The sequence below is a fragment of the Echeneis naucrates genome, chromosome 8, assembly GCF_900963305.1.
Source record: "Echeneis naucrates chromosome 8, fEcheNa1.1, whole genome shotgun sequence".
Classification (NCBI taxonomy): Eukaryota; Metazoa; Chordata; class Actinopteri; order Carangiformes; family Echeneidae; genus Echeneis; species Echeneis naucrates.
In genome coordinates this window covers 7,711,948-7,831,507 of record NC_042518.1, presented here as the reverse complement: position 1 = coordinate 7,831,507, position 119,560 = coordinate 7,711,948, and the positions used below count along the sequence as shown (strand labels likewise).

The window sequence follows — 119,560 nt, the reverse complement described above, 5'->3', positions numbered from 1 at the left end:
GCTTTCTCAATCTCTGGAGGTCAGTATACAAATGTTGTTATTTACTTTCTTGGAGAAAATACAAAGCCACTTTTGAAAAAAGTAACACATAACACAACACAAGTGTCATTTAATCTTTTTGTGAACAGTTGCTCCTTGCCTTAATGTAAGCTGAATGATTATCCAACATACCTTGCGCTACTATTAGACAAGACTCACAATAGACATCTGTTTAAAAAGAAAGCATTCAAAAGGCTTGAGTCACAAAGTTAAACAGGATACAAGATAACAATTAATAATATCATAAACACTTTTAGCATGATTGTAAAATTTCAATTACTTACTGTGATCTTTGTCTTCTGGCTTCACTGGAAGTAGGTATAACATATACATTGCAAAAATGACAAAGATTTTCATAGTTAGTGGCTTTTGAACAAAGAGTTACATTGTGAACTAACAGCACTGAAAAAATTGTCAGAATGAGTTGCCTGTTAAATTGTCTTTCCTTTCACATGTAGTCATGTGATCTCATACACAATGGGATCACATCAGAATCATTCCACAAATGACACGTGTCCAGTTTTTCAGGTTTTCTTCGACTGTCTAAAAATACATCTGAGTTGCAGAGATTGAGTTGTTGGTCGTTGAAAAGGAGTCCCAAATTACTGTTAAACACTAAGTTTTGACACAGGCATTAAGAAGCACATGCAGACTTAAGAGGTGCAGAATCTTTATTGTGTGGAGAAAAAAACGAAGTACAAGGATGATATTTTTGTAACATGTAAATCATAGGAAAATTGTTAAAATCTAAATTAAAATTGAGTTGCAAGAAATGGTCAGGTTTTCTCCATTCAGACAGGTTTTATCTATTCAAGCACAGTTGAAACAGCAGCCCACGTCCCCATGCTCTATTTCCGTTTTTCCTTCTTCCTCAGGGAAGAAGGAACTTGCACAACCTGACATCCACTAAACATCCAATAAAATGCTTTTTCTTTGGCGGCCACCAGGCGGCACTGTTCAACATAAAAAGAAAATGACGTGCAATGGGCCTTGTCTCCTTATTTGGTCATTTTTACCATATAAGGACTGACGCACGTGACGTAGGGGTCACAACGGAAAATATGACCGTGTGCGGGAAAGGCGAGCGTTGGAACTAGGTCCTGTTTCTTTTAGGGAAGTTTAACTGTCCGCCAGCTTTCAGCCAGCAGGGATATAACTACTTCTGAGAGAACAGCAGCTTCCCTCTCCAATAACCTCCGGACGGAGTCACCATGTGAGTCGACTGAACGTGTGTATTGATGACCGAGTCAATAAACTGCACGTGTGCTGTCATGGAAGGCTGCAACTTTCTCAGCTTCTCTCATCTAATTTGTCTGTGTTGCCGTGCTTTCTTTCTTTCTTTCTTTCCTTCCTTCTTTCCGAAGCAGGTTTTGTATTTTCCTACTTTTGGTTCCGAAGGGCATTTGGGTGTTATCTGCAGAGGTTTTACTGATAACAAGTACGCACATAAAGGAGGGGCAGAGACCGAGAGACTAATTACAGCTTTTGTTTTCCCTGACTTGTGCAAGAGCGAGAAGCTAGGTAGGCTAATTCCTCCTTTTTTTTTTTTTTTTTTTTAAATGGTGTTTTTATTGATCATTTGAACGGACCATTTGCATTAACTCTGAACGTGGACGGTGGACATTTGAGCTTGCACCTCCTCTCTGTTGTGGTTATTTTACTGAATTTCCTGTCAGAGAGAGGGAGAGCATCCATGAGATGCCGTCAGACCTGCTCGAACACTTCTATCTGTCTATCTATCTATCTATCTGTCTATCTATCTGTCTAGCTATCTATCTATCTATTTGTTTATTTGTACAATAATAAGACAAAAAGCAAAGAGTAAAGAAATAAGAAGTGTACGAGAAGTACAAGCTAGCAGGAACAAACCCTAAGGGCTTCTACAAGACCGACCTATATTATGCAAAAATTAACAAGATTAAAAACAAGTAACTCATCAACTTTGCTTACTTAAAACATTTACTTGCACAAGTGTTAACGGTGGGTAAAACCGCCTTGCATATATTTACAGCGTTGGTCACTCTCTTGCATGTGCGAAACGTTTTTCTGAATGTCCTCGGGTGTTCAAGACAAATGACTTGCGCAATATTTGAATGTACTGATTGGGAAAGACTGGACTGGGATCTTATCTAGACAGACAAATTGTGAAGACTCCTGTTGCTTAGCCTTTGGCAGAAAGATGACCCTCCCTCTGTCGTTGACATCCAAAGGTCGCAGCAGGATTTGATCCAGCAGATGGCGCATCAGCCAATACCTCACGGATCATTAGTTTATACAATTCAGGTTCATGTGTGTGATGGAAAAAATGCCCCCTTGAGCTGCAGAAATATCTGTATCACTTGCAAAGCAGTGCCCATGGTGCTGGCAAGATTAAGATCTGAGGCATCAGGTTTTATGCCACCTTGCTGTACCCATGTATACAAAGTAATACATTATCTTAAAAAAAAAAAACAAAAAACAAAAAAAAAACTAAGCAAATGTTTTGCCAGTGGTGGGATAAATATTTAGATATTCAAATAGAGTTCCAAGATCACAGTTGTTTATAAGTGATCTGAATAAACATTGATTCCCACCCCTAACCAACATGCACCTCAAGTATCAAAAGTATGCTCTCTTAAAAAAAAAAAAGTTCTTTCACAGTTGGGCGTTGAAGTGTTTGAAAAATCTTGAAAGCTCATATTTTGATCTTACACATGAAGTATTATAGTTTTTAAACAGATTATTATTTTGCAAGATGGGGAAAAAAAGTTTTTAGCAGGACAAGCAACACCTTTGATCATTCTTATCCCACTCCAAACTAATCCGTTACTACTTGATCCTCTCTCTCAGTTTAGCATTTCAACCATTGCTATTTCTGAGAAATGAAATGGTCCTGCCTGGAAGTGAAACTCCTCCTTTTTCTCTCTTGGTTTTTTCCCATGGAAACTTTGTAACAATATTATACTTGTTTTTGTGACATTCAAAAAAAATGGTCTATGAGAAGAGTCTCACAATATCGTGTGTTCAATGTGATAAAGATTGTCAAGCATGGAGACTGGATTAGGTTATTGCTAGTGAGTTAATCTGACTGCAGAATTCATGAACAGGTATATGCCAGCAGCTCTCTGTTAATATTTTCAGTTCCTTTTATCTTTTGGCTAAATATGAATTGATATTTTTAGGAAGGGGAAAAAGACTTTGCAAAGAAACTTTAATACTTGAGCTGGATGAAATACTGAACAAAATGTGTTGCTCTTGTCAGTTTATGTTTTTGTGTGCTGAAAATGTGTGTTAATATATGATAAAGGCTTTTGAACAATTCAGTGACTTTCACATTCAGGCATACTCAGTGTCCTAATCAGTGTTGCATAGTATAGCACCCATATTACTGGTCAACACTTTCAACACCAACCTTATTGAGTAATAAGCAGTACAGCACTTGATGTTCACTTCAATAATGCATATTGGTGAGTTCATACATCCTTTTGTCGTCTCTCACCATGAATGCTTGTTATTCTTTCAGAGCTCACTTAAGTTTCTTACATTATCACCCTTTTAAAATATTTGTAATAATAATGTTGCATATGATAACCTTTTTTTGTTATCGCCTTATTATTTCTCAGGGCAAATTTAATTAACTTTTTTTTTGTTGTTGTTGCTGAGATTAGGGGTTTGAAGGACTGAGATGGAGTTTAGTGTTTATAGACATTTACACAAGGTTTAATAGAAGATAATTCAACAGACAATAAGTAAAAAAAAAAACAAAAACCAAGATATTCAACAAAATATGAAACATCTGTTACTTTTCTTTAGGGTTCTGGTCAAATATTTCTGCAAGCCTTAGTTGCTTTAGTTAAATTTGGGTGCCTAAATTGCTGACCTCTGTGTCATGTGATGCTAACTCTGAGCAGGAGTAAAACTCACAATCTACTAACAGACATGTATTTGTCAAACAATGCTTTAGTGGGGCAAGAAAATGCGTTTTCAAGTTTTCACAGGTAGAAGAAATAATTTGGTGAGCTATTCTCACATGCCACAATCCTCCTACTAATAATATTCATGCAGTCGTAGGTCTGTTCCTCGGTCCCTTTGCTGGCAGATGTGATGCGGGGACCTTCAGTATCGGTTCATTGTCAACTTCAACAATAGTGTGGCTGCTCTCAGTGCATGCTGTCGCAGTGTTGCCTCCGTCCTCCAATAGATTTAAAGTGTGCGCCCTGGCCGACAATGGAGGCCTGGGAGTGGGAGGATCGGCTCGGCAGCGATCCTTTGGCTTTGTTACGCCGGGAAGCCATTTTGGAAATTTGCTTGTTGTGCGCCAGCATAACACTGATCGACCACTTGCAAAGTTTGCAGTCTCTCCAGTAGAAAAATAGCGCTTCGGATCGGCGGGTCGTCAGCATCGACAGTAACCTTCAGGTTTCCGTGCGTCTGGATGCTGGCGGAAGTTTGCGCGTCTTCCGTAACTACAATGTGTGGATGTTTTTCCTTTGGATTACCCTCCTGAATAATAACAACATACATGGACTCTAACCGCGCGGGCAAGTGGGCATATTACTATAAACAGCAGCTTTTAGGTTAAAGGAAGGACAGTTTAATGTTAAAAAACGTGCCATTCGCTTTTCCTTGGATTTATTTCCAGCTAGCCGAGCTCCTTCGTCCGCAGCTGTTTTGACAGCGGTGGCAAATTCAGGCCTTGTTTTCATTTGGTGATTCTTACAGACATCGTAAAACGTTTATATGTGTTGCCTTTCATTTGTAGATGCAGACTGAGTGTTTAGCCTGTTACTGTTGAATGCACCTGTTATTAAAAATGCCAGTAGCCAGCCGCTGAACAAGCCTGTAAGTCTGTGACTGTGACGGCAGTGACTAAATACATGGCGTCTAAATTTAGCTCCGGGCAGTGTGACAGTGTGAAGGCTTATATATCGTCTGGCCGGACACTATGTGCAGTTATTATTAAACTAAACGTTGTGTTTCAAACTGCACCTGTCTGAGAAGCTGTTGACAAAAGGTGGACTATTGGTTTCAGGGCTGAGTTGCTTTACCTGTTAGTCGCAGGTAGTTTGGCAAAGGAGCCAGCAGAGACCTGCTGTGTGATCTGTAGGAGAGGAAAAGCTCCAGTGTGTAGCATGTTTGGACTGTAGGTGTGTTTTTGTGTGTGTTTGTGGAGATGTGTTCATGCTGTCTCCTGATTAATGAGCTCAAACTGACTAAAAATATTCAGTCCCATGCAGGACACAGATAGGTCTGTATTGGGGATATGTGGGCAAACTGCAGTTAAATTTGGCTGATCTGTAAAATCGCTCCCCTGTTCTCTGCCTCCATCCTGCAGCAGTTCTGTCTCAGCTGATTCGCAGTAGGAGGCTGCTTTTTAATTTTGGAGTGCCCACATTGGACAATTACATCATAATTCACTGCAGCAGTTGACAAGTCAGAAGAAACCCTAATCCTGGCTGAATTAATGCAATGCTCGTGGCTTTTGGATAATTGTTTATGCTTATCCTTCTTTTTGGCTTGATGTGGATTTCTCTCAAAAGGCCTTTTATTTTGTCAGGCCACAGCTGCAAATAAGAAATCGTTTTTAATCTATTTTTGCCTGATTAAATAAAGGTTGAATTGCAATAAAATGTGACAATTTTTTTTCTTAGAGAGTTCTGTTGTGGATTTCACAGAAAGCTATCTGTTTTTGTACTGTGCTGCATTCTCTCTGAGTTGAATAGCTTAGTGAAGTTGAGGCAGGGTTTGTTTTTGTTTTTGTTTTCCCTCATGATACTCTATGTTGATATGGTGGCATAATATGCAGCACTGTCTTCTGCATGCCAAAACCAGATTCTTATTGTTTTATAGAGCAAGGCTCAAACCTTCATATGAAATGACTATAATTGTTGCAGGTTGATTTATACTTCTTATTGACTTTTGGCTACATTGCCTGCAAAATATACACCAGTCCCCAGTTAACGACATAGTTTCAATGTTATGTAAAGTTTGTGGCGATATTGAACCGTGGAACATTATGGAGTGGTGTTATTCAATTTACTGTCACTAATGTAAAAAGACCAAACAATAGAAATGGTCACAAAATATAATTCAAAAGTAACACAAACCAGAATATCAAAGTAAGACATGAGGTTGAGTCAGCACTTCAGTAAAAGTTTCAACAAAAACATAACATTATAACCTCCATGAGGGTATATGACTGTATTAAAATTTAGTTTTGTGTGCTTGATAAACTGAGCGCAGTATGGTAACCTAGTGTTTTCAGAGCCAGGTTTCCCGCCCATTGCCTAAAACTCAGCCCCACCCCTTGCTGTTTTACTTGGTTTCATAATACAGCCTTGTCTGTGTGTGAGGCTTATCCAAGCGTCACTGTAGGAGTAGCTGTTCCTGTGAGGAGTCAGCTTAACACAAGAGCAAGAGGAACGTCACTATCTGTCCTGTTCCTGTAAGCCATTGCTGTCAGTTGCCGCCTGTTTTCCAGCCAGGGGAGAAGAGACGAGTCATTCATTGCAGATTCACAGGCATCTGTAGCCTCCGTCAACTACCAGGCAGAGCAAACATGCAGGAAGAGGTTGGCCAGCTCTTGTCCATAGTAGCATTGTTGTGTTCCTGGGGAAAAGGAATGTCCAACAGCTCTTGTTGGGGCCTGCTGGGCTGGACTTTCTGACATGGTCTTACGACATGGCAGTAATTTGGTGTTTGTGTTGTCTTGGATAGCCGCCCAGTGAATAGCACTAGAATTGATTTGAAAAGAGACAGATAATTTGACAGTGCTGTATTTCATTTATTGTGTAGATCCGGTTCTGAATCTGGTTTTAAAATACACTTACAGTGGCAGAATTTGAGCTCATTACCAGGACTAATTTGTCCGCAAGAGACGGGCTGAACAAGGCAGTGCATGCATTGCTGTGAGTGTGTATGGAAGTATGTTTGTGCTTTTTATCCCCCCTCCACCAAGTCTGCTTTGGCTTAAAGAGTGCTATTCCTTGCATCCTGACTCTTGCAGTCTAAACAAAGAAGAATGACCATGGATTTTTCACAACTGCACACGTATACGCCACCACAGTGTGCTCCAGAGAACACCGGCTATACCTACTCTCTCAGGTGAGACCTTAGAACTGTGATGACGCATTCAACAGTCAAGGCTGTGGTAATTCAGCTACAACTTGTCTGTCATTTGTGAGTCAGCTCAGGCACTTCAAAGCAACAACAATGAATGAAATGTGAAAGTTTCTCTTGTCTTGTTTAAGTTGTCAGTACTCCATCATATTACACTTTCAGAATGACATGGGTAATAGTATTAAGACTACAAAGTTATTCCAAACGTTGTTTTTACATTCACAATGTCAGTGCAGGTTTTCCGTCTCCTGCAGTGACTTGACTATATTCTGTTTCTCTCGGCTGAGTCAGAGCTGCAATTATATTGATTAGTTCTACACTTAAATTGGCAAGCATTTACAAATACTGTTAAAGTGATTTATTTATTATTTTTTTTTAACTTCAATAGCTATCTTTTTTTAAACTTGTAGATGCTTTAAAAAGCAAAAAAAAAAACAAAACCAAACAAACCAACCTGTGGTTTTGATGAGTCAGCCTCATGATTTGCATTGAGTTAGTGTGTTTGTACCCTTGGAGGGAAATTGGGAAGGCTTTTGCAGGGTAAAATAGAGCATGTACCCTTGATTTCTTTATACATTTTTGTACAACATTATGTAATTGAGCTGCCTTAGTTCACTAATGCTTGTTGCAGCCTTCAAGAATTTAAAGTTATCACAATCAGTGTAAGATTTATAGTGACTATAATTTCTGTATTACGGTTGTCTCCCCTTTGAGCTACTCATCTATGATCCTTATGCTCCTCGTCATCACAACTCATTCTGTAGGTGTGGCCGAGTTTTCACAAGCAAGGCTTGTGCATGGGGAGGAATGTTGTTGTCTCCAGTACTGTCACTGTTGATGGCTCTCAGAGAAAGGCATTTGGGTGTGTAGGTCACGACATTAAATAACACCTTGCCCTGTGCTTTACTTTCAGCGGAATGAAGAGTTAATGATTAGCATTTAAGCAGAATCATGAGAGTGAAAGTATGGAATTGGTTTGTGGAAAAAAGTCATGTTTGAACAAAGACTCATCAGGTTAACAGCTGCTTCAGAAAAGCAGACCGTTTTGAGGAAGACAGTTTGCAGCCAGTGTTTTGTTTTCCCCGTTTTCCCATCTATCTGAGTTCAGACATATCAGCATAGCAGCTAATATAATTGAGGCTGCATGCTGTTTTTATTGTGATTGGCAAAAAATAATAATAAAAAAAAAAAAAACACAGGAAAGTCCATTCCAGCTATGTGACAGCCAGTCTTGGTCTCCGGTCTTATGAGTCTGACTAGATTTAGACAAAGTGAGATCAAAGCACAAAAGCTTGTTGGACACCCAGCTAGAATGATTCAGGTAGACTGAGAGACTGGAACAAGCTAATTGGGTTCCTTTGAATGCAGTCAGCTGAGAAGCTATTAATGAACTTCACAGTCACAACCATGGCCCTGATCCCAGGATTAGACTAATATGTTCCTGACTAGCTAGTTGAGAGATCTGTGGTAAATCTGTGAATTACCAGTTCTAATGCAAAACAAAAAATAAAATAGATAATAATAATAATAATAATAATTATTATTATTATTATTATTATTATTATTATTATTATTATTACTTGACTGAAAGCACTTGTGTGTCTTTGTCTTACTTTATATTTAAAGTAAATTGCATAGTTATCTTTGCACCATGTTCAAAGCTCAGAAATAGCAACCTCACAGAGTCTGACAGCTGATTGTGTTGAGACATTAGATGGTGCCTGCATACTGGATATGTGTATGGCCAGCAGTGGGTTCAAGTGAGAATACAGAGAAGAGGGAGTCAGGTGACATAAACCGTTGGCCCATCTGTTGTCAAAACTCAAAGAGCAGCGACAAGTTTTGTGGAGCTGAATGGTCGAAGAGAAAGGAGGAGGGGAAGAGCAGCCACTCGTGCTATTTCTATTCACACACGGAGCTCTTTGGAGCCTCCCACACTCCAGATTTAGGTTTACAACCCAGACCCCCAACCCAGTGTGAATATAATCAATAGTGTAAATAGATCCTGGGAAATGCTTTTAGGTCTGACTTATAACCCACTACATTTTACATTAATGAAAATGGTGGTTCCTGCACACACACACGCACTTTGCCCTGACAGTTGTGAGCTTGGATTTGATTCAGTTTGATTCCAATAAGAGAGGCTGTGAGGTTTTTTGTTCTTCTTTTAGCTTCTTCTTTTTTCTTTTAGCAGGCAGATATCTTTTCACCCAGGTGAAAATATGAGCTGAAACAGATGGAAATACTCTTTAAAATATATTTATGACCTCATAATTTCTCATTTCATTCTTTTAGTCATTTACAGACAAAAGCTCTCTCATATAGTTTCAAATCACAAAAAGTGTCCAGAATTTAGAAAATCTACAGTGTAGTGCATTGATCAAGATTTGAGATTTACATCCCAAAATAGTACAGTAAGTTCACCCATGTTCACATATAGTAGATGAGTATGTGTTTGTGCTCTTTATGGACTCACACAGATCCTGCATATTTTACGATAGAGGAAGTGGGTCATTGTACCTCTGGTTGGAGTGGATTTTCCCCTCTAGTTATTGATGAACTGTGATAGTGGTGAGCAACAGCAGTGATCAAGTTACTCTGTGTGGTTGACTGAGCAGCAGCAGTTTTACATAACTGAAAAGGAAGAAAACAAAAAAATTTACCTCCTTACCCTGCCATTGGTAAGGATGTTTTCCATGAGTGATACAATATTATCATATAAATGATATATAGTTTGTACTTTTAGGAATTACACCTTTACATGAAACTCACTGTTTGCAAGACCAGGTTCAGTGATGTGGCCAAAGCAGGCTGGAGCTGAGCGCACGTTGTGCCAGCTGGACAGCTGTTGTTCACGCTGCTGTCACTGTTGTTGTGACATCTGGCTGGGTGTGTTGCAGCACACACACCACTGGTCAAATGCCAAGCAAATAACAGCTGGCTTTTGGAGGGTTGTCCATAGTTATTCCATGTGAGGGCTAAAATCATAATGCAGGTCTTACTGTAACTGTTCTTCACAAGCTGCATGTCTGCATGTACTTGATTTAAAATATTGTTTAAAATTAGAAAAAAGAAAAACACAAAAAGTATTTTCTGCACAAGACACATGCTGGGTTATTGTAAATATTAAAGTGTTTCTGTATTTCCCAGCCTTGTGTTCTTTTGTGTTACAATGGAGGTGGTGTAAACATGTTCAGCCTCTTCCACTGATCACAGCTTTCTCCAAGTCCTATTTAGATTGGTTTCCATAACAACCACAGTAACATAAAACAGCACACTATAGTGCCATAGAATGGGCATCATAGATAGATGAAGTGGGGCATCAGGAAAGTGGGAGGCAAAATTAGGGTGGGCTGGAATGATCGTAATCAGTGTTAAATCCTGCCCACCCAGAGATTTTTGGATGGAAATTCGATGGCTCTCTGCTTGGTCCCAAGCTCTCGGTTCCTGGCCTCTGATAAGTATAGGCCTCAGCATCTCTAGGGAAAGAAGACTTTCTCTACTCTGTTGCGGTTGGAGGAAACAGGAAGGCAGTTTGTGGTACATTTATGCTCTGATCTGGTATTTTCCCCAGAGATTTCCAGAATTGAAGGAAAACACTGAGCACATTATGACTTCAATAAACACAGTGCTCCTCATTTTCTGATGTACACTATGCAAAACAGGCAGTAGGTGGGTGGATGGCAGTTCCCTGTAGTGACAGCTAACTAAACTGTGAGTGTAGTTCTCACTGGGAGTGTTATTACCTGAGTTACTTCTTCCTTGTCATGGAAGAACTTGTTTTCACTGGCTCTCTTGTAAATTCCAAGAAAATTATCATAGTCGGGTTTTGCTCAGTTCTGTTGGCGGCCCCTGTGAACCCCATGTTGAAAAAGATTCTTAGTTGTATTCAGGCTATGATATCATGTGAAGCCACTAAAGAGCAGAGGCTGAATTGATAGTTCATCAACCCTACAGGCATATACTTTGTCGATGATTGACATTTATTGTTGTTACATTTACACCTGGATGAATGCCTGAGGTCCAATTCCTGTACCTGGAAACTGTCTTCAGGATCTTATTCCATTCTACCTTTTTTTTTTTTTTTTCATAGTCTGACCTAGACCATATTTGGCATAAATAAGATGGGCCTCCATACCCGTTTGTAATGCTAACCTGATTTTATTATTTATTGTTGATTCATATTTTTTATTAATGATGAATTAGTTTATAAAATTACGAAAAAAATTAATTTTCAATGGCTAATTTAAAACAGCTTTACCATCTGTTATTAAAGCTTTGATTTTCAGATCAATGAGAGCAAACAAAGTTAATATAATTAAGTTAACTAAATGTTTTCCAGCTTTTAATGTTGATGTTGAAGGGTGTTGTATCTAGTATTATCCTCTGAATCCTGCCATTCTTGAAGCTAATCCTCTACTTGCTCATTGTATGTTGCTCTGGATTATAACATGAAATACCAAAAAGCTAAATGTAAGGCACATTTAGAGTTCTGTGATCTGATACTTAATGTAGTTGTGCGTTGCAAGAAAGCCGGCTGTGCCCACTGAGTGTGGGAAGACTTATCAAAGCTTTAGAGTTATATAAGAGGAGCTTCCAGGAAGCTGAATATCAGGATGGAAGAGTGTTCTTTTGCTGTACTCTCCCCTCACTTCTGAAAGACTAGCTCCATCTTTATTTATATCATTGATGTGGGCCGTGGGAGCCACCTGGAAATATGGTGCGCAATATCAATATAGATGTGCAGAGCTACTGAAAAGAGTTGGCCAAATAATTAATCATTCTCTACTGCTCCTGAAACAGACTGCACAGAAATCTGCACTGTCAATGTTTTTATAACTTCCTGCAGGCAACAGCTGAGTTTAGAGGTATTGTAGCTTCAGATTGTCCTGAGATACGTCCATCATAAATGTGGTAACTTTTTCAGAAAATTTGGTACAAATGCTCATTTGATAGTGTCAGCATGAACTGCTTCTGTTTTTGTTGTTTAAATTCAAGGTCATTAACCTCACAAAGCACATTTTGGTCTCTCCTGAGATGCATATATCAAAAAGCACAGGAACCAATTTTTTATTTTTTTTTTTTATTTTTTTTCAACAGTCAAGTCCACTAGGACATCAGGGAGCAATAACTCACAAATTCATGGGCTAGTTATGACCCAATTTATCTCCAGTGTAAAATAATTATGCATTTAACATTTCATATCCAAAGGTCTAAGGTCCTCATTAATGTAACATCATAATGGCCTATTCAAAAAAAAAAAAAAAAGCGGTGTTCAGATCAAGGTTTATGTTATTCTACCTGAGTTCTCAGTCAAAGTCGAAAGTTATGTTAATGTGTGTGTCTGCCTGTAGGATACACAAGAGTGTGTGTGTGTTTAACCCTTATATGCGCCTTGCCTTGCCCTGAATGGAGCCTCAACATCCATGCACTCTGTGCATGGGATGCATTATATTATGAATATTATATGCTGGCGTGAATGTAAACTGGGAGCAATCCTCACGAACTCCAGTTACTCTGCCGTGTTCCCTGAAACTGTTTTGTAGTACTGTCAGTAGTACCCTCATTGGATAGTTTCAATTTCTCTCTTTACATTCACTTTACTTGAAAATGTCAATCCTTTCTCAGTATGTTGAAGAGATCTGCTTTATGATCAAAGTAGATATTAATTTCATTCAGTTCATTTGCCTCATTGTAGTGGATCTGATCTGTGGATCTTCAGTGGAGACAGCATTGCCACAGCTATTGACCAATATTTGAATAAGATGAACAGCGTTATTTAATGGAAAATGTTGTCTTTTTCACCACTCTGTTGAGAATATGTCCTGTGGCGTCCACGTGTTCTCTATGGCATCAAGCTACTGTGACTTTGATTCACCTCTGCTCTTAAAAGGCCTCTGGTTCTGGTGATGACTGACTGTGGTGTTCTCTGGCTACTTTTTGCGTATTGATATGATTTGTCTCCAATTCGATGCAGATTTATTTGTTACGGTAGATCGTAGTAGTAGAATACTCCTTGGCAAGTGAATGGTAAACAAATTAATTGAAGTTTAATTAAAGCAGAATGAGTTACTTTGCTCCACCAGTAGTGTTATTTAGTTATAGCTATTTACTGGTTCCTTAAATTATTTACTTGGGTAGTATAAAGATTTCTGTTAACAGTCCATGTTGGCATTTGGACTGCATGAGGTTTTGTATGTATGCAGCAGGGGAGAAACAAAGCCTTGAGGAAGTGAGACAACAACAAACAGTGCAGCAATTTATCAGATTAATGTGCTAGTAGTTCTCAGTAGAATAGTTATCATTGACATTTATTAAGCATTGTTTTTTTTTTTCCCATTAACTATTGTTTGGTTTTGATGGTCCCATAATTGTTCTGTTATTTATTGAGCTTTTTTTGGGGTCCCAGTTCATCAAAAAAAAGAAAGATGAATCCATAATGATAAACATTAGCTGGTGGGGGTTTTCCAGTACAAAATGGTGATCCTTGACACTCCAATGTATTAGGTTGCGTTTGGAGGTACAGACATCAGTGAAGGGTTGTGATAAACAGTTAAGTTGATGATGGTGTATTCATTTGAAATAAATAGACATAGTGTTGTGTTTATTGCTGAACAACGAGCATCTAACATGACTGGACATGAAAAGATGGGCTCTAGTGCTACAATCTGGTACTTTAACATCCACACTCCTTGATGAGCAGCAGAGGCTGAGACTGCTCCCAAGGGGACGCTGAGGGAAAGGTGCTGCTCTGTCCATTTGTTTGGATAAGAGCCATTTGGAGCAGGAGGTGGTGTGGGAATGAAAGCACATAATTGGCTCTCAGATGGAGTGTGTAATCCTTGGGGTTTAGAGCAACATGCACAATACATATGACAAACTAGACTGAGCAGTAGCTGCAGTATGTGCGTGCATGAGTGACCCGATAAATTCATGCTGAGCAGCCGCTGATGAGTAATCTGTATGTGTGCCCTCAACTGAACAGTTCTTGTTTAAACAGGGGCATCTCCTCCTTTCCAAGTGCCTAACAGCAAGTTTATTTTCTGTCCTCCAGTGACAGCTAAGCTTGCCCCTCCCCTTCATCCACCCTGCCCTGCATGTGAGTTACTCAGCTTTGCGTAGTTGGGCAACATGCTGATATGCATGCACAGCCTGCAGAAAAAAAGAGCTTTTGTCAGGCTTTTTCACTTCAATTTGCTATATTATTAGTGGTCACACAGCACAAATATTGTTGACTGTAAGTAAACAAAACTCATTATGAAACTAAGAGATCAAAAAGTTGTACCCACTTTACCAGAGTAGAGCAGGAGATAGTCATTATAATTTTTTAGCACAATCTGTCACGATTATGGAAATAGTTTCTCTAAAGGCTCAATTGAATTTCAGAGTTGCAGTTGCAGTTGGCGTTGGCGCCTGTTTGTCAGGCTGGTCTGCTCTGCCTGGTGGGTGTGGCCCTATGAGTCACCACTGCTCAAAGCATGGCAAGTCAAAATTTACAACATTCTGGGTCTGGTTTCACTTACTGTTGGCTTTGGCTCACTCGGTGAGTGGAATAGATATTTTTTTCAGGCTTGCATTCTTTGCTGTGTTTACTTGACTAATTTCCCAAATGGATTTTAGACTCAGTGCACTTTTTATTTTTTTATTTTTTATTTTTTTGTTATTAATTAAATAATTTTTTGTTCTTTATTGTTTTCTCCCATCCTTGGGAATGACTCATTTCCTGTCAGGCTTACTGCCAGTTCACGCTTGTATTTTGTTTTTGTTAGTCAAGGCCTCTCTGAAGATGAATTACTGAAGATGCCACACATCTTAACAAGTACAGGATATCCCTGTTCAGTATAGCTTTGAGGTTGAAAGTCAGTTGAGTCCGGTTTGTTGTCTCCAAGTGCATTTAAGTGCAGCAGATATAAAAAAAGTTTCCCACCCTGTGAAGAACTGTTTTAGAATAACTTCTATCAACACATTTTTTCTTTATTTTTCTCTCTCCCCCATGTTCAACCTCTCCTGCTCCACTCCATCCTCTATTTCTATCTAGCTCCAGCTACTCCACAGCAGCATTAGAGTTTGAGAAGGAGCACCAGATTGCTCCTGTATACGAATCACCCAGGATGTCACGGCGGAGTCTGCGTCTGCAGACAAGTGCCAGTCAGTATGGTAGTGAGAGCCTCGGTGATTACTCCCAGAACTACAGCAACAGCAGCAGCTACACCACCAGGCGAGAGACACGGTGAGATAAGTGATGTGTTGTAACACCCCTCTTACCAGAGGTGACCAGCATACTACATCATTGAATGCCAATCTGCCTCTGTCTCTCAACCAACATTGTCTCTATTTCACAGTATTTCATTTTATTTGCTTTCTCAGGTCACTGCGGAGCAGAAAACAGCCATCTAGCTCACTGTCTTTATCCCTGAGCCAAGTTGCTACACCGAGGAAAACCCTCTCATTCTCAGCTGTTAGTACCCCAATCAACAACAGCGGCAGCTATCAGGAAAGCAACACTGTGTCTGATGCCTCCCTGCACAGCTCCATTCTGGACCAATCACAGCTGAGACAACGCACCATCGCCACCACCACCACCACCACATCTGTGTCTCTGGATGGACGCTGGGGTCAGTTGATTAATTAGGAAAAAAATACATCTGATGGTTTTCTTTGTTTATTTGCTTTTATCCTGTTAGTGAATTAGTTATTCTGTTGTTGAATAAACCTAAAGGGTCCCCTGCATTTCAGAGGGAAGGTGTGACTTTTTTCCCCCTTTAATTCTGCTTAAGTTGCCTATTTAATTTACTTTTTAGCAGCAGTAAAAGCTGTGCTTTTCTATTGAATTTATCTGTATATATGGTGTTCTCTTCAGGGAAGAGTGCCCACACTGACCACAGTTCATCAAATGTCAACGGTGACACCAGTGTGTCAAAGACCCACACCTCAGTCGCCAATGGCTACATCTGTAAAGACTGCTCTTTACACTCTCAGGAGATGGACACACTTATTACAAGGTCTTCATCAACAACGTCGTCATCATCTCAGTCTGCAGATGCTTCCAGTGGTGCAATTTCCTCCTCATCTCCTTTCACAAGTATATACTCCAGAGATAGGAGTCGGAGACACAAGACGGGTAAGAAGCTGTTGAAATAGACTGAAAAGTGATATTTGGATTACAAATATGCACATTGTCCTTCTCAGTGCTAAAATAAAGGGAACATCAGTTGAAGACCAGTTTGTCCAGCTGTGAAAATGAGAATATAATTGGTAGTGGTCTCTCTCCAGGTGTCCTGGTGTCTATGTCTAACACGTGTATGCGCTACAGCAAACAAGCCTTGGCCCCCATAGTGTCGTTAATCACCCTGCTCTACCACAATGTGATCTGGCTGGTTTCAAGGGCCAAAAGCCCCCCAGGAAAAGGTATAAAATGAGGTGTTTTCTTTTTCATAATTTTCAATTCCTTTCATTCTTTCTTCTTCTGAGTCCAATTAAAATTAGATTCCCAGTGATTTTTATTTATTTATTTGATTTTTGTTTTTTTGTTGTTTTTTTTTTGTGGGGGGGGGGATTTTAGACACCTTGATTTTTACAGCCAATCGAAAAATGTCAAGAAGTCCAAAATGCGTGTGGTTGGCACCATTTCTAACCTTATTACATTTCCTCTTATCAGGCTTTCCATGGCTTCTTGTTACTTCTCTCTCTGGGTCTCTTCAGGAGATTTCATCCACTTCACTTCCCACTCATCACCCATTTTTATTCATACTTCTTTGTGCCCTGGCTCAAGTGTGAATTTTAACTAATGGTGTGTGTATGGACGACTCTGTTACCAGGTTTTCTCACTTCAATGTCGGATTCGATGAGACAAGCAGTATCCTCCAGTTTGTCCCAACTGTGGCTGTTAAAGCAGACCACTCTCCACAGGATGATGGGCTACAGGGCTAATGGCTATGAAGGAGAAGGTACCAGCCGATACTACAAAGAGCAAAGTTCAACGGTCACAACTTCTGACCTCCTCTGCTGCCCTTCTATTAATTACCTTTCTTGTTACCATTTCTCTGGGCCAGGGTCTTGTTGCTTTGTTTAAGTAGACAGGATAAATAATTAGAATTTCTTTTAAAGAGGGACTCACTGTGAAGAATTATCTCCCTGTTCCATCCAGGTTTCACTTTCACAAAAAGCTTTCTATTTTTGAAAGAGGAAGTGTACCAGAGATGAAATTAAAAGTTTGAAACTTAACACCACCCAAAACACTGTTTCTTGAATTTATTAAAAAAATGTCAGCTGCTAAGTTGGCTCTGTAGATGTTGATACAGTTGTAAAGTTGTAAAAAGGATATTGGCATTGACATGACAAATCAAGCCAGCCTGGGACTCCTCCAATGCCGTGTTCAGTCGGTAAAACCAAATTCCAGTTTTGGCTTAGATGAACATCACAGCAGGTTTCTCAAGTACATCATTTTGAGTTGTCTCTTCACAGCGGTAGAATAACTTGGATGTGTCTCACTGCAACTCTTTGTTATTGTTTCAAGCTGTTGTGTATATATCCTGTCTACTGTATTCATACTCTTCTTTCATTTTCTTCACAAAGACACAGACCTCCTCTGATGTCAGTGGTGACATGAGCAGTTACTTTCCTTCATCCACTACTCATCATTTTCACACATAAAATATTTTTGTAATGTAAAAAATGTATTGTCTGTATGTTGCAGCTCATTCAAGTTTCTGTGGAAGTATGAATGTGAAGGATCTGGTGACTGAAGATGCATCACATCTTAAACTCAATGGTTCCCTGTGTAAGCACACACTTCCTCTCTCTCCCTCTCACACTTTCTCAATCATGATTGACAGAGTTAATGTGTGACCCAAGTGAGGACCAGCAAGCAGAGGTTGTGTTAATTAGTTTATCCAGTCAGTCATATATTGGCTGCCATGACCTGCAAATTATATTCTTCCATTTTAATTCACCAAACCTATTTCAAGGGGACCAGTGTAGCACAGAAAGTTAAAATATGTGGCTATCATTTCAAACCCAAAGTTGTTTTAGTCTTATGTTTTATTTTTTGTGGTAGTAGTTTTAGTAGTTATAAAATCAATATGAACTGATATACCATTCCCTAAATTAAGACCAAACAACTAATAAGTAAAATAAAGCAAAATACCACTCACAGTGCAGCTCCACTCACCTGACAATAGAGTTCAGTTTTCCCCTCTGAACAAAGCTGGAGTGTTGTATTTAGGAACTGAACAATCAAAGTTCTGGGGGGGGGGGGGACCGCTGTTGGTGTTGGTGTTGGTGGTGGAGATGAGTTTTTCATCAAGCTTTGCATGGTGTGCCATGACACATTTTGCAGAATGGTGCAATGTGTATGCAAGTGACCCCACGCATGTTTCTTTGTTGTTTCCATTCTATTGTTGTATCAGTTTGTCATTTCAGTTAACTCCACTTTGATTATTTGCAGAACTATGACTTAATTTCTTTTAATATATTTTGTGTATTTATTTGTTCACACATCCATTTTTATATTTTGTGTTTTCTACTTGCGTGCCATCCATTATTTTTGGCACACGCAGGTGATGACTGTAAAGGGAAGCAGTATTCTGAGACACACACCATCCTCCTCACACAGTCTTCCAGGGCTCAACGCCTAGCTGGGGCACTGTGGAGCGTCCTAGCTTATGCAGGTTAACTACCTCTTCTCTAAATGATGCTGACAGTCTGACAATATACTCTTGAAAAAAAAAAAAAAATAGGGTCTGTACTGCGCCCCCCTTTTTTTTTTTTTTTTTGGTAGGAATAAACCATTTATGCTTCAACTAATCAATTAAACATCTTCCCCCCCTCTTTTTGTTTTCCAGGTTACTGCCTCCTACGGCCAGGTTACTGTGTGGTACGAGCAGGTAAAGCTGTAGGATCGGGGGCTGGGACATTGGCCCAAAAACTGCTCTCTGTGTTCTGGCTGCTCCTTGCAGCCCCAGGTTGGTGGCACTTTTTTTTTTTTTTTTTTTTTTTTTTTTTTCCCCCCTGCAAGTTTTTAGAAGAATCATTTTTCTCCTTTCTTGGGCAGCATGGCCTGATATATCTTTTTATATATATATATTTATTTATTTATTTTTTATCTTCCCAGTGAAGGCAGGCAGGGGAATTCTGTGGTTTCTTGCAACAGGATGGTACCGGCTGGTGTCGCTCATGTGTCTCCTGAATGTCTTCTTTCTGACACGGTAAACATTCCCCCTCTGATATTTGGTACACCTTAGGGTGTTGCATTGCACAGAACAGAACCATATATTGTTAAAAGATCTGAAAAATGACAAAACCACATAGCATTATCTTGGGAATACGCAGTTTCCCTCATGTAGTGCTTTAAAAGCCAGTTCTAGCTGGGGAAAAAAGAAACAGTGCATAGAACTGGTTAGCATTAAATAACAGCCAATTATAGCAACTGAAATCAGTGAACATTGGCCTTAGATTCATAATGTGGCAAAAAACACGATTATTAATTCATCTTAAAGTTGCTCTTTAACTGTTGGATATGTAATTGTTGTTCTATATCTATATATATATATATATATATATATATATATATATATATATATCATGACTTTCGTAAAGTGATATTATGTTGTTTTTACATTTTATATCTGCTGCCTCTAAAAGTAAATGAAAGTTAAAATGATCAAAATGGATGATTTTTGAATCTTTGGTCAAATTCAAATACTGCTTTAACAAAAATGTTTCCATTGAGTTGGCTGTTCGACAGTTGGAATACCTGGTAGTTTTGTACTGGTAAAATGTAACCAGTAATACATTTCTTCAATATTGGCATGGAAGTTGGAAAAATTGTTGTTTTTTTTTTTTGTTTTTTTTTAACAGAAACTCTTACAGGATGTTTATGGTGCATAGTAACCATCTACAGTTTGTTAGAGTGCGATCAGTCACTTCTACAGAGGGACCATACATAAATGTATACCTTTACAGATTCATCATACAGGGATGATTTTTGAACATTGTGCCTCTGTATTTTAGATGTTTTCCCAAATTCTGGAAGCTCCTGCTGCTCCTTTTGCCTCTTTTGCTCCTCCTCGGTGAGTTTATAATAACTTAATAGTACTTCTACAAAAATCTTTACTGAGGCATGAATGTTATAATCAGCACACTTCCCATGAGTATGCTGGAAATCCAGAACCAGATTCAGGTCAGCCTTTCTGGGCTTCTAGAGAGTTACTCCATTTAATGATTCAGCCATGCTCACACATTTATACATTCATTTATACTAAATTTATACCCAGACACATGTGTTAATTTTAGTATGCACTTTTGCAATTTTTTTTAATTTAGCGCTACTCTATACACATGATGTTGAGACGTAGGTCATTTCTCAGTCGTTCTTTCTTGAGTTCTTAGTTCTTCTGTTTAATGACCCCCCCTCTGCATTCAAATTTAACCCCAAGACAAAATTATACGGCTCCAGCAGTGTACACAACACATGGATGTGTTATTTTATGCACATTTAGCCACAACTCCACATATTTGATACGTGTTCTTCACTAGAATTTAAATTCCCAAATTTATGAAGTTTTTACAGTTTTTTTTTTTATTTTTTTTTTTTTTTTTGCGTTATACATTTTCTGTGATTGACCAACTAACTGTGAAGTTTAACCTTGAATATTTTATCTTCAATATACAGCTCTCTGGTTGTGGGGTCCGTCCACTGCTGCCCTGATTGCCTACCTTCCGACCATTAACCTAACTGAGTGGCATCCTGCATCTCCCTTTACCCTTCTGTCTAACTTGCAGCCAGCTTCTGCTCCAGTTCCTGCCTCTGTACCAACACAAGAGACTCCACTGGAGCAGACCCCAGCTACCCCAGTCTCACAGGCACCAGTAAGATAAATGACAAAAAAGAAACAGTAAAATAAATCAGTGAGTTAATTTAAGTGTTTTGTAAATGATTTTCTGTTGACAAATTTCTTACTTGGAGCAATAAATACTACAGTATTTTTGTCAAAACAAAATTGCATGATTTCCACCGTCGTCCTCTGTGTAACTCTTTGATTGTGTTCCTCCTCAGCCTCTCCCTCCATCAATGGCAGTCTCCACTGTGGACTTGGAGCGTCTTGAGCGAGTAGAGCACCAGCTTGCCCTCCTTTGGGAACGAGTTCAACAGGGTGATCAAAAGCTGGAGCGGCGTCATGGGGATGTTTTGGGTCTCTACAGCACTCTAAGGGAGCAGCTACATACTCAGACTGACAGGGAGAGCCTGGAACTGTGGGTGTCTTCCCTGTTGGAACAGAAGCTGGGTGTCCTGCGAGGAGAGCTGGAGCAAGAGAATACAGAAAGGGCACATGTAAGAGAATAAGACTTTTAACTGTTATTTATAAAAGATTTAAGAACTCTTAACATGCAAATCTTTTTTTTTTTTCCCCTCTTTATCCCTGCTTCATGCAGACTGCAGAGGAGCAGAGACAGCAGCAAGAGAGTCAGGCAGCACGACTGGCTGATTTAGAATTGCTGCTCAATACTCTGGCAGCTAAGACTGAGGTACATATAGCAGTTTTGCTTTGTTTTTTGTTTTGTTTGTTTGTTTCAGGCTTTTTTTTTTCCTGAAAAAACATACCAAATTTGAAAATGTGGCGAAAGGATTTTACAATAATAAATTATTTTAGAAGGCTAATAATGCACTGATTCACATTACATACAAATATAAATGTATTAATGTTATATGGCATGATTTTACAATAAGTTTTTTTTCAAGTGCCAAATGAATTGTAAATTCAAAGGACAAGTAAGGATATGAAACACAAAAGCAACAAGAAATCAATAAAAATGTACAAAATGAAGCAGAGGGCAAATTGTAAACATTAACTAACTGGTAACTGATGAAAATCTGTTAGTTTGAGATGACAGGATACTTACCACAGCAACAGAAAAATACCAAAATATCCTGAGAAGCTCAGACAGGTGAGGAGAGGTCAGATTATAACAGATCTGTTTTTGTCTTTAACAAAGAAGCAGCTGTCCTTAAAGAAATGCCTATTTATTTTTGATTTATTGTTTAATGATGGCAGACCAAAACAGCTTTTCCCTCTGGAGACAGTAGAGCCTTAATCCTGTTCATGAATTAGAGGGGTTTTTTGTGAATGTATTTTTGGTGTGTAAAGATTATCCATGATCTTTGTTGTAGGAGGTACAGCAGAAGCAGCAGCACTATGAGCAGGCAAAGGAAGACAAGGAGAAAGAGGTTGTTGTTTCAGCGCCAGACACAGCTCCTGTCAGGTACAAAAAAATAGAGAAATGATCAAACCATCAAATATGGACTTTTTTATTTTTATTTATTTATTTATTTTTTTTGGTTTGTGACATTATGTAGAACACTTAACGTTCTTCAAGATTCTGGCAGCTCACCTGGAGATTATGTCTTTCATTCAGTGTGGGTGTAAAGCAGGAGGACCATGACGCTTTGTTGGAAGAAGTGAAAAGACTTGAGGGGTTGCTTGCTAAAGTTAGACAGGATCTGCAGGGTGTTGTTGCATGCAAGGGCAAGTGTGAGCAGCTGGACACACTGCAGGAGACAGTAAGTGGCACTAACAATGAATTTTATATTGACTATTAATGTGGTCTTAATGCAGATCTTACCTGTGAATCTGCAAAAGAATTCTAGACATCCTGTTTCCATTTAATTTCATTAGGTTTGTGTTTATCTCTTTTCTAGATAACAACACAGGTGTCCTCTCAGGTGCGTAAGGAGTTGCAGGTTCTCTTCTTTGGCAGTGGTGGGTCAGGAGAGGAGCAGAAGGAGCTGCCTGAGTCTCTGATCTACTGGCTGTCCCAGCGCTATGTCAGCACACCTGACCTGCAGACATCACTAGCTGAACTAGAACTGCGCATCCTGAGAAACGTGTCCCTGCAACTGGAGCTTAACCGAGCCCAGACCCTGGGTGAGGCTGAGTCCCAAGCCCAGACCCTCATTAAGACAGTAACTGGGACTGTGCAGCACACTGCATCTGCTGAGGGATTGACAGAAGAGGTAATGATGATACTTCCTATTCTCTGCATCATTACTTCTGTTTTCCATTTCAGTAACATTATCTTAGTTCAGTTGTTTAAAACTGTTTGATTTTTATTTTGTTCTTCATGTTTTTTTTGTTTTTTTTTTGCCTCAATCATTAACTTTGTGGTGTTGTTTTTTTGTTTTGTTTTTTTTTCCCCCCATACCCCAGCAAGTGAAACTGATTGTCCAGAATGCTTTGAGGCTCTACTCCCAGGACAGAACGGGCCTGGTGGACTACGCGCTGGAGTCTGGTGGTAAGGATGACGTCTCACATTGCTTTCAGGGCCTTTGGCTCCTGGGCCTTGATAATAGTCAGTGGATCGAAGTTATTAGTACAATAGCAGTTCCATAACTCAGTGGAGTGCTATAATGTATGTCTCTTCAATAATAAGAATGCATGCATTAGCCAGGCTCTAGGATAACATGGCATTAATGATAATGGCTCAGAATCCATCATCTAGTTGGTCACTGAGCAGTGTGTTGGCCTACATGGAGAGTTACTTCACGGTAAGTTTGGGGATTGATAATGCAGTAGTTGAACATTACACACCATCAATTTATGGTTCTGTTGGACAGTATATAAAACTGGTTGGAGCTCTCGACTACAATCTTAAACATGAAGAAAGAATTCTTTTGGGAGTTGTAATAAAGTGTTTAACAGATAACTGTAGCTTTTCCCTTATCTCTGCTTGCGGCTAGTTGCTCAACACTTTTATTAACTGCTATTCCAGTAGCATCACAGCAGCAGACTATGGCATGGTGATTTTGACAGGGAAAAAGAATGTGTTGAATGAAACATGTTACCACTGGAGACCATAAACATTTCACAATGTGAACATTTCAGCATTATTACAGTTTCCTTTTTTCCTCTGTACATGTGCAGGTGGCAGTATCCTTAGTACTCGCTGTTCTGAGACATATGAAACCAAGACAGCCCTCATGAGTCTGTTTGGCCTACCACTGTGGTATTTCTCTCAGTCTCCACGTGTTGTTATCCAGGTGAGCCTCACTATGTGCTATCCAAACTGATATATATTTTTTTTGCTGCCATTAAATAACGCATTTTGGCATTTTTCTCGTCACAGCCTGATGTATACCCAGGTAACTGCTGGGCATTCAAAGGCTCTCAGGGCTATCTGGTTATCCGTCTGTCCCTGAGGATTCTGCCTACATCCTTCTGCGTGGAGCACATCCCCAAAGCCTTATCCCCAACTGGAAATATCACCAGTGCCCCTCGCAACTTTACTGTTTTTGTAAGAAACTATGGCTCATGAACATTACAGCTGGACAATCTCTAATCCAAAGTCAGTAACAAAGATTTATTTGCTGTCTTCACTAAATATATGTTTTATATTCAGGGTCTAGATGATGAGTACCAAGAAGAAGGGAAACTACTGGGACAGTACATATACCAGGAAGATGGGGAATCACTGCAAACTTTCCCAGTTTCAGTAATTATGGACACTTCTAAACTACCAGAGGTAATGATCAATTAAATGTCTGTGACTGTGTGCTGAATTTTATGCTCTTTAATTTCAGGAGCAGAATGATAAGGCTTTCCAGATCATTGAGGTACGGGTGCTGTCTAACTGGGGTCACCCAGAGTACACCTGTCTGTACCGCTTCAGAGTCCACGGAGAACCTCGGCCCCAGTGAACGACTACTACCCTACAGCTCATATGACATATCACCCTAACTGTACATAGCTCTTGCCAACACTTTAAATATGGAGGGGACTTGGTGATATTTTGTGGATGTTTTTGTATAAAAGCCATGAAGACACAGAAGGTTTGGATTGTTAACGGAATGTGCCCAGACTGAATCATGAACCTGTTTTGTAAAATGGAAAGAATCACAAGAAAGTTTGTATGTGTTGTTGACTGTTGATGTCGCAGAGGAAGAATAGAACCATGGGAGAAGCTAAAAGTACCAGTCCCCTTTTTGTAAAAGGCCTCTTGCACTGAATTAGCCCACAAGGGCACTAGCCTCCACTGAGCGGACAAATCCATCCTTCTCTTGGCATGTCCCACTTCTCCTGGGAGGTGGATGCTTGAAATGGGGGATTACAGATTCATCTTCACCATTTCATCACATACTGTATCTCATTCAGATTTTTTTTCCCAGCATCTGGTTTCATTTTTATTTTCCTGGCCTGGACGAGTCTACATTACTGTTTCAGGATCAAAGCAACAGCACCTTTATCTGTGACATTGGCTGGGCTTTGCAGTGACCTTAAGTGAGCTGTGTGGACCACCTGCTGGGCTGGAAAAAAGACTCAGTGGGTTCATACTGGATCTATGAGGTTCACAACATTCAAGTCTTGGCATCATCTACATAACCACCTACTACATAGCCATAACATTTAATTTCTGAAACTAAACATGCTGCCTATGGACAGGCGCTGAATGTTTTCTCAATTGGAGACTTGATGCAAGTCGTCCTTTAACTACACAACACTATATAACCACTGACCTGCACTCTTTGTGTTGAGAGTATTAGGAAGCGCTTTATTGTGTACATTAGACAAAATGTGTATGGTTATGTATTGACACCAGGATTAACACGAGCATGTAACTATTTCAGAGCCAGACTGTTAAACTTTTACGTACATCATGGATTAACATGAAAGTTGAGTCCTGGGTTTCAAAATACAAATCAATGTTGAAAAACTAAACTCCTGTAGACAAAAGTGTGACTTTTCCATTTCTATTGGGAGGCTGTCCCTATAGCTCAGTTATTAACGTCCTCCTGTGGGCTCCCTCTATTCTGATACTTTGAAGGAATGTAATCTGTATATTTTATTGTTCATAGCTGGTCGTTTATATCTGCTTTTATCAATGTTGCTTTTAAAAAAAAAATCATCCCATTATCATAATTGTTGTGTTATTGCCACTATTTCTACAGATATTCATTGTATTGTTTGCTTTTTTGTTTTAGAGGGGAGGTTGTGTTGTCAGGATGCACTGTAACAATTTGTTAGAGAAATGTTTGTCACAGGGTTTTGTTTTGGGTTGTTTTTTTTTTTTTTTTCTTCCCATCATTTTCTCAGTGTGTCATCACCAATTTTAGTTGCAAATATGGGGAAGTCTAACATGATATGTATAAAAGAAAAAATGTTTTCATCACAATCTTATTTATTGATAAGTCAATTAGATTTTGCAAGATACAAGTTGCTGCAATGTATATTTTGTGAAAAGCTGTTCAGTGCATTTTGGAAACATCTTTGGATTTGTTTTTTTTTTTTTTTTTGTTTTGTTTTTTTTAGATAAATGGCTATTTTTGTTCGGTCACAAGATGACTTAACTGCTTTGGAATATATTCCAATAAAGACTTTAATTTTGAAGAAACTCTTTGTAATATAATATTGGCGACAGAACAATATTACTATGCATTTTTTATCAAAATCTTTATCTTTTGCTTCAGTATTTTTTTTATGGAGATTATTATTTTTGTTCCTGTCTGTCTGTGTCTGATGTGGCAGATCCTACATTCAAAGCCAACAATAGCAGACCTAGTTAATGTTTATTTCTTTTTTCATTTGAACAATTAAAAGCAAAAATTGTAAATTAGGAAAATATTTGTATGTTAATTACCAGAAAGAGAAAAGAAAATTGTAAAGTGAGGGGGGAAAAAAATTGGTTGAAACGCTGAATTAATCCTTAATTTATCCCTGCAGCATGCTCTTATGGTGCTTCTGATCCTTAAAAATTAAATATGTTGATTTATATTTCCAGATTTCTGAGATCATTATGCAAGTCTAAAAATATTACTCACTAGGAAACAAAACAGCAGTGCCATCTTTTAGTCATTTCATCCAAAACCATACTTGATAGTATTAAATATTAACTGCCTTAGTTGGAAGTTTGTGTTGATGTAAAAGTACATATTTGTGCCTTTCACTAATTTCTATGACCATAATTCAGACCTGCATTCATCTTTTCAAGGATAAATCAGACTCAATGAGAAGTTACTTGCTGCTCTCTGCTGCCAAATAGGCGAACTACAGAATCAGCGGATTAGACGTTCAGTTTTTGTTTTTATTTTATTTAATTATTTGAAAAAAGCTCGAATGGAAAATATATTGTGTTTAAAAAAAAAACAGTTCAAATAACAAAAAGTGATTGTTAATGTGGCTACAAAGCATTTAGGGTGGGATCGACGCCATTACCAGCGGCTATTTCAGAGGCATCCATCAGGTACGTTTTAGAGCGCATTGCGCAATTGGCAAGGTTTTAATTTATAGAAGTCAGTATAAGAATAACATGCATCTTTTTACTATCTGGTGATTTTTCTGTTATCTTCCAGTGGAAATCATCCTCGGTAGCTCCAACTTGGATTTACACCGGAAGTGCGCGTGGAAGGAAGTCTAACTACTTCCTTGGCAACCAACGAGTCCTTAACGACCACTGCAGAAAACAAGAAAGATGGCGAAGATAATTAGTGACCAAAAATCACTTTGGCAGCAAGTGTGTGAAGGTAAGAAGGGCCCATTTGTACAATCTTTTCTTAATATATAAAAAGTAAAATTTGTGTGATGTGTCTCTGGAGAGCATGAAGCTGAACATCCCAGTCCTCCCAGTGCTGTGTGGCCAGGAAGCAGCTCACTGAGCACCAGTACTCACCCTCCGGTCGGCTATGGGCTCACCACAGCCAAGGTCAGCTGTACAGGTCTGCAACGTCGGTCTGCTACATGTCCCTAAAGTAATTACCACAGTCTTTGATTTTAGGTGGTTGCAGACGATGGTCCTCTGAGAGACTTTGATCTGCTTCTTTGCCACCCTGCTCTTGCTGGCTGCTCTGTCTTAGAAAATCCTCCGCCAGCAAGTCAGATGTTCCAGTCTGCAGCTCAAAGTTTGTGGCCTCCAAAACTCCATGAACATAAGAACCCTCTAAAGGAGGCCTAGAGCATTAAAATTGCTCTGGGGCTCCCAGAAACAAACCTGGACTGAAGGTCTGAAATGATTGGCAAATATTTTATTTTTAAAATAATGTTACTAATAATAACTGTTTTCTTTAAATTTTATATTGTGAGTAATCTGTAAAGAAAATAACTGATAATGAAAATCATTGAAACCTATTTCTACAGTACTTCTGATTGAATAATGCAACTGTCCCCAAATATTGTGTTGAAATTATGTGGCACACACAAAGAATTAATCAATTTGAAACAGTTTACAACAGACTAAAACAATAACCCAAACGGTTAAAAAAACAAACAAACAAAAAAAAAAAAAAAAACCAGCCAAGATGTTTCCATTAATGTTTTTTATTTTGTGGGTTTGTTGTTGACAGGTCCTGTCATCCATTTCATGGAGAGGTGCGTGTTTCCATTGCTGTTGCCTGGACTGGAGGCTTTACTAAGAGAAGCTCAGAAACATGGTTGTTTTCAGGTCTGAATCTCCCCAAACTACAGTCAACAGATCAAATGAAAACAATTTCAAACTTGAAATTGAGCAGAATTTATTTGTTGTTCAGGATTGTATGGGAAAAATGGCAAATGCCTTTGATGTAATGTACATTTACTTACACTTACAATTAGCATGCAAAAATAAAAATTAAATAGTTAGTAATTTGCAAAAGTATTTTCATTTTTCCACTTTATACATCCCGTCACCTATGCCTCAGAGGCACATGCTGTTCTTTTTACGGCATTCTAGCTTTAACATGATTCTCATAGGACAGGGTACAAAATATAAGAAAAGAAAGGAGACACTGAATTTATAATAACATTAATTTATTAGTACATTTTCTAAAAAGTATCTAAAGTCTGTTACAGAGTAATCCGCTTACACTAAAAGCATGCACTAAGACACACATAATACTTAAACACTTGTGGACTTCAACAGATGATATGACTTGATGGCCAGAATAATACATAAGAATTAATTTCACATCAAGGCCAAAGTGCTGAAGGACTCAGCTAAGTGATCTTCCCACAATAGTTAAGTACCAAGTGCCATTCAACAACTGAAAGGCAGCAGAGATCAAGGAGAAAATATATTTTTTGGATTTCACAAGCACTCTCCACTCTAGACCTACGATTAAGTGCGGTTCTTAAATACTTGCAAGTGGAGTGTTTCTATTTTCTCTATCTTTATATTTTGTTGTATTTATTTCTCAAATCATTGCTTTTCTTTTTACAAATATATACCAGTGGCAGTTGACTTTTATTAATACATTTGTACTTGCTTGTAAATGCAAGACCTGTTCACTTGTACTATTTATTTCCAGTTTTTGTGTGTTACACAGAATTGACTCCTTTCTTTTGTGTTGCAGAGAAAAATTACAGCATTTAATCCCTGTGACTTCCTAACTGAGTGGCTTTACAAGTAAGGCCTTCAACTCTCAAAAACTCTACAGTATTCCGCTCACCCATAAACTTGCTCCAATGTCATATTGTAAGTGTTTTGTCATCTTTTCATTCTCTCTCCCTCCTCAGCCACAACCCCCACAGGAAAGGACAGGTCCCGGTGAACTTCCACAACATCCCCTTTGTCAAGGATCACCTCAGCATGCAGTGGGTTTCCTCCCCCCCCCCCCCCCCCCCCCCCCCCCCCCCTCCCCCACACACACACACACACACACACACACACACACACGCTGCAGCTGTTGCCTGCAAAATCATTGTCAAGAAATTACATTTTGTCAACAGGTTCTTCTCCAAACTCCAGAGTGTAATGTGTAGAACAACATTAATTTCACAGGATCTAATGATACAAAAAACAAATTTAATCTATTACATGCACAGACACATTGTGACACAGCTGTGAAAGTGATCGCCACATTGCCTCTCTTGTCTTTTGTCATACATTTTCTCTTGTTTTTTTCTTTATCCAAAGTCCTAGACGTCCCATCCCCCTGTTTCTACTGTTGAATGAAGACCAGGCTGCTCTGCTCATCCAGGCTTTCTGGAGGGGATACAAGGTACAGTACACAAGGACGTGACTGGAAGCAAAATCATGTTAACAGGCTGTCTGTCTAAACTTTTAGAAAAACACCAGACCAAGGAATGCAGACAGATAGCGTTAACAGAAACATGATAACAGAGTTATGAAAAGAAAATTAATAAACAAATAAACTAAAAAAAAAACTAAAAGGGGATTTTCTAATTAAAAGCCTGAAATAGAATGCAAAATATTGATTTAACTTCAATGCCTGTCTGGGATAGTCTTTCCAAATTGATTTAAGAAGTTACCTAGTAAAAAAAAAAAAAAAAGTCTTTGAGGTGGGAAGTACAAATGAACCCTGCCATTACGTCAAAGGCCACAGCAAGTCTGTCCGCACATGTGTATGTGTGTTTGTGTGGGTCTGTTAGGATACAATAGGTATCCTCCTGTGTGTTGGCCCAAAGTGCAATCTTACTGTGCAAGTCCATGTCCTCTACCACCACAACTGCACTTTCATTCAGAAGCTTGATTATGTCATCAGTGATGCTGAGCTTTAATTCCCTCCTGAGTGGGTGTTGTGGTGTTCTGTACTTTGATATAAATAGATATGCACAGACCCAACCAGAGGCAAACAGCCACAGTTTCTTCACACAAAGATAAACTCACAAAGATTAATTTCCTCTCATGTAAGCAGGGGTCATATTCATGTTGGTTTTGGTCTTTAGCATATGAACTACAGCAGGGGGCAACACTTCCTCGCCATTTTTCTTTAACAGCGCAAAAGCTAATTGACCTCTATTCACATGAGGTGGCAGCAGTGAGCCAGCTGCCCATTCCTGCTATGGACTACTCTTTTCAGTTTGACCTGAGAGAGAGAGAAAGGTTCAATTAGGCCACTGATGGCACTGCAGACAGATGCTCCAAGGGAGTTAGAAGAAGACTGACACAGCCAGAGAGAGAGAGAATCAATATAGAGAGAACGGGAGGTTATATCTGGAAGCATAAAATCCAGACTATGTTTGGGACAATTTTTTATGGATGAATGGATAACATAAAGGGAAGGAGTGGCAAAACGATACTGCAGAAGGTCTTTTTTGAATTAGGAATAGTGCAGGATGGAAGGAAATTCAGAAATGGGATGTCTGTAGTGGGAGAGATGAAGAATAAGGCTTCTTAGACTTGAAGACAAAGCTGTGAATGGAGCATAATCAGGGTCCTAGGTTAAAGCCTGAACACTTGAACATGAAGAATCATGACTTATTTAAGAGACACAGGATGGATTTATTTTGGGGAGGCACTGAGGCAATGTCCTCATAGGCATTCTACTGCTATGGCTGCTATTACCTTGGCTCAAGAAAAACAGGAGTTTAACAGCACAGTATGCAGCATACCAGAGACAAGGATATCAGCACAGTCAGTTGTGAAGCAAAGATGTACTGTAAAACCTAATTTCATGTATATATACATGTTTACAAGCAGTATGTAAATGTTTCATATTGCCATTTATGTTCTTTCATCATAAATACATTCTGTCTATACTCTCATTGTACTGTAGCCCTTTGACTTCATATGTATGTTAACAATAACTGGCTATATTTCATCATTGTCTGCTGATTGATGCTTTTAAATACTTGTGAATATTTCCGAGAGTTTATGTGAGTATAACCGGATTACTATGGTTTGTGCTGCAGAAAAGCACTCCAGAACAAAAAAACAAAAACAAACATTTGACCCACAATTTGCTTTGATGAGTTTGCCGATTTAAATTTTAGCAAACATTTTTCACATTTTACCAATATGCTCTGTTCTATCCATCCCCCTCCTCACACCCTCATTTTCACCCTCACTCTTACAAATGCTGCTGTTATATAACCTGCCTGACGCAGCACTGACTGCAGAGGGTGTGTGTTTGTGCAAAAGTGTATCAGCGTATGTCTTTGAAAGTAAGACATAGGGAGGGCCAGGAGGAAGGAAGAGAGTGAGCGTTTTCATAGATTGGAGTTTTAGTGCTTCATTATTGATCTTTCATTGAAGTGTATTGAGGACTCCAGAAGGAAAGCATTAGAGACAGACACACACTCACACTCACACACAATGGCTCACATCTGTGACCCAGACATTGTGACTGACTCCGTTTCACTCACGTAGAACTCTAAAGAGCTGCTAGCCCTAAACATATTACATAATCTTCTTTACACTGTGTGCCTCAGCCCAACTCTAATCCATTCATCCATGCCTGCTACTGTAATGCACACATGCAGTACATACACATGCACTACGGAGCATTAGGACTTATCAGGCTCTCTCAGGTCTAAACAGCTGAGTTAGAGTATTGTAGTAGCAGTGTAATAAATAGGAATCACACACTTAGGCAATATTGCGGGGCTGTGGTCAGGTATAGAAGCAAGAACATCTTTCCTATTCATTTCCACCACACACACCCTGTGGTTAGCCACATCCCTTACCTGGCATAATAAATCACTGTTATTGTCTTTCTATTTCTAAGTTCTCTCTGCCTCACAACCCCCTTCCTCTCTCTTTCTCTCTGTATGTGTGACTTAAAAGGATAATGAAACATAGATGTGGTGATTAATACCACTTTAGAGTTTGTCTTGTAAATCCAGCTTTAGCTAGCAGTAAATAAGTTGAATTTAGCCTATCTGGTAACAGCAGGACACGTCCAGTGAGCTTCCTTGCTGTTTTATGGAGGCTGTGTGCCAGACTATTTTTATTTGGGAGCAGTTGTAAGTCAACCAGCAAAGATTCCAGCTGCTATTCCTGGCCAAGAAACTGTCCTCCAACCTAAACAACCACGAAGGTAGCTTGTCCTTCCACTTGAATGTGGCTCATGAGAACAGCAAGTTTACCATACTACCATTGTCACGGTGTCATGGTAACTATGATAACACACAGCTTGATTAGTTTTTGCTAAAGATAAGGATTAAAATGTATATTTATGGAAATGTTTTTTGTCGTGCATTTTATTCTGACAAGTACCCAGTTTGTCAAATCAGCCCTTCAACTGGGTCAAACAGGCACACCCCCCCCTTTTAATCAAAAAGAACTTAAGTTGTTTTGGGGAAAAAAAAAAGACCCCATACGCCCTTTTACTGTTCCCACTGGTCTGTGAAAATCACTCTTGGATGAACCAGCCTGCTAATTGTTAAGAAGTGGGGCACTGAGGGTACTGAGTGGTATTCCTCTTGACATAAACTAATAGAGCTGATGAACGAATCACACACTCACACACACAGTGTGAGCTGTATATTCAGAAGTAGGTCTGTGATTCCAGCCAAATGATCTGAGGGCAGAGATAAATGAATGGTTTGGATTCAGGTCCAGTGTTAAGCTAGTGCCGGGTCAGGAGCAGTAACACTCATGCAGAAAATATGTCACTGGCACTCAGGACATCTCGTGTCCTGTGGCTCTTCTTTGTTTTCTCTAAGCCTACAGAGGGACAGTAGCAGAAGAATCTGATGGATGGGCCTACACTGGCAGCTCTGTTATCCCTCCTGGTCTGAAATATGGACTAGTTTTGAGCTTATTCACCTTTTAAGTGTTTTTACAAGGGACACTAGGGTCACAGTGCAAACACTGAGTTTGTATAGTCTACCAAGGCATGGATCAGAACATAGGACACTTGGAGGGTTAAGCCTTGATAGAAGCATTGGTCAACAAAAAGGCAATGAATCATTGGGTGGATGGAGTGTGGAGGGTTGCTGGAGCACACTATGGGGGCTGTGTCTTTATACAGCCTGTCAGTCTGGCTGGTGATGCAATTGCAGCCGGTCCCTCCATGCAGAAGCCATTGTGCTGCTGCAGAGTGTGAAACTGGAAAAGGAGTTTGGTCTCACAGGCAGCTTCGCTCAAAAAGGAAGGCAGCCTGAAAAACTGTGCTGTGGGATTAAAGCGTGTGAGGGAGAGGGTGAGGAGGGCATTACTGTGGGTTCTCCTTGTGCTGCCGATGGTGTGAGCTTTGAGAGATGGAGGAGGATGGAGTCCCTCTTGATAGCGTTTTGTGCTACTGTGTGAATTTTCAGCATGTGTCCATCTCCTTTTGGTTGTCCTTTTGTATGTGAAATAACGCATGTGAGGCATGCAGCCCTGCAGTGTCTTGCTAATTTTCCCTAATCATTCTGATCCCAACCTTCCTGACATAGCATGAGAGGACGGACTCACGTGTACGCTCAACCAGATTATCACATGTGCAGTGGCACAGATGATTATAGCAACGAGTTATTGTATTGCAATAAGAACAACAGGCTGGACATTACTTACATCACTTACACAAGCACACATAAAACACAGAGTCTCAGAACAGCTTCGTGCACAGAGTCAAAACAATACCTCATCCCTGCTAATCAGTTGTGCTGATGCACACAGACAAGCTTGAAAACGCTCAAACACTCAGCTCAGCTCTTTGTCTCCTGCTGTGGCACACAAACTGTCAGCATCCTCTAGAAAGCTTGTATATTCACAGTGCCACCTTTTCTAGAATTAAGAAAAAATTAGATTTGTCTTTATCTGTGCAAGTACACGGGGTTCCCATGGATACAACCATCAAATATTTCTATCATTTAGACAATGTTGAGGGAAACTGAAGGTTCAACCTTTTTTGCAGCACACCAACAAACGTGTGAAACAGAGTAGAGATGGCCACACACACACACACACACACACACACACACAAACAGACATAAGCAGTGGTGAGCATACACGACTCCAGCTCCCGCGCCCCAGCTGACCCTTACCCCTCATTTCCATTTCTGTGCTTTGCCTCCATCAGCAGAGGGGCTGTTGTGGTGTTGTGACACCCTGTGAATTACCCATTGAAACTCGCCATTCCTCAACCCATCACCAGGCATTTACTTTTATATCCACTGCTAATAGCAACACTATTGTTGGCACACAAGCAGGAACTCACAGGAGAGTCTTGGGAGGAACAGCAAGGGAAAGACGAAGATGAATAGGGATTGAGTATCAACATGTCAGAAAACAAGAGAATGAGGCACTGAGATAAGATATAAATTTAAGGAAAGATCTACCTGGCTACTGGAGGAGATGAGAGAAAAGGACTGTAGGAGGGAAAAGAGGAGGAAAGGGAGTTACGAAGAAAATGAGACGTAGTTAGTGGTGGGAGGAGAAGATAAAGAAGGGAAAGGAGGGTGAGAACTTCAGTGATATTTTCTATTAATTTAAAGCAGCAAGTATGCTGAGTAATCTCTCAGGAAAGCCAGCCGCCCCCACACACACACCAACAACAACAACACGGAGTTCCTCTGCCAACAAAAGAGGTACTACAGACTGACCATGTTGTACAAAAATACCATGCAACAGCTCTTTCATTTCAATATCTTAAAGCTTTAATAATGCTAATAGCAATTGCCCTGATTTGTACATTTTAGAATAATCTTTCTCAAAATGAAGCGATGTAATTGAATCAGGTCCTCAGGCCATTGTCATAGGCTGCTCAGCTGTAATCTCCCAGCATGTTTAAGTTGTTTTACCTCATTTAGATGTCACTGGTGACTTATTGGTGCTGGCCAGCCTGCCACTTAATTAGTTTATTGATGTTTGCTTAGTGAATTCACACATGTGCTGCCTTTGCATGTGTACTGAGTGCATGTGTGTGTTTTGTAGACCAGGTCTTGCCCAGATGTGCAGGAGCTGCGTCAGTGGCAAAAAAAACTGAGAGAGAACAACAACATTGTGAAAACCGTGGAGCAGTTATGGGCCCAGCAAGAGAGCCGAGGTGAGAGTGCACATGGACACAAACACACACATACACTCACGTGGTAGCATTAAATGCCAGGCCTCAGGCAACACAATACCATTGAATTTTTTCATGGTGGCTGACAAACATTGCTGTCACGCGTGCACACACACATACAGTCGAACAAAATAAATTATAACCTATAGCTAAACCTAGATGTGTGGTGCTATACATCTTTAAACAGTTATATCAGCCTACACACACATAAAACTGGCCTCGTGTTCATCCTAGAGTGGCTTTGAAGTTAAAGCTGGGAGATGAGGATTCTGTGAGCAGTGACAAAGAGAGGAAAGGAAACTGGCAAAGATTTTGAAAGAGACAAGGAGCGGGTTTGAGGAAGAGAGAGAAGATAGACAGTGAAGGAGAGATTGAAAATGTCTGCAGGGCTCAGGGTGTTATTGCATGGCATAGATAGAGCAGAGGATTGGGGCTATAGATTGGGGGGGGGAAGAAAGATCGGATATAGAATGAAGAGGAGAGGAGATAAAAACACTGTACAAGTACAAAATGAGTATGTGTGCATGCGTGCGCAAATTGTGCACACATGAAGGACAGAGTAGAACAGCTGAGAATGCAGACCCATGTCTATTGTGACTGACCTGCAATAGAGCTCAAAGAGTTAGAAGAAAATTTGTCCTTGAACACATGCATGGACTGACAAACATTTACACACAAAATCACAAACATACAGTGGTACTCTGTGCAAGTGACATCCACCCAATCAGAACCTTTAAGTACTGCAGAGCAAGAGAGAAATAAAGTGTATGAAAAGAATGTGGCTACTGTAGCATTCACCTAACTTCACCTAAGTAAAAAAAATTTTTACTTAGGTTCTATAAAAACAACAACAAAACGGAAAGTCACACAAATACGATTACAAATTGTTCTAATTGTGATTTTGGCTCAAGAGATAGCAATGTCAGTCTGTTTCTCTATTAATATGCCCACCTTGGTCCAAATTAAACCATCCTACAGCTGTTGGATGGACGGACATGAAATTTTGTGCCGAATGTCATGGCCCCCAGAGGATGAAGCTATAAAATTTCTCAACTCACCATCTGAATGTTTTGTTATTTATTGTTGAGTGTAAAGTATATTTTCCTTTCTCGGGTCAGTGTTGACTTGCTACACCTATAGTATGGACTGTAGATTGATGTGCATGACACACACGTATGTGCATCCAGTGGTAGGTTCTCTGTTATGTGTTGCTCCCAAAAAAACACCACTGCTGCACATGGAGGCTTGTTCCCACACTGACACATTCCACACAACAAAGGAGCTCACTGCAGCTGCGTCAGGCCGACAACCATTCTTCCACTGGGGTGCCACCGTGCTACTGCTAATAGACACTGCTACCAAAACTGCATTACTACTGCTGACCTGACATTCTAGCTGTGTGTGTGTGTGTGTGTGTGTGTGTCAGTGTGTGTGTCAGTGTGCATCTGTAGAAAAGAGACAGCCCAAACTGTGCGCTGTATAGAGGCCATTTTCTAACCTCTTCATCCTCTGAAATGAATGAGGATGAAAAAAAAAAAAAAAACAGAAATGTGTGAGATAGAGGCGGGTCGGCGGGCGAATTGGTGCTGAAGTTGCAGTTTGTTTGCTGGTTTTCCCTGCTGTGTTTTTGATGAAATGGGGCACACACTGCCCTACAGTACTGACTGATTAATGGCCTGTGTCTGAGACAGAGGTAGAGAGAAGGTAAATTAGTGAAATGAAGAGGGAGAAATTACCCAGGGAGGACCCCTCCTTCCTGCATTATAGGCCCTTTAAGTTGATCTAGCAACAGCTGCACTGGTCCCATTTGATCTGAGGAGACTGTTATGGGATACTTCCTATGCCATTTCACATTTCACAGCCTGAAATCAGAATTAGTTGGAGATGGTTAGAAGAACAATGAGGCGAAGAGCAAAGTTAGAGAGCAGATACACGATGATACCTCCGGGTCAAAAGGTCATGAATCATTGGACAGGTGCAGATCTCAACAGCTCATGAATCACTAAATGACTGTCCTTGACTGTAGCATGACCTATTCAGTGTTACCATCAGTGCAAGCTCTGTCCCTATCGAGTGGTTAGCTACCCTGGCAAATGGTTTGCCTCGCAACTGGTAACTGTTAACTTGTGTCATGAAGTGAAACATAGATGTGCTGGTTGCAGTTAATATTTTTTTTCAAATATCCTCTTTCCTAATTATAAATACGTTCAACACTAACATTAATGAAGGTTACATTTTGTGTATCTGAAAAATGGACAGTGAAACAATTGTAGTCATTAATGTGTAAATTTAGCAAAATAAATTTTACTCCTCTTATCATGGCATAAATAATCATGGTATGATTGGCCATTCATCATAACTTCAAATCAATAAACTCAAAACCATTTCCTCTTACTGGCAGATAGCAAAAGCTCATCACAATAACCTTGAAGCTGTCACAGTGAGTGACACTAACTATCTCAATCATGGTTTGCTAAACAGGTTCATAATTTTTTCAGCCCAGAACTTTTGACAATATTGGTTACTATCATTTATAATTGGAATTAGACAACTAATATTGAACTTGTATTGAATTCTATTCAGAAATCAAGTTTTTAGGGGTGCCAGACATTTCTAAATGACCAGTAGGCAATGTCCGCTTTTACCAACAGTGAACTTTTTAATTAACAATCACTCTTCTTGCTTGTCTCCAGTGGGTTCAGCTATGACAAATATTCCAGGGAGCCCCCAGCCTGGTAACGCTGATGTGTCCATTGAAGTGGTTTCCCCCACTCCCCAGAGCACTGTGGTCCACACCCCCACAACCCAGATGACTCCTGAGGCTGGTGAGTGGCTGTCCCCTAGCCTTCTCAGCATGGAGCAAATGCCCCGTCGCAACACCACTGAATAATTTCCGGGCTGAAGCTGGTGACAAATCCCTGACTGAAGCATCTCAGTGATTACTCAGATCTCACAACCTGTGGTGGACTGGTGGTACTGTTAACTGAAATCAGTAGCTCTGTGTATGAGGTTTTCTGGTGTTTAAGGGCTACTGTCAGGTCAAACAAGCTATTAAAAAATGCCTGTGATCAGTTGGATTTATGAGGTCTGAAATGTGTGTAATTAGTTGATTGTTTTCACTACCTCTTTGATGAATCACTTGCTTTTACAAGTGTCACCCAACCAAAATACACGACACAGGAAGGTGTAAGTATTGTCCTGTCAGTGAAGCCTCTTGCGACAAACTTAATGTTTCCTCTCTGCACCTCTGGCTGAAAGCTCATTGGGAGATAAGCAAGCGTATTTCTTTGACTTGTCATTTCCTTTTATCCTTTTATATCTCTCCACAGAATAGGTCATAGCATTTTCCACTGAAGCTAGGAATTGACATTGAGGTAAAAAGTGCACGGGGCAGCACTTTCTGTCCTGTTTATCAGAAAAGGAAATTATTCTGTCAGGAAACAGAATAAAAAATAGTTCACTATTGGGTGATTGACTACTATCTGACAAGAACAAATGGAAATATCCAATTGGCCATTTGCCTTAGATCTCCATATTTCAAACTGCTAATATATATCCATTTTATAAGGTCTTTTGGTGATATGAAAATTGCATAAATCACAATTCAAATACCAACATCTCTGTACATGCATGCAACAACAGTTATACGAATTTGGCACTGTGATGATGATGTTACCTAAACATTTTCGTGTATTGTGTTTGAACATTTTGTAAAGATTTTTACCTATCCCCACATAAGACCAGAGTTAGAATATTTGTAATTTTCCTGCATGGATTTGGTCTTTTAGACATCCTGCAGCACCCCTGCTGATTCAGACACCTTCAGCTGTCTGTCATTGCAGTCAGCAGAGATAAAACATCATTTTAAATGTCATGGATAAGCCGTGAAAAGTTCATGAAATTTGATTTTGAAAATGTGGATAAGGAGTGCATGCTGCTCAACTGACTTCTTTGCTCTCCCTCATGCCATCATCTCATGCCAGACTGTGCAGGTTATATCTGACTTTTCCTGACTGTATGTCAATTAAACCGAGGGAATAAAGTGCACTTCTGGCAATTTTCCATCACTCCTTGGCCCCAGCGCACCTGAGAGGATACTTCCTCTCCAGTGACTGCAGAGCAGTGAGGTGGCGGCCTTGTGATGGATGACTTTCCCTACCATCCCAGTCACTGATGCACACCAGCTCGCATTCAGGCATGAGGAGGGTCATGTATCACCCTCTGCAGGTATGTGGATGCCTGGGAGACAGCTGCTACTGGGTGAGGTGATAAAACAGCCCATTTCATTCTAAGGACATCTGATAGTGCAGCCAGCTCCACAGAGTCTGGCAGCACTGGGCGCGTGTGAATCTGGATCACACAGCAGCAGGAAGGAGTGGGCATCAGGCTGTCAGGGCAAAACCAGATAACAACTGCTTTTACCTTCAATGCTACATTGAAGGTAAAAGTGTAGATTGCAATTGTGTTAAGACACAGTGAAATATTTCAGATCTGAGTGGGCTCAGAACATTGATTATAGTTTAATGCACAGCTATTGATCTGAAGGAGTTAATCAAAATGTAAATATGAGCTACTGACTTGATCTAAAAATAGCCCAGTAGAATTGGAGCATGAATTGCTGTATCATGAAATCATACATCACCCATGTTTTAAACATGCTTATTCAATTTGTTATGGAGCGTTATATTTTATTTAATCTGTGTGCTAAAGAGAAGGCTCCCTGAGCAGCTGGTTACCTTAGCTTAGCACAAATACCAGAATGGACCAAAATCAGCCCTTAAAAGACTTTTTGTTATGCTTTTGGTGTTTTGACCAAGGTCCAAAGTTTATTCCCAAAATGTAATTTTAGCTTTTAGCCTGGTGACTGTACTTTCCAAACAAATCTGAAGGAACAATAAAAACCCTTCTATAGTAGTATAGAGTCTCAAATCAGTATGTGTCAGGTCCTTTTGACACCCCTCAGTATAATACTGTTAAACTACTTGGAAAAAAAAAAAAAGACTCCACCACATCGAATTAAAATTAACTACAAACATGACACATTTATTGAACTTTTTTCCTGAATCAGTTACAGAAACAAGAGCGTTAACTGTTTGTTTGTTTGTTTTTTTTTTCTTTTTTTTTTTTTCTTCTAATCAGGGGAATTAAGTTCTATACATAGGCATGCTGCGTCACTGCACAGTCTTTGCTGTGAAAACCAATATCACCCCCGTCAGCTGCCCCAATGGAGCAGCCTTAGGGCAAGACAAATCAGGCGTGGACAGGCAAGGACATGTAAATTCCAAGGAGGATGAGTGTTCAAACAGGCTGTCCAGGGATGACAAACTTAACATATAAGTTTTGTGCAAATTTCACCACAGATTATTTGATTCAAACACAGAGACGATATCGGTTGGAAGAGCCTCTTTTTTTTCCCCCTCGAGTCTTCAAACTAGTATAGGAAGTTACCATTAGGTCCAGTGATATTGGCATTTTGTTCCTGTATTGGACCTATTTTCACCTGATGTTAATCTCTTTGCCTCTCAAGAACCAGCTCTCTTTTGTGTTAAAGAAAGCACAGACATTAAGTGTGTCATCTGATATACACTGAAATAATGATTGCTGTCACATGACCTTTACATAAATAGTTAGTATTCAAAAGTACATCTGAGAAAGGTCTTACATGTAGAAATGGTGATAAGCATGCACAGATAGGTAGTTGACAAGTGCAAAATCTACATAATCACATGTTATTCTTTTTCTTTTCTTTTTTGTACTCCACATTGAGTGAAAACATCAAAAGAATTAAAACCCCTCCCCCCTCAACTCCAGAGTTTTGTCCCATTGCTCCTGATCATCCAAAATCTTGAGGACCGTTCTTCATGGACAGCAGCTCACAGATCTAGAGCCCAGAGTCTGTTTCTGTTTAGCAGGCTGCTTGAACCAGCCTCTTTATGGAAAGCCAGTGCGTTAGACATAAACATACAGCAGCAGTGAAGGGTTGACCCTTAATATTTTCATAGCCAAGGATTTCTGTAAGAGCAGGTCCAACAAAATGACTATTAGTGGGCTTTAAATGAATTTATTCTGCTCTCCCTGCTCTGTCTTTTATGATTCGGTCACAGATTAAGTCTCAGAGTAAGGCTCTGTTTACTGCATGAAGTGCCACAATTATTCACAGCCATTATCATTTTTCTGAAAAAATTAAAATAAGTTTGTATCCTCGTGACTGTTACAGCAAAGAGTGGGCCACTGTTTTGAATAGTGCGCAGGAGGTACAAACAATATAAATCCCTCTAAATGACAAATCATAGAATATCCTTCAACATTAATCAAACAAAATAAAAGCATATCTAGTGTTGGCAAAACATTTTCAAAATGCTAGTTAAAAGAAAAAAAAAGAAAGACACCAGCAAAAAATAAAACAAAAGAAAATAAAAGCATGATGAAACAACAAGCAAATGTATGAACACGAATCAAACCAGTTAAAAAAATATCCCCAGATAAAAACAGTTTGCAGTAGTCAGTTCTCCAGTGGGTCGTATAACACTGGTGTCTAAACTCAGCCTACAGTTTAAAAAAAAAAAAAAAAGGAAAAGTAAACAAGCAAGCAAAGCTTTACAGCACTGCTATGTACACAGCTTCCCCAGTGAAAGAGAGAGCTGGTGTCACGATGAAGGAAAAGGGTGTGAAACGGAGACTCCAGTGAAACAAGAGCCTCTCTTGGCACTGGGACTGTAGCCGACCAGAGAGAGACAAGAGGGCGATGAGGATGAGGAGGAGGAGGAAGAGACGCTTCAGCAGATAAAGACGACAACCAGAGCAGAGCAAAGCGCAGCTGCCCCCACGCATCACGCACAAACACACACACACACGGACCAGGGAGCCATTTTCTCACACAGGTCTGAAGCTTGAAGGCAGTCACATCTCCCCGGACTGTCTCACTCTCCTTCCTCCTCACTCTTCCTGCCCCCCCCCCACTCCCATCCTCCCTTCTCCTCCTCTTACGTTTGATCCCCGTCTCTCTACCCTGCACTGTAAATCTGATCTTTCTAAGGCTCTAGAATATCTCCACACACCAGCCGCAGCTCTATATATAGTCTGTCACTCGAAGTTGGACTACTGTGTCTCCATCAGTGCTGCTCCTGTAGTTCCGTGCCTCACTGGGAAGTTGTGTGGAGGAATATTTAGCACCAGAAGGCAACATTGACTTTGATTTTTCCCCGACAACTCCCGACATGTGTTAAATCACAACACTCACATATGCACACATAAACACAGACAGAGGAACTAAGAACAGGGGAGCATTTCGTTTCCTCGCTCTGTTTCCTGCTGATATAAAGTGACAGTTTCTTCTGGCTGGATCAAACCGCCAGTGGCCACCGGCGATGTGGGAGAGCAGCACAACAGTCTGACCTAGATTCATGAACCAGCGCCTCCCCACTGATGACTGGCACCTTCCTTGTCCAATCAGACTCCTCTCTACTCCGACATACATCTAGCAGAGGTTCATTAGCAGCTTGTAATCCCTCTGCTCAGATGCTCCAGGCCACTTTTGCTGCATCTGTGTCACTTGAAACTTCTTTCCCCGCCGCTGTCGACAGTTTCACAGTATGTTTTTGCAAAGTGTTCATGCAGGTGGGAGGATGAGGCAAGTTGTTATGTGTTATATTCACAACGGGGGCGTGTCTGGAGAGGGGAGGTTTGTTTGAATGGTAGAGTTTAGATGCAGAAATCAAACACACACACACACACTTTCCTCTCATAATGCACATACACACCCACAGAGGCTGGATTCTTTTTGAGCAGGCAGTGTACAAGCTGTACAGTTGCCCGTGTGCTTTGTCTTCACCTTTGCTGTGGATGGATGGAGGACAGAGCCAAATGTTTCCACTTGAGTGCCAGCATTGTGTCAAGCAGCAGAAGAGACATCCTGACTGACAGGAAAAGAGATAGGACAGGAAAAGGCAATAGATTTCACAGTTTTCAAGGATGCTTACAGTGCTGAAGTCTCAGGAAAGCAAATGAAATCAAAAAGAAAAAGATTACTGGGCGGTGATATCTTTAGGTATGCATCAGCACGTTTTGTTTTTGCTACTCTCTGGTCACACCTTGATGTTTTCAACCTTTCTGCAGAAATTTGTGTGCGCAGAAACTCTCACTCACACACACACACACACACACACACACACACACACTTTAGCTCTGTCCTCCATGCCCTACTTTCTCTCAGTTTTGCACACACACATACATTGTGATAGTTAATTGGCACACAGTCAGTTTTCAAGTCTGTACATAGATTGGTAGGGCCCTGTTGGCATCCATGTTGTAAGTCCTTTCCAACCAGGTGATCCCCTTGTCCCAAGCCCCTCCCTCCTCACCCTCTCCATCCTCTTCATTTCTTCATTTTCTACCACACATCCTCGTTCCAGTCCTTCTCTCACCACAGCTGCCTCCCCGTGTAGGTTGGAGGGGCAGAGGGCACCTGTAGGAAAAGGAAAATTCTGGTTTGGAAATGATAAAAAAAATAATAATAAAAAAAAAAAAAAAGTCTGGATAGCATCATACATTCAGATATTTATCATTGAACACATGCTTACAGTAGCTGCAAGGATGCCATGCACACAGTTTTACTCATATTTGTCAAATTACTGTGCAGAAACAGACTGCATCCCGTGTCAAAGGTGAGACAGTACAGCACAGTGCTGTCTGTAGAGTAATATAGCTATTTATAGGAGCTATATGTTTTCTCTGGTTCCAAATATGATTTCTTGCTGTGAGTGGGAGTATTGATTGTGGTTTGACCGGAGCTTCAGCCTTTCTTAGTTTAAAAGGCTAAGAGCAGCAAGTCATCAGGGCAGGCTTGACCACAACAGTGAATCACTATTGCAAAGTGACAAGGTGGACCAGTGAAGCAAAATATGTGATAGAGAGAAGAATGAGCATCACTACTGCGTTCCACAGCTGGAGACCGCTCTTGGTGAGTAAAGTAATGAATTTGACACTGAACTCGCAATGAAGTAGAAAAACTGGTCCGAATAATCCACCATAATAATGCATTTATTAAGTACAAAATCTCCTGAATTTCTAAGTTTTAAATGGTGTTAGTCGATTCGCATCCTTCTTGAAATGAGAGCGATTGACTTGTAAAACCATACTCATCAGCATAATTCATTCTATTCTAATATAATTTGCTGATTGACATAAACGTGGAGATGAAGGAAATAACATATTTGCAGTTAATTTCTTTGTTGTTTAGTTTTTGACAAATTGTTGTGTCACCACTTTTCCACCAAAACCAAATCTTCCACCTTTACTGGCGGTATTTTACTATCTTCTGTCATCTGGTTCGTGTCCGTCCCAGATTTGAAACTGTGGAGACATAGTACTAATTTCTAGGGCTCCACAAAACTGGAACAAAGGAGATTGTAGTGCCTGTCCTGACGCTCACCATCTTGAAACCCAAGAGAAAACTGTCTCTGCTCCTTTTAAGGCGGCTGTCAATTATTATTAGTTGAGCTTATTCTTAGCTTGTATTTATGGTACAGACGTGTGGTACTGAACTTTAACTACATTAAAGTGAAACAAGTCTGTCTATGCTGCTAACTGATTGAAGTCCCTGCACCTTCATCGCCCTCCTAAATTACTGTCTTAAAAGCCAAATTCTGATTTAATGTTATACAATGCACTTTGTTTTAAATAAGCAGCATGAATGAGCTCACCTTTAAAAGTGGAGGCACAAAGTCATTATTCTTACGACTTTATTATATTTTTTGTGGAGCATCTTTAGGGGAAGTCCTGAATTACGTTTTAATCTGTTGCGTCAGTGTTTGAATGTCCAGTGATTTTTATGGGGGTGCTGTCATGTTAATTCATAACACAGTGGCTGGAAAATGGTTCACCTGTACCATTCAGATTACTCATTTATCCAGCGTAGAGGAGGACGTGACATCCCTGGTGGACGGTTATATTGCTCAGTGGACAGATAGCTTGTTTACATACACAGGACCACATGGAAGTTCTCGTGCACTCAGCGGTACACAAATCAATGTCAGATGGATGAACCTTTGTGACAAACTCACCCATGCAGGTGCCCACAGAATACAGTTACGTGAACGCACACACTCACACCCCTCCCTCATTCTTGTGCAATGGTACTGGAACGCACAAATGTGCATGCAGTTTTGTTGGTTGGCGTGGTCGAATGAGAGAGCGGCGTGTAAGCGGCGTGTACCTGTGACTGGGAGGATGTACTCACCGCTCCCCCGTTCAGGATCATGGTCATCTCGGTGGGCTGGTAGACGTTGCTGCGGAATGGAGCGCTGGGCCTGGCGCCCGTGTTACTATTGTGTTGCCCGGCGCCACTACCGCTCCTTAAACCTGGCGTGGAATAAACAGAGCGCCGGACATAGATTACTCATCGTGACTCACCGTTCTTGAAGACAGAAAATCCTGCACCACCGGCAATTCCTCCGCTAATTATTTCTAGCTACACATTCAGATTTCTATTACTCATGTTGGCCTACATTCCTCCTGTGGCCTGTCTGAACAGAATGCACCTGTCTGCTTTAAAATATTGGACTGCGCTGTACCTGCAGTGTTCTCATCATTGTAGCCGTAGCCCTGGTTCTCCACGAACTGCCTGTGAGATAGAGGGATGTCTTCATCGAAGCTGGTCTCCCTCATCCTTGTTGAGTTCTGGGAGGTGTCGAAGTAATCTGGAGCCGTGGGCTGCGGTGGGGGCCTCAGGCAGACATGGGACTCAGGAATGGCATGGAATATCAGCAGAAGCCAACCCTGAGCCACCAAAGCGATGGCCAGAGCTGGGTCATTCCAGTCCGGGGCCTTTCCCAGCCATTCGTTGCCGTACAGATAGAAGCCCACCCAGGCCACCCACAGCAGCAGTGACAGCAGGCAGGTCACCATCAACCAGATGGCGTTGCAGCGCCACTGACGCGTCTTCCCACATAAGGCCAGGGATGCAGCGGTCAGCGCGGCTAGAAGTAGAGCTAGCACGTAGCTGCAAGCTAGTGAGAAGTCCAGAGGCAGGTACTGACAGGCAGCTCGTCCCTCCCGCAGCACGGTCAGCAGCAGCCACTCGGCAGCAATGATGCCCTGCACAGCACTCAGGCCCAGCGCCAGGCCTGTGAGGGCGCAGCCGCCCGGGCTCCGGCACTCTCGGCCCAGCCTGCGCAGGCGGACGCCCTGAACCAGCAAGCAGGAGAAGCAGACAGCAAACAGGAGACCCCACAGGGCCCTGCGGAGCAGACATAACGATTCATCCTGCTCGATTAAGTAAGCAAAGCTGAGGCCGAACAAGCCAAGGATGCCAAGGAGCAGTAGGAGGATGGGTCCCACGCCGCTGCGCTTCTCAGCCTCGCTGATGTGGCGTAAACGGCACACCAGGACAAGGGCCAGTAAGATGGCAGCCAGTGTGCCACCAGCGGCCACGGACTCAACCGCTACACCCCATATGGAGTCCAGGTCGCAGAGGAGGGTGTACGGACGCATGAGGCCCCAGCCACAGCCTCTTGGGAGAGCCTCAGCGTCCTCGGCATCCTGACTGCTGGCACGATGAACAACAGTCAGCAGCAGCAGGAGGAGCACCGGGAGGAAGGCCATCTCTGAGGGACCAACAGAAGACAGAGAAGCAGATGATGAGGAGAACGAGCAGCAAATGGGGCAAATGTAGAGCAAGTCAGAGAAATTCAGAAACAGATGAGAGAGAAAAAGAAAAACAGTGACTCATTCTGGTCAAAGATGTTTGAAAGGCAACAGAGGTGAGCACAATCAGTCATTCCCACAGGAATCATCTGCCTGCGAGTGACAGTGCAGACAATCAGCCTCTGCTGTGTTTTAGAGAGGAAACAAAGAACACTGGTTCATGCATGGTGAATGACTGAAGCCTTTCTGAAAACAAAACACACACACACACACAAATCCTGTTTCACCAAGCGCAGCCTATAGTTCTGCCTTTTTTTTTTTACCTTTCAAAAGCTGTAAGATTTCATTTTGTTTCAACAACCTCAAACAAAACTACATCCACGTGGCAAAAAAAAAAACAAAACAAAACAAAACCCTCCGAGAAACCCAGAAAAGCCTGGAGCAGCTGCCTTCACTTCATTCACTAAGGAGTGTTGTCACAGACAGTTTCAGGTGTATCATCTGTCCAGTCTCGTCCAGTAAACCAGCTGCCAGAACTTTGACAGGAAGGATGCAGCATCATGTATATTTTAGTGGAGAGGAAAAAAAACAAACCGAGATACAGAGAGAAAAAGAAAAATAGTGTGTACCAGCAGTTTGAGTCCCTATCAGGCATCTAAGAGCGTCTAGCAAGGCTTGGGATGATGCATAATGCACCGATCACAAAGACACAGTGCCAGGAGCACAAGCACACACACTTGTGTACTTTTAAAAGATATGTCCCAGTGAAAAAGCATCAGCGTCCATGCCAAGTCAACGCTGTCTCAGTCTACCTTTTTCTTTATTAATCAGAGCTGTCAGACAGCCAAACACAAATACACACTCTTTCATTCCACTGAGGTCTTTGCAGAAATGATCAGTGCCATCATTTTACCTAACAAGTTGTGTGTTTTATGTGTTCCAAGCCACCACAAACGCACACGCATGCACGCACACACGCACGTCATCTTTCCAGGTTACTGTCAACTTTCTCCACATTACATGTCGGAGCTTTCAGAGAAATTCTTTCCAAGCTGGCTCACCCATTAGTGTATTAAACAATGCACAACGCACACACACGCCAACACGTCCTCTATTGTTTATTTCAGAGTCGCCTTAGTTTTGACATTAAAAATTCTTCAGTTGTCCACAAACAGATTTTACCACAATATTTACACAGCAGATAATGGACAGGAGACATCCTGAGCTTCATAATCTGTCACTCTGGCCAGGCCTTGAGGGGGGAGTGTGAGGTTTAAATACACAGCTAGAGCTACAGGTCACACACAGTCCACAGTCTCCACTTCCAGCGTGGAGCTTATTAAATGGGACACTCGGGGAGAAGCTGCCAGGACCAAGATTTATTTTACCACCAGGCAAGGAGGGGCACAGGTGAGAGGAGGACAAGTGGAACTGAAGCAGATCAGAGCTGCTTTTGTTTCCATGATTTGTTCCTTGGTTACATGTGATTTGTGTTTTTAGCAGAGACTGACGCAGCATATGGGAGAGACCAAAGACAGAGCAAAAATAGGAGGTAATATTGAACTGCATTCAGCGTGTGGCCGGGTGGTCAGCTCTGTATCTGCTGGATGTTTATATCAGCGACTGCAGATACACATATCCACTTTAAGAGCAAAGATCTATCACGGCTATTCCACAATATAGATGCTTCACACAATACATAAAGAAAAAAGTGGGTTTTTTTCATGAACCCAGGGCACCAGTTAGTTTGGCAAGAATCTCTTGCATATGAAAATGGCAGATGTGACATTAAATGATATGAATTCTAAGACTCAAGTCCATCCATTTGGCCTTTATGTCTGTTTCATCAGTCAAGGCAAGTGGTTTGATTCATCCCCAAATGATGTTTCTGCTGGCCTATGGCTTTATTGACATACCTCTGACTGTCTGAAAAGATTCGTTTTTCAGGCTGCAGTTGTTTTCAGCTTATGAAATACCTTTATTTATTTCAGCCCTGAGGGGGTGAGACTGTGAAAGATGCATGTGTGCATGTATATGTAGGTTTTTGTGCATAATCATTTGTTTGGAGCTCTTTCATGTATCCCCTCAGAGATGATTTACAGCCTCCAAACTTCTTCACGCCTCCTCGTTACTAAAATTTTTCACACCCTCATTTCCTGCCATTATTTCAGGCTGTTTTTCCCTGTCATTTCCTTCCCTCATCATCGCAGCAGCTCACAGCCGCTGGTTATTATTGGTCCGAATTAACATCAATCAGCGCTTTCAGAGGGATGAGTCACCAAAAATATATGGCCAAAAAACAAAGTGCTGGAGCTTTACGCACACACATGGCAAATTTCAGATTTGTGGAAGCGGAACAAGAAGAAATACAGACTCCTGAGCTCATTCCTAACATCATGTTGTTTTTCTGGAGAGGTCCTGATAACCATGGTTACGCCCCATCACTAGATGACAGAAATAAAATGAAAGGGACAGGAGACAAAGAGAGAAAGGCTCACTCGTCCTCAACAAGCTGAACACTTTAATTGTTCATCATCTCTCTTTTTGTACTTTTTTTTTTTTTTTTTTTTTTTTTGCTGCCTATTCCCATTGTCGTCTTCTTCATTTTCTGTGGACAGAACCTGTTAAAACACATAGTAGACACAAGTAAACACTCAGGAAGGGAGAAGAGAGAGAGTGGAGGTTGTGTCCCGCACACTAGTGATATTTTCACCCGTTCATCCAGTCAGTCCCTCTTGCACAGATGGTTTCCCTGGCTGCTTTTTGAGTGTGACTTGGCAGACGGGTAAGCTGAAAACTCAAGGATGCACACAAAGGACTGCCAGTGGTCACGTGTGATCACTTGTGCACAGTGAGCCAGACATGCGTGTGCAAATTTGCAAATGCTTGCACAAACATGCAGGACAACATGCAGCGGATGCGACGGTTTCAGCACACACGAGCTGCCGCCCCGGCTTCTTTCTAACGAGTCGTATGAAACGAGAGGAAGATGCCCTGGCCTTCTGTAGCACAGAGGAGGCAGCTGCCATCTAACGCTGCCTACACTTCCCCACCTGACCATGTCGCCAGTCAGTGCCGCTTTATGCAGCCATTTCTGTCCTCCCCTCCATTTAAAATCCTTTATTCTGTTGGATTTCAATGCCACCTCTCCTCCAAAGCAGACAGAGCGGTCCCATCTCTCTGCAACATTTGAAGATGCGCTGTGAAAGATGAGCCCAACACACCTCCTCTCCTCTGTCACCCCCCAGTCTACACCCCTCTCTTCTTCCATTTTGGCCTCTCTTTCCTGTTTTCTTTGGTGCCCCCCCCCCCCACCTTCCCTTCTCTCCTTCTTGCCTTTATGCTTTGCACTTATATTGTGAATCTTATGTAACTGGGGGAGGGATCCAGCTTCTGCCAATTCTGCTGAATGGCTTGTGTTTCTTGGGCATCATCTTCTTCGGTGCCAAACAGCCTGCTGACACTCAGAGAGGTTTATCATAGTTTTATATTCTGCACATAACAGAGTTACAAGCGTCCATGCTCCATGTGTAAGTCTCACATAACGTAAGCACAGATTGGCACAGCGCCCATGCGCGGCTGCTCTATTTACATGTAAATATAACGGGCCAGTTTGGCAGCATGTATTATGCATGTGTGTGAAGGCACCACATTTTCACACAAAGCTGAACGTGACAAGTATGCAGCATGAATTCCTTATGGCTCTGCTGTTAAAGCGCAACAGGAACATGAACATGAGTGTGCGATTGTGCAGCACTGCAGTCATTCAAATCTGTTCCAGGCTGGATAGGCAGGGATCTGTACAATTAAAACCTCCTACACTTATCGCATGTAACACACAACCAGATGCTGACTAATTACTCTGGTGATAATCGGAAGGATTATTGCATTTTGACGACTCGCTTCAGTTCTCACTTTTTTCTCCCTCTGTTTGGATCTAATTTTTGGGGAAATTAAGACAGAAATGAATGTGTCCATCTGTGTGTGTGTGTGTGTGTGTGTGTGGAGTCTGCATGAGCGTTTAGATGTATGGCTGGAAGCAGACTGATCCAGCTGTGAAGGTGAGTAGGTCCTGTGGTCCCATCTTCTTTCTAACAACCTTAGACCTCTTCTGTTCCAACTGTGCATTCATTTACATCTGACATCAGCTGTTCTTACAACTTCAGCCTTAAATTGACCAAGTCTGCCTAGTCCCAGCTCCCTTTGGATACTTTTAATGGCTAAAATAGTCATCGGCGCCATAACAGACTGGTCTTTCAAACGTATTTAACTTACTTTATACTTTTTTTCTTCTGTCTCAAGTGAATCTGAAACTGCATTTTAACAGCAGAAATGCTTAACCTGAAATATTGTTCACAGCCTGCCTGCATTACATATGTTACATCTAAACTGTATTTTAATTCTCTTCTTTTTTGTGTCTTTCTGGTTTGTCTTGATATTAGCCTGGCTTTTATCATTTGGCCATCTCTGATTGAGAAGGACACAGCCTTTATTTTAAATTTTGGCTTCACCAGAGTAAAGAAAATGTTTTTTTTTTTTTTTTTTTCTTTTAATTAAAAAATATGGACTACTTTCATACTTCTATCAAGGAGAGATAGAAGGCCTTATTTCTCGCTCAAGGGCACTTCGACAGGATGCAAGGTTGTTGTAAACCCTGAACTTGTGACTTTCCAGAGAAAACCTCACAGATGCTGCATTCAGCTCCAGACAGACACCTCCTACACAAAAATCACAGAGGCCCAACCAACATGAGATTTCGAGTTCTGTGTTTTGAGAGATATTTCTGGTTAAACAGCTACTCATACACAAAGTGAACCTTTAAAACACAATTACAACCTTGGATCTTGAGCATGCCATGCCATACCACCAACTGTGGTGAAGTGATGCGGTACGAGCCGAGGAAGAGTCCATTCACTTGTGGTACTGATCTGGATCAGAGACCATGAATTTTTTTTTTTTCCTCTTCAGCCTATTGTATGCTGTTTTTCCTCTCTGCATGTCCTCCTAGTTATTTTACATTACATATTTGTACATCTGCATTCATGTCATTAGTTTGATGGAATATGTTAAATAGCTCGTTACTAAAAACTCCAAATGAAATAACCAAGACATGGATCTTTTTCACCAACCTCTGCACTTCTCTAACCCTCCAGAGAGATGCCAGCAGTCCCTCAGAGCTGATAGTGACGGATAAAAAGAAGATGAAGTAAGCACGGATGAGGAAGCCGAATTAAGGGGAGAGAGCAACTTGATGTCAAGGTATGAAATGTGGATATGCAAAAATATTGAATAAGAGGTTTAAGGAGAAAAGAGCTGAGACCCTAACCCTAACCCTGAGCATAAGTGGAGGAGGGTCGCAAAAAGCATACGTTGGTACTGTCCGGTCATCAGATAAAGCATTGAGACTCGTCGAGAGAATCCAAAAACCTAACCCTACACCCCTAATCTAACTGTCAAGGCAAGACAAACAGACAACTAGAATATACTGAATGCAGAGACATAAGAGGAGTGCTCCATTGACTGCATCGGCCTCCTGGGTGTCTGTGGTTAAAAAAAAAAATGATAGCAGAGCTCTTTTCCCCAGCCTCTTCAGACATCCCTGGCCATCCTAATTAGGCCTCATTATCATGTGACTGGGCTCACAGCAAGACCATATGCTAATTGACTTGGCAATTAATGGTGCCAATGTTTAATTGCACCCTCCCACCTCCCTCCCCAGACTCCCTTTTTCTTTCTACACCAACAACCGATGGGGTGATTGGTCAGATGTGAAGGCATCCTAAACCCAAAAAAAGGCAGCTTGAACTCAGAGAACCACAACTCCAGTGTCATGTGTTCTGCTTCCAGTGATATCAATAAGAATGTTTGGACACAGAAGTGTGTGTGAGCCGGAGTGGGGAGGGCAAATCACAGGAGTGCATCGAGATCAGCTTTGGTTAAAGTGTTATAGTGATCACAGGAGCAAAAGAAACAAGAAACAGCCGGACGTGCACAGGAAGAATTGGAGCAAGCCTTGTGCCTGGAGCGTGTGTGTGTGTGTGTGTGTGTGTGTGTGTGTGAGAGCGAGAGAGAGGGGAGGAGGCACATGAAATGAGAAGCAGGGAAGTTCCCATGTATGTGAAATCTGCATTCCAGCTCACACAGTCAGCTGTGTCACATGTAATTAAAGTGGCCACACACACACACACACACAAACACGGTGCATATGGCATCAGCCCTGAGGAGATACTGTAGCATCCTCTGTTCCCCAGAGGGAGCTAACCAACTCATGAGAGTGCAGCCTGAGAATAAACAGCTCCACTCTGCTGAATATTGATTAATGATGGAAAACAGAGCACTCCAAAGTAGACCCGGGAGCTTTCTGGGTACACAAACACTGCACTGGCAGCAGCTCCAGGCTCATTTATCATCTATCTATTGACCAAACCATACATTGACATCCATTTCAATACTATCTTTTAATTGGATCAATTTCTGTATTTAAGTACAACCTTTTTCCAGGTTAGACCTCTACAGGGCCCTATTTCTGCTGTATGAGGCAAGAGCGAGCGGGACGAATCTCCTAAAGGGGACTGGCTGAAGATCACCTAAGGATGAGTTTAATGTGAACACACATTTGGAAAATTCCCTTTCTTCTTGTTTTTTTCCCAACACACCCCCATTCCCAACAATAAGGCCACATAGGACGCTCCCTGGGGGGTTCCAGAAGAGTGTGTTTGTTTGAGGCAGCAGCAGACCAGACCATTGTTACCAAGGGGGTGTGTTTGTGTGCATGTGTGTATCCGAAAATAGAGGATGACATCTAACCTCTAAACTAAAGAAGGAAGGAGTGATTGACACCCCTAAAATATCCCAATATATTGTCGGGTGAAAAAAAAAAGGGAGGGGGGGGGGGCACAGCTGCAAAACGAGATCCCGTGAGAAAAATGTGGCTCAGCCAATCACACGTTAAATCTCACGCAGGTCACAGACCTCCACAGGCCTGTCCTTAGTTCAGCTTAACGAGGTTTTTCCAAATGCTCCGTGAGCTCCGTGCCATTTCAGCCAAACCTTGCGCGTAATTGTACATTTTTTGCATCCCCCCCCCCCACCACCACCACTGGTCTCCCCATATTCATTTGGTGCATCAACATGGCCTTTCTCTGTGGGGGGGGGCGGCTGTCAGTGAGGACACTTTCACCCCGATGAGCCCAAAAAACCGCCACACATCACAACACAAACGGAGAGATGCATTCACATTCATCTGTGGCTATCAGACACACGTCCACAAGCCCCCCCCCCAAAAAAAAAATGTCCTATGGGTTTACAGGATGAGCAGCACGTACCTTAATCTGTGAACACAAATCCGATCGAAGTCGAGGGCAGACGCACAGTGGTCGGATATGATGAGACCGAATTAGAAAAAAATGAAAAATGTCACATTTCGGACTGAGCTCCGCACGCCTCCATCCACATGGACCCGACCAGACCGGATGAGTCCTCCCGCTCCGGGTCTCAAACCAGAGGAACCCGGTTGTTCAGCTCCTGTCTGCTGTTTTTGAAGGCGGAACGTGCATGAATCCGAGTCCTGTCAAATCCGGAGAGGAGAGACAAAACGCACCGGGGTGTCCGGGTCGAAGCGTTTTCTCCTAAATCCTTTGTTCAGCCGTGCGCATCTTTGACTTTCACTGCGCCAGCAAGGGGCCAAGCGTCAAAACAAACGAGACACCCTGTTAGTCCAAATCCCGTGATGTGCCCGCAGCCCTGCTGGATCTCCCTCTCCTGCTGTGGAGCTGTTTATGGCGCTCACAGATCCACACTGCGCTTCGCAAAACGTGCGTAACGGCAACCCCGCTCCGTCCGCACGCACCCAGACACACACGGAGACAAAGTGGCTGCTCTCCTCGTCCACCTCAGTCCTCCCTGACTCCGCTCTGTCCTCCCCCCTTTAACTGCTCGAGTCGGTGAAATGAAGTGGTGCCTGACAGGGAAGGGGGGGGGGCACCTTATTAAATTTGTTCAGACTTGGAGCTGCAGCGTCTCTATCTCACACACGAATTGTGTTGATGTCTCTCTCCTGGAAAACACACCCACTTCATACACACCGGGTTTCACTAATTAACTGCGTGAAGTCCGACAAAATATGGCAATAAATGTGTCAAGTTCAAATAACTAAAATTTCACTTCCGGTCATATTTTTCAGAATAAGGCTATCAGGCGTTCGTTCGCCCTTCAGAAAGCACTCCTTCCTTGCTGAACCTGTACAGCAATGAAACCACTGCATGTGTGGACGCACTATGAGCGTAGTCCTCAAAGTCCGTCTTCTTAATCACTCTTTCAGTCAATGGAGTAATTGATTGCTTGCCTCTGAAACATTGCATGAGCTTGATACTTTTATTTTGAAAGGGGTTTAGCTCCTTTTCAGCTGCTTATCTCCGGAAACTTGACAGAGCTACAATCTGCTGTGATGCTGAATGTTCCTTCCTCCTGTCACATGCTTGTCGCCTCAGCTGCTCTAGTCCATCTCCTCAGGAGGCTCGCAGTCTCTCCTTCCCCCAGGGACCCCCGCCTCACCCCCTGGTATCCCATACTGTCTAATACCAGAGCATGATGCGAGTAGGTGAAATGTTTTGTGTCCATTTTTCAGAAGTCCATGTTGCAATATGCCCTCTGCTCTGAGACAAGCAGGGCCAGAGCATGGCAGCCATGACACCTCTGATCAGGTGATCTCAACAGCTGTCAGTGGACTGCTGGTCTGAAATATTAGCAGAATGTGGAGCTGCAAACTGTTCACCCCCATCAGATCACAGCGAGGAGTGCCCTTTTATGGGACTGGCTTCCAGGGTTCCAGTCAAACGGAGGTGTTAATCTACATTTTAACGTTTGCACGAGAATGATAGTGTTCAAATCCTGCAGCGACATCAGGGAGACAACAGGAACCATTCATACACACACCCACATTTTACATGGGACTGCTCTCTCGATCCTTCTTTAGATTCCCCCTTTCACGCACTTTTAAGTGCATAAATACATACAAAGTGAGATGAAATGTGGGCTCTAGGCGGTAAAGAGGCGTATCATATGGAGTGGCAGCTGAGGATGTGAGACTAATCTGACAGGTGCAGGCTGGGAGAGTGACAGCATGGGAAGAGGAGGAAGAGGAGGAGGGGTCACAGCTAGACAACATGACAAGGAGATTAATGGTTCTCCCACTTTATCAGCAGATTGAAGAGAAGAGTCAAAATATGTCTCTTTGTTTGTATTGTTAATATGTCCCAGGAACCAGAAGCAAGTTATATCACCCCCCAACCAACATCTCTGAAGCCCGTCAATTTTTTATTCCTAATTTTGCTAATCCATATAAAATCTGAAATACAAAAATGGAGGTTAAATGTCTGTAATCCACTATAAGATGTGCATGTTAAATAACTAAATAACAGATACAGCTGCCCTCTCTTTCCATCCTTGACAGTAAAATAAACAAATTTATATATATTTATATGCAGAAAGCGTATTTGCTGAAAATGTTTGCTTGCTGTTCTTCATGTGTGGACATCAGTTGCTGCCTGATATAGCTCTACAGACGGGCAGCACACTGATGAGTTATTGTCTGTTATATAATGAGAGCACATGCTTTTACGGTGTCATGTGTCTGAAGGAACAAGAGTGTCAGAATCACACTGTCTGTCTAAAGGCCTCCATGTTTCATTGACTGCAAGGATGTTGATCTCAGTTTTGTCTCAATAACTGCTTGTGCTTGTGTTTTTGTTTCTGTTCTTTCTTTCCTTTCCTTTCCACCCTTCCTTTATTACATGCCTCCTTGCTACGCAGAGGTTACCTCATCGTGCTGAGAGCCTGCTCGGCTCGACACAATGAAGCAAACAGCAGGGTGGTCGACATACAGGCTGCGTGCTGCATCTGTTTCCAGAGACAAGCATCAGGATGAGAGCCTGTGACCTCACTGGCCGTATTAACTATGACAGGATGCAGATGTCCAAAATTAGCAGGAAGAGGGTCTATTTTTAAAGAGCATTTTGTTTCCAGCTTCACATCCCATTTTAAACAGGCTGCGAGCTATCTTCCCAAGACAGAAGATATAAAGTGTGATCGTCCTGGTGTTTGTTGAGTGGAAAAGGTCAAGAAGTAAGGAATTATTCGGTATATAAATGTCACCAATATGGACACACATTGGAGGCAGAGGTGTCCCTGTAATTCATGTGCTTGTTTATGTTCTTAGTTTTTTTTTTTAATACTTTTTGATTAAAATATTAAAATATTGATTAATTTCAAAGGCACACTGCACAAATATGATGGTTAAAAGGTCAGCATAAGATAATGAAGGTGGTATGTTTAGCGCAGAGATATAAACCCTCCAGCTGCTCAGAGCCCTGAAAACCTGCAGAGGTCACGACCTTTCGAAGTAGCATTGCCTGCAGAAGGAGGTTTGATAATAAAGGTCATCTGAATGTGACCTTGTCAGGCCCATTTCAAAGAACCTACACATAGACTTGCATGAACTGTATCTGGAGGCCACATGAAAAAGCACTTTTCACACACTAAGTTCTTATCTAGTTTCTCCAGAAGCACCCACATTGACCGTAAAATACTTGTTTCCCTCCAGTGAGCATTGGAGACCATTTTCCAATCGACTAAGACTGATTTACCACCAGGGATGTGCTTTTATTCCCTGTGGTGGCTGTTAGTCTGTCTCACTTGGTGTGGAGTAATATCGAGGATTGAACTAAAACATCTTTACAGACATTCATGATCACTCAGAACCACAAAGGTTTGTGAACATGAGTGTGTATAACTCAAAGCGCTGCTGTGCCTGCATGCAGGCTCTCATATCTGACAGCACAACTTAACACTTTATTTTCCTAAAAAATATCAGATTAAATGAACCCCCTGCTGAGTCATACATAAACCCACAGCCTGTCTCTCTCTTTCTCTGTCAGCCACTTCCTCCCTGCGCAGGCCTTAACTTCTCGAGGTCCTATGTTACCTCCACCCTCCTGCACAATTGCCCAACCAAGTGGAAGCTGCTCTGTCTTGCATCGGGCTGAGCTTGAGATTGGGTGGGGGTAGATTGGGGACATGGATTTTGAGAAAGGGTGACTCACTGGAGAAGAGCAAACAGGCATGCCTTCAAAGATGGTGGAGCGCTCATTACCAACATTCCCCAGTCAGATTTGAACTCAGTCAATCTGCATCCAACAACCAGACATACTGTTCACCCCCTGCGTGGAATCAGACACCACACAGACAGATAATCCTTTCCAAAGTCATTTGATGTCACCCCCCCCAGCCCCTGACTCACAAGACACAAATAAACATGTGTGTGCTATTCATGTAGGCACAAGCATGCACCCCCCACACACATATTAACAGGGAAGGGCAGATTTGAGGTCACAGCATGCAACTATTTTCTGGGTTTGGGAAGGGGAAAGGATTATTGATTAAGTGGGGCAGTGACCAGATGTACCAAAATGCTGAAATAAAATTCAGTGATAGCAGCAGCAAAAGTAGCATTTGATCTGCACAGGGTGAAATCTTTGTAATTGGAGTGTTTTCATTTCCATCAGTAATGGCCTCACTAATGTGTCTCTCCAAGCCAGGCCATTTCATTCATGTCTAATAGACTGTAGGTCCATCACTCTAAACGATCTCACTTTTGAGTCAACATCGCAAGCCCCAGGTCTCTTGGTCTGCCTCTCCTCCTCCTGAATAGGCCATTTTCCATCTCCTCATCTCGGCCATTTTCTTTTTCAGCCTGTCAAACATTTCACTCTGAATCCTTTATCTGTCTCGGGATATTTTTTCCCACTCAGCATCAGTGCTATGTGCCAGTCTCCCCGTTTGCTCTGATTTCAGTGAAAAAAATGAAAGCCATTCATTCGGTGATTGATATTTGTGTGAAATCTTTCACAGCCTGAATTCAGGAGCTCAGCGTCGATGAAGCTTAAGATGATCTGAACCTTGCATTGACTTGTGTTTGTATACTCAAGATTGAGCATATAAATTGAGCTGGCAGGACCAGAGAGCAGGACCAGACTCAGGAAGGAAGGAGCTCCACTCAAATTAATCTCCACTGGACGACCCAGTAAAGGAGCAGAGCCATTTTTGGGAGCAAGGAGCCATCTCCTAGGTGAGTGCCATGGCAACAGCCAATGTGGGCCCCAGCTTTCAGAGCTGTCCCTTTCAGGCGCCCGATCAAAAGTGGCAGAGCAGGTTTTTTGTTGTGTGGCTCTTACTCTCTCTCTCTGCCTCTCTCATGCCCATTCTTTTGCCTCTCCTTTTCTCTTCCTGCATGACATGGTCCTGGCCTTGTTCACCGGGGAGGCTGTGAGAAAACTGCAGAGAGCGAGTGTCTGTGGGAAAATGTTGCCAGACAGCACAGGGGTATCTGACAGTGACAGCAGGAAAATACCGTCTGCGCGGAGTGAGCAGAATTAATAACACAAGAACACATAGACCTCCAAAGCCACATTTTTTTATGGCTGCATTAAAATTATGACTATAGCCTTATGACATTAGCTTGAATATACACGGTTGGCATGAACAGAGACAGGCGGGATCATCAGACTGGAATGAGCTGCCTATCTCACTCACCATTACTTCATGACTGAGATTTTGTTGCTTTCCTGTTCCTCCTTGATTATGGACTGTATTTACACTTACATGACATGACTATTTTTGTTTCTGTCTATTCTTAGTCATAGTGTGATCTGTCTCTGCTGGTCAGTTTGTCCACTGCTTCAATCTAAAATACATACTCACTTGTTTACGGCACTTTTTAAAGCATATATGCTTAATTCCTCTTTATTATTTTCCCACAGCATGGCAGCTTTTGATTCCATTGATATCTTGTTAGTTTTGAGGTTGAAGCTTCTACTAAAGATAGAATGACGTGGTTGCAGTTCGGGGCTGTAGAAAATAAGATGGCATATCTCCGGATGATCATTCAATGTCAAATTTTAGATGAACATAGTTTTCATCCACACCTACCAAGAAGTGTAACTATTTTTGTTCTGCATCTTGCAGAAATACTCTATTATACATCATCCACAAAAAATACAAGTATTTACATCAGGCGGGTTTATTACATTCAGTGAGCAGGGATTACTGGAAATGTTACAAGGTGCAGCAGTCACAAAACAGTCAGTCAAAATAACATCACTCAAGGGTTATTAAAAGGTCTGTACACGTCACAAAACACACGTTAAATAATTCATTCCATTGCTTGCTGCTGTGCGTCCATGTGCTGGGTGGCCATGCACAGTAAGTGTTACTTTGTTTATGTTAACAGAGAGCCATCTTCTGGTTAAACGAGGAAGTCCCCGGACAGAACTGGACACAAACACCTAAACTACATGATTTTCGGATAGTTCTTGCATTCATACATGGCTATTAATAAACCACAAAAAGGCAAACATAACAAAAGGTATGAGCTAGAAGTACACACATGAAATTATTAATCAGATTTTTCATATATTAACCTGCATTACTTCTGTTCAACCTGCAGCTTTCACATTCTCCCTGACTATCCCTTCTAACGAGAGCTCATGAGCGGTTTCAGCCAGCCAAGGTAACGTGACACTTTCTGGAAGATGTAGCCTTTGGTGCAGTCGGACCCTTGTGGCTGGCTCACCACCCCGGTGAGGAAGAACACGTCCCTGTACAGGGTGAGCAAGGGGCTGCCAGAGCTCATGGCGCAGTCAGCGTTGGTCCGAGGAGCAGTGCAGCCCATTTTATTGGTCATCAGGTTGGGGTGAGTGTCCAGACACTGAGGCAGTTGGTTGTACACCAGGTGGTTCAGGGTGAGTGGGCCCTCAAATGCAGATGCCTGTTTGGATTCTTTCCAGCCAGTGATCACAGCGGGGAAATCTGCTGTCATCAAGATGCTCTCAGCAAAGTCTCTTTCTGGCAGACAGGCAGCGATCACATCTTTCTTAAACATGATACGATCACGGAGCTCGACCACGGCCAAGTCGTTTTCAGGACGACCCACCGCATAGCGTGGGTGGATGTGCACTACTTTTACATACAGAGTCTGCTCTCCTTCTTCAATGGTGGTGCTGCGCTTGCCTGAGAAGGTGCAGGGAACATAAGCGATCCCAAGCGTTTGTTATTTTCAAGCTTTTCAAGACATTTAGAACAAAGCTGCAATAATCGCCTGATTTTTTTTTTTTGGACAATATATTACACTGCAGGTTTTTGTTAATGAGATCTGACTTATGTGCAAATGAAATATCTTTAGTTTTTTTCCTAACATAGCTATTTCTAAATATTACTGAGAAATGAATGTTTTCTCTGTATATTATTGAAACAGGAAGATAAATGACAGGAGGCAAAAATATATGTTGAACATCTGTTTTCTACATTTGTTTTATTTTTCTAAAAATACAGAATGGAGAGCCATTGCTCTTTTTTCAGTAAATATAGGATAGATGGACTGATGAAGCTTCACAACAGTTTTAACAATGTAAAGCAGATCTCATCAGTGTGTCTTGATTCGGAATCACAGAAAACGACTTTAAGAACTTGTTTTTTTTAGATTTATTTCAAATCAAAATAAGTGTAACAGTATATTAAAATATGGGTTAGGGTTAATGCTAATGCTAATTACTTTTGACTTGTCGATTGAATATTAAATTACCTATTGCAGTGTTTCATCCACGTGTCAGTACCTCTTCTCTTTAAGTAACAGTTCCCTAATGTTTAGTGTTCTTTTCCTGTCTGATTTTTGTCCCCTGACCTACACACTATCCTCTTTCCTAATTTTGCAAACATGTCTGTTAGTAATTATAAGATCTACATTTGCTCAAAGTTAAGAAGGTGTGGTGGTGTTTTTTGCTTACTCACCAACAGCTACCTGGAAGGAGACGCTTTTGGTGGCGCACTGAGCTGAAGTCAAGACCAGGTTCTCCTTCAGAATGACCCCACTGCAGTATCCTGCTGACTCTGAGCTCTTCAAGAGAGCCTGAAAACAATGAATAAAATATTGTTTACTATTTAAAATATAGCTGACACTTTAAGGAATACCTGATTGAGTCACAGTGTGTGTGTGCATGCCTACCTGCCAGGGACACTCCATAGACGTACAGCTAAGTCCCTCAAAGTTGCTGCGGGTGTTTTGGGACTGTCTGCTACTCCACTGACTCAGACTGCTCACCTTGCCACAGGGAAATCTGACTGAGAGGAGAATAAATAACCACTGTTGTGATTACTTTTCTTTCATTAGACAAATTTCTCCCTCTCTCTCGACCCCCAGAGTAGACATACCTGAAGGCTCACAGTTATTCCTGTCTGTTTGGCTCAGCTTCCATCCATCGGCGCAGGAACACTGGTAGGACGTGTAGCTCGGTTTACAGAACTGAGAGCAGCCCTTGTTCTTTTCCAGGGTGCACAAAGTCTCGTCTACATCATGGAAACAGACGGTAGAGTTTCAGCGTCCACATGCCAGGTGAAAAGAGAATCGACACTGATGATCACACAATCCTCACCTTTTTCACAGTGGACCCCGGTGAAACCCGACTTGCAGACGCAGTCGTAGCCTCCTACGCTGTCTGAACAGAGCGCTCCGTTCTTGCAGGGGTTCCCTGCACACTGGTCTCCATCTGAACACAGAGGGCAAGCCTGAGAAGATCTAATGCATTAATGACTGCAAAGTGATGGAAAACCCTTTAGACATTGCACTTACCAATGTAAACAGACCAGAAGATATCCTGCAAGAAAAAAAATATGCAAGATAAGTGTAGTTAAAGCTGCAAACAAAGACCAAACGTGTGGAGCACTTAAAGCGAGCCAGGGTTTCATCATCAAATCCTGGGACTCACCGTGCGATATGAGTCCCCGAAGAACCTTCTGGCCTCCTCGTACGTGCACACCTTCTCCATGCAGGCCTGCTCCAGAGTGGAAGCGGGGCTACTTGCCCTTTTCTGACGGGAGATCACAGAGCTTGCTTGCTGCTTATCCAAAAAAACTGTGGAAACAGTTTCTGTCTCAGCTGGTTCGCATACAAGAGACTCATCAACAGACTTGTTTGAATCTTGTTTGCTGACATTGAACCAGCGGCAAGCAGAAGTGAGCTGGTTGTCAGCTAACAGGCCTGAACCGGAGCAGTTCATCTCCTATGAGACTGTTTTGCATTTTTCTCTGAAGGTTCTGATTTATTGGTTTAGATCTGCTAAGACGTTAGTTTGTAATTTGTTCAATTTCAAAAGCTTAACAAGTTAGTTTATCAACATACGTTTTTTTTTATTTAATCTATAAAACAATAAATAAATCAACCAATTAAGAAAATACTTGACAGATTAGTAGATTATGAAAACAATTTCAGTCACCACTTTTTTCCAGCACAACTCTGCCTTGAAATTGTAAATAAGAAATATAACAAAATAAATCAACCAAACTATATTACTCGATCAGTGCTACTGAAATGTCATACTCAGCGTGCTGCCATCTTGACCTCCTTTAATTCCTCAATTATTTTTCCCCTCTTTACTCTTTTCAGGCTGCAGCTTTGTTTCTGAGCCCTGCAGTCTCATCCAGCTACATGCCAGCCTTCTCACCTGTCTGGGGGGTCTGAATGGCTGCCATGGCCCCCGCCAGCAGACACAACAGAGCAGCAGATGCAGTGGAGGAGCCCATGGTGACACCGGTGTGTGACCTGGATCTGGGTCAAGATGTTGGTGGGCCTTGGATCAGTGTGTACTCCTACTGAAGGAGAAGACTGTGAAATGAAGAAGAGGCTGGGAGACAAGTGAGCGTCTATTAAAAATCTTACAACTTTGAAATTTCGCCACCAAACAGAGAATATTAGACCTTTGCCGTTGTACCGATTTTGTGTGCAGGAAAACATTTTGGAGCCAACTGTGTGAGTGCCTGTTAATGTTTGGTGGGTGGTTTGACAACATCCTCCCTAATGGATGCATCCATCAGCAGAGTCTGGGTAATGCACACACATTACTGTCTCCTCAACGTCAGCACCGCCATCATTAAAGGTGGATGTCTTTATTTTCAAAAGTAATTTCTGCCAAAGGCAAAATTGACTTATGTAGGCTTTTCCTTGCATGTTTGGCTATGTGAGATGATTCTGTACATCCATTTAGTCATTAAGCATCACTTTTATCATAATTTTTTAAATGCTGTTTACTCTTGATTATTGCTGTTTGTGTGTTTAATAGGTAAGATATTGGAGGTGATCTGATGATTGTGAGTGACTGCGCAGTTTTTCTCTACTTCCTTGTTGCTGCAGCTTCATCGGGCCTCACATTCATGAACCTGATTGTTGTTGTTGTTGTTCCAGTGACTCTATAATAATATGCCGTAAGCAGTCAGCTATAGACCTCTGGGTTCAAATAAAGCCCCTGGATGTGTGTGCAGCTTTAGCATTAGCTCATGTTGTTCCCAAAACAAAGATGGAGCCACATGTCCGGTCCAAACTGAGTCAAGGAGCTGCACGGATTTTCCACCAAGCATTACCGGACACCACTGACAGGACCGGACACTGCAGCGGATCATCGCGACTCTCAGTCCGAGATCGGCGCAGCAGCAGCGGGATGTTTGTCACTTACCGCTCCGGTTCCCTCCCTGGTCCGGAAACACGCCGCAGCCTCCTGGATCAGATCGGGCCTGTAGGTCCCAAATAACGGATGGTGACAACATCCCAGTCTGCCCACCCCCTCTCTGACTGCATACTGCCTTTTCCTTTTTTTTTGTTCTATGTTAAGGTGGTTGCACTAACGATGAAAAGGCAGCAGAGGGCGCTGCAGCACCGAGGAGAGTCTGCAGGAAGCTGAAACACAGGAGGTGAGTTTATCCAGCCAAGATTTGAAAACAGTGAGGCCTACAACAAAAAATGCATTGAATGAAAACAAAATAGATATTTGAATGGAAGAAATATACCTGTCAGAGCAAAAGAAAATTTAATAAATAGTAGTAATTATACAAAAGATGAATGAAGAGAGCTACAAAATAAAGTTTAATATATAATATGTTGTATTACGTTGAACTACTAATGACTGATATTAGTCTGAAACCAGCATCTTAATCTGTGACCTAGTTTTAATCTGTGTTTATGCAGAAATAAATACACATTTATGCGGCTGGCTAAGTAGTGCTACGTGATGCATGGAGATGTAAAATAAAGATTTTAGGGCCACTGCCATTTAATCCAAGCTGTTTAATGTGAATCCCCTGGTTTGATCAAACTAAATGGGATCCTATCATTTGCGATCAATAAGAGAAGCCAAACTGCCAACAAACACACATCAGTGTAGACAACAGTAGACAACCAATGTTCAAATTAAGGTTCTGCATAAATCAGCTAATGCAGATAAGAGGATGAGATGAAAGTGTTCAGAAACCGAGAGCACAGGTGATGTCACATCGATGCTGGGAAGAAGGTCAGTGTTGCATCATATTCATAGCAAAACAAAATATTTTGACCATTCAGGAGAAATTATGAGCATTTAGAGTTGTTGCATATTTAATGCCAACGTTTATTACTGCTTCTTGGTAGCAATGATAAACCAGCACATACACACACACACACAATGGGAGCTGTTAAAACCAGGCCATCAAGGCTATGCTTTCCAAAACCAAAGTTGCTCCTCAGTGGCCTTATTTCAATGGGATTGTTTGTGAGAGCAATGTAATTTGCAGACAGGGCCGTGGGGCTTTAGTCACAGCTGCAGCCGTGTTAACTGTCTCCATTTCCTAAGTCTAATAACGAAGGTTTTATAAGAGCCTGCTCAGAGCAGGTCACTGGTGCTGGAGAGGGGCAGGAGCTGGACTGCTCAGTCCAGGGAGACTTACCCAGGGGTGGCGGGGGGTGAAGAGAGTGCCTGTCCAAGCCTGCAGAGTAGCAGTTAGAGGTGTAAATAATGAGTATTGTGGTAAATTAATTTGCAGTTCCAGGCGTCCATGCATGTGAGCATTATATGTTGACTCTGTGCTTGTGTGTGTGTGTGTGTGTGTGTGTGTGTGTGTGTCAGTTCAGTACACGCTCAATAGCAAACACAAGTAATACACCATTCCCCCAATTATCCATCTTTTTCTCTCAGTAATGTTTTATTCAACACCCGATGCTTGTATTGTCTCTCACCCTCTCTCCCTCCTTTGCTCACTCATACTCATACATTTCTTCTCCTCCTGTCATTATTCCTTGAATGTCACCTCCAAATTGGAGGAGTGCGGGAGGGAAAGAGCAGCACAGCACTCACATGTGACCTTAGTGACCCACTCCTCTTCAAACCCAGTGTCCAATTTTACAGACACACTAAACAAACAGCTAAGCCATCACAGAAGGCATTCATAATTAATGGAACCTGATACTTGACAAGTGTCTGATGGATTTAACAGGCTGGAGATGAAATCACTGGGACTCCATGCATATTAGAGTAATTATTCTCTTCACCATTTCATCATCTTGTTTCTACTATTTAGTCATGTTAACTACAAAACACAGATGATGGCAATGTTCAACAGTTTGTCTATTCAGCACAGCCTGAGCATTGTTCCCCAATATTTTGCTGTACTTATTGCATTACATCCAATATTCAATAAGTCTCATGTGGCAAGATAAGACACAATTGACTACAAGATTAAATTGTTTTAATGCCCCCTAGATTAGCTTTGTTCTGTTCAGTAAAAAACCTAAATACCAAAAGGACACACGTACAAATTAGCAAGAGTTCTGTGGCGTTGAAGGCAATAACACGTGTTTGACTTTGCACGTTTGAGCATGTCCACATGTGATGGTACAGATCAGTGAGGACCTAACATTGTGAGTTCCCCAGACAATGTGTGTAATGATGATGTAATGGATTAATAAGACACAAACACAGTTGCTTGTAGACATGAGAACACACACGTACACTAATATAACCTGCAGAGACCTCTGACCTCACATACTCAGATCCCTTCAGGAGGTAATGAGGTCAAGTGGAAGTATGACCACAATACATAACAACCATAACCTTCTTTCATTCATTCATCTTATACAACTTATCCGTTTCCAGGTCGCAAAGGGTACCGGAGCCAATCCCAGCTCACACTGGGAGAGAGCAGGGTACACGCTGGAAAGGTCGCCAGTCCATCGTAGGGCCAGCACACAGAGACAGACAGAAACAACCACTCACACTCGGGGAATCGGGGAGAACATAGAAACTTCACGCAGAAAGGCCCCAGGCCCAGGAACCAACCCTGCGACCTTCTTGTTGTGTTGTGGGGCAACAGTGCTAACCGCTGTGTCGACCTCTTGCACAACTATAACATGTCCTGGTTTATTGTTACACCACATTGCAGTTATACATCAAAAATACTCTCACACAGGAACAGTATCTGGTCCCCTATGTTGAATCCAACTGCAGAAATCACACATGCAACACAATCATGGTCATATCAAAGGGACAAAAGATTCCATTTAACTGAGTTTGTGTGACAAAGACCAATGATGATATTGTATTAAGTACTGGAGAGCAGACGGGCAGTAACCCTGTGGGGGTCTTTCACAGCTACGCTGGCTACCCTTGAAGAATCACCTTCCTCTGTCCCACATTTCTCCATGATCAATTCACGTCAGCAGGCCATATTTTATTTAACACTTAATCGCAGCACTCCCCTCCCTGCGTCCCCTGCAGCTCATTTGTTCACATGTAGCAGAAAAGAGATTGTGATTGCTCCTTTTCACTTTTCCTTCCCCTTCCTCAATCTGATTCAAGTAGCATTCTTCAAAAACAGGTCAGCCAGTATTGGACGGTGTTGTTATTAATTCCTCCTTTCACATAGTGCCCTCCATTTGAGATGAGGCTTGAGATGCTATAACAGAAGCTCGAAGCCAGCTCTCGCATCCTCCTGAGTAAAACTTTTAAAACTGGTCTGCCCTCTGGTCCTTGTCGCACCCACCTTGTTGTCTTGGAGTTTATATACAGTATCTTCTTCAGACAGCAGAGTGAAGCAGCGCACGGTGTTGTTCTGTTTGCTCAGACTTACCAAGTGGTGGCTTTGGCCCTGATTGTGCTGAAGAGGGAGCAGAGGGAGCAGAGACACAGCTGAGACTTTGAAAGTTTTTTCTGAACTCTGTCTGTCCAAGATTAATATTCACAAGAACCATCAGCCCATGACACAAGCCTTACAAAAAGAGCTCTCAGAGGACCAAAGATGAAGAAATTATTTTGATAGCAAAAGACCTGAAGACTCTGACTCACTAAAATCTCTATGAATGAGGTGAAAATACACATTCAACTGGGAGAATATCCATGTGAAGACACGACATGAGGACGCTGCTACTCTCCAGAAAACATTGCTATACTTTGCTGAAGAGCACCTCGACACTCTACAATGCTCCTTGGAAAGATTTCTGTGGCCTCTTGTATTAAGCAAAGTTCAATTGTTGGGGAAGCACTACATATTGGGTAAAAAGGGTACCCCTCACCAACATAAAAACCTCAACCCACCAGTTATTTACAGTGCAGAGAGCATCGTGGTTTGGGGCTTATTATGCCCCAGAGCACAGGAAGCTCACCACCATCAAGGGGATAATGAATTTCCAAGTTTATTGAGGAATGCAGCAGGATAATATCAAGTCGTCCATCTGCTAGCTGAAACTCTGTGAAAACCCTGTGACACAGCAGGACGATGACACTAAATACAGAGAAAAATCCACTTCAGAATATCTTCAAAAAAGAAAATCTGCCTTTTGAAGTGGCTAAGTCAGAGCCCAGACCTTAACCCAACTGAGATGCTGAAGAATGACCTCAAGAGAGCTACATTCACTAGATGAAGAATAAAGCTGAGCTGAAAGACTTCTGAAAAAAAAAGGATAATCAAAAATCCTCCCTGAATGTTTTACAGATCGATAAGCAGCTACTTTAAGCTTGGCTGAGGTTACTGTTGCCAAAGGAGGTTGAATCAGTTATTAAGTCCAAGATTGGCTTACTCCTTCCACCGCCACTGCAAATGATTATGATTCATCAAGTGATGAAAGGTTGTAATTGTTTGTTTGGTATTAGTGTAAAAACATTGTTTAACATTACGTTTGACTTGAAAAGTTTTCTTGCCTCTTTAGCTACATTCCACGGGAGGAGTCTCATGTGGAGGACTGTGATGTATAGAGACTGGATTAGAGATACAATAAGAAGCACTGGTGGTCGAGTGCTTTAGAGAGTGCGCCATGTAATTACAGTGTCCCTGGTTCCATGGGCTGGAAGATACATTAAAGGGATGTCTAAGTTACTTAGCTTCACCTGCTTCTGTCAGGACCTGATGGATGAATGGACGGACGGAGGGAGGGATGGACGGAGGCAGGGATGGACGGACGGATGGAGGGATGGTCGGACGGATGGATGGAGGGAGGGATGGACGGATGGAGGGAGGGATGGATGGATGGAGGGACGGATGGAGGGATGGTCGGAGGGAGGGAGGGATGGATGGATGGAGGGACGGATGGAGGGATGGTCGGAGGGAGGGAGGGATGGTCGGACGGACGGGGGGAGGGATGGACAGATGGAGGGAGGGATGGACGGACGGAGGGAGGGATGGACGGACGGAGGGAGGGATGGACGGACGGAGGGAGGGATGGACGGAGGCAGGGATGGACGGACGGATGGAGGGATGGTCGGACGGATGGATGGAGGGAGGGATGGACGGTAGGAGGGAGGGATGGACGGATGGAGGGAGGGATGGATGGATGGAGGGACGGATGGAGGGATGGTCAGAGGGAGGGAGGGATGGTCGGACGGACGGGGGGAGGGATGGACAGATGGAGGGAGGGATGGACGGACGGAGGGACGGACGGAGGGAGGGATGTGTTAAAGACACTACTTTTGGGCCCAAACGCTGACAGATCACCTGGATTTAAAGGGGAGGGTGTATTGTTGGATAAAGATCAGGACCTGTATATTGTGTGCAACAGACTTGAATGAGATTAAGAGAGACTGTAAGATTTATTTAGACAAGAAGTTGAAGTCAAATGGATGACACATGAATATTCAATAAAATTCTGATATTTAGGTATGACAGAAAACGAACTAAATATGACCAAACAATTTAGTTGAATTAAGATGCAGGGTAAGGTCGGGAGATTGTGATGATGAAACAAAAAATTTAAAAGGTAATGTATAAATAGCATAAATAATATAAAAGCACTTTAGACTTAATTTATCAAAGAAAAAAACCCCTCTGCATCACCTGTTAAATAAATAATTTCAGGACATGATTTTCAAAGTGCATATTAAAGGTTCCATAACATTTTCAGCTTCTCTTCATCTGAGTGGTGAAAGCAACATTTTGCTTCAGTTGTAAACTCTGCTGTGACAGTTGTTTTATGCTTTTTGTATTGATTATTCCTCCGTTCATGGGGAACTGCAGCATTCTGTGTGTTTTCTTACATTTTGTATCCCGACCAACAAAATGATGAATAGTAAAAACTGGCAGATGACTCTATAAAGAAAATTAATGTCAGTAACAATTGGGCTGTTAAAACAAGCAGGGGTGTGTGTTAAAAAGGAATAATTGTGCTTTTCTGTGTCAGCCTTGTGCTCATTAGCACATTTCACAGAGTTCACACTGCATAGCTAATGAAATTGAGTCCCACCACCCCCCACCCCACCGACTCCTTCAGATACCTACCACACATGTCCAATCAGTATTAATACTGTATGTGAGATTCATGATATGCAAATATGCTTGTTGATGTTTTAGGATTTGCAGCCTGCCTCTTCCTCTCTTTCAGCTCTCTAGAATGCCCTTGCTCGCTGTCTCTCGTCTCTCCTCCCCGCTTTCCCTCCTTTCCTCCCTCCTCCTCCTTCTTCCTTCCCCTGCTGTGCTCTAGACTCTCTCTCATTCCCTTTCGCTCACACACTCAGGCAGCATCCTCCCCTCTCCACGTCTACCTTCACACTCACCTCTTCACGCCTCCCTCTCTGCTCCTCTCGCCTCCCTCCTTTCCGTCACATACTAACACACATCACCTCTCCCATCTCCCCCGTCCCTTGTCTCCCTTTTCATCCCCATTCTCTCCTCCTTCTATTCCTTTCATTTCCTTCCTCCTTCTAACACACTCAACATTGCTGTCTCGGGCAAACGCACTCGTATACACACTCATGCTGATTGGCACCCAAGGACAGAGCACAGTCTCTCCCAAACAGGCTACCAGGCAGTTTGCTCGTGTGGCCGGGCTTCTTGACACTGAGCTCAGCTGAGGAAGAGGACGAGGACAGGGCCATGGAACACAGCCACATCTTCCCTGTTTTCTCCCCAAATGGGAGCACCTGGAGCACGGGGGAGCACTCCTCTGATGTTGTACAGGGATGCCCTCTTGGACCGCTGCCTGTCATCTACTACAGCGTCCTGCTCTGTCTCGGCCTGCCGGGTAAGAAATCTGTTGTGTGCGCATCTATATCATGCATGTCTCTTTATGTTAATTTGCTCGTATTTCTGACCAGAGTCTGCACTGGTAAGACGGAGGAGTTACGCTTTGCATCTTGATTTGCTGTGCACTTGTCTGCAGCTCTGAGTGAGTGACTGTCTTGCACAGCTGCTCTTGAGTGTCACACTTTGCACACATACTGTTGATTTGTCATTCTGACCTTGTGGCAATCATTTGTGCATGAATGTGTTCTCTGTCTGTACTCCTTTGTGTCTGTCTGTTGTGACTCGAACATTTGTCTCTTTAGTAGGAATTATTCAAGCACCATTCAATAATAAAGAAACACAGCAACAGTACGTACAGAGCGTCGTTAAATTTCATTATAATCCACAGTTGTTTCCTAAAGAAAATTCGCAAAACAAGAAAGCACATCTTCATTTGTTCATCTAGAGTTGTTATAGATTTTATGAGCAATGACTCAGGTTTGACCTTAGGGGCCAATATGTCTTATATGGCCTCCATTGATGACCTGCATTAATAACACGTCCTTGTTGTGCCTTAACCATTGACTGATTAATCCTTTCACAGTCACTGTCACACCCATTTAGTTTCTCTGGTCCTACTGTGTGATCTATCTGCACAGCCCTACTCGCACACAGGGAAGCAAAGTGGTGCGAGTGTGCACACTGTACATGTCAGCCTCAGTCTATGCATTCAAAAAACAGAAAACCTGACGGTCAGAAGAAAGAGGAAAAGTGCTGATGCCTTATCAGAGTTTGGCGGTTCAAATGTGACTGTGAGATACACATCCAGCCTGCATGAGCCATCTTCACGGCACTATAGTCAATCTGTGGTCCAACAGTTTGCAAGAACATTCAGGGATTTTTTCCATTTCCCCTCCAGATTTGAAGCCTTGTGGAGATAATTTAACTTTAAGAAGAAATTAAACAGCATGATGGCTTCTGCTTTATCATTTCCTATCCTATTACACAAGGCAAATGTATTTCTTCAGCTCAGAAGCTCTTTCATTGAGAGTGAGATGTTATCAACAACCTAAGGTGTTCTGGTTAAAAGCAAATCTGCAGTGAAAAGCTTGCCTGGCATGCCAAGACTGCAGCTGCACCATAAATTAGCTGTCTTGTAAAAGTAAAAGTCTCTCCTTTTGATCAAATTTCACCTATTTATCTCTCATGGATGGCAGGTTGAGACTTGGATGGACTACCAATTGTCTGTGCTGTCATTTAAAGTTTTATTTGATTCTGCCGCTGAGTCGTCTTTACAAGCGTTGATCAAAGCTGTTTGTTTAATCAGCAAGAAACAATAACGTGCGGGTGTGCTACCATCTCAAAATAGTTGGCTGAATTAATGGCAGAGTTGAGCACAGCAGGCTGATACTTTGCAGCAGCAAGTTCAAATTATTCAATCATTATGACACAGTTCATTCCACTCAAGCTGAATCACGAATGTTTCAGTAGCAGTGTGACCTACAGCCCTGCACGTATTTAACACTCTGGACGGATCGGAGGCTGTTAGCTTGATTACCGATCGGTGTTTCCTGTGTACACAGCAGCACGGTTTTCACGTCGGTAGATTTGTGACACACTCTGACCTTTAGGCTGCAAATAGAGAACGGGTCATATCAAGAGCACGGCTTTGAGGGTGAAAAGCGAGATGACAGGAGGTGATGAGAAAAGGGATTACACAAGTCAAGTGGTTGGAAAAGATTACAGTGTGACCTTGCAAAATGATGAAGCGAAAGCTGTGCTCAATAACTGTTGACCAAGGAGGATGCTGGAGTAGAGGGAAGTGAAGGACACAAGACTGAAGAGGAAGAAGAGCCAGGTTGAGAGAGAAGAGATTAATAACAGCATTTTCATTGAGGTAGCACCTCTGAGCCTTGAGTGGTGGAGCCAGAGACGATGGAGGCGAGATGAACTGCCACGTTTTTAATTAATCGCTAATTTGCGCTTTCCCCCCTCTCTCCTCATTACGCCACACTGCTTGAGACAAGACAGACGTGTGCGGGCATAGCAAACTGGACAATGATCGCTCTTTGCCTCAGTCTTTCACATGCTGGGCTTAGAGAAATGAAGCCTGCTCCTTGTACAGTACACAAAGCCTTAAAGCTCTCACTGCTTCGATGCAAACTGTAGTGCTATTGGCTGAGGAGCAGCAGAACATGTGTGAACTTATCTAGGAGGGATTGAGGGCACATTTGAGATGAGATTCCTTGGACTGTATTTGGAAGTGGTCTGGTCCACATGTGATGCCCTCCATTTAAACTGTTTGAGCTAATTTTTGCACAAATGACAGCACAACAACAGGAAATATAGATTTTGTGGATGGAGTATACATTTTTATACATTTGTATTCCTTTTAGAGATACATTACAAATGGGACAAACATCTTGTTGGATTAGTTTGCCCGGAACACACAAAAGAAAATTCAGTATTGTCTTGAGTGCGTTGCAACCTCCTTCCAGTTGACAACAACAATGTGACTGGTTGTTGCAAATGTGCGCCATCTCTTTGTCCACCTAAAACAAATTCAAAAGGGATGTGAAAGCAAATGGATGGAGGAGGTGGCCAACAACAGTTGTTTGTGTCCTGGTTCCCACCAACACCAGCGATTTTGTCTCACCTTAAGTCATAAGAATCTAAACCTTAACATTTATTTGTAATCTTGAAATGCTTGGTTGTAATGATTTCAAAAGGCAAGACCAAATTATCGTAAATATATTTAGTCATTCCAGGTAAATTCCAGGTGGCGACACATTTTCCATCGGTTTTTTCTCGTGTGAAATATAAATGTTTACTGCTAAACGCATGTTGGGAAATGTGTTTTTCCTTTGTATGGTGTGAGGATCTCAGAGATCTCCCATCCACCCCTGCACACGCGTGTTGATGTATTGCCCAATATGTTGTTGTTTTCTCTCCACCTTCCCAGAAGCATTCCTCAGTTTGTGTGGCTCTTCAACAGTCATCAATGTGACTGGAGCACGTGGAAATTACAAAACATCTCCTCCCACTCCCACTTATCCACACACCCAAGTGGAGAAAGGTCAGGGATGTTCAGTATTAACAGCCATCTCGTGCATGTTGCAGTGTAGGCCAGATGTCGACCCTACTTAATGAAGAGATGGGGTCCATCGATTTTCAGTTTGGACTATTGATCTGTCAATCTGCACCAGCAACAAGGCATCTATAGTTGGATGGAGACTTGTTAATAGATACTATCACTCTAAAAGTGCAGTTTAAGTTTGGGGGGAATAAGCAGAATAAAGAGGAAAGGATGTGAAGGTTTGAGTGGAGAAAAGACAGAATATTCTGTGAATTCAAGGGAGGGAGGTTGAGACTCTGGTTTGTATCAAGCCTGCAGTTCGGGAAAAAGGAGGAAGAGTCGCGGGGAACATGTCAGTTTGTCATGGGGGAGACGAGCCAGAGAGAGCGGGAGGACAGAGGATCAGAGAGAGGAGAGAGCTGCTGTTGGAAGCAATAAATTAGAGATGCTGCTGATGCAGTGACAGAGCTGTCAACAAAGTGATGCCACTGCAGCCGAAAACCCAAATCGTGATTGTTTGCCTTCAATCCAATACATCGTTTGAGTGTTTTGTCCCCTGCCCCCCAATCCACTTTGCAAATGTGAGATTTCTCTTTTCATTACTCTGTCACCTTGCATGTTTTTTTTTTTTTTTTAACTGAAACCATTTGGAGGGAATCCAAAGGCGTGTAATAATTGTTTAAAAAGCATCTAAATATCTAATGCAGGTGTTGTCATGCAGTCGTTGATGTGAGGACAGTCCTCTCCACCAAACTTTGAGTCACTGCGGACTGTCCATAAAATGAATGGCTGTAAAGGTGAGCAGAGAGCAGAGCACTGCAGCAGCATCAATATCATTAACAGCCAGCAGTGCTTTTTCTCTTAATATGCCCAGTAAACTGAAATAATCTGTTACAATACACACCGCTTTCTCTCCCGTGCTCATTGCTTCTATTGCTCTGTTTTCTGAATTGTATCTTTCTGGCTCTCATGAGCTCCTCTACCCATTTCCCATTAATTCTCAGATCTCAAATTAAGCCTATGCTCACAATAAAATGATATTTCATTGATGTTTTCAGATTTGCATCCCACGACGAAGTCCATACCTTTTACATGCAAATGAATAGGGATGAAAAGGTTTTGCTACATGAGACAATCAGGGGGTTTCCCCCTCATTTTTTTTTTCCAGAATTCAAAACTCAAAAAAAAGAAAAAAAAAAATCTTTAATGCATGTTTTTATTGTAGCGAAGATCTGCTCCTGGTTTGTGTTTGAGGGAATTAAGGAATCGCCCTGCTTCATGTCCAGTCTGACACATAGAGAAGACAAAAGGGAAATGGTTGTCATCAGGAACAAAGTGCCTGTGACCTTTGAAGCAAGCTTTGATATTCACCCCCCTCTCCTCCTCTCCTCCTCTCCTCCCACCACCTCACTGCTGTCCCACATCTTTCTCTGTCTCATTCTGTCTTCCCATCTAGTCTGCCCCTCCATTCACACTGGACCACCTGACTCTCTTTTTTGACTACCTGTGACCTTCCTCTGACTACACTTCCTTTACCACTCCCACTCTTTTTTCTTATCCCTCTCCTCCTCTCCTAAGCCATCAAAGCCAGACCTCAATTTCCTCAAAATGATGGGAAAAAATGCTTAATTGCAACGGTCTCTTTCGTTTTCTGTTTCTGGCTGTAATTTCCTTTTTACAATGTTCTGTCTGTGCTATATGAGGCTCACGAGGAAGCACGATGGCTGGTGTGCGCGGAGGTGGCAGCATCTTATGTTTTGTCAGCGGGTTTCAGGGGTTAAGCTGCGCATTGTCGTTTGTCGGCAGCCCATCTGAACGTGTCCCTTCAATGGCGGGATGAGTCAGCCTCGTTACACACCTCAGGGAGCACGCTGTGCCTTCTCTTTTCCCTCTGAACAACGTCAATGGCCTTCTCCCTCGTTATATTGCACCAGCAGCATGGGGAGCAGAGACACAAAAGCACTCCCACACATATACCCCAGTGGGTTCAACCATGCAAACACACACAAACAGGAGACAAACAAACACACACCAGTTCATTATGTGTCCTCCAGGTCATTTGAATCCCCTCTCAGCTGGAGACACTTATTTTTCAATCCAGTGAGAGAAAGGAAAAGGAATTGAGGGGAATTGTGTCTCCCCCTGAATGTCCAGGTGTGAGATGCAGATGTCTCTCCGTGAGTGTGTGTGTTTTTTTTCTTTGTGTGCATCTCTGCAAATCGCCTGCCCCCATCCCGGCGCTGACGAACCCTGCATGTGCCACCTCATACCCGCAGAATGCCGAGCACATCTATTCGCCTCAAGCCTGCCCCCCTCTTCCCCACCCTCCTGGCCCCAGAGACAGTGTAAAGAGCAGGAGTCAATTGAAATGAATGGGCAAGCCAGTGCAAGCTGGCTGGAGCTAAATGGAAATGTCAAGCTTGCCACGGATCCCTTTTGTTTGTCTGCAGAAGGTCCCGTCTCAATGGGTAGTCCAATCACAATAATACCCAGGCACTGACAGTCAGCACCTCACTGTTTCCATTTCATGGCACTCCTCTAAGTTTAGCAGTATTTGAACAGGAGCGGAGGGAAAGTGAGAGACTCAACGGACAGAGCTACAATAGAAAATTCAAGGTGATGAATTGAAGTTGTCATCTGTCGTGCAGGATTTGGAATGGGTCTCCATTAGCAAATTTTTGAGCAAGAACCCGATTCACGTCCAAAAAGGCACTGATAAGATTCCCTCTCTGGTGTGAGCTGACAGGTGTTAATACTGTGCACACACTCACCTATTTGACAGGCTGCTTGATGGGAAATTACATGTACTGAGAGTCAGTGTAGCCAAAGATAACAGAGGTGTCTGGCAGTCATTTAAACAGACAGACCAGGCTTTTAATGCACGGTTACCTTTCATGGTTGTATGTGGATAAAGTAAGAAAGTAGTGAAAAGACATTTTTAATGACTACTTTTCCAATATTTTTTTGAATAATACAACTAAATAGTAAAAGATACCCATTAGAGTTTCCAAGACAATATCTTTGAATAGTTAATTTTGTCAGATCAGTGATGAAGAACACAAAAATCATCTTAAATAACAATAAAACTGTCATACTTCCATTTATGGCTGTGAAAAGTGACCAGCGCTCACATTTCAGAAGCTGAAGATACTTTTTAGCTGACTATCCAAACTGTTGCCAATTCATTCAGATGGCAAATCGGCAATTTGTTTCATCTTAAGGATTCCGTGGCACCTGTGCCAAGTATTTCTGATTACACTAAGAGAAAACAGAAAAAGAAAAAAAAAAACAAAAAAACATGTGTTTACTAGTAACCTGCAAAGTGTATTAACTTCCATTTTAACAGCATTTCTGGAACCATGTTGGACTGTTTCGCTTCGCTGTGAAAGGCTGGTGCCAACATTTCCCACAATGCCAATCGGACACAGTTTCTTGTCCGAGGTTCAGGTGTGCTACACCAGCAGCGGCTAATCTCATCTCAGGACTCAAGGCCAATAGCTGACTGGATGCGTTCTGAGTGACGACTGCAGAGCATCTGGTATTTCATGCAGAGACACCACACTGTTTTCGTGAGATGCATCACGTCTCTCACCATGCAGCTGGTCCACATGATCGAGAAGTTTGATATCTCCCCTGTTATGAAAACTAAAGAACTGGGAGTAAAGAATGAGGAACATATTACACCAAAATCCAATATGAAAGCAATTTAATTGCGCAGGTTACAAGTGCAAGTGAGACTGAGGGTGGGGGAGTGTGGTGCGGTCCAGCCCTGCTTGTATACATATATTGGCTTGTCAGGTCTTGTAAACTGCTTTGACATTTCATTTATGGTTATTGACAGATCATATGTTAATGAATTGGTTCATCACTAATGATTTTTCTGTTGCTGTGCATGTGTAAATGCACAGACATGTCTTGATGTGCGACTGTCTTTTGGTGTACATCCTCCAGTCTGGCAAGGACATCTTTAGTCATTATCTGGGGCCGGCTTTGTAATTTGTAATCAGCTGATAGTGGCTGAGGCTGTGAAGTGCGATGTGGCAGACTCCAAGCTGCCATACCTAATCCAATCCCAGATCTATTACTGCAGACGGAGACAGGACCACAGAACGCACAGACACACACATTGTATGCCAACACACAGAGACAGTGACGGCTGCTAAGTGCATTGATGTCTCAGTGATGCTGTGAAGCGAATCAGTGTCAGAGGACTCTTTGTCTGGAGGAACAGATTGGACACGGCCTAAAGCCACACCAGCATTCATTCATTCATTCATCTTCTACCGCTTTATCTGTTTCTGGGTCACATTGCTCACATTGGGAGAGGGCGGGGTACACCCTGGACAGGTCACCAGTCCATCACAGGGCCAACACACAGAGACAGACAGAGACAAACAACCACTCAGTCACGCTCAGACCGGCAGACAAGTTAGAGTCACCAATTAACCCAAACATGATGTCTTTGGACGGTGGGAGGAGACCGGAGTACAGGAAGAAACCTGCTCAGGCACAGGGAGAACATGTAAGCTCCGCACAGAAAGGCCCCAGACCAGGAACCGAACCCGCAACCTTCTTATTGTGGGGCAACAGCACTAACCACTATGGTTCCCCACAGCACCAGCATATGCACCAGCATATTATATGTATATTTTGTTATCCTATCATTTACGATTCTAGAAAAACAAGTGCTGTAAGACAAGCTAGTTTTGGAATTACTGCCTGTCACACCTAAACATTGTACAACAATTTATTATAATGCGAGCGATGTTATATCATTTAGTTATGATTTAATTTTTTTTTCCATGACAATTGGGAGAAAAAAGCAGTATGGTCTTAAAATTCAAGTACTAGGGATGACTCTTCTTCAAACCGGGATAATGTCAATATAAACCTGTGCTTACCGGTTTGACAGAGTAATGTGGGGTCCCGAGGTAACAAATGGCTTTAAATGGTAGGTCATCGATCACAAAGATCAAAGAGGCCTTTAACACAGAGCAAAAGCTGATGTTTTAAACAAGACAGGGGTCATGGCAGTCTCATTATTCGCAGTGACATTTGGTAAAAAGTAGAGTTTTCATTTGTCATTAAATCCTCTTTTCATGGAGCAAGATACAACATGAATATCAATATTTGGAGCATTTTCTTATTATTTCCTCTAATGATGCCACTTTAATTGGATTGAACTGATCTGATTCCATACTTTGTTTGAATCCATTGGCACTGTAGGCAAAGCCAGTGTCTTGCTTGCTCTTGACCTGACCGTGTTCATATCCTGTTGACACAGTTGTTTACGGTGATGCCAATAACCAGCGAATAGTATGCACACGTGGTGACGGGGGGGAAATGGGGAGCAGAGTTTGACAAGTGAGAAAGAAAGACTCGCAATGAGATTGCTCAATTCAGTTGGTGAACTGCCGTCCCAAGTGAGCAGCAGAAAGCCGCGCTCCTCCTGACTAATGCAGACACACAGGTCATGCTTCACCAGAAACAGCAGTGGAGTAAATTACATCTAGATCCTTCTGTTCTTAGAAAATAAAAAAATAATACTTCTTCCCCTCTTGTGCTGAAAGTGAATAAACCCAAAGTGGAGAGGATAACATTTCATTTGTTGTTTGTACGGAGGAGAAGGCATGTTGGGGATATGAAGTAGAAATTTAACGCAGACAGGGGCAGGCAAGGGGCAGACAGAGGGATGGTGTGCCGTTTGTGCTTAGTTTTTTTCGAACTGATTTGGTGGCAGAAAGGTGGCGGCCGTAGTGAATTCTGCATATTGCCAAGGCTGGGATGCTGGATGTTGCCCTCGTGTTTTGTTGTGGGTCTACTCTTTATTAGAGATAATAAGGTGGCCAAAGGCAGAGGCAGGTGCTGCTTGAATTACACAGCAGGTGTAAATGAGCGTGGGGGGGAATTGAGCAATAGGCAGGGAAAGGATTACTGAATGGAAGCGCTGGGTGAATGTGGTAAATACTGGCCAGGAGATGATAACAGATTGTAATAATATTTTTTGCATACAAGGGGTTTAAACTGAAGGTTTGGCTACAAAGATTTTACCCATTGTGTTCTCAGACCTGGTTGGTATCATGACTTCTCCACTGATGGTCCTGAAAAAAAAAAAGATTTCGCCTGTGTTTGTTCTCGGTGTCTACTGCATCACTACGGCTCACAAATGTATCTTTGTTGCTGTCTGCTGGCTGGGTGAACGTTGCCACTTTTCAATTGACTGCCCACTAACACTTTATTTCTCTCCCCCCCCTCCTGCCCTAACCCTTTCCTTTTCCAATATCATCTTACATTTTTTCCTTTTCCATCATTCCACAATTTCTTCTGCCGCTCCACTTTCAACCATCTCCATACTTCCTTCCTCACTTTCCTTCCTCCTCCTCCTCCCAGCCAACATCCTGACAGTGGTCATCCTGTCCCAGCTGGTGCTGCGTCGTCAGAAGTCCTCCTACAATTATCTCCTGGCCCTGGCAGCTGCAGACATCTTAGTCCTACTCCTGATTGTTTTTGTCGACTTTATTTTGGAGGATTTCATTCTGGCAACGCCACTTCCTCCATCCTTAAACAGTGCTGTGCAAGTCCTAGAGTTTTCCTCCATTCACACGTCCATCTGGATCACAGTGCCTCTCACCATTGATCGTTATATTGCTGTCTGCCATCCGCTACGCTACCACACCGTCTCTTACCCAGCCCGCACGCGGAGAGTGATATTCGCCGTGTACATTGGGTGCTTGCTCTCTGCAGCTCCCTATTATTGGTGGCCTGAGTTGTGGCACAGCCTGCCGGTGATGGGCAGCAGCAGCAGTGGTGGTGGAGGAGGAGGAGAGAGCAGGAGAACCGTGGCCCAGCATGTCCTGGTGTGGGCCCATTGTGCTACCATCTACCTCCTCCCCTGCACTGTCTTCTTCTCCCTCAACGCCGTCATTGTGCGCAAGTTACGTAGACGTCGCAGCTGTTTCCGTCTCCGAGGCTACTCTACCGGCAAAACCACCGCCATTCTCCTCGCCATTACCTCCATTTTTGCAGTTTTGTGGGCACCACGCACCCTCATGATCCTCTACCACTTTTACTCTCCTCCTCCAGCTTCACAAGGGGCCGGCCGTCTGCTTCACATGCTCACTGACCTGGCAAACATGCTCGCATTGCTCAACACTGGCGTCAACTTTTTCCTCTACTGTTTCATCAGCAAGCGTTTCCGGGGCATGGCGGCCAATGTGCTGCGTGCGCTGGTCCACTGCCGGAAGCAGCCTCCGCCGTTCTATGCCAGCCACAATTTCTCCATCACAAGCAGCCCCTGGATCTCACCAGCCAACTCCCACTGCATCAAGATGTTTGTGTACCAGTACGACAAAAACGGGAAGCCCATCTGTATTTCCTCTTGAATCTTCAGCCACCAGCAGCTGCTCTCACCCACCATCCTGAGGTGGTCGGGGGCAGTTATTTGGGTTTTGTCTCCGTGGCAACCAGCTTTGCCCGCATGGGACTCTTTGAGGTTTTAAAAATGTCAACATGCCCGGAGAGCACTGAGGTGACAGCCTTGCTAGCTTTGAGCTGTAACAAAGTGACGGGCTAGCAACATGCGAAAGCAAACAGCAGATGTGTGCCTGGCAGGCCTCTCATTTCAATAAAGTATCCACAAGGCAGCAACCAGCATCAAAAAGATGTTGATTGGTTCCTCCATGCAAAAAACGTAAACAAATGAAAATACAGCTACTGTAAGTGACTGACTGCAGCCTGAGTGAGCGACTGATGAAAGGTTATCACCACCATCTGTCACCGACTTTTAGGAGCCGCCATTTGTAACAGCGCTGGAGTATAAACTTACCACTAGATGAATCCTCAGTGAAGCATTAAGCCTCGGTTTCTGTACACACACGCCCTCAGTTGTAAACTGCCACCAATGCTGAAGAGCTTCGAACAGCTGCATCTTCGCTCCGGTGGCAGTCATTTCCACAAAGCAGAGATCCAGTCAGAGTCTGGGCACCAAACAGCTCACCTCAAGGGGTGAATCACTCAGGCAGAGCCACCGACGACGTGTCCGCTGCCCGTAACTCTGACTGTCTCTCGATGTCACACGATGTAAAACAACGCTGTCATTTCCACTTTAATATGCAGAGGAGTCTCAAAGGCATGCTAAATGGGGCTTACCTAGAATGACCAGCCCGAGTTCATCCTAGCAGAGCTAGTCACCTACAAGTCGGCACTCATGACGAAAGAACAAGTTACCCCACATCCAAGCTCACAGATTGTTGTAGGATGAGTAGGTGCTCTGCTAATTGTTTGTTGAATATTTATTAATGGTAGACTTGACTGTTATTGTAGCCTCACAAAAGTACAAGACAAAAAATATGGCTTGGAGACAGTTATGGCTCCAAATTGTCATCTAGTAATCACATTTCCAGTATTAGGAAGAGGAAATTTCTGCTATTCGTAGATAGTCCTCTATTAACTATTAATGGTCTTTGATGACTTGCTGTTAGCCATTATCTGGATGAATATATTGAATGTAAATGAATATCTCTTAACCCTTTAGCGCTCTGAGTGACTGAGAAAGAGAGAGGAGACAGAGAGGAGTGAAAAATTGACTCTGGTCGCTCTGGTTGCTTTCTACCATTAGAGGTTTTCTATCCCACAATGCAACAGTCAATTTACTCTGAGGGCCACAGTGACACATTTTAGTTCTACTCATTCTGCTGCTGCTGGTTGATGGTGGTTTAGTAACATGTTACACCAAAACACAGTCACATATATCAGCTGTGTCTCGATGTTGCCAGAGTCCTACCCAGTAACACACACACACACAAACACACACTTTGTACTGTATCTGGCCATAGAGATCAGTGCACATCCATTCTGCCGACACCCTGGAGCATTAGAAATATTCATCCATCGAGGGAAAATGGAGCTGAGCCAAAGGGCAGATTTTCTGCTAATACCTGCCTGGAGGGATCAGACACCTCAGGCCTTTTCTTTTGTAATGGATAAGGATTTAAATCTGATGAATGTTAGGTGTGTCTGTCATAACAGATAAAGTCATACCCTCCAAACTATTGTTCAGCAATCGTCTGAGGAGGTTTAGAGACAGTGACTGCCCATGTGTCGGTGCTCCTTGTCTTCCTGTAGCAACTATTAAAGCAAAAACTGGCTGCAGCTGAAAATCAAGACAAGGGTTTCACAGGTTTAGTCATTTCTCTTTTCAGGAATATTAACATTGAACTTATTATCTTCAGTGGTGAGTTATGGGGACATAGTGACTCAGCAAGATACATTTTAAGAACAGAGCTGCCAAAAGACTGCACTGCAATTTATAATACTCACCCATACTCATAGAAACTCAAAGAAAGATCAGGGCAGCGGATATTTTATATCTTATTTCCTAACAGTTGATAAGGGGTGAGGTTGATGTTATAAGATAATTCAGCTATTTGCATTTCAGCAAAAGCTGATCTCATAGCCTGCAGCAGTTAAATAAATGAGAGGACTGTGTTTGAGATTTCCTTTGATGTGAACAATCACAAAATGTAAGCATGAATGCCCCTCCCCATGCTTCTTTTCATACCAAATGAGTTGATTTGTCGCATTCTTAACCTGTGTCAAATTGCAAAAAAGTTAGTAAATGCTGAAATAAATGGTGAACGAGCAATGACCATTACAAAATCACATCAGTGATAGATTTGAGTATTTAAAGATTAATAAAACAACACATTAAGTTCTCATTCTACAAGTTGTTTCTCCCTTTAGACCAGCCTCCCCTCAGCAAGACAAGCTTTGGTCAAAAACGTCTGTTCTTTTTGGAAAGTAGCGTTCTGTAATGTGCTGCTGAAAATATCAGCTGAAGGGTGTTTCAGAGTAAATAGGACTTTTGAACAGGTTTTTAAAATATGACATTTTCCTTCACGGCCTCTTTATAGCTGCAGAGAAAACTATTGTGCAATTACAATTTTTGTGATTGCACAATTTTTAACTGATGGTTTAGGTGATTTTTTTTTTTTCACTCGAATAGTGTTCCCTCACTCTTAGTTCCCATCTCTTTGAGAAATTGATTTTGAACGATGAAGTGAAGGATGCAGTTCCTGTTGCCACCTGATCTTCACCTCCAACACATCCCTCTTTTTCTCCCACTTTATGTCCAATTCTCCTGCCCAAAGTTAACTTTTATTATTCTGATTCCCCTCTTTTGTGCTACATATGCATACTGAGCGCGTTCTCCTTCTTTTCTTATCAGAAAATTGATCCAAGCTGTTGGGAAGCTTGAGCTGCAGCTGGCAGGCGTTGAGTATTATTTGATTGAGATGAACAGCCAAAGGGTCAATAACCAGTAATCACTCAGCAAGTTCCTTGACTCCCACATCCAATCCATCAAAGTCGTGCTCCAGCAGGACATCACATTTCATTTAGTATAAAGACGCAAACATGTTCTTTAATGATCTAATGATTGAGATATCAGTTTTGTTTTTGTTTTTTTTTGTTTGTTTTGTTTTTTGTCTCAACCCGAGGAGATAATGCCATATCCATGACATTCATTTCACGTGTTAACCTCATCCATTGTTTCAGCCATGTTAATGTGACATTTGTGTGAACGCCAGTGCCTCATTCCCATGGCCTCCAGGGACTGAGGCAGGCATGCTGGGAAACCAAAGCAGCAGGATGAGTTGGGTGGGTGGGTGGGTGTGTGTTTGTGTGTGTGTGGAGGGGGGTGTCGGGTTGGTGTCACATGCAGGTGTCCCTTTGTCTCCCACGTGAGACGCTTGGTATCAGGAGGGAGGGCATGTGTGTGAGGATGGCTTTTGCCAAGAAATCTTTCACATTACGAGGGGAAAATGCCTAGGATCCATATTTTCTTCAGATATTAAAGTCAGATATTAAAAAGATAACCAAACATAAATCAATCAGGGGAGAAAATTGTCTTTTCCCTCTGACACATCCTGCTTTACCCAGTTTTCTCTCTGTCTCTCTCTACCTGCTTAGCTCAACAGTGCGTGTGTGCGTGTGTGTGCGTGTGCGCGCGCGTGTGTGTGTGTGTACATAGAGCTGATGTTAGACAGAAATGAGCTTTAAAAAGTCTTTGTGCCATAGGATCTGTAATGAAATCAAATATGTATTTATACTCAATCATGATGAATATAATTACATACAGCACAGTATTATAACGATATATCTATGAATGTACAATTGACGCTTCTGGCATTTTTGTTGGTATTTTTCTGATTGTGATTTTCTACATGATTAACTTTTTTGAGCGGTCTTTTAACTCTCCATGGCAGTGTTTCAAAACTGTGTTTTCTGATCGTACTGGAGTGATTACAGGCTTGCATATTAGTTGTTTTTTTTTTTCCTAATGAATGTATTGATTGTATAAAGAGTATGTATTACTTTGCTGTGAGAAGGTATGCAGAAAAGTATTGGCTAATATTGATATTTTTGATCAAAGAAATAAAGAACGGTATCTCTAAGGACTGAGACTGAGTGCTGTTGCTCATGCGTGCCCTTTTTTTCTGATGTTGACCATCATTTCTCAACAATTTACAGAGAATTTTTTGGAATGAATGCAGTTCATTAGCAGTTGTAAGGGGAAAAGAGGCAGTGTTCAAATGGTATGCTTCATTAATTATGAATTAATTAATTCCATTTACATTTAACGGAGAGAGTTTTGTATGAAGCACATAAAAGAAGACATTTCTCGCCAATCAAGTTAAATAGCTTCCATATTTAATTTATTATTTTTAATACTCCAATAACATATCTTTTCATTCCTTTTTTTATAAAATACATGATTCTTTGTAAATAAAAGAATCATGTAAACTGCAGATACAAAATGATTCCAATCTCATAAACATTTGAAGTTGAAAGAGAGTAGAGAAAGACACAAAATGAGAGAAGCAAAATGAACACCCAAAACACCACTTTGTGTTTTCTTCAGTGTGGAGGTCTTATTCCTCAGTAGGAGAGGAGTGTAGGGTGGGGGGTTTGTACATGTCTGTGCCTGGGGGCCTGCTTTCTTGTTATCCGACCATTTTTCCTGCAGAAGATGAACATCAATAAGTCATTACAGGAAATCAACATGTGCACAATAACCTGACGATCATAAAGACACAGGAACACACTTACAAAAGTGCAGGGTATATACTCACCACGCCGCTCCTGAATGTGGTGGTCTGTGTGTGTGTGCATGTGTGTCGCAGTTTGTTATAATTCAGGGGATGCACTGTACAATGCAGTGATGAACAGGACTTTGTTGTTCCACAGCAGCAGCTGGACTCTACCAATCCAGGTGATAATCACGAGTGCAAAAGAAGCAACACTAAGTGTGTCATCTGTCAAACACCCCCTGGTTACATCCACAGGCACAGTCAGCCTTGCTAACACTCACACTACCCATATCAATACACACAGCTCATGACAAACCCATCGACCCATCGGCTCACCGTTCGCAGAGGTTTCCTTGCATTACCATTCTAGTCACCAGCAACCAGACAAAAGGATCGGCGTGTCTGTGTGGCAAACTGCCACCGGCCGCTTTGAATAAATCCACATCATCACATGGTATAAGCTGAGGTTATTCAGTGTGATGTAAAGTAGGACTGTCTGATAAATGTCCTGTCTGCTTTGAACAATCTCTCGCGTCGTTTATGCAACAGATAAGGGGAGAAATTGAGAGAGTGAAGAAAAGAAGATGGAAGGACAGAGGGAAGAAAATCAGAGGCCATGTGTATGTATAGCTATATGTATGTGTGTGTGTGTTCACACATTCGACAAGTGTGTGTGTGTGCTTACCACCAAGTCTTAGGAGTGTGTTGCCCCTATAATAAAGATGGATGAGCTCGTCTGCTGCAGCTGTGATTGGGCCGCTGCTGGTTTCACGTGTGTACATGTGTGTGTGTGTGCACATGCAAAGGTTTATTTATTTACTTGCACCTCAGGCATGAGTGTGTATTTTGACGTCAAAGAACCAGAAAAGCTACTCAAAAGAAAAAGGGGAGAAAATCATCATGTCTTCTGCGAATCACTGAAAAAAAACCCCAATGTGTCCATGTGAAGGTTATTGATTATATATGTCTGTAAATATCCAGAAAAGGAACTGTCGTCCATTAAAGGGACAAGAATCTGCAGCGCTGCAATAGCAATAGAAATGTGCTTTTATGACATGCGCTCATATGTGATGACAGATTGAAAAACATCTATCCGTCACTCCATCATACCCAGCTTCTTTGTCCAGCTCTCACTCTTATTCACACGGTGTGGTGGCATGTTGCAAAGTAAATATAAATATAAATGCTTCACTCAATCCAAACTGCAGGGATCATCAGGAGTTGTCACACAAAATAAAATGATCAATGATATTTTGCAAGCTGAATTTATGTTGCTCTCCCTTTGGGCCCATAAAAAAAAAAAGGAAAAACATAAAAAAAAACCTAAAAAAAAAAAAAATCACAATAAGATTAATGGCACCTGACTGGAGAATTAACACCACCAGCTGTTTTTCTTGAGACGTCTGACTCCTAGAAACTTTTGTGCTTTAGATTTCTTCTGCAGATTGTCTCAAACATCGGCTGCAATCCTGTCCCTTATAATAACTAACTGTGTTAATAGTAGGGACAATAGCTTTCTCTCTCCATGAGGCTATTATTTTCTGTAACCGGTGACAAGTTGTAATAACAACTGAGGATGATTAGTTAAAGACCTAGTTCTGGATTATTAAACTTTTGTGGCTGTTCTTCATCAAATAGTTGCTCGTGTTGACAGAGAGCACTGCATGCAGGAAGGGACACAAATATTTAGGAACAGTGGATTCTCCGCTGGTCACAAAATCCTTGAGTCTTTGAATGGCAACTCTGCAATAGATGGTATCGCAACCATGACTGAGAACAAGGGGGGAACAGCATTGAGCTCCGTCCAGCACCAGCCTCTCGTTTCAGGCTTTTGTGTCACTGACACAAAAAACTGAAATGAGTCTTTTCCAAAACTATCTTGTCTATTCACAAAAGCTGTTAGATTAAGTTGCTCAACTTCAAGCTTTGATACCTCTGAGATTTTTTCTTTGGTGAATTTTGCAACCTTGCTCGAGAGAGACCAGGAGAGGTGAGTCCTCTCTTTTAGTGCGATCAGTGCTGGCAGTCCTTGCGCATCATAATGAGTCATTTGCGTTGATGCAACAGTAATATCCCAAATTTGCTTAATGGAGCTTTTACGAAAAGATAGCTTAGTGTGAGCAGAAGGCAAACTCTACTGGAGGGAGATTTCTGAAATGATTTGTTGACTCAAATAAGGTTCTGGGATTATAATAATAATGACTTATGTGCTGCACGTCCATTAATTGCACAAGTGTGCCTGCTTTAACTTGAGGAGGCATCACCAAACAGAAAATATAAATCAAGCAAAATAAACGAAAAATGAATGAATAAGAATAATTAACCAATATATATGTAAATGTTTATGTTTGTGGTGTATTCGCTGGCACACTACAAGTGTTGAAGCACATTGCTGTGTCTGATTGTGTCTGTTTCCTTCACAAAGATGGAATGTGCCTCAGAGCTGTTGTGCCGTAGCGTTAGATTGCATCGTGGAGATCGAGGGGGAAAAAAATGGCAGCACTGTGTGTTTAGAATCCACTGATGAGGTCGAAGGACTTCTCATAAAGAAGTGAAGATTTACAACCAAAATTTGACTTTCAAACAAGTCCAATAACGGAGACCGCGTCCTGGCACAGCACAAGACATCAGCAACACTTTATATCTGCAAAATTACAGGCGCCAGAGTGTCACACCTGAGCCTCTTTCTGTCTGGGGGTGGAGCTGCTGGAAAATTATGGCTTCAGAATGACAAAAGTGAACTCTGGGGGGAAGAAGCTTATGAGTAGTTCTTTAACCGTGGACGTTCATATCGAGAGACAAGGTGACTCTGTCTAAACAAGCTGTTTGCAGTACAATGATTGTGTAATGAAACACAATGCACTCAGTCCGTTCAGCCAAACATAGTTCACAGAGTGGAGCCCATTTTTATTTTACTTAATATCACATAATTTAAGTTCAAGTGAGAGCCAAAGTAAATCTCGATCTGTGTTTGTTGTGCAGCCTTTTGAAGTTTTTAGGAGCACATATTTTTTTCTTTGTTCACAGTCGGGAATTAAGACCGGCCAGTTTCATCTTTGCTGTTCCAATTGGTGTCTCATACTTTGGTGCACAAATCTGAATTTTGCAACATTTGTAAATATTAATGTTTTCATAGCCATTCTTTACAGTCAGCCAGACCTTATCAAACCCCCACACAGCTGAGATGAAGTGGATAATATGATTTTTTTTTAATGCTCAAGCTCTGATAAATAATATCCAAAGCTCTCCGGTGGAATTTTCTTGTAAAAAAACAATATATATATAGATATCTATATATCTATATATATATATATATATAGTAGGTGCTGTATTATTTACCACAATGCATTGTATCCTTCAGGCCTATCTGGTCAACATACAGTTCAAACACTTGCAAAGGTCAATTTTAAAAACATATATTGTATTAATTCCAAGATTTGCCAACATCCATGTTCTCTATGCCCCAATTGCTGAGATGGAAAAATTAGGATTTTATAATCATCATCTGGCGTCGTAAGGTGCCAGCACACATGAGCACACACACAGTTGGCATTCACATCAGCAGCCATGCAGTCTCCACAGACAGCTGTGCCTACAGTTCTGCTCATGGTGCGCTACCAGGAAGAGCTTTGGCTTATGCGAAAAGTAAACACTTTGAGGGAAAAAAAAAGTAAATTCTCAAAAGTTAAGAAATCTAGCAACATAGATAGTGCAATTTAATTAGTCAGTTCTGGACCGTCACTTTAATTTTGGGAAAAAATTAAATTAGAACTAAAAATGATTGTGCACAATTGTGACATCAGCAATTCATACAATATATAAAAGTTCCTGCCAAACAAAACAAGTCAAGAGCATTAATTTGATTCTTTGCCACCAATTTTGTACTATTTTAACAAGCAAATCTGCATAGCTGCTAAAAACCAGACAATAGCCTCATGTAGCACTCGTGGCTTTTATGTGATGGACGGAGATAATGAATCCATGCTAATCCCCTTTTCATCACAACTAGTCCTTCTCCCCAGCTGCTTTCCCTCTGACTGTGAATGTCTGTTTATTGCGTTACCCACCGTGAAACGCCCTCTGCTTTCATCTGGCTGAACACACCACCTTAATATTGGAGCAGCGTTTAATTCAGAGTGGTTAAGGCATCAAATAAACTGCAAGTGCAAACAGCCACAAAAATAAAAGGTCATCTGTGAAGTTGATGCCAGTGGCAGGAAGGCGTGCATTTCTTTTTTGTGCATGTGCGGCTGAAATGTTATGCACATGCACCTGACAAATGTATTCATGTTAGCATGACAAAAGATTTGTTTAAAGACAAAAAGACCCTGAGGCGTGGCATATCGATTAGAGGACATTCCATTGTGATGCACTGCTGAAACAAACCCTACCTCCCACCCTAAAAAATCTTTGGTATTGCATGAATCAGTTCCCTTATCTCAAAACGATCTGCTAAAATATAATGAGCGTTTCCAGCAGCTGACATTAAAGCTGTGACACGCAGGTAAAAGAGATTCTCCTCTCTTTCCTGGGGGACACATTGTGAAGTGATGCCAAACATCAGAGGATGGTCACAGGTTTAATGACACTGAGAAACTCCTCTTCCATCGCAGTACTGCCATCCCCCATTATTTCTTTCTTTTTAGCCCCCCTCCTTTCTTCTGATAGTCCAAAGGTTTCCTTCAGGTCAAACTCATACAAAGGTGCAGCAAATAATGGATGAAATTCTATTAGTCCACCATCACCTTTCTTCAGCGATGACCTCTTCAGCCAGTCCACCTTCTCCTCGCTAAAAAGCTGTCACCAACCTTACAGCAGCTTTTAATCCACTCTGTCCTCAGCCATAATGCAACCGATGTATCAAAATCTAAGATCAAGGCAGCAGGAGTGATCCATCATAATACCAGAGCTGAGAGGGAAACTGCATATCTGATGAGGAGTAGAAAAAAAAACATGCAATACAACATTTTGCTGATCATGTCCATTTTTCTTGCAGGTGCTGTTTTTCTAAGTGCCCACTGATACGCCTATGAAATTGTCCTCCCGGTTCTGTAAGTGAGTGATAACTCATAGATTGATGCATATAATTGATTGTTTTCTGATTAATTAGGGCTAAGTGAGGGCGTGAAACAGGCTGTGAATTCTGTCACAATGTGGATGATGAAAGCAAAAATGTTAAACCCAGTTTCTGAGCAGAGAAGTAAGCAATTAGCAAAATTTTGGGGGTCAAATTTTGACAGAAAAATTCTTGGTTGGAACGGAAAACATCCAAAGACACAATGAATGGTGCTGTAACATTAAACTAATTTAATCTACTTCAGGCTTAGTTTACACACAGTTTCCTCAGTTTCCAGGCCACAGTCTTTGTTGAACCGGCTTGTTTGGCTTGTAGTGCATGTAAAAGGAGCTGGCGGGTGTCCACGTTTTAGTTTATTTCATCAAGGTCTATATTTTTTTCTGACAGTCGAAGAGACACAGCTCTGCAGAGGTTTGTACAGTCAGTCCTCAGGATTGTTTAAAGCTTCACGTGTGTCAGGTGTACCTTCTCCATCCTGCTCCTCTCACAACAGGCATATCCCAAATGTCAAACTAAGCACGCCAGACAAACATTACCGCCGCTAATAACAAGATTTTACTTTGTGCGTCACATCCTTCTATGGGGGTGTGTGCAGTGATGCAGCTGCTGGTGTTAGTGAGGTTGAAGAGAGCACAGCGCCCTTTACCACCCTCCAGGGAGCTCCCTTTGAGCCACTCACTCTCCCCAGTCAGAGGATAGAGACTGAAAATGGCCCCCTTCGTCAGGCAAATGACAGCTGCTGACAATGGCGACTATCCTATTTGACACAGGGCAGACTCCAAAGACATTTTGCTCTCCTGTGGCCAGCTGTTGGCCGAACACTCCTGTGCAACTTCAAAGAGGGGTGAACAAAGTAGGGAGGGGTTGAGAGGATGGGGGTACGTGCGATGGGGGAGTGTGACAAGTCAAAATGAGAGAAATAGAGCAGGTTCCTATTATTTTTCATAAAACACCACAGGCCTTGACAGTGAGGAAAAGATGTCGATAATGTAACACATGGTATAATATCGGGAGCCAAACAGGAGGTGGATGTGTGTTGGTTGACATTGGAACCACAGGAGATGTCTGCCTGTCTGGGTTTTTTTGTTTTTTTCTTTCTTTCTTTGGTCATCACCGCTCCTCCTCTTGCAGTGATTAGTTTTTACCATTAGCAGATGCAAATTGGAATTTACTGATGGCCCATCAATCACATTTTGAGCTGCAATCTGTTGAGCAGCTCGGCACATGCCAGTGGACGTACTATACAGTCAGTTACTCACATATTTCTGAAGCAGGAAACATTAAGGACATTCGCTCCTTAATACGCAGGAGAGCGGGCTGCTTGCCACACAAAAGCCACGAAATAACTCTTTTACTTTCTGCTGCCTTATTTTATTCAGCAGGAAAAAAGATTTAAACTGCTAAGTGCACCAGGTTATATTTCAAACCTGTACAGTGAGCTGCAAGGGAGGATTTGGTTTACATAATGCAAAGATTTCTGGGTTAAATAGAAAAAGAAAAATTTTTTATTTACATTTTTTATTTAATTAATTGCAAATCCGTGCTAAAGAAAATAACACATCAGTGTAACTATGTTGACAGCATTTAGATAACACTGTGCCAGCGCATTGTGTACATTAGTTTTTAATTTCTCATGCATAATTGAATAATTGCTTTGGGTGCTGAAGAACTAATGGCATTTGATCTCATTATACACTTGAAAGGGTTAGGGTTAGTCCTCAAAGCAATAAGATCACACAAAATTTTAAATGTCCTTAAATTTCTGGATTTTCACCATTATAGAAGAAAAAATTGTAAGATTGTGCTGAACTTACATAAATCTCTGGGGTCAGAACAGTCAGATAATAAGTCATGGCCGTTAAATTGTCAAACTGAATTTGAATTTTTTCCAACATTTGTTGATGTGTTTGCTTGAAGGCTCTTCTGTCTTCTTTAAATGCTAGTATTCTATAATATTAGGAAAACTGCGTGATTTGAATACATTTTATTTAGTCTCTCTTTTTAACATACCTAAATCATGGCCAGGAATTAATGTGTATATTTATCTCACAGCTTCAATTTGCCTGACATTTCCTGTTACAACTGTCCATTCTGTGCATATATTACTGCTACGCTGCATCCAGTCAGCCAGCAGTGTGCACTGAGGACACAGCAGACCTTTACATTTGCTGCCTGCTTAACTGATGAATGTGGACGTTTCACATCTGTGACAGAAGATGAAGCTTTCACCCCAAACTGATGTCTTCAGATGAACATTTAATGACCAGCCCAGCCCCATTGGTGAAGCGGTGGTGCTGTCGAGTGGGTCAGCAGTCAGAAATGATGTGATAAAGCTTTGCAGCAACCTGCGGTTCTGGCTGCAGTGAACTCCAGAGTGCAGCACAAGACGAGAGAGTTTCTGCTGCGAGAGTCATTGAAATGAAAGTCTGCAATGGAAAGAGACAGCGGAAATGTACAGATGGGAATACCTTACATAAGGTTTACGCACAAACACACACTTGCATATACACACACAAGTGCACAAAAACATACATATACACACTGAGGCACAGTGGTTCACTGAGTTCATTGTGTTTAGCAGTCTGGAGAGGTGGATGCAGCCTCTCTACTTCTCTCTCTCACCAAATCTTTCTCCTGTACTCAATACAAAAAGAGAGTGATTAATTAGCATGGCCGGCAGCAATAAAGGGTCCAAATAAGTTGTCATCACCGGTCCCTAGGGTGTCTCTCCGTGGTGCTGTTCAAAACAGATCACAGCCATTTTCCTCACGAGGACCGTATGTGCTCACATATATCTAACGCTATCCTTAAAGCACGAGGCTCTGAACTTAATTTGTGGGCAGCTGTGCAATGACCAGCAATTCTAATCTTTGACTGAAGAAGTAATCAGTGCTGGTGAAGTTCAGCCATTTAATAGTTTGATCAGTGTCACTCCTCACAGAGAAATCTTGTTTTTGACATCTAATAGCAGCACAGACCGGAGAGGGGGGAAAGCACAGTCATTACTTTCAAGGAGCCATTTCATTCCAACAGCACTGACATTAACTGGGGACCCCCTCTACTGGACCTCTGGAGAACTTCTGCTGCGATTTCTCTCTTTGCAGAGCAAGCGTGGCAACAGTTCAACTATGAATCACCCTGTGCAACTGTGCATGTTTCAAAGGGTGGCAGGTGCCACCAAGGTTCGTGTTGTCTGCATGGTTGTGCGGACAACAACTTGGCTGCTACATGCAAAGTGCTGCATGTTAATATTTTGTATATATGTGGAATGGATTTAAAGCCTTTTTTGTTTTAATACAAAACAGCAAGACATTGGTCATTTTAAATAAGAAAGTAACAGTGTCAGGAATTGCACAGACAAATCATTGGTAATTCATCGCCTGTCCAATGCAGACCATTGGTGTTTTATGGCACAATTAGGGAAAAGCAGAGAAGGCTGGCCATGACATCCATCATAATTAATGACAGCGGTCCGTTAATGAAAATGATGAGCAGGAAATGGTGTCAGAGTTAAAGCAGAAGATATGTGGTGAAAACACACTTGGGAATTAAAGATAATGTGAACAGGGAATGTTTCCACTTAAAGGCAATAGGAGAGGATGGATAAAAAGTAAACGGAAATATTTTCTTTGCAGTGAAATCAGAAGTGATGAGGCCATAAATGGTGCACAGTTCTGAAACTGCTTTGACACTCGTGTGAGCCACAGCAGAGGGACCGTTCTCCAGAACACAGTTTATTACTTTATTAATGCCGTTATTAACCATATGAATGTTACTGTAATTTATTACCACCACAAAAATCATTAGTTCTATATTTTTATTTAACAGTTTTGTTAGTCATCACTTTGACTTTGACTTTGTAAGTGAAAGTTCATGACACACTGATCAGAACTCTACTAATTGAAATCTTAATACGATATTAGTATGAATTTCCACTTAATAAATACGCCACTGTTTCCATAATTATGAAATGAAAGAAATGGATATTGATGTATGACTTAATTGACTGTATGTATAAAAAGCAGTTGGCACATGAGTTGCAGAAACATTAACAAAGAATTTATCGTCTGTTTTCTAAAATGTGATTTTGGTTTTTTCAGGTTAACACGTTATGAGTATAATTTGATCTCCCACCGTGTCATATGCGGTGCTGCACTGCACCATTCCTGATAAACACCAGGTGGCAGCATTAATATCGACCAGCCTTTCAGAGTCTCTTCCAGGAATCCAGAAGAGGAAGAAAAAGGAGGAGGGGGAAAAAGAGGAAGAAGGTGTGTTTGTGTTTGTGAGAGTGTGTTTGCTGCTGCTGTTGGAGTATTTAGGGAGGCAAAAGGACACAGTTTCAGAGGTTCGAAGCTGACATCTAAACTTGGGTTGCCACATTTCTCAGGTCTGTTTGGCTCATCTAAACTTTTTAGTTTAGTGTTGTCTGACAGTACTTGGCAGCTGAACCTCTGCACAGCTGTCAACTCAGAGCTAAGTCTTCTGCGAGAGTCACTGAGGTTCAGGTTCATCTGTTCTGTGCCGGTCCTTTTCATTTAAGTGTAAATGATCATCAAACAAGTATAGCTCTGTGAAGTTGGAGTGATTTTCATCCAGGACACCAGCTGTGGGATTTTACCAGAAGAGATTTGTGAATTTGGAGATGCAGAACAACAGCCATGCAGCTGAACTCCAGCAGCAGCTACAGGGAAGATGGAGCACCCTGCTGAACCGGCTTCATAATGACCCCAAGGTGAGCCAGAGTTATTACCCTGCATCTGTCAAAAAAGTGCAAACATATGTATTTTTAGAAAATCTAACTGGCTGATGTCTTCCAGGTAAAACAGATGATGGAGACGAAGTTCGGCCAGTACCTGAGCGGCCATCCTGTCGTTGCTTTGACAGTGCTGGTGTTTGGGGCCATGGCTGCACTGCCTGTTGGACTTTTCCTCATGTTTGCTCTTGTAACCATTATAATGTCAGCAGTGGGTTTTGTTTTCTTTGAAGGTAGGTGGGCTGAGGTCACAGTCAGACTCTGCACTGTGATGTTTTGTGAAGCGGCCACACGCCTGACCTCTTTCTTCCCATCTCCCTCAGTGTCCCTGTTGTTCGTGGGTGGCCTGACTCTGCTGTGTGTGCTGTCCGGCCTCGGCTTCTTCTCTGTCATGGTTTCACTCATCTTCAGTGTTTTTTACACCACCATCTTCAACATCCACAGCTACTATGATCCACGAATGACAAAAGTAATGTTGATTGCTATATATGGAATGCTTGAACATATCCTCAAAAATGTTAATATCACGCATTCATCGTGCATTCATATTATCTTGAGACGCTGTTATTCATTTCATTCTCTGCTCCTTTATTCCTACCAGAAACATAAAGTCCTGGGAAAGGAGAGTGAGAGTGAAACTTCAACTTCAACTCCAACAAAACAGGAGGAAGTGCAGTAGCTCCTTACCTTCTTCAATAGTTTAAAGGAAGCTTTAATCAGCACTGTTGAACCTCCATATTCTGGGATTCAGAAGACAAGGATATGTGAATGTACGTGGCCTGACTCTAGGATCTAGAGTAAAAGATTTTTTTTAAGTACAAATGCTGATGTTTGTGTAAAATGTCTAACTATCAAATTGAGAAATGACACGATCCTAATATATGGTATGGTGGATATATGACGCCTAGAACAGTCAAAGACAATCTTTCAATGTCCAGTTAGCCAAATATTGATGCCTTAATATCATATGTCCACATATTTCAGAATGGCAGCTCTTTCCTTGTACTAGAGAAAAAATAAGTGATTTTGGTTTCCACCCTGAAAATGCCATCTTGTTTGTTTGCAGATATTTAATGTTAGCACCCTTTAGGCAATGCAGATGCATTACAAAATAGTTAGATGTGTTTGTTTGCTGTTACCTGTAACAGAGTGAAGGTCTTGCATTCTTTAGACTGTGATGAATTAAAGCTCATCCGAAAGAAAGCTTGCTCTGATCTTCTGTCCAAACATCATATTGGTCTGGGTCTATTTATGCCATCTAACCTATCAGTGGGGTACGAATGATTAGTAGATATGTTTCCATAAAAAAAAAAAGAATTTACAACAAAAGTACAACTGAACTTTAGAGGAGACTCATATTCCTGTGGGACATCTTGTACTGTAGGATGATGTGGAAAGGCAATTACTCCTTCATTTATTTAACCTGGCTGGTGCTTCAATTTAAAATGCATTTTGAAAAAAAGGATATAATATACTTTGAGTAATGTTTTACCCAAACGTGTAAACTAATCAACAGTGACAAACATGTTTTCTCCTTTTCTGTTTTCAAAAAAAGAAGAAACTGATTTTGAAGCTCAAACCTTTAGGCGAAATACCTGTGAGTAGCAAACTTCAAATAGAGCTGCAACAGTCATGTTAAGAACACAGTGACACTGGAGGGTGATAAAATCTTTAATGGAGGTGATATCATGCAAAAAAAAAAAAAAAAGAAAAAAAAAATCACAAAAATTTAAACAATCCTTTAGCAATGGCAAATTTGAAAAAGTTGACATTAATAACAGACCTTGAGATTTAATAGAAATGCACCCACTGAACACCATGACAATCTCTACTCTTTACTGCCCCAAACAGTTAAAACAGAAATGTCACAACCAATCGAAATGATGAAGGATTCTCATGTAAGAAACCTGCACAGTTCTCATGGTGTGATAAGTGTAATTGTTGATTCGTTATTGCTTTTCTCTCAGATTAGTTACGTCAATCTTGACAAGACACTGTCAGAAGGTGTTCAAGCCTCTGTTTCTGCGGTGCAGCAATGATAGAAACAAAGTATGTGCTGTACCTACATCCAAAATATAATGTAGAGTTGTTTTAAGATTGTATGAAATCTATATTAAAGCTGAAGAACGATTGATACATTTTAGCTTCTTAAATACACTAAAGCTTAAAAAAAAAAAAAAGATCTTGTGAAAACTTAAATTCTAAATTAAACACCTACATTTGAAGATAACACCTACGACAAAGACTGCTGGCATTACAGTTAAGTACTTTATGGGTTACCTCTTAAACTGAATTGGGTTGTACATACAAAAACTATTTCTGATTTTAGAAGAGAGAAAATCTTTAAAATGCTGTCTTTTGTTATTTCAGAGAGAAATGTCTTTACAAAACTGAAGTGTGTGTTGTACCATTAAAAATGTTTTGATGACAGGATATATGTGTTACAGCAAATGCAAACAATTATCGCAGTGAGAAAAAAAAATAAAATCTTGACATTAACAAAAAAATACTGTGAAAAAATGGACATAATCCTGATCAGGCACTAAGATACATTACTCTTTATCGCACTCTTTAATAAGACTGTACATTGTGCATTTCATTACCAAGTCAAACATGGTATTTCTCAGTCAACCTATTTGTGACATTATAAAAATATGAAAAAAAAAAAAAAAAAAAAAAAAGCGTGTACACCTCACATGTAAAAAAAAAAAAAGAAAAAAGAAAGAGCCTTTTTCTCCTATTTAAACAGCAATGAAAAGAAGTTTAAGGCAAGATGCTGAACAGAGAAATCCAAAGGTCGATCTGGGATGATCTTTGTTCAGCTCTGGTGTTTGGTGGCATTTACCAGTTCCATCAATAATCAAGAAGACTAGTGTTTTTCCCCATAAGTTGGCTGTCCGCCTCAGGCATCCTTTGCTATAGGTCATGAGATTCCTTGATGTCATCTCCAAACCCCCCTGAGTCTGCTGGGATTCGCCATCACCTCATCTGGATTTTATGCTGGCAGACTCAGCTTCTTGCCTTTCAACACTGAGGGATGCAAAAGAGATTAGCCATCAGGAAGGAGACAAAGTACTGCAGTCCTCTTCCATTTAATACTTCCAGGAAGCACAGAGCCCCAGGTACAAGTACACTAAAAAAGGCCCCTGTGCACATTCAAATCTGAGGAACTGTAAAGATTTAGAATTAGACAAATAACGACAGAGGGTTTGAGTTTCATTTTCTCACAGAACAAGTTACAGTTGTGTTGTTCTTCATAATTTACTATCATGTACATCCATGGGTGAAGCAGGATATCATCCACTTTGAAACGGATGTACAACACTGCTTTCTTTCATGAGAGCCTACAGAGCAGGCATTTTGTTGCACATCCAATAGAATTTGTTGAGTATAAGAGAATTTGTTGAAATCTGACATTTACGCAGTCAAATTTAATGTGTGGCTTCAGCCATCTGTGTTAGCAAAGTCAAGAGCGTGACCTTTTTCGTACAAATTTCCTTTTGTGCGTTTCCTGGGACAACTTTTCCTTGTAGAACTACTGTGGAGAGCTGATGCAACAAAGGATGAATTATGTTCTACCCACCGTACTCAGAAAACTCAAAACATCTGAAAACAGGGAACTAAGGCTATGGATTTCTACCTTTTCTTCTTGAAGTTAGTCTTCAGGGTATGCAAGCATTTTATAACCCCACATTTTTACCTTCTTACTCTGACCGAATAGCAAACCAAAAATGATGTGTACTGTTATATATCTAGAAATAGAGAACTCACCTTTGGTGACATAAAGGTAGAAGAAGTCACAGTAGAGGACAGTCTGGACCACGCCAGCCACAATAGCAATCATGTCAAAGAAGCCTTCAAAGTAGAAACGCCAGATCCAGTTGAAGAGATAGAGGGCTCGATACATGCCCAGGCAAAACAGGTAATGGGTGGTGATTGTCTCTGCTTCACCAGTCTTGCTGATCATGAAGAGCTGTGGCAGGATAGCAACTGACTCCAAATAGATGGAAAATGTCCAAAGGATCTGATGACAGAAGTTTAATTTTAACATTAAATCAATTTTCTGTTTATAAAAATGATAATACATTCAGATAGCAGTTAGTTCCTAATCAATTATATAAATCACAGTTTGAAGGCAATTAAAGAGGTTGGACGCACCTCCAGGAAAGAGAAGTCATGGTTGATGAGAACAGAGAGACCTCCAACAGGGACAACCAGGAACTCAACTCTGAAACTGTCATGGTTTCCATCATAGGTGGCCCTGAATTTCAAGTAGATCAGATAGACTGTGGCATATGAGCAACCGATGTAGATCACCTGGTAAACAACACAAAATCACACGTCATTCGGGGTATTGGGAGAATGGCTACTGGTCAAGCCTTTGATGTGGCTGGTGTCTTACCTTCATGCAAGTGTTATAGAGGGAGATGAAGGAGGAGAACAAGTCCAGGTAGCGTGTGGTGAACACAATTGCAAAGAGGAATTGGCTTTTTCCTGAGATACCTTTAACCAAAAAAAAAAAAAAAACAACAACAAAAAAGCACATTTACCATTTAGTTTTAAAGTATATCAAAGCCATGAGCAACTTCAGACTAGCTTCACTCTCTGGAGGGCTTCATCTGAATTCTTTTCCTTATCAGACAGTGACATCTACTGGAAAAATTGTGAATGATCATACTCAACCTTAGACACCAATACAATAACATTATTTCTTTTCCTTTTGGGTATATTTTTATACGGATAAACTAATCAACTGTTAATTTCAATAGTATTCTAGTCTCTAGTAGAAAATGATGGATTCTAAATAAAAACCCCAAAATATAAAAAGTTTCATGAAAGCGAAAGAGGATATGGAAAAAGACAATACAAATGACATTAGTTTGCCAGTGTAACCCTCACCCACACAAAGTAGTGCCTCTTACTAAACAATTTTGGGTGTGTACAAGGACATCACTGCCAGATACTTCCACCCCCTGACCCTTGACATAATCACTTTAACCTAATGAGTTAAGCATTTTGTTCGATTCATTGAGGGAAGCAAGGTGGTCCCTTGATCAGCGCTGTTCTCACTCTACAGCATGGCTGTGGTTTTCCTGCAGAGGTTCCAGTTTTTTCCCATAACACTACAAATGGATGTCAGGTGAAGTGAAAACAGTCTGTGGGTGTGTTATTCTGCTGAAACTCTTAAGATTAAGTTCAACTTTAGCCCAAAGCATAATGGAACAGTCTTGTTCCCTCAAAGCTCAGGAGAAGCTCATCCTCCAGGTGACCCCCGTCCCAACATCATGTAGGGCCTGCTGCTGCCTGATTCATAGCACCTTGTGTCAGTAGATCTCTTTGTGATAAGGATTAATAGTTTTATAGTATCCATATTCTAGAGATGTGTTTGTGGTCCACCACCCGCCAGACTTGGTCAGAAACAGTACCACAGGCTGGAAAACGTTTTAGGCAAAGTTGTGATATTGCATGATATCAATTTGACTATAAGAAAAGTAATCAACACATGTGACACGTTTTAGAAATAAAATCTTAGCGTGGAAGCTAAACCGTGCAGCTTGGTGTCCAATCACTGTGCTTCTCTCAAACTATAGCACGATCCACCACTGAGACCTCACAACAAAAGGTGAAAAGACCTTTATCTGTGTCTTATCCAGAGTCCGGTTTACTGTGAAAGCACACGCACGTGATTGTTAAAGCTATTGTTGAAGATTGTTAAAGAAAACAAACGCACACGAACTATTTTGAGCTACTTCCGTAGCGCGTTCTAGAACGCCACGTCAGAAGCCAGACCAAAGGAATCGAGCACCAAACCTCAACAGAGCAGGAGCGAATGGATGTGCGATGTGGGGAGACTTCAGCAAAGGACACATTACAACTAAAACCTTTTTAATATTTTACTTTTACGTTTTATAAGCTGCAGACAGACCTAACTGGACTACACGCACTCTGGGCTCGCAACTGAGTCAACACAGTTAACTCGCACTTACACAGCTTTTTTTTCTATATTTGATTACTGTTGCCTCTGACTTCGCTTTTATTTTAATTTCTTAATCTTCTTAATGCAACATAAAGTGTTGCATTAAATGAGAGACTGTGCACTTTCTGTTTGTTACATTACAGTTAACCCGGCGAATGCTAACGCTCTTAGCCACTGGCTCCAATGAATGAGTGGGACACGTTAGCATGTGGCTACCTCCGAGGAGGCAGAGCATTGTAGGGGGGAAAACAGACGATTTCTGCCACTAAACGAGTAAAGGTTTATCAGGGACACTGCACTGTAACACATGTTACTGAAAGTGTAGCCAGGGCTCACCTGCACACGACCTGCTTTTCCATATTTTGAGCAGCAGGATGATGATAGCAGCCAGATGAGAGAGGTCCCCTGTCAGTCTGAAGACGTTCATGGTTGCAGGATGTGGAGGCAGACACAGCTGAGAAAATTAACGCAGATGTCCCTTTTTCTGCTCGGACGTAGATCCTTTTTTTGTTTTTACACGGAGGGGCTGGATGCTGTGAAAGCTTCTCCTGCTCAACTTGGTGGCAAACCGGGCTGCGGGTATATCCAGGAGTAAAAATATGGCGAGGGTGCAGGTCGACGTGGAAGGGGGCGGGAGTAAGCGCACAGAGCGATTCTGATTGGACGAAATAATGACTGACAGCGCGAGGCGACCCGCCTTTACCGGACTGAGGCTTGGGGGACTGAAAACTTGAGCCGACCAAATCCTGCGTTGAGGAACGGGGACTGGGTGGGACCAGCATATCTTTCTTATTATTATTATTTTCATTATTTTATCGCTGCAGGTGTTGCACGAACTAGTCATTCCATTTTTCTGAAGTAAAAAAAAGTAAAACATTGCAGCTTCAAAGTACTCTCTAAAAAGTGAAAGTATTGCATCCAAAAAGATTACTTATCTAACCCACCCCCCTGCAGCAGTATTTTGTAAATGTTCGATGCGACACAATTACCCATTAATTTAATTGCATATTATCTATTTATCATTGCAATTTTTTTTTCATGATTTTACTTCACTGGTGCTTCTCCTTTTTGAGTATTTTGACATTTCACATTTCCCTCCTTTAATGGTCACATTCTTGTTTTCATTATTCACGAATGAGAATGTTTGTACAGTGAAGGTATAAAAATGAAAGTGAATGAAAGTGAAAGCACACATTTGTTTTCTTGAAATGTTGTTCTGTCAGACCCCAGGAGGACGAACGTTTTAATCACAGCAAAGGCCAATGGGCATCCAAATGTAATAAACAGTAAACTCTGCCTGCATACAAATTTGTACTTACATTTTCAGAGGTGTATAGTGATTAATACCTGTCTGGTGCTACGACTGATTTCAGACTCAGAAATGTGTTATTAAATCCCGAGGGAAAACTACCTAAAAAATAGAACTGCCTCAAGTTTATAAAAGCTCAGTAATAGCACTCAGCTGCACAGTATAAGAAGGAGGAACTGAGTGATGGGGAAGAGCAGTAAACCTACTTCCCATGTTGTCAGCCATTTGATAACATCATACAAAGGATCATGAGATTCACAAGCTGCCAAGCTACAGACATGGGGCGCTGGTTTTGGTTTTCCCTCCTTCTCACCCACTGGCAAGTGACAGGTAAAATGTTTTTCTTTCATCTGTCCTAGGATTAGTACTTTATATATTTTTCAAAATTTTTATATTTTTTATTATTATTATCCTGATGTAAAGTGTGTCTTGCTCCTGTGACATGAGAATTTCCCAGTTTGGGATCAATAAACTACATCTATCTGTCTATATTTAGGAAATAATGTTTTGTAATTCTAATTTTGCACATCAGTAATAAGAATAAGACATTACAGCTCCAATTCAGAAATAGTTCAGAAGCTTTTCTTAAAATAGTCAATTTAATATTTCCAGAGAACGCAGGAACAAAAAATTGCATCGTAAAACAGCAAGAGGAGGTCTGGGTGAAAACTGGAGAAGATGCTTCTGTGGAATGTCATGTCAGTTCAGAATGCTCAGCCGAAGTCTCAAAACAGGAGTGGTTTGTTTTTAAGGAAACCTCCCATCTTCGTCTCAACCTTGAAAACTCTATCAAATACTCCCTGGAAAAAAAAGCCTTACACATCCAGTCTCTCAGTGCTAATGATAGTGGGATCTACCACTGCGCTGTAGTATTTGTAGGACAACCAGGGAGTGGCAGACAGCATGTGGGACCAGGTACATACCTTATAGTGACAGGTGAGTCTTTTAAGAGAAAAATATATTTGAATGGTTGAACACATAATGCCTTAGTTAAAACTATTTTTCTTTTGTAACAGAAAATAGAACAACAAAAAGAAACATTATGTGGTTATCATTTGCCCTCCTGGTCACCTACAACATGGCATTATTAACACTTTTCCTTTTAAAGAAGGTACATCATTTGCTCATATTTGATTAAAATTCATACAATGCATTATATAGTACTGTGAAAATAACAATGTCTCCTCTGTTGGCAGTTTGACTGTAATATAAACTTCAAGAAGAAGATGTTTCACAAAGCAGGAAAGGTTGTATATAAGTGTTTTCATTTTTGCTTTGTTTCTGTGTTTTAACTGTTTGCCAAATACAGAAAGAAAGAAAAGAGGAACAGGAACCATGAGCCGTTTTAGGCCCTGGCCGTAAAAGACTCTTACAACAATATGAATGTATTAACACATTTCTCCTAAACTTCTCAAACAGAACAAAACAAGCAAAAAAACTAAATTTCGTGATGTTCTGCAAGAAATGAACAACAAAGGGAATGTGAAGCGAGCCAAACAAACTGCAGGTAGAAGCCATTCTGAAGTTGAGGTAAATCTTGCAGCATGTTATGGTTATTTGTAGTCACGCTGAATGATTGGCTAAGAATAAAACTTCTGCATACCTTCTGCATTTTCCCACTTTTCGCAAAATTTGCCATTTCATACATACTTGACTTTTGTGGCAGGCTGCAAGTCCCGGATTAAGCCACTCAGATGATGAAATCTATCAAAATTTTTAAGTGTTGGCCAAGGACATTCCAAAACCATGAAACACCTGAGAAGAAGATACACGTGTGACTGGAGAAGGCAAAGGATGCAAATTAGTTTTGTGCTTGCTCACCTTTTCTCATGAAGAGGAACCTAAATAACAAAACAAGGTGCTGAGACAGTTATTCTTTTCTGCCTCAGTAGTAATAGCAGACATGCAGTCCGTTGATTTTAATTACTCCTGGGACACGTTTAAGAATTTGTTGTCAAAAACTTTGTCAGTGTTTACATGGAAAAGCAAGAACATCCAATTCAATTCACAAGTGCAGCTGAGTCCCATTTAATTATTTCAATACAGTATTTTTGCAGTATTTAATGTTAATAAGAACCCCTGCTATATATTCAAGATAATATGCTGTTTAGCAGGAAAGCAATATTTGTGAATGGTGCCTTCAAAAATTGAGAGTGAAAATGTAATTTCAATTTTTAGGCACAGATTAAATGGATGAAACATCCTTGTTGGTTGGACAATGTTAAAGGTTGACTGGAAGGAAATATTCAGGAAGGAAAGATTTGTCACTTTATGTCCAGATGATGCAATTATTCATCAACACACTTGTGACTCATAAGGAAACCATAAATCTTTAACTGTGTAAAAATACAAGCTACATTCTTGTTGTTGTTTTTGCTTTGTAGGACTTACATTTAATTAAAAAATATATGATTCAATTTTATCATAGGAAATTGCTCATGTCAAAAAAAGCAACATTACAGATGACCCTTTGTTCACAGCAGATCTATGGTGTTGTATTCGTTCTTATTCTAAACAATGAACGAAACATTCACGGTGAAGCAATATTTAGCTTCTTATGTCTTACGTTTTTGTGGCATCATGCTTACATATTCTGTGTAGTCATTGCCATCCATCTTTGTATGTGTATCTTTTTTCTCCACATAATAAAAGCTGTGAAATTATCTGTGGAGTTTATGTCAAGGCTCTGTGTGTTTGAAGTGTTCAGGCAATTTTCTCTCTGTAAACCGAACATCTGTAACAGTATGCACATATCAAAGCATCAAGCTAAATGAAAGCACTGGCTTGAGTTAAAATTGAAATTTTATCTATAATTATTAAAAGATTATGACATTGACTGCTTATTAATACTTTTCCGTTAGTGTTTTCCAATGAAATTGTGTGCATGTAAAATGGTTAAATAATGAAACTGAAAACAGAAACCAAACAGTTCACTGAATCGGCAATATACAAATATGCAGTGCAATAAGAGACTATTTCTCCTTCTCAGTTCACTTTCACTCGTTACTCACATCGAAACAAAAAACTCATAACTGACAAATAACGGGCCATTTGATGATGTGATGCTGCCAGCATTTGCAATGTGCTTGTAAGCAGAGCTCGCAATCAAAAATCACAGCTTTTAGCATTTCGTTATCACACAGAGGGATATAATAGAATGGCATACTGTAATCATGTAAAATGAATACATTTGTCAAGATAGTGAGCTAGTGGAGTCCCAAACTCGAAAAGTATCATTGGCCTCTATGTTGTTACCTGTTTAAGGCATATGGAGGCATATGGAGTACATACAATACAAACGAAGACATCAGTAGTTTTTTTTTCACATAAAGTAGTTCAAGGCATCAACAAAATGTATAAGGTTATTAAAAAAAAAAACCAAAACATCAATGGATAACTACACAATGTCTTTGTTGGTAAGAAAGGTCCTCAAAGAAGTAAGCCATATTTTCTTTGCATAGATTATTATTTTACTCTTTCTATTATCTTTTATCTATATATCAACCCTTTACAGTAACTGCCACCCTGGATTCCTTCACATGCACAGTAATTTTCACATTCCTTTCAACACAATCCCTCATCAAGTCAAAGAATAATCTAAAAGAAGAAGAAGTGTCATTCAGCTGTTGAAAGGAACTGACGTTAGCCGTCAATGTACTTTGTGTCAACTGTGTGACTGTTGCGAATGGAAAAAGGCTTCCAAGCCAGGACTTGCACAGCACCGACACAAAACGGCACCAGACACACCAAGTAGAACATCACACTGTGGAGGCTCTCCAGGGTGCTGCAAGGAAGAAGATTTCTGTTACAGACACAATGTGTTTATTTATTTATTTGTAACTGCTGTGATTTAGATATCGTTTCACTTTTTGCACAGTCTCATTATTATTTGAAACTGTAACTGTAAGCTGATTTTGTTTGCGTGATCTGTGCTTGTCACTCTACATAAAAAAAGAAAATCCAGGAGACATTTCTAACTGAGGATGCTAGGCAGATGGTTTAAAACAAACAAAAAAAAGTCTGATATGTGTCTATTATTGCTGTTCCTAACTTTCAGTCAGAACCCACCAGGCACTACATTTCAAATGTCTGACTATAAAACAAATGGCTCTAAAGAAGTAGATCTGACCTCATTAAATTATATTAGCAGTGGCCTCAGAGTAATGGGTAATATAGTTAACAATAACCTTGACTAGCTGAGGATAGACAAAAGAAAGAAAAAGAAATCCAAGGCCTGTACCTTGAATTTGAATCTCTCCCTACTTCCTTCAACTTGTCATATCCAAACTGGTTGAGTATAGTGAGCACTGTCATAGGAGCCAAAGACTGAGCTGGCTTTGTGAACAGAGCATTCGTTCCAAACACCATGGATGAGAGAGGAGAACTGCAGGCAGGGGAGAGGAGAACATAACAAAATGAAATTGTACAAATCAAATAATTTGATTGTGTTTTATAAATAAAAAATTACAATAGAAATCAGTTTCATGTTACGTAATGCTATCATTTTTTAAGCTGACAATTAAATGCAAAGCTTTAAATACGTATATATGTGTTGTATGTGAGTGACTCAGTCTGTGGGCTCATAATCATATTTGTTTTTACCTGCGTTTGTACTTCTGAAGGTCTGTGTCGATGATGTCCGCCAATGGCAAGCTGAAAAGGCTGAAGGCAGCTTGAATTATGACCCTGTATACACGATAAAGGTGACAATGAAGCTATGATTCAAACAAACTTACATAATTCTACAGAATGACTATTTCAAAAATGGAAAAATGTCAGAAATTGTTGAACCTCTTACATGTTAACTGTGAGGAAAATTGCCAGGATATAGTAGTGCTGTGGCCCAAATGCCAGCATGATGGCTGCCATTGCAACTTCCATGTAGAACGTGAAGAGGATGATCCTATAGTAGCCAACATCATGTAGCAGATGCTGGAAACTCAGCACCAGCAGCTGAGAAGGAATTGGGAACAACAGAGAGTGAATCCCTATCCAAGTTTGAAAAGTATTAGCTTGTTGTTGCATTGAGGCCCTGACATCTGAGAGAGTTGGTTGTCAAGGTAGCAACAAAAAGAAACCATAGACATATACGCATATATAATAAATATTATGAGGTAATGTGGATAAAGAAGCTGCAATTTTGATAGATTTAACCCTGTAAAACTGTCAGTATAGTCTTTTGAGGTAAAGGGAGAAGAAATGGACACATAAAAAAAGAAAAAAAAAAGTTTATTGGCAAATTTTGCCCCAGTGTCGTAGCTCCCCTCTATCTGTTTATCGAACAATACCTGTGGACAGATGAATCCTGCTCCATACATGATACTTTTGGCCAGAGGTGGAAGCACATCTGGAGGAATGAGGTGCTCCGAGAAAATCATGGTAAAATTATTAAAGAAAGCCAACATGAAAACCTGAAAGAAGTTCATGAGCACAAATAGCTGAAAGTCCTTATTGGTCAGGATCTGCCACATCAATGTTCGCAACATGGAGAAGGAAATTGCTGACTGATGCGAAGTCTGCTCAACACACCCCTCTGCCTTTGATTCAGATCCTTGTCTATCGAAGCGACTCTCACTGTGGAAGCCTGTATAAACCATGCAACCACAGCTGAGGATAGCAATAAGCACTGTGAATGCTTGAAAGGCTGATAAGTCTTCCATATTTCCAGACACCATACCACAGAAGAGGACACTAGAAGAGCCAATAAGAGAAGCCACCTAGGAATTTAAAAAAAAAAAAAAAAAAAAAGAACGATGTGAGAACGATGAAATTTGTGCCATGTTTGCATAGTTGCATGGAGAAGAACAATGGAGGCAAGTCTTCACCTGGCTGTACTTAACAAGTCTTAGTCGGCTCTGATGATGGCTGGAAATCTCCGCAAACAATGCACATTGTGCCAGCAGGACAAAAGTCAGCATGCCATCAAAAGCACACAGTGCCACAGTCAAATGTAAGCCGCTCAGCCAGTCACCAGGAGTGTAGGACCGCCACGGGAACCAAGCTAGAAGAAAAGCCAGTGAGTAGAGAGGAGCACCATACAGAATGGAGAGACGTCGCTGAGAGCAACAGGGCACCCTGGAGTTATCTTGCAGGTAGCCGAAGAGTGGATCATTGACTGCGTTCCACACCATGTACACGACCTGTGGGGCAAAATCTGATTATTCTGAATTTTCTTCCAAGCATTGTGAATGAGCAATCGATTAGTTTATCAACACCTGCAATAACGCTGAAATTACACTGGAGTCTTGGTCTTCTGCGCAAAAGTGACACAATCAATGGTATGAATTAATAAGCAACCTGAGCAATAATAAAAATATGTTCAAATTGCAGCCAGATTACTCAAAACGGATCTTTAACACCAGCTTTTCCACATTGCTTTGCAAAAAGGATCACGTGACGAGAAAATACTCACTTGTGATTGGTGGAACGCTCCCTCTGATATCTTGTACTTGTTGAGGAAGAGTTTGACATAGTAGAAGCTGAATATGTTGTTTATCATGGCAGCTCCCAGGGTGGTCATGGCATAAGCCAGAGCTGCAGGATTGAACCCAAAGTTGATCAGGTGCTGGAATACATTCATTTTGGTGGAACACACACCTGAGGCAGGTTTCCTCTCCGTAATTTAATAACCCGGAGTCCAAAGAAATGTTGAACAAAAACTATATCACGCTGCTGCTGTTTGGCATCGCTGATGATTACTGCTGTGACCAATAACAGCGGATCAGCTACATATTCCAGAGGAAACAGGGAAAGGCGTTCAGGACTGAGCTAGTGTTTTCGTTCACCTTGCTCATATTAATACAGCCCGTGCCCACATTAAAAAAATATCACTTCCTGTTGAACAAACGCATAAAGCCGTAAGTCGAGCACCGTCACCCCAAGAAGAAACTCCCGGAACCAAATTAAAAGACAGTCAAACGACATTTAACTACCCGCCCCCACCCTGATTGGGAGGGGCTTAGATGACACAAAAAGATCTGATTGGTCCGAGTCGTTCTTCGATTTCATTTAGTGCTTTTTGATTCGCCGATCATCAATGTCTGTCAAAGGAAAGCAGGAAGTAAGAAGAATGACAACAATTTAACACAAATAAAATACATCTGACCACTTTTTGAAAAGTTTTTTTTAACGGTGTTAGAGGTTTAAGTCAGTCTTTCTAAATTGGGAAAAAAACATTTAATGATTAAAAAAAACCAAACAAAACAAAAACTTCCATCTGCCACCTACCGGACGTTGTCTGGAGTCAGACGTTTGCCACGTTGCTGTAGAGACGGCGGACTTATAGCTGAGGCTCCGCCGGCAGGATGAGCCTCACTTCACCGAAGGCACGGCGCCGGGCGGCGGACGACTTCCAGCCGCCGAACTAACACACAGCTTTCTGTCCGGCGGTAGCTCACGGCTGTTAAAATGCTGACCGACGTGATTTTGGAGGAAGAGTTTGACAAGAGCGGGGACTCTTGGTACGACCCGCAGGACCTTGAACACGGTAGGAGCCGGACCGGCCGAGGTCGCACCCTTAACCTGGTCCAACATCATCCATCAGACAGCGGGACAGAAAGGCTGCAGCATGATCAGCACATCACCAGCCTTTACTGGAAGTGTTGTGGCAGCTGTTGGTTTTAAGGACTGATTCAGTGTACTGATGACATGACAAATGAGCTCAACAACAACAACAACAAAACTAACAAAAAAATCAAGAGACTCCGAGATTTCTGCCGAGATTCCGGACATTTTTTCAAAATAGACACGTTTGCATCAGAAATCTGAAACATGAAAAGAAAAAAAGCTGTTTTGATTTTTTATTGTGTGTATTGTTATTGTAATTTAGTATATCATCAACAAAGCAGCCGGGGCAGCACTAAACACGACGACTGTGAGAAGCGGACATGTTTTTGCGTGTTTTCTCACATATTAGGTGTATATGTCTGCTTGTGTTGGCTGATGGGTACATAGTGCTAATTTTCTTTTTTTGTCCCCTTTTCATTTAACCATGCAGTGTTTGGTGTTGTTGTGAGAAATAACTTTTCCCACAGGGAAACTCACCATCCCCCTGTACTCACAGCTGAAGCAACACTGAAGTCTATGGCTCCTCTTCTGTCACACAGAATCACACTAGTCATGGGGTAAAAGCTGAGACATCCCGAAAGCCCTGCATAGCCAGGATTTCCTGAGGCGCTTACTGGTTTTGTGTATTGTGTTCTCTGATAAGCTTTTGTTCATAATTAATGTTCATGAATTTATGGAGCTGACAGGACCACAAAGGTGTGTTTGAGATAGATGTATCTGCAGCACTTTATGAATCACCAAGAGAGCAGGCAAGTCACAAGCATTAACAGCCATGAATAAAATGCATGGATAAGAATGATAAGGATCTGCACTGGATAGTCAGATTTGTACTGTACATTGAAAAATAATGGATTGGTTATTAGATGTGGAGTATATTCAATGTTCTTCCCACAGTAAGAGGTGTGTTACTGTGCAGGGCTATGATAAATATAGAAACGAAAAATAGAAGAACAATGGACAGTATTGGAAAGTGTAACACATTGCACAGATCTGTTGGAGCAGGGAGCATGGCTTCCTGTAGCATTCCTCAGCTGAGCTGAATGAAGCGGACGCTATCATGCTCTTTGAAAAGAAGATTTTTAGGAAGTTATGTGAGGTATTTTCTCATAATGGATAAGTTTGGGGAACATCCTTCCCTCTGTTACAAACTCCTCATGTCTCTGGGTTATTATTTAGGGCTTGCACATCATATTTGACTTAAACATCCTGGGGGATATTCCAATGATGGCCTGGAACATCTTTATCCACTGTATTTCATTGCATCACAATTACTTTAGAGTCAACAGTGTTGTGTTGGATAAGGTCCAAAAATGGAAAGAGTTTCGTTGGACAATGTGTCACAAGGAGATCCGAAGGCCTGCGATTCCCCAACACCAAATATTACAAGGCTGAGACATTTAGTTGTGTTTGTGCGAGAACTGCATTATCTTACGTGTATATCAGTTGCCTCTGTTTGGGCATTGAAACTCTCTTGCAACTCGTGTTTACATTTTTCCCCTGTGTTTTGACAGATCTCCATTTGGCTGCAGAGCTGGGGAAAACCCTCCTCGACAGGAACCACGAACTGGAGCAGGCCCTCCAACAGATGTACTCCAACAACAAGGAGCAGCTGCTGGAGATAGAGGTATGTTTGGGTGGGACTAATCAGAGGACTTAGCCATATTACTTTCACCATATAAAACAAGTGTTGATATATAGTATACCGGCTGCTGTCCTCACATCAGTCTGTGGGTACTTATTGTGCCTGCATATAAGTACCTTTACATGCATGAGTCTACTATGGGAGGAAATTCACTAAGAAAAAAATCTGTGTGAACAGATCTAAAAAGCTCTTTCACTGGTAAGGCGATGTCATTGGGAATTTCTCTGCACTTTAAATAGGATGGAATAAAAGCTAATCCTCACCAGTCTGACCCAGTGAGTTGAATGTGTGTTCCCCTGGTCAGGGGAATTTGCCACTTTTTGTGAATTGATAAAGAAATAAAGGTGTTAACTGGTCTCAATTAATCTTAATAGGTTTTGGTTTGTTCTCAACTGATAAACAGGTTTAATAGAACAAAATAAATAATATAAGTTTGATTTTCATGTGGTTTGAGCATATCTAGAATTAATATATGGATAAGATAACTAGACTCTTAGCAGTTTCTTGGTTTGTGAGTGGATGGTCAGAACTTATAGACACAATCAGGCTTTAATCAACATTTAATTTTAGCATATGCAGACAATGCTGATCTATTTGAGTTTGAGGACATGGCATTCAGCAGATCAATAACGGTAAGAGCCTTATTGCTTACAGTAGTGAGAGGGCCAGTGCCTTCAGGGTTTATTGAGGCTGATACGATAATCCGCAGACATCTCTCTGGTCCTAATGTTGTGTCCACTGTTGCTCTCACTCCCTTCACTGTGACTGTCTCAAAGCTTCCATTCACCTGAGCATGGCAATGAAAGAAAGTTATTTTGTTCATGTCATTAACTCAGTGTATATATAAGCGGAAGTCAAATGTCATTCAAATATGACCCATGTTCAGTGGATTATCAGTGTTTTTCCCCTGAGTCAGTTTCCAGACTGTCAACTGGCAGCTCTCTGTTTCTAAGAAAGCTTTGTCTGTGTGGAGATAAAATACGTCAGACTGGAATATAAAACCAAATTTAGAAGTGTGTGTGATATCCTATCCTTGAAAGATTCTGTTCTTTGTGTGGCTTTAAAGTTTTCAAATAATCTCATTTGTGATTTGTTGCTCCTGCTCCACATTAAGATATTTTCATTTAAATCCAATTATTATTTTAAGAATAATTTTAATTTAAGTTAATATATAGATTGTTGTTTCACTCTGTATTTTGTGATATCTGAAAAATACAAGCCCCTGTCATGTGAGAAGCTGAAAACAACCACTTCATCTCTACGAAACTAATTGATCGACATTATCAAGGATCTTAATTAAATGTTAAATTAAATCTTAAAGGTTTCTTCTGCTTTGCACCAGTATCTAACAAAGCAGGTGGACCTGCTGCGTCAGATGAATGACCAGCATGCCAAAGTGTATGAGCAATTGGACTTGACTGCCAGGGATCTGGAGCAAGGCAACCGGAGACTGGTGCAGGACAACCGCTTGGCCCAGCAGAAGATCCATAGGTCAGTTCCTCAGTAATATTGCCCTTTGAATTATATCTGGCATTGCTACTCACCTGGCAGCAATGGACTGGTGACCTGTCCAGGGTGACCCCGTCCTCGCCCAAGGTGAGCTGGGATTGGCTCCAGCACCACCTGCAACCCGGAAAAGGATAAGCGCTTATATATGAATAAATTAATGCTATTCAATGAGGCAAAAAAAAAATTCAATAAACCTCTTTTCTACTACAGCCTAACAGAGACCATTGACGGGCTTCATACCCACATGGAGGACCTGCAGACTCGGGTGGACGAGCTCAGGGCTGCCCAGGAAGAGAGAAACAAGAGAGAGCAGCGACGCAGCTTCGCAGCGCAGAGTGTGTCCTGCCTCAAAGAGCTGTATGACTTACACCATGACAGGTATTTGGTGTTTATGTAACTGCTCACACTCTGTTGTGTAGTGCCAATAGTAGACCTGTGACAGACCAACTATTGCCTCACAGGAAACTGCATAGCTGGTCCACTTAATACTGTGTGATAAAGACACTGAGGGTTACCTGGAAAAAGGTTGGGTGTACAGTAATAGGTTTCATCAAAAGCAATATGTTTATTTCCCTACCAATAGACCAGAAAAGTAAAGGGTAGTTGAAAGAAAAGAAATATGAACAGCTGCTGTCTGTTGCGTTTCAGGCCCTTCATGTTAACGGGCCACCTTCAGATTGGGCAGAGCCAGACTTCTCCAGACATAATCCAAAGGATGAGGAAATTAATCCTCCCTATTGTCAGCAATCTACAGATACATACATCACTATTAGCAGATTATATTTGCTGCCTGTGTGTTGTTTTTTTCCCCCTTTGTTTCTGTAAATAATGTTGCACGTATATCACTCGTCCTTTTGTGACCTTCTTTGCTGCAGGCACCTTGCCCATGATACTCTGCATATTGGCGGTCTCTGGTCACCTCAGGGCTCTTCCAATGATCCAGAGAGATACCAAGACCCAGAGGAAGAGAATGTGGCTCTTCAGAAGTCCATTCAGACCCTTCAAGTTCAGATAGCTGCGGAGAGGAGCCGCAGAGAGGCTGCAGAGCGGGAGAATGAGCTGACAGCCAGGGAGAACATAGGCCTGGAGCAGCGGCTGTCACTGCTGGCAGGCTGCTGGGCCAGGCAGAAGGAGCTGGAGGCCGAAGTGGAACAGCTGCGGCTTCTGTGGCGCGCAGACTGTGCCAATAGGTTAGAACTGAATTAAGTATGGATTAGGTTTCAGTTGTATTAACTGTGTTTTTATGACTTGACTGAATTGATTATAACACTTAAGCTTTTAAAGCACAAATATTGATCAATTCCAAGTATCTGATTTCTCATTAATTGTCCCTTCCTCTCCAACTAATGTCAGAAGACCAGACCAGCTGCTGCTGCCTGATACAGTGTTCTTCGCCTCAGAAGAAAAACCAAGCCCAGGGCAGAGTGACACAGAGGAGAAGGTTGAAAATGACGAGGAGCAGAGAAGATACAGCCGACAGAGGTGTAACAGTGATAGCGTTCTGAGAGCGACAAACCCAGATGAGATTCGCCGTGGTCACGAGCAGCTGTGTATAAGGCGAGCAGAGGCAGTGAAACAGAGAGGAATCTCTCTGCTCAATGAGGTTGACGCACAGTACAGCGCACTCCAGGTGTTGTATTTTTTACCACATTTGGCACAATTTATGCATGAAATTTATGAAGAAAAAATATTTTTGTTTATGCCTGTATTGTTACTATATACAATGACAACAAAATTGCAGATGATCTCCCAAAAACATCAAAAAAGATCATGCTGCATACATGCACACATACACACGAGAATATATAGATTATATATGCACACACTAAGTTTTCATTTTAATACATTTCTCCTAAGAATGCAATCATATTGTCAGTACGCCATATTTAAAAGAAGAGGAATATACTTCCCTAAGTTATGTGTGTGTTGTCTAGGTGAAATATGATGAGCTGTTGCTGCGATGCCAGCAGGCGACAGACGGACTCAGTCATAAATCTGTCCAGACATCCAGTAATTTAATTGGAAGCATCCGGACCCGCCGTCGCCTGTCCAGCTCGGCTGCTTTGTCCGATCTGACAGTGGTACTGGAAGACGGCCAGCAGCCTGAGTACAAGGCTCTCTTCAAGGAGATCTTCACCTGCATCCAAAAGACCAAAGAAGACCTTGCAGAGAACAAACGTCCTGACAGTGAGAGTAAATCCCAAAGCTCTGCTTAATGATTGTATTATTCTTCCCTCTGGAATGTGGGATAGCAGTTCTTTGTGTCTGTAAAAGATTTTGGCAACTAAGAAACTCTGGTGTGGCTTTGAAATCAAAAGATATCCAGAAGGTGCTGATGCAATAAGTTCACCTTCGTCTTTGTGCATTTCAGACACACTGCAATCTTCTTATCTCCCGTCACATTGACCCCCGAATACTTTTGTCATTTGGCACTGTTTCATTTATTCCGTCCTTATCACAATATTAGTGTTATAAAACTTGTTATATAAAGAAGCTGACAAAGGAATACATTCCAAAGTACAACAAGAAATATACAAAATTATAGATAGTAAAGGAAGTATTGTAGTGATGTTTATTGTTATATTTGTACGTACTAATAAAGCTTTGACGGATAAACTAATCTCAATTTCAGTGTGTAGTTAGACATCAAAATCTACAAGTATTATGCTAAACTATAACAATACTCAGTGCTATAGTCAGTGTGAATAATGTTAACTCTGTGATCACTCGATCATTTGGTGCTCAGGAGAGAATTGGATGGATTCATTAGTTAGTGCGTGTTGATGTAAGTTGTAGACATAGCTGTTATATATGATTTAAATAAACAAAGAATGTTGTAATAGGATGAAAAACTGAAGCTATGTAATAACTAAAGACTCAGGAGTTTATGATAAACAGCTTAGCAGCTATTGTGAGACAGTTTCCGTAAGTTGGCAGTTGTTGGTTGTTGGTTTAGTGCACTCGTCGATATTGTTTTTCTAATGGTGGGTGCATTCTTTTTCAGGTCTGCTCAGAGTTTAGCTGCAGCCTGTTTCTTTATGCCAGTAGTACACATAATAGCTTTGAACTTTTTATGACTGAATCACAGTTTGCTTTATTTATTTTTTAATAAGCTTAAGAGTTTAAAATGTTATTTATTTTCTTTATTACTTGATATTTAGAGCAGATTATTCAATGGAGAGTGACTGGAAGTGAAACTAAATGCATACTGAGGTGTTTTTCTGTGCTTGTAAATATTCTGTCTGACACAGGTGATTGGGGGAAAAAAACTGATGGCAAGGTTAATGAAAAGCACAATTGAAATGTTCTTGTTTATATACAATTTTTGGTGTCTCATATTTTCAGAATTCATCACTGCTTTCAGCATGAAACATACTTTTTTGATCTGGTATGCAGAAAAACCTCAAACCGTTTGTTCTTCTGACCCTGTCTTTTAAATCTAGATATTATGGGATCTCTTAAGAGTCAAAAATATTCAGCTGTTATTGGGTGAATTTTAACATATCTCATACTGCTGACCGTGCCCTCAGTGAAACTGCTGATCTGAGTTAACCCTAAGACCACAATACTGTTGTGAAGTTTGTCTTGTCACTCTCACTCTCCAACTGCCATGTTGGATAAGATGCCTTATGTATGAAACAAAGTTGGGACACTTGGCAATATGTTGTTTTTGAAGCTGTGAAATGTACTGCATATTGCTGCAGCAGACATCAATGTATGATTATAGATGTCCTCCATGAAGACTAACATTTTTTTGCTTGCAAAAAACTAGTAAAAACACTGATACAGGAGTCTGGTGTGTATTATTCGAGTTCAGTTTCTATAGCGACAGTACTACAACTGGGACATCGGTCCCTCAATGTGCTCTGTGGCTGTGTGAACAATTAATGGGACTTTGTCTCTTTCTGTGATTAAGATTTATGTAACCGAGATTTCTCCAACCCCACTTTCAGCTAGCCCCCAATCCATTAAACCTCCAAACAAGGGGATTGCTTACCACTCTCACATGGAGGGGCACGTCTTGGCAAGACCACACATTCATACAAAGGCATCAGCAAAGGAAACAGCAGAATTCAGAATTAGACTAAATACAGCAAGAAGAGAAGTGGGTTCACAAAACTACCTGTTTATTCCTGCAACATGTGGCAGACCCAATGAAATTACTTGTTACCCCCGAGTCATACAAAAGATTTGTTCAAAATGAACAAAGTTCACGTTCCTCAGAACAGAATCAACAGAATCGTCCGAACAGTTTAGGGAAAGAGGTTGAATTCTTAGCTAAGTGTAAGTTTGACAACAGTTTACTGTCTATGAATCAATTAATCAAGGTGACTGGCAGAGACAGCAACACGAGGTAACACACAGCACAACCACCACAGACCTGCACGGAGTTTGATACTGTGTTTATTGATATAATATATTACAGCACCTGTATCGTATCTCCCAGCCTCTTTTGCCTGCTGTTCTACCACTGGATGAGGGTGTTTTGATGGACTTCAAGAAAATGAATGTCTGTCCCCTGCATCACCAGAGCATTCCCAACCACAAGCTGTCTGATTCTACCATAGTCCCTAAGAATTAAGGACCACCTCGAATCAGCTGTCTTGCCTTTCTTCAGTGGGTTTGGAGGCAGATCACAGAGTCTTATAAAAATGTTCTCTACCAACCGACTGCAGTCAGCCCACTGGGCAGATGGACAACTTGCACCCAATGAGCAATGGGTGGTGCTCTCCACACCAGACATCTTTGA

The 119,560-nt window shown here is 41.5% G+C and overlaps 10 protein-coding genes across 19 annotated transcripts; 6 read left to right on the top strand and 4 right to left on the bottom strand.

Moving 5' to 3' along the window:
* The first annotated feature begins 1,107 nt into the window (after positions 1–1,107).
* On the top strand, positions 1,108–26,893 carry sun1b (Sad1 and UNC84 domain containing 1b). Of its 7 annotated transcripts, none has more exons than XM_029507577.1 (23): positions 4,293–4,559; positions 7,025–7,122; positions 15,176–15,367; positions 15,505–15,752; positions 15,998–16,258; positions 16,411–16,545; positions 16,956–17,084; positions 17,834–17,917; positions 18,696–18,806; positions 18,981–19,100; positions 19,250–19,343; positions 20,149–20,207; positions 20,810–21,006; positions 21,194–21,469; positions 21,571–21,663; positions 22,307–22,398; positions 22,552–22,696; positions 22,835–23,149; positions 23,343–23,427; positions 24,057–24,172; positions 24,259–24,426; positions 24,532–24,624; positions 24,713–26,893. In XM_029507577.1, exons 2-23 carry the CDS (start codon positions 7,040–7,042, stop codon positions 24,827–24,829), a joined length of 3,213 nt encoding a protein of 1,070 aa, XP_029363437.1. In that variant the 5' UTR covers positions 4,293–4,559; positions 7,025–7,039; the 3' UTR covers positions 24,830–26,893. The 7 variants fall into 7 exon arrangements, with proteins under 7 accessions (XP_029363440.1, XP_029363437.1, XP_029363439.1 ...); XM_029507579.1 differs by lacking the exon at positions 4,293–4,559 and adding an exon at positions 4,567–6,463; XM_029507576.1 differs by lacking the exon at positions 4,293–4,559 and adding an exon at positions 4,567–6,589.
* Positions 26,894–27,597: 704 nt separating this feature from the next.
* On the top strand, positions 27,598–39,209 carry iqck (IQ motif containing K). The gene is made up of 9 exons (XM_029509111.1): positions 27,598–27,649; positions 27,722–27,828; positions 27,901–28,049; positions 28,464–28,563; positions 29,450–29,502; positions 29,613–29,690; positions 30,013–30,097; positions 35,701–35,812; positions 38,524–39,209. Exons 1-9 carry the CDS (start codon positions 27,598–27,600, stop codon positions 38,718–38,720), a joined length of 933 nt encoding a protein of 310 aa, XP_029364971.1. The 3' UTR covers positions 38,721–39,209.
* Positions 39,210–44,193: 4,984 nt separating this feature from the next.
* gprc5ba (G protein-coupled receptor, class C, group 5, member Ba) lies at positions 44,194–55,513 on the bottom strand. Its single transcript, XM_029508875.1, has 4 exons — positions 54,799–55,513; positions 46,402–47,433; positions 46,068–46,189; positions 44,194–44,294 (listed from the first exon to the last, which is right to left on the bottom strand). Exons 2-4 carry the CDS (start codon positions 47,429–47,431, stop codon positions 44,250–44,252), a joined length of 1,197 nt encoding a protein of 398 aa, XP_029364735.1. The 5' UTR covers positions 47,432–47,433; positions 54,799–55,513; the 3' UTR covers positions 44,194–44,249.
* A 5,025-nt stretch (positions 55,514–60,538) lies between these two features.
* proza (protein Z, vitamin K-dependent plasma glycoprotein a) lies at positions 60,539–65,135 on the bottom strand. 3 transcript variants are annotated; one of them, XM_029508744.1, is made up of 9 exons: positions 65,029–65,135; positions 64,024–64,168; positions 63,289–63,434; positions 63,153–63,177; positions 62,956–63,069; positions 62,735–62,869; positions 62,529–62,644; positions 62,315–62,432; positions 60,539–61,537 (listed from the first exon to the last, which is right to left on the bottom strand). In XM_029508744.1, exons 2-9 carry the CDS (start codon positions 64,100–64,102, stop codon positions 61,002–61,004), a joined length of 1,269 nt encoding a protein of 422 aa, XP_029364604.1. In that variant the 5' UTR covers positions 64,103–64,168; positions 65,029–65,135; the 3' UTR covers positions 60,539–61,001. The 3 variants fall into 3 exon arrangements, with proteins under 3 accessions (XP_029364604.1, XP_029364605.1, XP_029364603.1); XM_029508745.1 differs by having other exon boundaries at positions 64,024–64,171; positions 65,029–65,121; XM_029508743.1 differs by having other exon boundaries at positions 64,024–64,203; positions 65,029–65,106.
* Positions 65,136–71,680: 6,545 nt separating this feature from the next.
* gpr139 (G protein-coupled receptor 139) lies at positions 71,681–82,267 on the top strand. The gene is made up of 2 exons (XM_029509141.1): positions 71,681–71,828; positions 81,276–82,267. Exons 1-2 carry the CDS (start codon positions 71,681–71,683, stop codon positions 82,265–82,267), a joined length of 1,140 nt encoding a protein of 379 aa, XP_029365001.1.
* Positions 82,268–96,327: 14,060 nt separating this feature from the next.
* Positions 96,328–98,002, top strand: LOC115047898 (promethin). The gene is made up of 4 exons (XM_029509112.1): positions 96,328–96,786; positions 96,872–97,040; positions 97,131–97,276; positions 97,409–98,002. Exons 1-4 carry the CDS (start codon positions 96,697–96,699, stop codon positions 97,484–97,486), a joined length of 483 nt encoding a protein of 160 aa, XP_029364972.1. The 5' UTR covers positions 96,328–96,696; the 3' UTR covers positions 97,487–98,002.
* A 502-nt stretch (positions 98,003–98,504) lies between these two features.
* On the bottom strand, positions 98,505–103,375 carry LOC115047380 (ER lumen protein-retaining receptor 2-like). Its single transcript, XM_029508269.1, has 5 exons — positions 103,121–103,375; positions 101,210–101,310; positions 100,966–101,124; positions 100,579–100,831; positions 98,505–99,837 (listed from the first exon to the last, which is right to left on the bottom strand). Exons 1-5 carry the CDS (start codon positions 103,209–103,211, stop codon positions 99,803–99,805), a joined length of 639 nt encoding a protein of 212 aa, XP_029364129.1. The 5' UTR covers positions 103,212–103,375; the 3' UTR covers positions 98,505–99,802.
* Positions 103,376–104,275: 900 nt separating this feature from the next.
* On the top strand, positions 104,276–106,916 carry LOC115048141 (immunoglobulin superfamily member 6). Its single transcript, XM_029509451.1, has 6 exons — positions 104,276–104,423; positions 104,706–105,029; positions 105,110–105,204; positions 105,290–105,340; positions 105,513–105,623; positions 105,760–106,916. Exons 1-6 carry the CDS (start codon positions 104,342–104,344, stop codon positions 105,811–105,813), a joined length of 717 nt encoding a protein of 238 aa, XP_029365311.1. The 5' UTR covers positions 104,276–104,341; the 3' UTR covers positions 105,814–106,916.
* On the bottom strand, positions 106,075–110,979 carry mfsd13al (major facilitator superfamily domain containing 13a-like). Its single transcript, XM_029509450.1, has 7 exons — positions 110,506–110,979; positions 109,919–110,233; positions 109,382–109,810; positions 108,892–109,046; positions 108,696–108,779; positions 108,334–108,477; positions 106,075–107,877 (listed from the first exon to the last, which is right to left on the bottom strand). Exons 1-7 carry the CDS (start codon positions 110,671–110,673, stop codon positions 107,736–107,738), a joined length of 1,437 nt encoding a protein of 478 aa, XP_029365310.1. The 5' UTR covers positions 110,674–110,979; the 3' UTR covers positions 106,075–107,735.
* Positions 110,980–111,356: 377 nt separating this feature from the next.
* cdr2a (cerebellar degeneration-related protein 2a) lies at positions 111,357–118,601 on the top strand. Of its 2 annotated transcripts, none has more exons than XM_029508440.1 (7): positions 111,357–111,579; positions 113,171–113,283; positions 114,644–114,792; positions 115,021–115,188; positions 115,686–116,000; positions 116,167–116,440; positions 116,745–118,601. In XM_029508440.1, exons 1-7 carry the CDS (start codon positions 111,501–111,503, stop codon positions 117,024–117,026), a joined length of 1,380 nt encoding a protein of 459 aa, XP_029364300.1. In that variant the 5' UTR covers positions 111,357–111,500; the 3' UTR covers positions 117,027–118,601. The 2 variants fall into 2 exon arrangements, with proteins under 2 accessions (XP_029364300.1, XP_029364299.1); XM_029508439.1 differs by having other exon boundaries at positions 116,164–116,440.
* The last annotated feature ends 959 nt before the right edge of the window (positions 118,602–119,560 follow it).

What these genes read in the sequence shown, in the direction of transcription:
- LOC115047380 (XM_029508269.1), bottom strand. Translation starts at nt 103,211, where the DNA reads ATGAACGTCTTCAGACTGACAGGGGACCTCTCTCATCTGGCTGCTATC. An exon ending in TCTATAACACTTGCATGAAG is followed by an intron (nt 101,125 to 101,209) that starts GTAAGACACCAG and finishes GTTGTTTACCAG; the next exon opens with GTGATCTACATCGGTTGCTC. An exon ending in ATGACTTCTCTTTCCTGGAG is followed by an intron (nt 100,832 to 100,965) that starts GTGCGTCCAACC and finishes TTCTGTCATCAG; the next exon opens with ATCCTTTGGACATTTTCCAT.
- gpr139 (XM_029509141.1), top strand. Translation starts at nt 71,681, where the DNA reads ATGGAACACAGCCACATCTTCCCTGTTTTCTCCCCAAATGGGAGCACC. An exon ending in GCTCTGTCTCGGCCTGCCGG is followed by an intron (nt 71,829 to 81,275) that starts GTAAGAAATCTG and finishes TCCTCCTCCCAG; the next exon opens with CCAACATCCTGACAGTGGTC.
- sun1b (XM_029507576.1), top strand. An exon ending in GAGCGTCCTAGCTTATGCAG is followed by an intron (nt 18,807 to 18,980) that starts GTTAACTACCTC and finishes TTTGTTTTCCAG; the next exon opens with GTTACTGCCTCCTACGGCCA. An exon ending in CTCCACGTGTTGTTATCCAG is followed by an intron (nt 24,173 to 24,258) that starts GTGAGCCTCACT and finishes TTCTCGTCACAG; the next exon opens with CCTGATGTATACCCAGGTAA.
- LOC115047898 (XM_029509112.1), top strand. Translation starts at nt 96,697, where the DNA reads ATGCAGAACAACAGCCATGCAGCTGAACTCCAGCAGCAGCTACAGGGA. An exon ending in GGCTTCATAATGACCCCAAG is followed by an intron (nt 96,787 to 96,871) that starts GTGAGCCAGAGT and finishes GATGTCTTCCAG; the next exon opens with GTAAAACAGATGATGGAGAC. An exon ending in GGGTTTTGTTTTCTTTGAAG is followed by an intron (nt 97,041 to 97,130) that starts GTAGGTGGGCTG and finishes CATCTCCCTCAG; the next exon opens with TGTCCCTGTTGTTCGTGGGT.
- proza (XM_029508744.1), bottom strand. Translation starts at nt 64,102, where the DNA reads ATGGGCTCCTCCACTGCATCTGCTGCTCTGTTGTGTCTGCTGGCGGGG. An exon ending in GAATAACTGTGAGCCTTCAG is followed by an intron (nt 62,645 to 62,734) that starts GTATGTCTACTC and finishes TTCTCCTCTCAG; the next exon opens with TCAGATTTCCCTGTGGCAAG. An exon ending in CTATGGAGTGTCCCTGGCAG is followed by an intron (nt 62,433 to 62,528) that starts GTAGGCATGCAC and finishes CATTGTTTTCAG; the next exon opens with GCTCTCTTGAAGAGCTCAGA.
- LOC115048141 (XM_029509451.1), top strand. Translation starts at nt 104,342, where the DNA reads ATGAGATTCACAAGCTGCCAAGCTACAGACATGGGGCGCTGGTTTTGG. An exon ending in CACCCACTGGCAAGTGACAG is followed by an intron (nt 104,424 to 104,705) that starts GTAAAATGTTTT and finishes TAATATTTCCAG; the next exon opens with AGAACGCAGGAACAAAAAAT. An exon ending in GAAGCCATTCTGAAGTTGAG is followed by an intron (nt 105,624 to 105,759) that starts GTAAATCTTGCA and finishes CTTTTGTGGCAG; the next exon opens with GCTGCAAGTCCCGGATTAAG.
- mfsd13al (XM_029509450.1), bottom strand. Translation starts at nt 110,673, where the DNA reads ATGAATGTATTCCAGCACCTGATCAACTTTGGGTTCAATCCTGCAGCT. An exon ending in ATTTTCCTCACAGTTAACAT is followed by an intron (nt 108,780 to 108,891) that starts GTAAGAGGTTCA and finishes TCGTGTATACAG; the next exon opens with GGTCATAATTCAAGCTGCCT. An exon ending in CTTCAGAAGTACAAACGCAG is followed by an intron (nt 108,478 to 108,695) that starts GTAAAAACAAAT and finishes CCCTGCCTGCAG; the next exon opens with TTCTCCTCTCTCATCCATGG.
- gprc5ba (XM_029508875.1), bottom strand. Translation starts at nt 47,431, where the DNA reads ATGGCCTTCCTCCCGGTGCTCCTCCTGCTGCTGCTGACTGTTGTTCAT. An exon ending in CAATGATGAGAACACTGCAG is followed by an intron (nt 46,190 to 46,401) that starts GTACAGCGCAGT and finishes ATTCCACGCCAG; the next exon opens with GTTTAAGGAGCGGTAGTGGC. An exon ending in TGATCCTGAACGGGGGAGCG is followed by an intron (nt 44,295 to 46,067) that starts GTGAGTACATCC and finishes CTTTTCCTACAG; the next exon opens with GTGCCCTCTGCCCCTCCAAC.
- cdr2a (XM_029508439.1), top strand. Translation starts at nt 111,501, where the DNA reads ATGCTGACCGACGTGATTTTGGAGGAAGAGTTTGACAAGAGCGGGGAC. An exon ending in AGCAGCTGCTGGAGATAGAG is followed by an intron (nt 113,284 to 114,643) that starts GTATGTTTGGGT and finishes GCTTTGCACCAG; the next exon opens with TATCTAACAAAGCAGGTGGA. An exon ending in CACAGTACAGCGCACTCCAG is followed by an intron (nt 116,441 to 116,744) that starts GTGTTGTATTTT and finishes TGTGTTGTCTAG; the next exon opens with GTGAAATATGATGAGCTGTT.
- iqck (XM_029509111.1), top strand. Translation starts at nt 27,598, where the DNA reads ATGGCGAAGATAATTAGTGACCAAAAATCACTTTGGCAGCAAGTGTGT. An exon ending in AAGGATCACCTCAGCATGCA is followed by an intron (nt 29,691 to 30,012) that starts GTGGGTTTCCTC and finishes CTTTATCCAAAG; the next exon opens with TCCTAGACGTCCCATCCCCC. An exon ending in GGCCCAGCAAGAGAGCCGAG is followed by an intron (nt 35,813 to 38,523) that starts GTGAGAGTGCAC and finishes GCTTGTCTCCAG; the next exon opens with TGGGTTCAGCTATGACAAAT.